At 40.1% G+C, this 118,190-nt stretch overlaps 3 protein-coding genes and 2 long non-coding RNA genes across 13 annotated transcripts in view; 3 read left to right on the plus strand and 2 right to left on the minus strand.

Moving 5' to 3' along the window:
• Positions 1 to 1,026, plus strand: part of SYNCRIP (synaptotagmin binding cytoplasmic RNA interacting protein) — a 37,399-nt gene extending 36,373 nt beyond the window's left edge. For all 7 annotated transcript variants that reach the window (XM_072036213.1, XM_005013049.6, XM_072036215.1 and 4 more), the window contains exon 12: positions 1 to 1,026. This exon is cut by the window's left edge. The gene's annotated coding sequence lies outside the window, so the exon portion shown is untranslated.
• Positions 1,027 to 14,412: 13,386 nt separating this feature from the next.
• LOC140002228 (uncharacterized) lies at positions 14,413 to 15,974 on the minus strand. The gene is made up of 3 exons (XR_011808474.1): positions 15,582 to 15,974; positions 14,631 to 14,745; positions 14,413 to 14,551 (listed from the first exon to the last, which is right to left on the minus strand). It is a non-coding gene; the product is annotated as an uncharacterized lncRNA (long non-coding RNA).
• On the plus strand, positions 15,252 to 70,703 carry SNX14 (sorting nexin 14). 3 transcript variants are annotated; one of them, XM_038177708.2, is made up of 29 exons: positions 15,252 to 15,276; positions 16,392 to 16,512; positions 17,273 to 17,349; positions 17,447 to 17,525; positions 24,370 to 24,413; positions 29,423 to 29,510; positions 33,561 to 33,645; positions 35,400 to 35,556; positions 35,856 to 35,931; positions 36,615 to 36,659; positions 36,751 to 36,831; positions 36,974 to 37,088; positions 40,726 to 40,881; positions 41,121 to 41,245; positions 42,834 to 42,892; positions 46,042 to 46,068; positions 49,672 to 49,804; positions 54,598 to 54,799; positions 55,799 to 55,882; positions 56,019 to 56,119; positions 56,484 to 56,595; positions 58,441 to 58,481; positions 58,667 to 58,786; positions 64,822 to 64,945; positions 65,433 to 65,597; positions 66,709 to 66,804; positions 67,583 to 67,674; positions 67,843 to 67,899; positions 70,490 to 70,703. In XM_038177708.2, the coding sequence occupies exons 2-29, from the start codon at positions 16,408 to 16,410 to the stop codon at positions 70,526 to 70,528; spliced, it is 2,685 nt and encodes an 894-aa protein (XP_038033636.1). In that variant the 5' UTR covers positions 15,252 to 15,276; positions 16,392 to 16,407; the 3' UTR covers positions 70,529 to 70,703. The 3 variants fall into 3 exon arrangements, with proteins under 3 accessions (XP_038033636.1, XP_038033634.1, XP_038033635.1); XM_038177706.2 differs by lacking the exon at positions 15,252 to 15,276 and adding an exon at positions 15,994 to 16,253; XM_038177707.2 differs by lacking the exons at positions 15,252 to 15,276; positions 46,042 to 46,068 and adding an exon at positions 15,994 to 16,253.
• Positions 70,704 to 70,922: 219 nt separating this feature from the next.
• NT5E (5'-nucleotidase ecto) lies at positions 70,923 to 95,297 on the minus strand. The gene is made up of 9 exons (XM_027454936.3): positions 94,564 to 95,297; positions 90,464 to 90,686; positions 85,272 to 85,460; positions 81,942 to 82,139; positions 80,250 to 80,401; positions 77,484 to 77,592; positions 76,489 to 76,638; positions 74,758 to 74,958; positions 70,923 to 73,068 (listed from the first exon to the last, which is right to left on the minus strand). Exons 1-9 carry the CDS (start codon positions 94,894 to 94,896, stop codon positions 72,911 to 72,913), a joined length of 1,713 nt encoding a protein of 570 aa, XP_027310737.3. The 5' UTR covers positions 94,897 to 95,297; the 3' UTR covers positions 70,923 to 72,910.
• On the plus strand, positions 94,951 to 100,245 carry LOC140002229 (uncharacterized). The gene is made up of 2 exons (XR_011808475.1): positions 94,951 to 95,090; positions 95,853 to 100,245. It is a non-coding gene; the product is annotated as an uncharacterized lncRNA (long non-coding RNA).
• The last annotated feature ends 17,945 nt before the right edge of the window (positions 100,246 to 118,190 follow it).

Here is a 118,190-nt window from a genome sequence, read left to right on the forward strand (position 1 = left end):
TTTACTTGTATTTACATACTTTTTAGAATAGTGGTTGCCAATAGCCTGTATGTTTCACATTAATTGATTTTTTTTTTTGTTATCTTAATAAACCATTTTAGTATGTTGTATGTCAATTACTGGGATAGCTGGGACATGAAGTGTAATTTAAAATTGTCAAGTATTCATTGGAATATGTAAATGTGCCTTGCCAGTTTTGAACTTTAAGACAAAGTAAGTGAACGATGGTGAAATGAGTAGTCAATGCATAAGAGACTTGCTACCACAGTTTCATATACTGCCCTTGCTAAAAAAAAAAAAAAATTAAAAAAGTAACTTTTTCCTCAGATTTGAGCATAAAAGTATGCAGTTGCATTAGCTTCTGAATTTTCAAATCTAGTGATAGAATATTAGGCTTATGGAAAGTGGGTTTGCTAATTGTAGCCTTAAGTATAATTTTGAATTTCAATGTAATCCTTGGTGCTGGCATTCCCAGTGCCAAGGAGTTTTAATGCTCCCTTCAAAGAGGTTGCCATGCCTACTGGCACTTTTACTGTCATATGGTTTTATAAGGAACACTGTCAAGGTGTGGAAAGCAATTCTGAACTTGCTAGAAAATGAAAACACTGGGGGCTGTAGGAGAGGGGAAGTCCTCAGATTTCTTAATCTTGAAATCTCTCCATTGCTGGAAAACTTTAAACACTTGTGGGATCACAAGTGCTAGTGACCAGTTCTTAGTCTGGAAATGTGTCGGGGGAGGGGGGGTAATATATTTATGGAATTCTAACAGTTGATGGAAGTGCGTAAAAACATTGCTATTAAGGCACTACATGTGTTGAAATTGAGGATGATACCCTTAATTTCAGCTCTGATAAAAGCATGGGGAACTATTGCAAAAATGTCAAAATTGACAGGAAAGTGTTTGTTTTCAATGGAATGCAAGCAATGGTGAGTGAGCAAAACATCAAGATCTTGACAGTGTTCCCTCTAATTATGAACTCAAGCCATTATAACTTTTAAAATTAAATATGATTTGCACTGTTCTGATATTGGTGCAGTTTTTTAGCAAAATGATCAGAAAACTAAATTGCATGTGGTGATTAATATTGTGGAAAACTAAAATCAAATAATGTTGTTTTCAAAGCTTTAAATTTGGTTGTGTAAAGAAAAACCCTTCATTATTAAGCATGGAAAGACCTGGTGAGAATGGGCAAGTGCATTATCTACAGCATCGGTTCAGTTGCGCTGGGTGCTGGTAAACTTGAAATGTTCTCCAGTAACACATCTCTTGCAAGGTGCTTCAGCGATAAAACGGGCACCTAACACGCAGTTCTTGTTGGCATGGTAAAGGCAAGTTTTGACCTGCTGGATTTGACCTATATCTGGATTATGCTGCCCCTGATTATTCTCGTAGGAGGCCTTCTATACTGAAACACCTGCGAAGGTTTGAGCATGGCTAGCAAGAGTTCCACATTTTTTTTGTAGAGCTTTCCTAAATTTGAGGCCCAGTTGAGTGTAGTAAGAAATTAGAAACTGCTGCTTAACACTTCTGGTTTATAAACACTCCTATACATTTCTAGAATTATACTTCTGTTTTAATGTTTGTTTGTCTGAAGGGGTTTCATACAGGTCATACCACTGCACTTTTTTGTTTTTACAGAGGAAAAGTGTTAGAACGTAAAACTTCAGGTTTGTTTCTAGTGTTTGGAGGAAGGATGTTAATACAGATACTAAGACCAGCTTCTGAAATTCTGCATAGTACAACTCCTACCTAAATACTGTCTTAGAATCTAAAATAAGGAATACAAATCCATTTGTTGGCAAGGTTGTGGGGTATGACAGTCTAAAATAAGCTTAGCCTCCTCTGAAGGTAGGATTCCCAAATTCATGTTTTGTTCTAAAAATGTTTTACGTGGCAGCAACTTACTTTCCTTTGTGCCTTTACTAATTCTTCAGAGGCGTCACACTTCTGTTCAGCCTGGCAGCTTTGTTGATGCTTCTCTATGTTAGTGGCAACAGGAACAAAACCGCTTATAAGTATTTCTGAAAAGTGTGCGCTCAAATTGATACATTCCACAAAATTACTACTGCTTGCTCCTTGCATTAGTGAAAGCTTAGTGGAAAGTATTAGCCGTTTAAAATGGAGTGGCAAGGTTTGGAAGTAGGCAATAAGGCAGTAAATTTTGCAACGTAGTGCTTGGAGAATTGAAATCAGCAAAGCTGGAGTTTGTGTTCGTAGCTTGAAGCTTATGAATCCAAATTTCACGACTGGCTCTGATGGACTTAGTCTGTCTTCACTGAGTGTCTCCCTGAATTAACTCCTAACGCCAGTGCAGGACATCCCCAGGCTGGGACTAGCTGGTTGTGTTAGTTGGGCAGAGGAAATGCCAGACTGTACTTTCTCACTCGCTTAGTCAGGTTAAAATAAGTAAATATGTTGTAACAGGAGGAAGAAGCCTAGCTGAAGATATTTGGATACTTGATACAGGTGTTGGTGGAAGAAGGAATAAATCATTAGGTGTTACTTTATGGCAATTAGTGCAAACAAACAAAGCGTCCTAGAAAGTGATATTAAACTTTTTTTCTGGGAAACTGATTTTCACAGTCATCTGATTGATCATCACTTTCAAGTATTTAGTTTCACTTGTGTTACAAAATCCACAGGATGGAAGTGTAACTTCTGTGGTCCTGTTTTGTCTTGATGGCTACAATAGATAAATATGCTGAAAAGTAAATCAAGGGCTAGCTTGTAAGCTTACTTGGAATTTGGAGAGAGGGGTGATTGTCTCATGTGATGTCTCTTTCTTGCCAAGATATAACTGGTTAGATTTTTTTTTTTCTGCAGACTTCATCTGAAATGTCTGGTTCTCGAGTGGATGTTGCATAGCTGAGCCTATCTGAGAGCATTGGGTTAAATTTGTGTAAGGCTGTCTTCGTGAAATCTTTAGACTGTCAGGCTTCCAGGAACATGGTAAAAGCTTAAAGCATCTGTACCAATGTAGAAATCACAGTCACAGGAGGCAGGGAGGTAAATACAGTTTTAAATTTTAAGTTCGAAGAATTGAATTGCTCTCTCACAAGAAATACTCTACTTCCTGGGGTTGCTTTATACCTGAATGTTCATTATACTGTCTGCTCCAAAGTCAGCACTTTCTTACAATCATTTAGGTAAAACAGCCACGTCGGAGATCTGGGTTCCTTCTCATCTGAGATCGATCCAATTGTTTTGATGAATGGGAATAGTTCATTATCTCTGTTTGTACAGTTAGTGTGGCAAAGAAGACCATTTTGCTTGTTTTGGCCACTGGTGCAGAAGAAAAAACATGGAATCTTTCTCCTTAGTTTTCTTGCACTAAGGAATTTATAAGTGCATTCATAATACTGCTACATATGCAATAGAGTAGCCTAAGCTGTTTGACTGCAGAGATGATAATGGTAAGTAAAAATAGACATTCCAGTACTTAAATGACTTTTGGGACCTAAAATCCAGCTTCAGTAGACTAATTGACTCCATATCTGCAGGGATTAGGAAGGTTATATGGTTTTTAAGTTAAACTTTTGAGTGTCTGCTTCAATGCTAAGTGAACATTGAGTGTAATCTCATACTGTTAAATACTTTCAAGCTAAGAATCTCCAGAAGGCTTCATATATATCCAGTAGATATTGTTAAACTGATGAGTTAGCAGTCATAGTTTCAAGGGAATTGCCCATGAACATGTCATAGAAGAGCCAGGAACTGAGTACATCAGGTACTGAGTTACTGGTTCTAAGGGTAGCATTTCCAGTATTGTTCTGCTATCTAAAGTAAAATTCTATGACGTTTCTTTTCTTTAGGGGAATGAAAAATGCACCTGTGACAAGTGTTGGGTTAGTTAAAAACTTTTATTAAACACAGCTAATTTGGGATTAAAAAAAAAAAAAAAGATTCTTCTGTGAGAATTGAACAAAGGCAACTGAGCTATATATATATATATATATGTGTGTGTATATATATATATATACCAGTGAATTAGTGCCTCTTCTAAGTGCTATTTCAGTATACTTAAGAATGAAGCTCTCTTGTAAAATGCTAGTGAGAGCTGGTCCAAATAAAGACGACTTCTATCTTCTCGTAATGCAAATATATCAGAATCTGAAGGTGATTTTAATACTACGGCATTTATAACATACCTCTGCACGTGGGAGAACTGAAGTGGCTACTGAGGGACTGTTCCCATTCTAGGTTATGGCCAAAGGGTTTCATTATACTGTGCAGTGAAACTTTTTTTTCCAGTTCAAACCTATTTCTGATCCAGTATTTTGAACAAAATATTATGCACTTAAGTTTATGCTTTGGGGGAAGACAAAACCTCCAGTAACAATCATTGGGAGTAGTGAATGTGAGTAGTAGTTTTACCAGAAATGCATAAGTAAAGTTGACTTAAACTAGCCTAGTGAAACTGCTCCTAATTCATATTAACATATTTCTGTAAAAGCGTAGGTGATTTACACTTGCTTTTGAATTAAAAGCTCCTCTGAGGAAACTACAGCAAGGTACATTGTTTAAAATTGTCAAAATCTGCGAACGAAGTATGCTGCAGCTCTTTGGTATCAGAAGAATGAATATAAAAGGAAAAAAATGTCATAATTTGTCTCACTGAAGGTACTGTAAATTTTAGGTGGATTTAAGCATTACCAGTGAGAATAGTGGAAGATGGCTTCATAATGCTAACAGAGAACCTCGTAGAAAGAAGGAACCAAAAAAAAAAATGAACTCATAATGGTTTAAATCCATTGAGTTTGATCCCCAAGTTAGGAAGAACATGGAAGGTCTTAAATCTATTGGATTTAAAGCAGCTGTTCTGTTTGTGGAGTTTACAGCTTGGTTTTACTTATTGTGATCTTACAGTAGGAATGGTGTAATAAATGGTACTTCTTTTTAGTGGCATGCTATTCTGATAAATACTGCATTTGGTTTACTGATCTTCTGAGCCATTTAGGTTGCCATGTTCCTATGTGAAAAAAATCTTAATACTTGTGTTAGCTGATCAGTAAGTCTCAGACCTAATAGCTGCTGCTTTCTGACATCCTCAGTCTTTTCTTAGGCTAACTGTTGCAAATAGTACAGATTTCTGATGGGAAGTATGGAGGCTTGTTTTCTGTAATTCCGGTGGGTAAGCTGTTAGCCTGTTGCTCGCAGTGTAACGTTTCTAGGAGTAGTGCTTTCACTGAGTGATAAAATGAGAGAAGTACACAGATGAGCTGTGAAAAAGCATTGCTGGTTAAGCATTTCAAAAGTGGAGCCTCCCAGTTTGTAACTGCACTCAGGGGTGCATTAAGGGGTACCCAGCACACAGGTGGAAATTACATGGAAGTAAATTGTGTAGCAGTCACTTCTCAGCAAGGTTGGCACAAATTGCCCTCAATGATGGCTGATGTTAAAGTAGCTGATTTGGTACCGAATTACGCTGAGGTACTCATGTAGTTTTATTGTACAGACAGCAAAGAACAGCTGGGTTAGTAACTCCAGTGCAGCAGGAGCAGGTAGATGATCATCCACTTGTAGTCTTGGAGAAACAATAGATAGTTGTGATGCATACATAATGTGCTTTAAGCATCTTTTAAATGTCTACATCCCTTTGAAGCAGCCTTTAAATCATGAAGATACAAACATGTAAGGTTCATGTTCAAGTTTTGTATGCAATATAAAGATACGAGGAAATCTTAGCAATTCTGGTGTTCAGAGCAGACAGTTGGGTGAAGTTAGAGCCCAGTAATCAAAGCACATATTTTAGGATTGTGTGGTAACTCTGTAAAGAAAGGAGCTGTTATTAAACAGGTATTCACTTAGTCTGTCTAAGAATGTCTGTGTATGTAGCACAAATGCATATATCGGGTAAGGAAGAAAAAAGCCAAAACCACAAAACAAAAACCTGTCTCCGAGAAGTGTTTGGGAGAGGACTTGAATATGCGTTACTTTCCAAAGGCATGCAGGTTACTAGGTTATAGGTGTTAAATTCTTGGGTATGGGGTAAGTGAGATGAATGTGATAATGTTGGAACCTCAACCACATGAGAGAAATTACAGAGATATTTTAGGTTTCACAAATAAACTGAAATCTTATTAGTCTCCAGTTTAAAGAGAAAAATGTAGATTTGACTTGGACATCTTAAACAGGGAAAAATGTCCCTGTAAAAATTAAAACTTAGTCGCCTGTAAATGCCTTTTTTCCTTTTTTTTCTTTTCTTTTTTTTTTTTTTCCTCCCCTTGAAGCAGTGATCAAAAGCCAGGTAGACTCCCCACAGAGAAACACAAAGGAGTATGTTCATGTGGTGTTCAGACGGTTGATCTCTAGGAGTGATAGAATCACTAATAATTCCCTGCTTTGGAGAGTCCTTAACAAAACACATTCTTGTCTGGCTCAAGAGAAAACTTCAGGTCATGTAACAGCTGGAGAAAGAAATAATCCATCCACAGGCACAAGAGTACTATTAAATGTGCCTTGGCTACTGGCAAGTTTGTAGTCTAGGGTTAAAAACAAAATAGCCAAGTAAATAACCTGGCAAATCATGAAGGTAGGACCTCATTTAGTTGTATTACAGTGTTGTGGAATCATTCTTGCCATTAATCAGTCTGTCCTTTTCCTGTGAAAGGTAGGTATATCTAACCCAGGCATCATCTAGCAGCCACAGCAAGATGTGAAGGGAATGTCAGGTGATGGATCTTGCCCAGGTGCAAACATCAGGTTGAGAGCAGACACAGGGCCTTGGACTTCATGTGAAAAGGTAAGGAGATTCTTTCCGGGCTGGTGTAACCATCAGGGCCTCTTCATCTCGGTGGAAGTTTGGGAAGAATGGCAGGAAGGCAGTAGGAATGCATCCGAGAGAACCAGGGAATTCTGTCTGAAAGTATCTCTGCAACAAAGGAGGTGTTGAATACAGCAAAACAGAAAACCAGCAGAGAAAAACTCTTGCTATGCCTCAATTATGTGATTTCGAATGCCCTGTTTGGAGAGGTGAGTGATAATCCTGTGGCTGGTGTTGGTAAACCTGCTGGTTTGAAGTGATGGGCTAATAGCTCAGCACCAGGGAAGCAAGAGACTGTCCTGAGTATCTGATGTACCCGTGCCAATGACTGGCTTGTTTTTGGGTGAGGAGTTCTTCCATTTCTTTTTACTGGTATTAAAATTAAATTAATACCTTTAGTAATACTTTATAAAGTGTAGTTAAAAGTAGGGTAATAAAAACTTTTTAATAGGGCCTGACAAGACCTACACGTTGAGTGATGCTTAGGGAAGGAGTGTCATGTTCGTAGTGAAGCCTCGTGTAACATCTTGATTTGAATGTTGTTTAATCCAGGGGACAAAGTGACTGAGTAGGTGTTTTGCTTGGGAAGCTGTGGCAAATCAAAGCCAACTCAGCAGCCCCTTCAAAGATTTCAAATTGAGGATAGGCCTGACAGGCTCCCAGGTACACCACTGGGTTTTTGCATGGGGCTGTGCTTTTTTTCCTGGATAAGTATCCAATACAAGCCCAGCATCCCGAGGGAGAGAAGTGGCTGGTAATTTTTCAGGACTAGGTGTTGCAGGTAGATCAGGTGGGTATATTCTCCAGTGGAGGTGGTCTTCATGCTCAGAAATGAAGGGATTGATATGTGCTTGAAAGCAGGAGCTCAAGATGATGATGATGATAAAGGTATTACCAATATGGAGGTTGCTAAGCGTTGAAGATGTTCAAGTCGTGATAGAGCTTACATCTTTACTAGAAAATACACTTAATGAATAAAAGGAATTGTATTCTAAGGCTGTCCAATGGATAAGGTATATCCATTGGATAAGGTAATAAGGAAGGGGGGGAGGCTAGAAAACGAATAGGGCTAAGGCAGAATATATTTGCCCGATTTTGGTTTGCTAGGATGGTCTCTCCTTACTAAGAAAAGCAGGTCAAGAATAGATAAGGCTTTGTGCTCATGAACAAGGTACAGAAGTGGGCAGCTGGCAGTAGGGGAAAGCTGTCATTTTCTCTGCAGGTGAGCAGCATCTTTGAAGACTCAGTGGGAGATAGGAACATTCCTGACTGTAAAAGTAATGGGAATTGAAGTGTCCAGTGGAGGCTGCTGTGCATGTTCTAAGTTCTTGGTGAAACTCAGGTGAGCGGCTTTGAACTAAGAAACCTTGGGCTATGTGCAGCAATTCTGTGTTCCCTCACAGCCAGAACTGCGCCTCCACATAATCCATGACCTTGTTCCTTTTTTTTTCTGGCTTTTAACTGTTGCCTTGTGGGCTTCAGGGAAGGGGAGGAGAGTTATGACTTTTCCAGACCTAACGAAAAGCTGAAGGGAAAAAAAGGAGAAGGAGGCAGAGCTGTGCACTTCTTCCCGCCATTGTGGTCCAGGAGAATCTCCAGATAGACTCATCAGAGTTGAGACCGACTGGTATTCCAAGTTTCCTGAACATAGCATATCCCAAAAATAACTAGATGCAGACAGTACACCACAGTATGATGATAGGTTAGAACTCGGTCTACAGTTTGCTGTGTACAAAGTGGATGATAATGTTCAGTGGAGAACTTACTGCTATTCCTAAACAGTGCTTTTGAAAACAAACAGGCCCTAAAGAAACCTGTAAAGGTATTAAAGCATCATTTCTCCATTTTCTTATGAAGCAAAACCTACTTTTTTGAGGGAAAAAAATTGCTCTTTCCCCCTTGTATCTGAAGTGCACTGAACCCAGCTTCAGGTTTACCTGGTGCTACGCAGATCCACAGGCAGTGTCGAGAGCTGTCTTACATGCATCTGTTGAAATTCCAAATCTTGATCATTGTAATTCCTGGTGGGGGTGCAGACACTGGGTGTACAGAGAATACTCTGAAGTCCAGAGATAAGACTGGAAGACGTGCAGCTTCTTGTGGAGAAGAAAACCTCATTCCTTGCAGCTTGATATGAAAGATGGTAAGCTGATTTTCATATTAAGAAGCCCATTTATTAGTATATATTTACAAATATTTATATATCTGTGAAAGGGGGAGCCTTATGCCTACCAAGTGTTTAAAACATTTTTGTATAGTTCAGTAGAAAAAGACAGATTAACCAGATGGGTGATGTAGTAGCAAATCATTCAGTCACATATTAAAAACTGAGAAAGTTGCAGATTAATACTGAATGATCATAATGTTCCCTCATACGATCTCAGTTCCTAATAGCTCCAATGCCTTTCCCAGCTAGAATATTAGTTACTTAAATAAAACAAAGTAAAAAGCAAAGCAAAACTTTAATTAGTGCAGAACTTTGATGCTTACCTAGTAAATAGTTCAGGCTTAGATCTAGATGAAATGTTCAGTTGATCTGAATTCATTTATCCAGAGGAAATTTGTATGTCCTATGAACTTCAGAGAAACTTTAACTCTTCAGGTAGTTACATAAATTCCACTATAGAAAACCTACTGATATTAAAACTAGCTCTTCCAAATAGTCCTTATTTCTTGATTTTACAATTTGTCCCCAAAATACACTTCGGAGTCCTCTTGCTTGCGTAAGCATGCATGCTCCCTTCCCAAAGGACTATTTAGGGAAAACCACTGTGCAGGTGGCAAGAGTGTACCAGGAGCTGCATTGCAGAACATCGGGGAGGAGTTGCAAGCAACTGTTCTTCACTGTTCTGGAAGAGAGACTGTGAGTTCCTATCCTACTAAGGCATGTCTGCTAATAGGCCCCGGGAGGGATCATCTGCTTCCCCAGAAGCACCAGTGATACCAGAGCTAGAAATGAAGTGGTACATAGCAATACACCATAGTGCCACTTTCCTATTAGATGAGACAGCATTTTGGGGGAAGAACATTTTGGCATACCTTCAGGAACGTGAGTAGCTGTCTGATAAAGGTAACGTTGATCAGTTACGAGCTGTAAAGAAGCCTGGCCTTGCAGAGCTTGCTACTGAATCCTAAAGTTATCTAATTAAAATTATCATATTCCTCTTACAGTGGAGCTTTACCATAGGGCTGCATGTTTGAGTTATACTGCAAAATGTCATACTAGCAAGCTGCCCATATGCTTCAAGAAGTTCCTTCAAAAATCCTCAGAACTCATCCTTGCATATGAAGAGGAATAACCCTCTGTTCTGAGTCTCCTTCTCTGGAGATACTCAAGGCCCATCTGGATGCCCACTTGGGCAGCCTGCTCTAGGGAACCTGCTTTGGCAGGGGGGTTGGACCCCATGATCTCTGGAGGTCCCTTCTGACCCCTACAGTTCTGTGATTCTGTTCGTGTTTTCTCATAATACCCTGTGCATTAGTCTGCTAGCATAGAATTATTTTGCTTTTTCCATGTATCCCATATTCTTTCAGGGAAACTTAACATATGTCCCATTGTTGCTTGTTTTTTTTTTTCTTCCCGAAAACATTTTTTTTGCTGTACATAGAATCATAGATCTATGATTCATCATACATAATAATGACTCTACATCATCTAAATGAAGGGAAAATGTCCAGTTCATTGCATATACCCTCAGCCAACAAATGATAAACAAAACAACCTTAGTTATACAGCTCATTCTGTAACAATTTCTGTAACGTGGTGCTTGAAAGACTTAACCGAAGCACAAATAACTTTCTGAGGGAGATAATTGATGTTGTTTAGCTCTTAACCTATACCACTTTTAAATACTTCTTGTTCTCAGAGAAACTGGTTGCTTGAACTAAAAATATCTCTGTGGAATTCTGACCTGACAAAAACACTCAAGGCATTTACTGCTGTACCTACAGAAGCTGAAGCAGTGGAATTCAGGATACCAGCTTGCTTGTCACCATTTAAAAAGGAAAACTGATTTCTGCATGTGGGTTTACACGATCGGTATCAGGACGCACAACAGATGTTAGCATCATTAGAAAGCTTTTTCTGGCTTACAACCACAATCTTCGGTTATAATCAGGCTTTTTTTCTACTTTTGGCAAGTTCTGATCGTTGACCAGATATTATTGATTATGTGAGGACTTGAAGTTGAGGGATTTTTTCTCACTGTTCTGCTCCTAAGGTGGAAATTGTGCCCAAAGGAGGAAAGAGGATCATAAATCTTTGTAAAAGGCAGACTGTTCAGGTGGTCAAAGTCATTTGATACAATGATAAGCAGAGTGAGGAATGAGTTTTCACCATCTCTTTATAAAATAGTGAAAGTTCTTTGTGAGATTGAAGATACATATGAATATGCAAGGAGAACAAAGTGGTGGAACTCCTTGCAGTTCAAAAAGCAACTTGAGACTCAGGGGAAAAAAAATTCCTTCTCAAGATATATATCCCCCTGATGCAAATCGGAGTCGAAGAATGTTCTGGGAAAGTATTATATTCCTGCTGTGCTTTTAGACCTCTTTCCTCTAGGTATCCCCTGTTGGCTGTCGTCACAAGCAGGATGTTCACCTGGCTGAAGAGCTGCTGACCCGACACAGCTGTTTTGTGTATGCATCAAGTGCCTGCAGTGGAAAAACTTGCACTGCCTTGGAATCCTCCGGGTCTCATCATAGTTATGAAAGGCACAGGTGCTGCACCACTTTGCAGCATTTACCAGAAACACACCTTACAAGTATTTTCTTGGCACTTTCTAATTCAGCTGAATCAAGGGAAACTGGCTCATGTTCCTCCTCAAACTCCGTACTTGAGAATTTCCCCCACTAACCACAAAGTTGTCTGGAAACTCCCTCGGGACCTGAGATAGCTATTTTCACAAAGTGTGTATCCAGGACAAGGTTTTCTTTATGCCCACTGTAAACATCTTAATTTTCATTTAGTCTGAGCTCTTAAGATGTGCTATGGCGTTCTTTTAACTATTTGCATTGGTACAGCTCCTTATTTCTTTTTACAAACTTTTTCTTACATTTTCTTACAAATTCTCAAATCCAGCCACCATGAAAATCTTCCTCCTTGATCAGCTCATGTTTATGGAAGGAATTTATGGCTTCAGATAAGTAACTTTCCAAGTCTTCCCCACGCATACCAACCAACTCAGCTATCTCACTTAATACTAAGTTAAATTGCACATCCAAAGAGCCTCTCTCTTGCTCTTGTGGAGGGAAAAAAAAAAAATGAGAAAAATTCTGTAGACTATACTTTTGCCAAATGTTTACCACACACCTAGTGTTCATATCTTTAAGCATTCCTCCAGTGTGTCCTGTATAGGTCTAATGCCTCTCTTTATGCATATTCTTTAATTTTTTTTTTTTTGGTCTCTGTCTTCTGTACCCAACTTGCAATTTTCTATTCAATATCTTTCTCCCTTAGTTTGTCCTGTGACAAATGGTAATTTATGGGACATTATTTTCATCTCTAATATCTTGCTCTCCATTATCTAGTCTTTAAAAGGATGTATTCAGAACAGTCCTCTTCATGCAAACAATTTGGAGAAACACTATAATGTTGCTCTAACCCTTTTCATTTTTTCTCCTTGAAAGTTACAAGTTCCTCGAAACAAAACTGTGTCTATTATGTAGCCATTTTTTTCTTCTTCCCAATGGTGCACTTTCACCAGGACAAACAAGGTTAATTTTGGAAATTCCACTGTGTTCAGTATTTCCTCAATGTCCATGCACCTTTGTTTTCCTAAGCATCAGTCCTGTTGCGCGTACTAAACTGACCCTCTGGATGTTCACTCGCAGTAGGTTCTTTCACTTGAATTTCCTTACCAGAGCAGTCTCTGTGCCCTTTTTTCAGGCCAGTCTTTATTCTGCCTGGTACTTATCAGTGATTTCATGACCTCAGTTCTACAACACAGCTTGGTATAGGTATTTTCAGATCATTTACATGAATTTTATTTTATACTTAAAGCAATGATGAATTTTGGGCAGCCTGTTAAAACTGATATCACTTAGCCACCCAATGCAATTTCCTGCTGAATCTTTTTATTTAAAACAAGACATTAAACATCTAACATCAGCTGGTAATTCATTTTTTTTTTTTCCCTTAACTGTGGAGACCAATGATTTTTTGAGAAGTATCATCTTTTTTTTTTTAAATGTGTTTTCCTTTATTTCTGCTGTTATGCTCCTCATTCTCCTGGAGCAGCTGACCTCCTCTGTTCTTCTAAAAGACAACTTGTGTGGGATTTTACCCAGTAATCCAAAGCCTCTGTTGCTGTGTCCAGCGGGTACTTTTAACCACAGCTTATCATTTTCCCATCCACTTTGCTTTAATCTTGTAATACCATGGATCAACTCATGGTCCATAATGTGGTGGTCCAGGAAGCAAACGTAAGAACCTCAAAGCACCACTGGTAGCATGTATTCCCATGCAACTGAGGAGAGCAGGTTTGTGAGTCTCGTATACAGTAAATCTCATTATTAGCAGACTATTAACTTGCTAATAGATTAATGAACATTACTGCATTGTAGCAGTAAAAACAGTTTTGTTTACCTAAATGCTAATAATTATCATCCTACCAAATGGTAGCCAGAAATGGTCAGCCTCTGCTTTCCCCCAAAGCCTGAGTGTTCTTTCAAAAGAGAGAAGCCAACAAGCCTGTGATAATTAAAAAAAAAAAAAAAATCCACTTTGTTTTTGAATGCAGCTGAATTACCTGAGTTCATGAGATGAAACTGGTAACTGTTGTATGCCCTTTGACTTTTAAATTGAAAAGTTGAGCCTAAGTTGCCTATTAAAGCTTAATTTTATTGGGATTTGAGTCCACGTTTACTTTTTTATTTCTTACCTATTTCCTAAATATATGTTTAAAACTAAATTCAGAGCTTGCTTAGGAGAAAGCTGTTGAAGTTAAAAGTTTAACATGATTCATTCAGATTAAACATCTGTAAAGGACCCACAAAAATTATAAGGGACTTGTGGGGAATGATTTATAAAGGAAAACTAATCCCTGATTGGGCAAAGATGAAGAGTTATATTATGGAAGTTAGCCTGGACAACTGTATCCTTGAGAAAAATAAGTAACTTGAAGAAGGAGGCATTATAGAGTGGCAACTTTTTTTTTTTATTTTTATTTTTTTTTTAAGATACCAAAGAGTAAAAGCAGACTGCTCGCAGAGCCTGTGTGAATCTGTATTACAGTTCACTGCCTAAAGAAACAACTGAGTTCAAACTTAAAACAAAAATAGTTAAATAGAATTTCAGCTACATGACTAACATTTTTCAGTCAGCAAGCATTTTTTTTATTTCAAATTATGCCGGAAAAATCTCCACTGGTGCATTTTTTTGTTAGAATATGTGATCTTTGGTTGTAGTTTTTAAAAGAATAAAAAATGGAGAACTGTCTCCTTTCTATGAAAAGCGAGACTTGCTACTGCTGATGAATATATGAAGTTTTCATTTCTCATGTAAATTGGCTGGAATTTTGAAAAGCTTGGTTTTGTCTATATTTCCCTTTTGTTTTTCTGTATTCTTTTGCTAGAAAACAAACCTCAACTATGTCTTTCAGTGTAGCAGAACAATCCAAGTAGTCATGGAGCCGTGGGCTGCAGAGGGTGATCTGTGTTGCTAGCAGTGCTTTGTCTGTGGCAGAGGAGGTTGGGACAAAGCAGGTTGTAGTAGAGTCTGGCCAGCAGAGCTAAACTTTGTGAACTGAAGGAAATCACAGGGCTTCTCAGATGATGAGGTACAATTACTGCCAAATGGGAATGTGGCACTTTTATGCTAAATAAACATAACCCTGAACAATGAAGCTATAATTTAAGAAACTTTACCCAGAGTAGAGAACTCAAATAGAAGCAGAAGTTGAACTTCTGTTCTTGCGTGCTGCTGGTCTGCTCTGCAAGTCACTTCCAATGTTCCAGATACATGATGCTGGTCACAACATCTCTATGAAATATTTTAAGCATTACACATAAAAAAAAAAAGTTATTATTAAAAACATTGCAAAATAATTGACTAAAAATTGTAAGCAGTAAAGCTGAGGAGTAAGTAATAAAAATGCATCTTCTGAGGAAAATTAATTTCCTCTGAATTTACTGTATGGGGCTTTGCTGTGAATGTGTACCTTATTTGTTGTTTTTTTTTCCTAATAGAAATCATGTGGACTGACATGAAATAATACTGTGCAGGCGCTCTTAAGGAAATTCAATCCTACCCTGGGTTTTTGCCAAGCTCTCTGAGAAAGGTCAACATACTGAAGCCAAACTGCAGCATTTCACCTGATCTGGAGGTCAAGGGAAGTGTTGCATAAAATGACAAACATCTGAGAGAAGTGTCTGAAAGCTATTTTCGGCTTTTGATTTCTAGATACCGACTCATATTCCAAATACTGTCTTTTCCTTCACAGAATAGTTGCAGGGTTTGCACTTCAGCTTTGTGAACACGAGTCTCTTCTCGACAGCCATAGTCTGCGTGTGTGTATGTATCCTTTGCCCAAATATGCCTGTATGGGGCTGGTGCAAATGAGTATAAAAGGCAACACCACTTTTTCAATGCAACTCAAAAATAAAGGAAGGCAGTTGTACTTGAGCAGGTTATCTTTCATATATGTAATTTAGAAGCTCCTGTTTCAATAAGGTTTCCTAGGAGCAGTCACTGAAGGACTTTTATTTTGCTCACTTCCCCTAACCAGTGGTGTTATGTTAGAACTTCTGAGCTTCCTAGGACCCAACAACCTCAGTTACTGAAAGCATTGGAGCAATTTGCTGTGAGTTGGGCAGTACCTGAGGGCTGTTCCTAATGTGCAGTTGGCTTTACGCCTTCCTCCCTCGCAGTAAGGTACACGCCGGGCAGCACTTCGGCAGCCTGCTGTAACCCTGTCCGTACACTTTGTGATTTTAAAGGGGGCGGGGAGAGGATCTCATCCCTTTCTCTACCCTGCTCCGTTTGCTTCGCGATCCCCTCTGAAGCCCTGAGGAGCGTTTGCACAGCTTTGGCTCGGTCCCCAGCTAAATATAGGGCGTTTCAGCCAGGTGCAGCTGTCCCGACCCCGAGCGTTTATGTAAGCGCCCTGTCACCGGAGACCAGCCTAACGAGGTGCGGCTGCAAAACCCACCCTAACCTCCCCAGCCCCAATTTAGGCACCAATCCTCCCTCCCGCCCCTCCGCCGCTCCTCCCCGGCGGAGAGCCGCCTCCTCCCGGCCACGGGGAGGCGAGGAGGCAGCGCCGCCAACAAGATGGCGGCCGCCCCCTGACGCCGCCCGCCATTGCCGGAAGCGGCGCGGCCCGGGCCGGGCTCGGGCTCGGTGGCGGCCATGGGGTGGGCGCGGGCGGCCGCCGAGCGGCTGAGGCAGCGGGCTCGGGGCGCTGAGGTGCTGCGGGAGACCTGCCGCCAGTACCCGCTCTCCTGCTGCCTCCTGCTGGGGCTGGCCGCCGCCACCCTCCTCCTCAACCGGTAACCCGGCGTCTGGGGGGCAGCCCATGGGGCAGGGGGTGGCTGCGGGGTGGCCGTCGTGGAAAAAAATATAAAAAAAACAAACACTAAAAGGTGAGATCTGCGAGCGGTGACCCCCTTTTTCTGCTTGCTCGGAAGGTATCTCCATGTCCTGATGGTCTTCTGGTCGTTCGTGGCTGGTGTTGTCACCTTCTACTGCTCGCTGGGGCCGGACTCCCTCCTGCCCAATATTCTGTGCACCATCAAATACAAACCCAAGGTAAGTGTGCCACGGGCTGCCCTGAAATTCATCAGCCATAGACATAGACAGCAATTCTGGTGGGATTCCTGCTGCTTTCAAACCACCAGAAGTAAGTACAGTTTGTGTCTATTTACTGATAGATACCTTGTGGCAAATACAGCGATTACAGCCTTGGGTTCTTCCTGTACCTGTGTATAGGCCCATCAAATCTACATATTCCTGCAAAGCTGCTCCTTGGGAGAGTTCGTGGATGTTTTCTAACCATTTCACCAACTTTTTGCTTAGGGCATTTCACTTGCAAGTAGCTTAGACACTATCTAACTGTGTTCTCTTCTATTAAGACTCTTTTAAAAATGCCCTGCCTTTTGCATGCTGCTTCTAACCTTTCTTCATTGATTGTTTCTTTCAAGCTTCTTTAAGCGGTACTGAACTTCAAAGGGAAAAGCATTCCCAAAGGAAATTGCTGTTTTCTATCTTTGAGGCAAGGCAAAGTTCGTAGAGAAGCCAGTTGATCTGATCACAGGCTAAATGATGTCTGGGGAGACAGGTAGAGATGTGCAAGGCTATCTACTTAAGTTTTGTTATAGTAGAAGTGATTTTCCTGATCAGTTCAGTTGTTTCTCATGCCATGCCTTGTTATCTTGCTTTCCTGCTGGGAAAACAACTTTGCCTGTCTACTGTTCAGTTCTCTGTAATTGTATACTCTAGAAGGAATTTACTGATTTGTTAAGAGTCATCATTTTAAAGAATATAAACTTGTCCAAATGTTTTCTCCTAGCAATTAGAATTACCGGAGCTATTTCCCCATGGTCACAGTTGTGCTGTGTGTGGCAAAGTCAAATGCAAGAGGCACAGGTAAATTAAAAGTGGCACTGTTAATGGTAGCATTTTTGTACACTTCAGCAGGGAACTTGCATTGTTATTACATCTACTTTTCCATGCTCTTCTACAGACCTGCTTTGCTCCTGGAAAACTATCAGCCATGGCTGGACCTGAAAGTGCCTTCCAAGGTTGATGCATCCCTCTCAGAGGTAATTTCTGCTTCATTTCTTTATTTCCTTGAAATTCAGTGATTTTTTTTTTTAATTTCACACTTCTTAGACCTGCTAATTCCAGTTGAGTAGATGAGTCAGATATGTGTACCATGTACGTTAACTTTTCATGTAAAACTCAAATCAAAAGAATGTATGGCACATGTAGAGAGACAAGGTGGCTGTTAATGCAGATGTGACTGTCCCTGCAGTAGTGTGCCTAGAACTCAAGAAACATCTATGCAAATTGGGAAATGTATAGGAAAGAACAGTTCTAAATAGAAGACTGAAAAACATGTCTGATTCTTGAAAAGTTGTGGATTTCAGCCTGCTTGGTTTGTTGAAGTGGAGGCTAAGGGATGATTTGCTCCAGCTACAAACATAATGTGATGGAAGATAAGCATGTGGTTGTACCTATTTAAAATCATCAGACAAAGCTGTAACACAATTGGTCAAAACAAGTAGTCAGTGGGTTTACTGAAAGAAGAACAGCATAAATTTATACCTCTTTCTGGTAAGACTAAATCAGGAATTTTGTTTTATTCTTTTCTCTTTAGAAAGCATCTGAAGAGCTATTTTGCTTTAGGTTTGTTACCCCCTTGTTGATCCTTGATGAAGTACAGTGGCAGCTAATTAGATAACTTTCTGGCCATTTTTAAAGATAGGAAAATACACAAACACTTGTGTAGCTTAATCTCTATTTAAAATTCCATCTTTGGAGTTCTATGGTAAAGGGAAAAAGTAAGTGGCATGTCAGAGATGAGCAGATTCTTACATGTCAGCTCTCATAATTAAAAGCCTGATGTATGAAGTCAATGGTGCATGTGCTTGAGGTATAAGCTAACTCTTTAATTCGGCTGTGTGTGATGCTGTTCAGAGCATGCCCCATAACAAGAGTAGCAACAGGACAAAAACCTTAAGGGAAGGGAGGGATGGATAGTTGAAGACTTTAAAAAACAAACAAAAGCCAACCAAACAAAAAAAACGTGGAGATAACTTGTCGACTTCCTTCAGTTTAATATAGTGACTTCCTCTGTAATTCAGAAGCAAACATTTGTTGTTTTAAAATTACATGATCTATTAAAATTGACTTTTTTTTTTTTTAGAGTAAGTTTAGGCCCAAATATATTAAAAGAGCAATACAATATCACTGACTATCATATAGATAGGCTTATTTTTTAAGCCTCGTTTTAATAGTAGAATGCGAAAGAAATACTTTTGTGTCTTTTTTTTTTTTTTTTTTTTTTTTTAAGAACTTTGGGCAGCAGATAGTTGTGACAGTTCACCAAAGGATGTGTAAATACTGAAGAACTGGAAGTTGTCCTGTTTAGCTTAAAATTAAGTTCTTTGTAGTCCATTGCTCATAAGAGAGCTGAGTGGATACTATAGTTATCTTCTAAGACTGCTTTTTTGAAGTGTGTTGCTACACAATGGCATTTTGTATTTGCTTGTTGATACTGTAGTTCTGCTTTTACCAAAGTGGTGTGGGTGTTTTTGTTGGTGGTTTTTTATTTTTTTCCTTCACTGCTGTGTCCCCCCAGGCCTGCTTTATTTAGCAGCATCCACATGGCTTTGTATATCTATGCTGTGTTTCTCGTTCCTTTCTCTTTGTGTGCTTCACCGGAGGGAGGTGTCAGACCTGGGTTCTGTGCATTTCTGGCACAGTGTGCTGGGGTTATAACCTTTGGTGGACCCAGACAGGCTTCTGTTTCCACAATGAAGTCACCTTTTTCATGTGTTTGGGATACTAGCTGGAATGAGAAATCCCACTGCATTGTTCCCCGTTGCAGCTCTTCCGTACCTGTTAAAAGGGCAGCAGAGGTTCTGCCCGTGCCATATTGCTCTTCATCTATGCTGGGGACCTGCAGCGTTTAACGTGTGACTGGAATTGGATAGCCTGCTCGGGGCTGGAAAGAGAGACTGCCCTTATTTTCTTTTGTGGGTTAGTCATGCAGTAGGGGAAAGCTGATACACTGAGAAGTGAATTAAGATTAATGAGATTCCGAAGGAGTACGGTGTGCAGCCTGCCTCTGAAAGGCAGATTCTTCAAATAATTAAAATAATTCTGGGATTTTTTTGATTCTGAATTAGTTTTCCTAGTTCTTTTGCAGGTTGAAGAATTTTAGCAATGTTCTCATTTCCAAGTGTTTCTAATTTGAATCAGTTACGTAGTCTTTAAGCATAGGTTTTCTAGTGGTTAAAGAATAATTTAATTCCCATTTGAATCTGAAGAAATGCAATTTATTCTCACAAATGTGGATTTTTCATTCTTGGATTACGATGAGAGTTTGTCTCACTTTGCAGATTCTTAATCTTTTGCACCCTTGTTTTGCTTATTTAGCTGTTGTACTTGGTTTAGAACAATAAGAAAACCCTGTGCTTAAACCTTCTTTCTTATTATTTTTATAGTTGAACTGCTTTGACCATGCATCTATCAATATTTAATAATTTGGGTTGTATCTTGCACAAAAATAACTCGGTGACCTAAGTGTAATTTTGTTTGTGGGTTTTTTAGTCCATTGTGCTTTATGATAGTTTTCCTCATGTTTTTTTCCTTTAGTGAGTTAAGATATGATTTCTGTTGGTCAGCTTTATGTTAAGTAAAATTAAGGTGTTACAGGTTGTGTAAAGGAAAATCAAATGTTACTATTCAGTTAATGAACTCATCTCTACTTACAATCTCATTTTGCTGTGTCAGGTATGGTTGCAAATCAAATCTATAGAAATCTGCTCAGTTACTCTTGACCAGCATCATGAAATAAATGGGTTAGTGGATCAGGGTGCTGTCTGTTGAGTTCACCAATTTTTCATTAATTTTGGGGTTCTCAGGTTCTTACTTTTAGTATGGGACCAGGTTTCTTCTTTTTTTTTCTTTTAAAAGTGTTAATGGACAAATGAATGGCAAGAAGTTGGTTACTGCCTGAGCATGCTCCTCACCAGTCCAGAACTCTCATGGCCGGCTGCACAGTGACCTGCATGCTTCGTGTTGGGAATTGCTTGTTCTGCCCTCAGGAAGTGGCCTCAGCTATCTAGTTGTACAGTCCTTTAAGGCTTTTTATATCATCTCTGTGGTTTATTATCAAATCCCTTCTGCTTTCCAGTCTAATTTGGCCTGGTACTTCTGTCCTGCTACTGAATCGTTTATCACTTAGCTCGTACAGCTCTTCCTCCTGGCAACTGGCGTCTATTTGATGGCAATCCTAAGAAAGCTTGGCTCAGCAGCAATGGACTGACTAGCTTGCAATGTTTTTGTGCTTGCTAGAAATGAATTTCTCTGCTTTTTTTTTTTTTTCCCCTTCAGCTGCTTCTTATACTGAACCTGCTGCATTTGGTTGTATGCTTTTCATCACTTTCCAATTCAAAACTTCACACACACACACACAGAACCAGTCATTTTGCAAAATGTTTGAAAAATAGGTAGGCTTTAAATGAAATGACTCATCATTTAAATTTAGAGCTGGAGAATAATACTTTCTATGAGGTGTAATTGCTTATCATTATCTAGCACTCTTTGAAGTGTCCTATCTACTCCATTGGCACGTGTGTGTAGTGTGAGCAATTGAGCTTGAATGATATTTTTGGTGTTGCTGCACTAGAAGTGGGTACACATCTCCTGCTTTCTTTGTGCTTTATGAAAATGTAGTGAATGATGTGACAGTTTTTTTTTCCCTGAGTCAGTTTCCTATGATTGCTTGAGTGCTTGCGTTTTGCAGTATGGATGTTTTCACTCTGTAGCTCTCTTTCAGCTTCATTATGCCACCTTGGTGCAATGGAGCACTGTACCTAACTGTCTTTGCCTTGCTGTGTATTTAGCAAAGATATAAATAGGGAGTGCTTTCTGTGTGTCTGGGATCAAGGCATTTTTATTAAGGTCATATAGATAACTTCAGTTCTACTAGGATGTGTCTTGACCTCTGATACAAGGACCACCAACATACAGACTTCAGGTGTATTTGGAGTTAGTTGTCTGTCTGGTCTGTCTCTGTGCATGCTGTCTTCAGCTTAGTGGGACGGTCTGCTTGGCATTTTCCTGTGTAATTGTTAACAGAGGACTCCTGCTTACAACGTGGATATTGAAGCGAGAGATACCAAGAGGAAGACTGACAAGGCTGTGAGCCTGTGCAATGATTCAAGTAGAAGTTAGTTACTACAAACACAGAGTGAGTCTCAGCAAGACCTTACCCAGAAGGTGCTATGGGCCATTGTGTCTAGCATTTTTCCTGCTTTCTTTGTTCATTTAGTAACCATAAGAAGATTTTTTTTTTTCCTCAGAACCATGCATGTTTGACTTGGCTCTCAAGTAAGAACAAGATTTGTCACCATTGGAAACAATCCTCATGATAGCTTCAGAAGCCTCCAGACCCTAGGCTGAGAGAGTGTCAGGAAACTGTGCTAGCAGCTGATGAACTGTAAGTTGCAGTGATGTGGACAGGTTTTCAGTTTCAAAATAGTAGTCACACACAAAGAAAGCTCAAGAGGAGAGCACTGTAATCTCTTTGAGTACATTGTCTTATGCTCGAAGGCTGTCTGAGTACGCTTTCCACTCCAAGGGGAAGACGATCTGCTGTAGTTGTTCTTTATGGGGGGCTGCATAGCAAAAGGGGAGGAAGAAAGAGAAAGGATCTTCTAACAGATAGATGCATAGTGTGCATTTTGCTGCGGATCTTTCCTTTTGACAGGTGCTTCTTTGAAAGAGTCTGTGGTTTGACCCCTGAAAGAGGTTTTTGTTAGAAACTGCATGACCAAAAATAACGCTGCACTACCTGTGAGACTGAGGTTTCTAGAGTAAATTGGTGGTTTATGTACTGGTAGTATTACAGAACGCATCAGTAAAATTGTCTTGAGTGTTCTGATCTACTGCTGTTAAGGCCAGTCGTCTGTTTTTGCTGACTGGAGCAGGATTTGATTTCCTTCCTGTTATTTGAAGATTAACTTCCAAAGAAGATTATTGGGAATTTCTTGGTCTCTTCTGTCCTGGGAAGTAAAGCATCTGTTGTATTGTCTCTCCCTCCTTTTTAGCAGAAACATGAGGTAGGGGGGAAAGAAGTTTAGCTTATCTGACCATCATCAACACATGATCATGTTGCAATTTCACCATTTCAGAAAAGCTTTGGTTCTGGGATTGCATGATAAAAGTTTTAGACTGCATGGGGAAACCTGGAACAAAAATCCTGCTCCAACAAGGAAAAAAGACAAACAAACAAAAAAACACTAAAAATATATTCTTTCTATAGCACACAGTGATAGGAGAAAATTGACCACTTTGTGTGGTCCACAACACAGACACATAAAATTGTCCCAAGCTAGAAAGCATCCCTTCAGAGAAGGTAAAGGAACGAGATTTCTCCTTCACTCTTAAAAACAAAGGGAGGAGAGCCCCTGAAATGAAACAATTGCAAAAGGGAACGTTTCTTACCAAACTTGAGTAGACAGTATTCTTAGTAAGGAGGACAGAAAAAGAGTGCTCATCAACTGCTCAAGCCTGAAGAATTGAGAGGCATTAAAAAGGCCGTGGTGTGCATATTACAGAGCATATTGTATAATCATGTGTAGAGCAGAGGCATGTCGTGCCCTGAAGAGAGCATAAATTTATTAAGTCTTGACTTCTTGCAGTCTGCATACTCAGTGTGAATGAGAACAGCAGCAAATCTTCTAAGAGTAATGCTTATTCTCATAAACCAGGCTTTTATATCAGCTGTTACGTTCAGCTTCCCTTTCAAACAGATCTTAGATTTTTCTCTGAACGCAGTGACTTCTTTTCAAAACCTCCCCTTCTGCAGAATATGGCCCAACAGCCTCGTGTAGCAGCAGACACATTCTGCCTTACTGCCCTTATCAGTGTTGATGCTGCTGATCTCTGAAGCAATCAATCATAGAATCACAGAATGGCTTGGGTTGGAAGGGACCTTTTATAAATACCATCTAGTTCTACCACCCCTGCCATTTTTTCCCTTGTCACTTTATTTCATTCCTTTCCAGAACTTTTTGCTAATGGTGTTGCAGTGGCTGTACCAGTGACTGGAAATGTTTGCGTGGGTGTGAGGAGGGGTGCCAGAGCTGCAGTTTGGCTTCAGTATACCTTCTGTCTGTGGTGGTGGCTGCCCGCTGACTGAACAGGGACTGTCACCTTCCCTGCCTCCCTTCCTGATGTGACGTTGAAAACCAAGCCAGACATGGGTGCAACAGCACTGTTCCTTGCTGAGGAACCCAGGTTTTCCAGCATGGAAAAGGCAACTTTAGGATTGGCCTGTGAGGAACAGGTGGAAAGGGTGGAAAAATTTCTCCCATGTAGCTTGGATATACAGGGGCTAGGAACAGGTATAAGAAAGCCATGAGGACATACATGTAGGACGTATGTGGATTTTGGGAAGTGCCCTGGTCAGGACTTCAGGAGGTGGCTGGACCTTAAGGTGGGTTTTGTTGAAAGCTGCAGTGCAGGATTTGACGAAAGGGGAACGGTGTTCCTAGATGCTGCTTTTTAGGATTCTTTTACTGTCTCTGAGAGGTGAGCATGCAGAAAGGACTGTCCCTCTTTGTGTTCTTCAGAGCACTTGTATCACAGTGGCCACAGTACCCTGCTTTGCGTTGTCTGTAGTGGCAGCTCTTTCGTATTGAGATGGCATGAAACCATCAGTTGATTACTGTTTGCCCAAAGTACTGATTATTACGCAAAATGATCAATCTCACAACAGGACTGCAACGTATGTATTTATATGTTGAAGCTTTATGATACAGGAGACTATATTCTGTGAGTTTTGGAGGATGCTTGTGTTTCTAACTCTTCTAACAAGGACTTACGGTACGCTTGTTTATTTTGTAATGCCTTTGTCTTTATTCCACACAGGTGCTTGAATTGGTGCTGGAAAACTTTATTTATCCATGGTACAGGTATGAGCTTTACCTAAAAGTTCCTTTTATTTAATAACATAAATATCAGCAAACTGCTTAATAAAAACATTTTTGTTTCTTAAATAAAATACAAAGGATGCTTTTAAGTGCTACAATTTCATTATCTTGGTGTCTCTTTGTGCAGGGTAGAACAGGTCTTTTAATAATTTAGAAGTGATAGGGATTGTTCTGATATTTTTATTTCATCCTAAAATCACATTTTTAGATTATTCCTCTTTATATATAAATTTTCTAATAACTCTCCCTTGGAAGTATGCATGGCTTGTTTAAAACTTTATAAGAATGTGTATATATATATGGGGTAAAAAAAAAAAAAAAAAGTATTTCCAGACTAGAGGTATTGTCAATCTTTCAAGTCACTTAAAAAAAATAAATAAATCTTAAAATATTTCACTTTATAGATTTTTTTTTTTAAATAAGACCTACACTTTTAGTTAATCTAGAGGAGATATTCTAAATACATTGTGGCCACCTTCTTGCAGAGTATCTGCTCATTTGATGACATTTCAGGTTGTGAGTGGCTATGCTGAACTGAATAGAGTAGTATTGTTTAAATAACTTTTAAATAGTAAATAAAGAAAAGATTACAGCTGTAATCTATATATAAATTAGTGCTTGAGAGTACTTTACAGGAAGATGTGAAGAGAAGTTAAAATTTAACTGATCATGCAACATTAATGTATTAAAATAACAGCATTTTACCTTAATTCTGAATTTGACTTTGCCTTTAGCACAAAACGACCTCTCAACTTAATGGAAATTTATGCTCTTGTATTTTACTCTCCACTCTTTTCTTTCTGCCTTTCTGGGATCCAAAATTTCTGGACCATCTTTTTGTGCCTAATTGGTTTTTAATTGTGGCCGATGTCTCATGTCTGTCTTCGTTGTGTGATGAACACATTTCAGTATAAAACTCAGCTGCCTACGCAAACAGCAGAGGGAGCCTGAGCACCACGTATTGTCAGTGATCGAGCTGGAAAGCTCCAGGGTTTTATCTTCGAAGTTTAGAAAACTAGAGGGTGTTCAGTTGTGTTTGATAAAGTAATGGATGCAAGGGGACCGTCTTCTATCTAATTTTGATTTATCAGATAGAGGATTTTTTGGCTGGTGGAAGGCCACTTCCCCTTATCCCTTGTTTTGGACTGACAAGGCAGTTTGCATTCCACTTATTACTTGCATGCATTTTCAATACCCAAGGTGACTGAAGTCTGGAATATGTTGCATAGTGGGCATAGGAATATGTCCAGTTAGAAGTGTGGTGCAAAATGTACTTGGTCAAGAGCCAGCCAGCCTAGACCTTGCTCCTTCTTGCCTCCTGGTGAGCTGTGTGGGTGTTTCTGAACTGTCTTTGGTTTTACATGGCTGCACCTCTGAATTTTGAACTAGCTCCATGAAGTCACACCAGGCTGATCAGACCTAATGAGCTTTCCACGAGTCTGAACTGGGAGTTCAGTGAGCTGTAGTGCAGTGCTATTTGTAATTCTTCAGGCATAGAGCTTGGTCCTGAAAGGTTTGCTGGTTTCAACCCAGTAGTAGTATTGTTAACGTTTGTCTCGTTCTCTGTGTTCTCATTCAGGTGTTTCTGTGCTTTTCTGTGTTGCCAGCAGCAGTCATGCAGGGATGCCTGAACCGTGTGTGCTGCCATTTGAGGTCTCTCTTGTAGAGCATGTTAGGTCTGGCTTTTCCTGCTTAGACCTACCTTTGCCTTTTGTACAGCTCAGCTGACCCTGGAGGAAGGACTCCTGAATTCATTAAATGTTTTTCCTGAGCTACCACACCTCAGTAACCCCAGCTAATTCTTCATAGAGCCAAATCAGAAGCTTTCACCTCTAGGCTGGGCTTGTTTTAGCAATGTGGGTAACCACCAGCAGGCAACTCAGGCTTGCCAGGTGAGGTTGATAAAGCTGTCTGCTGCTTCCCTTTGAGAAAAGTCTGGCACAACTCCTTATGCTAGCTGACCCCCTTTCAAATGGAGTTTATGTAGACAATTCCTCTTTTTTTTTTTTCTCTCTCTTTCCACTGCCAGCTTATGCTTTCTTGCAGCACCTTGCACTCTCTGGGCATTAGACAAGTAACCTGACAACCCACTCAGAAGCTGAGGCAATGTAATGCTTACCAGAAATGTGTGTTGCAAGACAAAACCATAGATTTGTTGCTTCAGAAATAAAGTTAATCAGGGAAAAGCTGTGTTTTGTGCTTATATTATTAACAAACAGTGTAAGAATTTGTAATGTTTTATTAGCAAGTTAAAATTTAGAGGTAAAGATCCCTAAACTAAGATTAATTTAGAAGAAAGAAGATTAGTACTTAAAATCCTATGAACTCTACTGAAGTAGGTAGTTGCACCTATATGAATTGTTTGGGATTTATCAAGGTATTTATACTGGTTATCTTCCAATATTTTATTGAGTTATTTTTCAAGTATATGGGAATAAAGCATAGTTGTAAGTAATCCAACTACAAAACTACACAACACCAGTCTGAATCTGTTACTTATGCAGCATGCTGTTCAATAAGACTGTGTAATGTCTTGCTTTTACCAGCTTTTTCCTCATTTTAAATAGGCGACTTTAAAATTTGAATGTGTTACTCTATACTTAGTGATTTTTTTTTTGTCACTGATGCAATTGCAATTTCAGTTCTCTGGTTTCTAATCTAATTGAGTAATTACTGTGTTTTTCTAATATGTTACCATGAAAACTTTTTTTTTCCTTGATAGTGACTAAAATCAGCGTTTTCGCATACGGAGCTGCTTCTATTCCAAGTGTAAACAATGCAGTAAAAATTCAGGATTTTCATTTAATTACAAATCATAGTTTCAAATCATATCAGCTTACAATGTATTTCCTTTGTTCTTTTTTTTTAAGAGTTGTTTAAATTTCATAAGAATAATTGACAATCAGGAAAAAATAATTACTTCAGTATTTGGATGTGGTTTTCATCTATCATTGGATCCCACAGAGCTTTGCATGCAAGTTGGGTGTATCTCTTTTGGGATGTTTGACTCAGTAACTGTTTACAATTAGCAGACTGGGCCTTTTTCTTTTAGCAAATTTCTCCATTATACTGGTAGTTGTGTTTTTAAGTTTTTCTGCAAATTCTGGGAAAATGCAGCCAATTTAAAAAATGCTTCTGAGCAAGTTATTTGGATCTTCCACTGTGTCACTGGAGGTTTGGGATTTTACAAGTTCTTGATGTTCTTTTAACCATTCTCCAGCCCACTGATGATTAAAAGAATGTCTCTGCTAACCTATGGCACGGCATGAAAGTACGTGGCACAAAGCTGTGTCCAAGTAGAATTAGCCAGAATACTGGATAGCCAAGTGTCAATAAAATAGCAATGTCTTGGTCCAAATTACTTCATCTATCTTTTTGTCTGTAGAATATTAGTAGTACAGTCAGAAAATCTGTTTGCTAATCCCTTGGCTTCCTTACACAGCGTAGCTATTTGCTAACAATATTGCTTCCAAAATGTCAGCTGGTGACAAACCAAGCCTTACAGTTGTCTTATCTGCACACGATTAGCTGAGGATTGCTGTATTCCTCATGCCAGGCTGCTTGCTTTGAGGTGCCTTTTCATGCAGTGAGTTATATACTTGATATACCGTGCTCAACCCTATCTGCTGCTAACAGCTCACCTTCAAGATGCGTTTGGATGCTGTGTAACTTGGGCTGACGTTGCTGTAAAAATCAGATGCTGAATAATGTAAAATGATGCTATAGGCATAACATATTTGCTTTTCAAACATCCTGTTGAGGCTATTTTTTAATACAAAAGATATTTACATTTAATACGTATGCAGAACCATTTGGGGGTTTGCATACGCATTATGCAAACTGAAAGCTTTGATGGCTTTTCCATATGGTCATTAGCTAAGGCAGGAGGCAGCTTTCTTTGTTGTGCCATTGCTCAGCTGTCACAATGCAGTTTTACCGATGTCTTTGCTTCTACTGTAATGTCCATATATGCTTAAATGTTGGTATATTTTTAACCATTTTGTTGCATTTTGCAAAGTTCTGCTATTATGATCTCTTTTTCCGCTTAATTTAATTGCAGTTTAGTTGCACCTAAGACTTCCTGTAGTCCCCATTTGCATACAGTTTTCCCCCAAAAAAGATACGGAATTAGGTATTTTTCTCCCATAATCAACTTCAAGTAGTTTTAATGTGATTTGTCACCCAGCATACTGTATTGCAGCAGATGGAAATTGGCAAACCAGATTAAAGTCTAGCTGATATTTTGGCACAGTGATTTGGAAGTCGGTTTTAAGTTCTTTATTTTATATTTTTAAAAGGGAATACTATTGAATTAAATGGCATCTAAGTATTAGAACTTTTTGAAAAAGTTCTGGTGAAAATTTTCTTTTGGATGAGGCTCAGCTGAAATACCAGGAATGTATCTATGTCATTAAAAGCTACATGAGAAGCTACCAACTTTATAATAAAAAGTTAACAAAGCCGCATGTGTACTGAGCCAGAAGATTATTTGAAATTGTGTAGTATAGAAGGTTTTGGAGTAGCCAGTATGGAAAATGCAGTTTTGACTAGCTGAACTGGGATGGGTGCTTGCAGTGTCCTTATTCTAAAGGTTTTGAAGATGTTAATTCAGACTCATTCAGACTTCAGATCAACGAACTAGGAAACAGTCACTGTTTTCAGATATGTGGAAACTAGGCTAGATTTTCCTTGCCCAAAATCACATAGACAATATATTAAAGCAGATGTTGGTGTATAATTCCAGTTTACACTGAGACATTTTACTTAAGTCATTCCTGTGTGCACAAACATACTGGGAATGTTATGTATTTTACTCATATAGAAGGCAGCTCACTCTGCCCACGCAGCTTTCTTTTCAGTCACTGTCTGTTGAAGCATCACTGACCGTCTTTATTCCAGTTTTAAGTAGTAAAATATATATTGTGGTTCGATTAATATATATGTATTTTCTTCCTTTCTCTTATATGGTGACTTGTTTTACAATACTGCAGAAATATTACTGATGATGAATCCTCTGTGGATGAACTGAGAGGCACGCTGCGGTTTTTTGCATCTGTATTAGTACGGAGAATCCACAAGGTAAGGTGACTTAAAGGTGTGAACATTGTTTTTCCATCTGAAATAACTGTTACCCAGCTGTAGTTAGTTCTTTAATTTTTGTTAAATGTCAATTCCAAAGTCAGTCTTACAGACAGTATAGGCAGTTTCCACGTAAGTTTCTTCTTTCTGTTATCTATTTCTTCCTTCTGGAGCTTATTCCATTCCTAGTTATAAAACACCTTGGAAGATTCTTGCAAATTGATATATTTTTTGACACCACTGTAAGGCATTATTAAAACCTTGGGATGATCTTTTAGCTGTCTTTTAGTGAATTAATCTAAGTGGGGAAAAAAATTGAAAATTACCGAGAAAACTATTAGGAAGTTGTTGATGGTGTACCCGTGTCGTGGCTTCTCATTCCTTGGCTCTTTAAATGCAGACAAGGTCCTCATGTTGTCTGTGGATGACAGAATGTGAGTAGCTTACTGTAAGAATTAAAATAATATCATTCTTATCTTAACGTAGTTTTTAAGAAACATTCTGCAGAGTAAACTTCAAACATTCAAATTATTTGTTAGCTACGTTTAATACATTAGCACATATACCCAGTATTCTTGTAAAGTGCTTCAAGCCTGTTCTACAGGAACTGCTGCTAAATTTCTGGCTGTGCTAAGCAGGAAGAGATGCTAACTCAGCCTCCAGATTTGTTCAGTGCTGGCTGTGCTGTTGGAGCAGCTACCAGAAATGTGTGTCTTTCCCCTTCCATAGTAACAGCAATATTTTCTGAACTACCACTGGTACATGTGCTCAGTCATGTCTGATGAACAGCCTGATTCTGTCCTTGTTATATATCAAATCCAGATGACTTTCTTGTTTACTTGAACTCCAGTACGTTGCTTTTAAAGTGATCGTGGGGGGAAATTAGAAAATGATTGTTGTAGTGCAGACAAGCAGATGTGTGAAAGTAAAGTAAATCTTCCAAAGCGAAAATCTAGATCAAGGTCTTAAAAGTTAAGCTCTCTGATGTTAGAATTAAAGGCCTCACATGCAGGTATTACTTGTGTTGTTTGTAGTGCCATTGTTGATTCATAAAATAGTTGCCTCCTCTATTGATCTTGTAATAAGGTATTATTTGTATTACATCAGCTGTAGCAGCTTTTGCCATCAAGTTTGAATTTCAGTAATAATTTATCATGTCTGTCGGTAATAAAGTAATTGTAATTTATTAAATTCCATGTGACCGATTAGGCAATATATGCAACAAAAACTCAAACATGAACAAGTATTAAGAAATGTCAGAGGAACTACAAAGCAGAAGGGCTGTCACAGAAATGCATTTCACTTTATAAATGTTTATATTTACTTTACAAACGTTTATATTATTCTATAGGATGGAAGCAAATAAATATGATTTGTCTCTTTGCATGAAGTGTTACAGATACCTCAAGCAAAATGATGTTAATAATAACTTTGTGGTTTGGAACAAGATTGAAACTTGGCATGTTCAGTCATGCAGGGGAGCTTGATATCTGGTGCTATACCATTTTTTTCCAGTCTATACTGTTTTTCTGCTAAACAAGTGTTTCTGTGTGTGCACACCCACATACAGATGCAGACAGCCTGAACTAATAACGATTGCGATGTGTGTAAAGCTGGAAACATTGTGCGTAGAAATAAGAGTTGATACGCAAGTTGCAAATAAAATGCTGTTTTTCTTTTTCATCTTTGGAATCTGAGTTTAAAGCTGCAGTAATTAGCTGAAAAGGGTTATGACAGAATGTTTTATAACCTTTCATCTGCAATACAATGTCATTTATAACTTAATTTCAGGAGAAATTCAGCACAGATTGCAAAATAAGTCTTTGCCAAACAGCTGTACTTTGATTTGAATTTATTATTGAATGTTTGAAAGCCATAGCTCTGGCTAATGGAGATATTAATCCCAGAATTTCAGATTGTATGTACAAGTAAAAAAACAAAACAACAAAACTTTGTTTCCTTTTTCACTTCACATCTTTATTTTTGTTGCTGAGGAATCTTCTGCTTTTGAATTACGGCTTAAAATTACAAATTGCTGCAGTGAATTGAATTTATGTTCTGTCTAAGGTTGCCTAGGTGGAGTTTTTGAGGTGTGGCTGTTGGAATAAAGCAGCAGACGCTAATAACGAAGCTAGTCAGCTCTTAACTGATGGAAAACGTTTATTTATTCCTTTTGACTTCAGCTTGATCTGGGTTTTCCTTGTTGGTGCCATTTCAGGGTTAGTTTTTAAGTTAGCGTTTAATTGAATGTGAAGATTTTTCCTTTGTATGCTGTGATATAACAGACCTGAATTTGATTGTTGTTGATGCTGAAGTAGAACCTCTGTTTTGACAAAAATTTCGGTTTGCTTGCTGTGATCGTTACCTTACCTGTGCAGAAATAAGCCCTCTCTTATCCCTGTGTTCCATAGGAAATTTTTTCTTTATTGAAATATGGCTGGAATGCAAATAACAGGGTTTTGCATGGATGAGCAGAATCTTCTACTTTTAAGCAAAAAAGTAAGAGTTGACCTGAATTTAATTAGTTACTTTTAGGCAGTTCTGGTCTTTTGTAGTAGCTTGTCTGGGCTGGCCATGCAATGTCATAGCTGTGCACCTCCAGTATTACAGAGGAGTATGCAGGAATACATGCTATTCTTATATGAAGGAATAAGAAACAATTTCTTCTCAGCTCTAGTAGTCTTTGCAATTGCAGGCTCCTTCCTTGTCTGGTAAGAAGCACTCTGTGCTTTTGCTTTATTATTTAAGGTCTTTATTTGACTTAGTCTTGAGGACTTCTGAATGCTTGCTGTTGTGTATTTCTGCTTCTCTGAGATGTCATTTGTTCTGGCTTGAAATAGCGGGCATATAGTGTGTAAATCAGTTTCTAGGTAAGCTTCTGTGCAACTACTGCAGCCGAAATGGCAGAATCCCTTGGAATTGGGGACTGACCAGCAGTGGAGAGCAGCTCTGCTGGGAAGGACCTGGGGCTCCTTGTAGACGGTTGGCTGAATATGAGCCAGAGCGTGTAAGGGCAGCAAAGAAGATCAACAGCATCGTGAGCTGTCTTTACAGGAGCAGAGCCAGTTGGTCAAGGGAAATAGTTATCTCCATTTCCATGGTGCTTTTTAGGCAGCAATATTTTGGCACAGTACCTAGTATATCACATCCATTTGGGGGCTCCACAGTACAAAAGAGGCATTGATAGAGTGGAGCAAGTTCAGCCAAGGGACGCCAAGATCATCAGGGCAGGAGCACTTGACCTGTGAGGAGGTGACTGTCTTCATCTCTGGAAGTCTTCAACGCTCAGATGGATACAGCCATGAGCACCCTAATATGAGCCTCCTTTAGGCTAAGACATCCTGAGGTCTATTTGTGCTTGAATTATTCAGTAGTCTATACATATTATACGTATGTATTTCATTCTCATAATTATCAAAGAAAGTATAAATGCAGGACTGACTAATAAAATCTTTTATTAAATTAAAATTAAATTACTGCTTTTTGCTTGGCTTATAAACAGGTTTACGCAATACGTAGTTGTTGGCACTAAAAGTGTTCTTGACTCAGGAACTCAAATTCTCTTGGTTCTGCCATCAGCTGAGCTTAAATGTTTTTTCTGCGTGTACATAGGGAGGAGTGGTTTACTTTGGTTTTAGTTCTTGTGGACTTTAGATTGCTGAAGGTAATCTTAACAAGTATTAGAAGCAGGATGTGATTTACTTGCCTTTGGTGGTGGTCAAATCTTCATGGAGAACTAGCCTTCGTTTACAGTGATTTGGAAGTCAAGTTACTATAATTAATGTAGTGGAAGAATCACAATGAGAACAAATTGAAAATAAACGTGTTAGAACTAAAAGCCAAAAACTATGTGATATTGTGTTCTTTGCCCACAAGAATGAGCATAGTGTCAATTTATCTAGAGAATTCATTGATTGTTTCTGAAGGGCTCTTTTTATGGTTACAGTGGGGGCATAAGAGCAAATTCATATGTTTGGTAGTTGTAATCTTTAATATATTTTCATGAAGAAACTGGAATAATTCTGTTTTTGTTTTGCAACTACTCTTTAGGTGGATATTCCAACTGTTGTAACAAAGAAAATGCTCAAGGCAGCAATGAAACACATAGAAGTGATAGCCAAAGCCAGGCAGAAAGGTACTGTAAAGACTTGATGTGTTGTCAGCTTCAAATGGCAAGTATAAAAGTGCTCAGTTTTCCATGTTTCATTATATTTGTTAAATCTTTCCACCATCGTTACCTTTTTAAAACAACAACAAAAAAGTAATCCTTTCACATTTTACTTCTGGAGGTTGCAAAGACAAATAAGGAGAATCTTATGATACAAGTAGTCTCTCAGTTCTGAATTCCAGAATTCATGCATCCCCGTAACTTTGAAGTACTAAACTTCTTTATCTGTATGGTAAATGAGAACGTATTTGTCTGTTTAGATCAATCAAGATCATCTAACAGTGGTTCTTGAAGTTTTTCTTGTGTACTGCTAAGCCATTATAAATTTAAGGAGTTGCATGTCTGTGCAATATAACTGTAGCTCTTACACTGTAACTCTTAAAGCTAGAATGAGTTCACACCTAACACTGATTTCATATCTGTACCTTAAGGTGAGTAGTTAGTGGAGTTGTTCATTATATTGAAAAGTTATGTTTATGAACTATAGACTTGGACAAGTAGCATATTTAATCATCAAAATACAAATACTTCACTAGCCTAGTATAAAGATTACTGAAACTGCTTATTGAAGGAATATTTGAAAAATACAATGTTTGCTGTTGGAAATTAGTTATCTTTACTTTTTTTTCACTGGCTGTGTTCCACATCACTATCTACTAAACGTGATTTCATTCAACTTTTAAGCGGTAGATGTTTACTTTCACTGAAGTCACGAACTTTCCTCTCTTCCCTCAAAACATCTGCTTGATATCCATAAATACATACTGTTATTTGAACTTTGGAAGTTCTTTTTGAATATGTGGGTAGTAGGCATGAATAAAGTGAGATACAGTGTGACTGAATTAGATGTGTTTCATTGCACAGCAAAAGTTTCACATGTTGGATTATCTTGCAGTGACTTTTACACCAAAATTCATGTTTCCTTTGATTTCTATGAAGAAGTTGAAAGCGCTTTTCTTTAGTAGCAAAGAACTGGATTTTAAATGTACAGCACTGAAAACAGCCATCTTCTTCAGTTGTTCAATGGGGAAGCCTCTGAGGGCTTCCGCATTATGGTGCTACATATGAAGTAGCACCTGAAAAAGACTTTTAGCAACACTTTCTAGTAAATGTTGCTGAAGCAGCCACCTATCACACCTTATTTGGAGGCAGCTCTCAGGCCTTGCTTTGGTGGCTAGTTGAGCTTAGCTTTTTCTGTTAATTTCCTTCCTATATCCTTCTTAAAATTATTGTTCTAGGGAGTGTTTCCTTTTTTCTACTCTTCTTACTTTACCTCTCCTAGTAATTCCTCACTATATTCACAGTAGAATTAGAATTAGTGAATTAGAGACCAAGAAGGAAGTCAGGAAAAAGCATATAGAGGTGTACTTTGGGCAGTGCAAATTTTTAGAAGAATAAAAACGTTGAATTCTTTGATAATCATGAATGAAAAAAATCATTCTGGAAATCATGTAAGCTTCAGTTATATGGTGAAAGAATTCTTATTTTTATGTGAGATTTTCATTTTTACATAGCCAGCCTTCCAAGTCCAAGCCAAGATTCTTTTTTAAAGTTACAACACTGTATCCCTTTGGCAGTAGTACATGTACTGAAAATATTAATCTTTAGCTCAAATGAAAAGTGATCACCTCTTTTTTTTTTTTTTTTTTTTTTTTTTTTTTTTTTTCAATAACAAAAAGCTGGAACAACTCATAGTACTTATTTATTTATTTTACTTGCAGTAAAAAATGCAGAATTTCTACAGCAAGCTGCTTTAGAAGAGTATGGACCAGAACTACACGTTGCTTTGAGAAGCCGAAGAGATGAACTTCACTACTTAAGAAAACTTACTGAACTTCTTTTTCCTTATATTTTACCCCCCAAATCAACAGAATGCAGGTATAAAAAGCATTTAGAGTTGTACATCTGCATTACGATATAGTATTGTAATTTTGGGGACTGAAAGAATGAATTCTAGAGGCATCTTCCATATTACTCCTTGTTATGCTTTTGCTTGTTCAATGCTAGTGTTAGCTCTTTACTTATGATTTTTTGATCAGTCTTAGAGTAATTCTAGCACATTTAAAATGCATTTTTAAATACTAAAATATTTACTGGTGAAATATAATGTTATAGGTGACTTTATTACCTTAAAAATTATGTAATCTAGTATGGGTACTGTTTTTTTTTCTTTTCAGATCCCTGGCACTTCTTATAAGAGAGATTCTGCCTGGTTCTGTTTTCCTTCCCTCTATGGATTTCTTAGCAGATCCTGTAAGACTTTGAAACATGTGAATGATCTTTATTTAATATAACTGTTTTCCTCCTATGTATATTGTAGTAAAACAAATGATGCACAATAGTTTAGTTGCTATGGGTTTTGACTGGGTAAAAGGATAAAGTGTCTGGCCAACATTTTTGTTCATTATAACTCACTTGAATGATTAACTGACTGAAACTGATTAAAACCCAATATTGTCATGATCTCTCAAGAATGTAATTTTAATGAAGTACTACAATTCTTGTCAAACAGGAGAGTGCTTTGCGAGTATAAACACCCTCAAACTGATGTATCTACATTTCAACAGGGGCTCCATTACTTGAACTTGAGCTGTATGCATCTTCATAGCAGTTCAAGTAAACTGTTCTTTTTGCAGCTGTGTTATTTTGTCTTCAATTCTGCAAATAAGAATGCATTTATTTCTGGATGGAATGATGCCATCTTCAATTTTATTTATGTATATATATGAATAGGCAGAATTGCAGTGCTTATAAATGTATCACGTAACTGCAAGTAGAAGGTACTGTAGTTGTGTAGGTATAGCTCATTTTTTGTTGTTTTTTCCTAAGTATTAGTATATTCATAGGTTTAAATTTGGGTGTTACGTGATAGTGAAATGATTTTCATCTAGTTTGTTATTTCTTTAATATTAATTTTGTACTGTGTTTTCTTGCAGGACACTGTCAACCATTTGCTGCTGATCTTCATTGACGACAGTCCAGTGAGTAAAGACAAAATTAAAACTAGACATTTTTTTTCCTCTGTTAAAGGAGCTTTTTTACACAGTTGTGTTTTGTCATTTTTTTCTACAGCCTGAGAAAGCAACTGAGCCTACTTCTTCATTGGTTCCATTCCTTCAGAAATTTGCGGAGCCAAGAAATAAAAAGCCATCTGTAAGCAAAGGCAATATTTATTTGCTTTCCTGTTTTGCCTAAGTACTTTACTTTACCTGATACATTTATCTACAGCCTTTTGCTTTATGTTCTCACTGAAAATTTGAAAATTGGCTGACCGTGTTTTTAATCTCCTATTAAGGTCCTGAAACTGGAGTTAAAGGAGATCCGAGATCAGCAAGACCTTTTATTTCGGTTTATGAACTTCCTGAAACAGGAAGGGGCAGTTCATGTGCTGCAGTTCTGCCTGACTGTAGGTAAGATTATATGTGTGCTGAGGTATATTTGATGATCTTTAAAAGGTTTAAGCATTTACACGTTTTAAGTGCATGAGCCTAAGAACAAGGCAGCGTTGTTACGCAAGAGATTGTCTTTCAGGATTTGTGTTCATTTAATTATGTACTGATTTTTTCAACATTTATCTTGGCAATGTTAATGTCAGTGTGGACTCTAGGTTGTAACTTTATTTCTGTTTATTGGTAAAGTTTTGTTTAAAATAGAATATCCTTGTAAGGGGAAAATTCTGGCCATAGATACAAGGTACAGCTGTATCTTTAAAACATGTGGTTACTAAAGTATTCCTAAAATGAGCCATACGTTGTGAAAAAATTCTCATGTTCTTTTATCTCTAAAGCCTCTGTAAAGAGCAGAAATATACCAAGAACAGGAAAGCTGTTGAAAACTCCTCCTATTCAGTAACCTGTACCTTGTATTTGGTTTTACCTTTACACAAGTGTTGTCTGAAAAGCCTTTTGTTTTCCAGTGATAAGGTTTTCTGTGAAGTTTCTGTAATTTAGTAGTTTATTTCAAGGTTTTTGGTCAACTAGTGGTTAATTATTGGTGTACCAGAAGAATACATTTCATTTTTTTTGTAAACAAGTATTTCTGTGTTACATAGGAAATAATGGTTCTGTCTTTATATCCCAAGCTCATATGTACAGCAGCAAAAGATGTTTATTTAAATTAGACAGGCTTTATCACTGAAATATTGCAGAAGTCATTAGTTATTATATAAAAGAAATATAAGTGATCTCTGTGCATGCACTTTCTTATGGGCTCAGTATCCTTCAAACATGTTGGCTTTTTGTCAAGAAACTCTCAGCAAGGTGATTACTAGTTTAATGCTGGTGATATGTGTAGAGGTTTCTAAGCCAACACAATTCTCTAGAGCTACTTCCTTTAGCGGGAAGGTTACTCAGACTCTGGCTATTGCTAATGATCAGTCTTTTTTCTAAGCTTCAGAATTTTCTTCCTTCTAAACTTCTCTTGCGCAATCAGATAATGACAGGACAAGGGGGAATGGTTTTAAACTAAAAGGGAAGATTTAGATTAGAGGTTAGGAGGAAGTTCTTTACTCAGAGGATGGTGAGGCACTGGAACAGGTTGCCCAGAGAGGTTGTGGATGCCCCATCCCTGGAGGTGTTCAAGACGAGGTTGGGTGAGGCCCTGGGCAAACTGATCTAGTAGGTGGCATCCCAGCCCATAGCAGGAGGGGGGGGGTTGGAACTAGATGATCTTCAAGGTCCCTTCCAACCCAAGCCATGCTAAGATGTTTAAAGATGGTGAGTCTGTAGATTACCTTTTAAAACTGAGAGTGAGATTTATGTCTCTCAAATTATGCTATCTCAACTAAATGCCTACTGTAGGTGATTTTTCACTTGATAGAAATATTGTGGACTCACAAAGGAAATTAAGTGCCAAAAAAACAGACGGATCTTGAAAGACTTTCTCTGAAGAAGCTTATTTCTGTCCATTAATTGAAAAACAAAGTGAATACTACCATATTTTCCCTTCTTTTTGGATAGCGTTCATGCCATTGATGTGACAAGCAATAAATCAAGTAGGATTGCACAATGATTGTGCTGAAAATATTTTATTTTTTTGTCAGGGGAAGTGCATTCTGAAGTTATCCTGTTACTAAAGATATTATTGATGTGTTGGATATTAGGAATGAAATAGCAGCAGAATAGGCAGATGACTAGTTTAAATGGCTGTTAAGGCTCTTCCTGTGCAATTATAGCTTCATGGATTTATTCTCACTCTGATAAGAAGAAATTAGTTTTAATGGCCATATATTTTTAGTAATTATATAAACAAATTTAAATTTCAATAAGAACGCAGCTACCTTGATTTTTTGAGATGTCTTCTGTTAAACTCCCAACCGACCCTGAACGTGTGCGGGATTTGCTACTCCACCTGGATCCCTACAAGTCCATGGGTCCGGATGGGATTCATCCCCGGGTGCTGAAAGAGCTGGCGGACGTCATCGCGGAACCTCTCTCAATTATTTTTCAACGATCCTGGGAGTCTGGAGAGGTCCCGGTAGACTGGAAGCTGGCAAATGTTGTGCCGATTTTCAAGAAGGGTCAGAAAGAAGACCCTAGCAATTACAGGCCTGTCAGTCTCACATCAGTGCCTGGTAAAATCATGGAGAAGATGGTTCTTGAACTTATTGAGGTGCACCTGGGGGCAAAGCAGTCATTGGTCCCAGCCAGCATGGGTTTGTGAAGGGTAGGTCCTGCCTAACTAACCTGATTTCCTTTTATGATAAGATCACCCGTATGGTGGACCAAGGGAAACCAGCTGATGTGATTTTTTTGGACTTCAGCAAGGCTTTTGACACGGTTTCCCATAGGATCCTACTGGACAAAATGTCCACCATACAGCTAAATAAAAACATCATACGATGGGTGAGCAATTGGCTAACGGGCAGGGCCCAAAGGGTTATGGTGAATGGGGCTGCGTCAGGCTGGCGGGCGGTCACTAGTGGGGTCCCTCAAGGCTCCATTTTAGGGCCGGTACTTTTCAATATTTTTATAAACGATCTGGATGTAGGAATAGAAGGTATTTTGAGCAAGTTTTCTGATGACACCAAACTTGGAGGAGTTGTGGACTCGAATGAGGGTGGAAAGGCCTTGCAGAGGGATCTGGATAGGTTGGAGAGCTGGGCGATCGCCAACCGCATGAAGTTCAATAAGAGCAAGTGCCGGGTCCTGCACCTGGGACGGGGAAACCCTGGCTGCACGTACAGACTGGGCGATGAGACGCTGAAGAGCAGCCTAGAAGAGAGGGATCTGGGGATCGTGGTAGACAGCAAGTTGAATATGAGCCGGCAGTGTGCCCTGGCAGCCAGGAGGGCCAACCGTGTCCTGGGGTGCATCAAGCACGGCATCGCTAGTAGGTCGAGGGAGGTGATTGTCCCGCTCTACTCTGCGCTGGTGCGGCCTCACCTCGAGTACTGTGTGCAGTTCTGGGCACCGCAGTATAAAAAGGACATGAAACTGTTGGAGAGTGTCCAGAGGAGGGCTACGAAGATGGTGAAAGGCCTGGAGGGGAAGACGTACGAGGAACGGCTGAGGGCACTGGGCCTGTTCAGCCTGGAGAAGAGGAGGCTGAGGGGAGACCTCATCGCAGTCTACAACTTCCTCGTAAGGGGGTGTCGAGAGGCAGGAGACCTTTTCTCCATTAACACTAGCGACAGGACCCGCGGGAACGGGGTTAAGCTGAGGCAGGGGAAGTTTAGGCTTGACATCAGGAGGAAGTTCTTCACAGAGAGAGTGGTTGCACACTGGAACAGGCTCCCCAGGGAAGTGGTCACTGCACCGAGCCTGACTGAATTTAAGAAGAGATTGGACTGTGCACTTAGTCACATGGTCTGAACTTTTGGGTAGACCTGTGCGGTGTCAAGAGTTGGACTTGATGATCCTTAAGGGTCCCTTCCAACTCAGGATATTCTATGATTCTATGATTGTTTGTTTGTTTGTTTTTGCTTTGTTTTAAAGTTTTCTGATGACTGTATCTGCTGGAAAATGAGTTGATGTTGTACGTTGCTTCAAGCTGATACTTGTTTGCCAAGTTGATCAACAAATGCATTTTTTCTCCATTAATTCTCAGAGGAATTCAATGACCGAATTTTGCGACCAGAGCTATCAGACGCTGAAAAAATGGCTCTTCATGAGGAAGTCCAGAAAATTTACAAAACCTATTGTTTGGATGAAAGCATTGACAAGATCAGATTTGACCCATTTATTGTGGAAGAGATTCAAAGAAGTAAGTTTGAATTTGAAAGAAATCATTTACACTGAAAATTGAACAGAATTCTGTAATAATGTGATTGTTTTAGATGAATTAGTCTTTAATCCTTACTTTTGTTGTAGCTTTTAAGATGTTACCCCTGTGCTGTGCTTAAGCCTTGCTTTATCAGTTTATTTCTATTTTTGTCAGTCTTGTATTAGACTTTGTATTAGCTTGCAAAGAAAAGCTGATTTTTTTTTCCAAATTTTCTGTAGTTGCTGTAGGTCCATATGAGGATGTTGTGAAACTTCAAACTATGAGGTGTCTTTTTGAAGCTTACGAGCACGTACTTTCCCTCCTTGAGAATGTGTTTACTCCTATGTTCTGTCACAGTGATGAGGTAAGTCTGACAGATTTGAAATGTTAGTCCTAAAGCAAGATTGTATTTTTTTCCTAAGATATATTATTTACAAGTTACGTGCACGTGTAAGTGAGAAAAGTCTTCATTTTCCATTTGGTTTTGAGTTCTGGCATTTAACTAAATCTCAGTGAGAAAAATGAATTTATTCTAGCTCAACATCACATCAACAGAATAAAAAGAACCAATGTCTATTCATTTTTGATTTAATAATTTATGTATAGCACTGCTCTTGCAAAATCCCTCTCTCCCCACACTCTCCCTTCTTTTACAATTGCAATTTTGGTGCAAAAGTAATCTTCATAATAGACCCATTGCACTTCAGAATATCTGTATTTTCTTTTAAAAATGAAATGGTACTTAAAGTTACAAAGATTTTGTATAGGCTCCTTCAATGTTACTTCTTCCAACATTTGAAAGTCTAGTGTGTGTTCTCAGGAAGATCATTCAAAGTGATGTGTTAGGAATTTGAGATGGTTCTATGATTAGTGATGAAAACTGGGTTCTGAATGCATGTTTAAAATTCTTCATGTTGGCTGCACAGCTGTTTAAAGCCTTCTAATAGGAAACACTTTAAACACAGTAGTTGATTGAGTTCTTGTCCCTTTTAGAGTTTGTATAAATCAGGCTGCATGCTAAGCTTCTCACATTTGAGGCAGATTGTATTGACTGCACTGCAGAGAAAGAACTGGGGGTTCTGGTGGACAGACCTGTTAGAGAGGGTCCAGAGGAGGGCCATGAATTTGATCAGAGGGCCAGAGCACCTCTCCTGTGAAGAAAACCCAAGAGAGCTGGGGCTGTTCAGCCTGAAGAGAAGGCTCCAGAGTGACCTCATTGCAGATGATCAGTACTTAAAAGAGGCTTATAAAACAGATCGAGAGCATTTTTTTGCTTTGTCAGCCAATGGCAGGACAAGGGGGAATGGTTTTAAATTATTAGAGGGGAGATTTAAATTGTATAGAAGGAAGAAATTCTTCACTGTGAGGGTGGTGAGGCCCTGGCACAGGCTGCCCAGAGAAGCTGTGGATGCCCCATCCCTGGGGGTGTTCAAGGCCAGGCTGGATGGGGCTTTGGGCAACCTGGGCTGGTGGGTGGTAAACCTGCACAGGGCAGGGGGGTTGGAAATAAATTATCTTTTCCAACCTTTTCCAACCAAAAGATAATTTCCAACCTGAGCTGTTGTATGATTCTCTGACTTACCCTGGAAATGGGTACTTGCCTCACATGGTGTTACGCTTCATGAAGTGTATCTCTCGGTCACCTTTTCAGTAATAGCTGTAGTGCTTCAGATGCTTGATTTTAGCAAGGAGAGACATGGATTACAGTGCCTAGTTTTAGTTAGTTTGAATTACAAGGCTATGTAAACTAAAATAAGTAGTCCTGGGAGCATTTACTACAATTGCAGTCTATCCTTTTCTGGATGAATGTTCTAGCTCCTCAATTATGGCCAGCTTGCCTTTTACTTCTGGTTGGTTGTTTTTTGTTTTTTTTTGGAATTGTGCAATGTTATTGCATAGGAGCCTTCACCTCAGTCCAATGTTTTCTTTGATACCTTATTTTTCTGTTATAGTACTTCAGGCACCTTTTAAGAGGAGCAGAGTCACCAACACGCAATTCAAAGTTTAACAGGTAGGTGTGGTAGAATCTTTAAGGTTTTTTTTCTTTGTTTTCTAGCTGAAAGTTTCAAAATATTAAACTATGGAATTTTTGCTACTGCCTGATACTAACCAGTGGTACTTCTCTTAAATTGACAGGTTACATGTTGAAAGAGTAAGCAAAAATTATACAGGCTGTTTCTTTGATTTGAAGTGTTTTCTATAAAAGAATTTAAAATGTGATTTTAGACCTCAATGTTTGAGAAGGGGAAAAATAAATGTACAAGGAGGAAAAAAATAAGAAAATCAACACTTTATTTCCATTTTACAAGTGACTAGTTATGAATACCATTTTGCTGTGAAATGATGGGTCACCTTGGATTTCAGCTCTTAAAGAGATTCGTGTAACCAATTCGTTCATGCTATGACAATTCTCTCTCGCTGTGACAAGTAAGATTTGCTATTTCTTCTAGCTCAAACATATTTTCTGTCCCCTCAATTATCCACATTCATTGCAGAAATGTTAGTGTCAGGAGCCTTGTTTCTGGGTTAGGGCTATATACTTGCATGACACCTTCAGGCTCCAGGAGTCTGTGGACAAGAAAAGTAAGCATCTCTTGTGGCATGAATGAGAGAGCTCTTCCACTGTGGGCTTGGGACAAGTAAGTGTCAGGACTCTTTTCCATCTCTTTTCTCCTATGCTGGAGGTCTCAGTCATTTAAAAAAAAAATCAATTACTTTTATATTCTAGCCAAAAGAAGGAAAACTTCAGTGTGACAGTTTTTAATTTGGGTAGGCTTGCTTTCTTGGTCTGAAGTAAGATCAACAGTAACCGTACCTTCTGGAGGAGTAACAGCAAATTATTTAACTTTTTTCTGCATAGACACATACTGAGCTACAGCCCTCTTAACTCATAGCCTACTATGAGTTTTAAGTAATGTGAGATCCCTTTCTCCTCTGCTAATGTTCTTCAAAAACTGCAGTTTTTCTCTTGCATCTCCAGCTGTAACATCTATATGTAGTCCTTGTAGTTCTCACGGATCCAAGGCTTCAGCTTAAGAGTAGTGCTTTCTCAGACTGGTGCTGACAAACTTCTGTTCCTTAGCAAAGAAGTGTAGAAGGCAGCTTGGCCAAACTCTGTTTCTCCCTTACATGATATTTCACTATGAATGGTGACCTTAAACCACACGCCAGTTTTTGTTGAAGATGTCTATAGGTTTTCATGCAGACCTAAAAATCTGCCTTCTGGTATCTTCCCCAAAATAATTCATGTAAAGGGTTAAAGTATCCTATCACAGACATCTTAAATCTAGTTAAATTGTGAAAACGTTTAGGCTACCTTCTTGGTTCTTCGCTTTCCAAAAAAGAAAGGGTGAAAGTAGAGGCAGTCTGTAAGTGGAGTTTTGGAAATAAATCTTTACAAAATAAGCAAATTGTATGTTTGGGGACCATTGTCGTACATTTCCTTGGAGTTCAAGCAGCATCTACAGTGTTACAGCTAAAATGAACCTGTTTTAAATTTTAGAATGATCTGAATGCCCTGAGTCAACACTATGGCTTGCTGCCTGAGATACTGTATATTCCTGAAGTGGTGCCTCTGTGAATATTCCCATGAAACAGAGGTCCTATCTGAAAGTAGTTGCTTGTTGCTTTGGAGTTTCTGTCTGCAGAATATGCTATGGACAGTGCCTGCCAGAAAAAAAAAAAAATAAATTACTTATGGGATTATCCCAAATGTTATCCATATGCATATACCTCATCCTGCCTCTTCTTCCTTCTTCTAGCATTAGTTCCAGCTGAGTGAAATTGCAGGCAAAGAGATTAGTTTTCCACATCTTTGATTTGATGCTTTGCTTTGCATGTATTGCACAGACGGTGATTTTAACAAGTCTGAGATCAAGTAGTTGACTGGCAATCCCAGTGGAATGGACATGAGGACAATGTGTTGAAAGATTTTAGTTATCATAATACAATGTCATCTCTATAGAGCAGTTTCTAGAGAATACAGTGGGAAAGTAGGAGGAGTATACACTGATACGTATATCAGTGTATAATTTCCATTTTTAATCACTTTTTTTTAACTGTATAAAGCAATCAGAATTTTTTGTGTATGGATCAGACAGACAACATCTGATGAAAACTGTTGAGTTGATGAATGACCACCCTCACAGTAAAGAAATTTTTCTTGATATCTAGTTTGAGAAGAAGCATTATGATTTGTCATCATTGGGTTAGCAATCAAATTAAAACAGTTTCAAGTTAAGGTCCAAGTAGAAGAAATTATTAACAACTTTGGGGAGTGGTTAGGAATAAAACGCCCAGAATTAAGTAATTGTATGTAATGTAATTGTTTCTGTTAGTCATCATCAGTTCCAGTTTGCTAGGATATGTTTCCACTTTCACAGTTACCGTGACTTAAGACAGTGCAAAATGCCTTGGAAAGCAGTTCCTATTGCAAAACAAAATCTGAAATTTGAGTTTTCTGATCCAGTAAACTCTATAGTACTGTATCAGTTTCTCCAGAGTTCAGTAGCTCCAGTGAGTTAAAAATGAATCGTGTGCAGTGGCTGTATTTATAGGTAAATTTAAACATTTTGATTGGAATTACTGGGTTGATGGCTGAGGCATTGATTCCATGTACCAAGTTATACAAGATGTCAAAAATAAGTGACAGTTCTTAAAATACTTTTTTAATTAGGAAAAAAAAATATATATATAGTGTTTTCTACTACTATCTAACACAGATGACTTTATTATATAAAATAAGTCCATAGGCTTTTCTTCATATTAACCAAATGAACTAGATTCCTACATGACGTTCCAATATAGATTACAGAAGAAGTTTGCTACCTGCTTGGCACCTTGTGAAAGGTAACTTGAACAACGAAAGTCAGCACAAGCAGCTACTGATTTAAAAAGAATGAATGCCAGTGAAAGCTCAAAAATTTTAATAAGTAAGGTTTTAAATTCAAAGGCGATGGTGCTGACAACATGCACAGTACTTACTTCTCTCTGTAAAGAGTTTCGGTCAGGAACTCTATTCTACCATGACCTTGATTAATCTGCAGTGATGGTCTAAGCCCTAGTCAGTATTGTTGAGATAGGTCTGTCAATTTTTTAATTTTTTATTTTAACATTATTTTCTCCTGGGCTCGGGGGTAATTTTTGTGCCTGTTGTTGCAGAAGTAGCCTGAGTTTGGATGACTTCCGGTAAGTCTATCTAACACTCAATAAATGTTGTGTGCTACTTGTGCTGCATCTATCATCACTACATCACACAGCCTTTATGACAGCAATTAATCATCCGTTTTACTTTTAAAAACGTGCAAATGTCATATTTTAACTGCATTTCTCCCCATGTCGTCTTCACGTTTGTTTAGAAATTGCTTAATTACTAATTTTCATAAGTTTGCGAAATATTAATATTCTTTGCTGTTAACTATTTGTCCGTTGTTAGCTTGGAAATACATTTGCATAACTTCAAGTGTTTTTTTGCCTGTAATTTTTAGCTCTTCCAAAGTTTTCCACAATTTTCTTCCCTGCGTATAATATTTCCAGATTGTGTTTGAGGTTTCATCCACTTAACTGCTCGTTTTACCTTGTACAGCTTTGTCTAGGAGAACTGCCTTGGCATTGCATGCAAACATAACTGCTTTATGAGTATTATGTTTAAAGTTAAATACTCAAAGACAGCAATTTCCCAAATTAATCGTCTATGCAGCCTTTCTTGTGACTGTCAGAGGTTTGATTACAACATGTGCTTTTTTTATATAATTTTGTTTATTCATGCTCTAGGTAGTCTGTGGTCACTCATTAACGTCTTAATAGCTGCTCAGTGGTTTTTCTCATTATTTGTGCTGCTTCAAATACATTCTATCCAAACTCAGAAAAAAATCTTTTCATTATGGGCTTTTCCTTTGTATTGTCAGTGGTAGCATCAGTATTTATGTATTACTCATAGCGTTCTTGAGTCTTGAGGGAACATCAGCAACTTCATTTTACAGATTAGGAATCAAGTTAATGGGAACTTTTTAATCTTTTATGTGCCAATTCAGTGTATGGAGTTATGATTTGCTAGTGTGCTGGGCAAGAAATAGCATTCATATAATTTAGCTTGTTGGTTTTAAGTGCAGCTCTGCACACTCAGCATTTCTCCTAATCAAGTGTAGGGATTTGGGCCAAAAAAAATGTACTCTGATTTCATACGTATCTATCAGTTTGTCTGATAGATTCAGCCTATCTAGTGGTACTTTACCATGCAGAGGTTCACAGCAGTTTTCAACTGCATAGCCCTGACTTGAGGGCCACTTAAGATCTGTTATCTGCACTGAATGAGCCAGGGATCCTATAAGAAAATTATTATGTGACCCCCCATGATTAAGGAATGGCACTAATGCAATATGTGTCCTGCAATTCCTAGCTCTTGAGTGATTAAAAACTCTAATTTTATATGTTACATTTACGTAAATTCTGCAACTCTAAACAAATAAATAAATCTGACCTGCTGTCATCACATCGTTCATGGGGAATGTTGGCACTTGCAGACTCTCCCTCTCAGAGCCTTGCCTTGATGGTCTAACATTGCTGTTTTGTGGATCAGCACTAGAGGGAGTGGGATATTTTCCCAATAAAAGTTTTGTTTGTATTTGTTGACAGTAGCAGACTGTCTGTTGACAGTTGGCAGACTTGGTTCCTCTTCCAAACTGGTCACTGCCTCTCCTCTTTCTTTTTCCATGCTTTGAACCTGACCATGTCTTAATCCCATCTGTTCCCTTTCACCTAGCCTCAAGTTCTTTCTTCTATTTCTACCTAGCCACTGAATCTGTTATTTTCCATCCTGATTCTTGGGTGTTTTTTAATTTTGCTCAGCTTCTTCAAAAGTTTGAACGTGCAGTTATCTCCATGTCTCTAATAACTTCCCCAGATTGTGTCCATGCTCTCATCTAATCTGGTTTATGCTCTGTGTGCTTGCTCAAGTATTTTTACCAAACCAGTCCTATGTTTTTACCATATTTTGCCCACTGTGTGTCTGTGTAGCCTCTGAGTCACCAGTGTGTGTTCTTAACTTGTGTCTATCACTGTGAAGAGAGGGCAATCCTAGGTTGTCAACTTAAAACTGTTCCAGTGTAGTACTATTTGTGAGGTATGGTCTTACAGGCACAGCTGTATTCTGCCTACTGCTAGAGCATTAGCAGAGGGAAAACAAACCTTCACAAAACCAAGCCTGGGATACTCTACTAAATCTGCAAGCTTGCATAAATTTGCAGTTCTCAAGACTTCGAATAGTAAAATTTTCACAGGAATGACAAAAACTTCTTCAAAAGTCAAGTCAGAAGTATAAAGCATTCACTTCTTATAAAGCTATTTAGCTTTGAATACCGTTTGTATGCCGCTAGCCTTGTGTTTAAGCTCCTGCACAAGCTTCAGGTAGATCCCAGATGTGGAAGAAGTTCAGTTCAGCTCAATAACACACAGAAGTTGTTTTTAAATGGAGTAGGACTGTTTGAGCATGGATTAATGCTGCAGTCAGGCAACCTTATCTTTGGTTAGCGGAGATGGAAAAGAGAGATGGTGCCTGCCTCTGTTGGAGCTGGTAATGATAAGAGGTAGCAAGAGCAAAAGACTTGAAAGAACAGTGGATTATTTATGCAGTTTTAATCATGTACAGTCTGGGTAAACTTTATAAACAGGAAGATGGTTTTTGTTAGTAACACGGAGGTGATTTGAGTCAGCAACTGGTGATGGCAGCATAGTTTTATGAGGGATGGAGACATGTTACCTGCTTGTTTTGTTACTAATTACTAAAAAGTAGTATTGACATTTTTCATTTAAAGGAAATCCACATTTATTTAGGATATTTTTGGTACTGTAAGATATTAATTGTCCTTTGACTCTTAGTAATCTATCATGTTCTTACCTATTAACTGTATGTATCAAATTGCTGTAAGTAACCTCAGGTTGATTCCACACACAATAAACATTTTTCTTCCCAGAGTTAGTCATGACTTGCATTTCTACTTAAGAAACAGTCTTCTCTCCTAGGCCTTCTGTAAGGCCATAAGAATGCTGTGAAATTGTTCTCTCAGTGCAGAGTGCTATTCCTGCCCAAACTATCTTGTTCTGTAACTTGTTGCTTCTAGGACTCATTATCGTAAGTTGCTTTATTTCTCAAGAAAATGTTACGTCTTCATCTTTCATTCAGGCTGACTCTTCAAGCCAAGATTTTTCAGTTGCATCTGTTTTGTCTCATGCTCAGTCTTGTTCCTTGTGCATTCCTTTTGTCTGTCCCTAATGCTTAAAAGTCAAGATCTATCTTGAATCGTACATGCTTGTAAAATTCTGGGATGTTTATGTGAAAAGTGCATCTAACTACACCATTTATAGTACTTGGAAACAGTGGATAAATGTTTAAATGAGAGTACATGGAAAAGGACAGAGTTAGTGACCTTCTTGGTCTGCATGCCCGTAGGAATACCAGAGTCTCTGCTGTCATAACAAAATTGTTTTGCATAGTTAATTGTTTATTCTATGGACTGCACTGCTGTGATGTTGTTATAAGAGTGCTACTGTTAGCTCATGGTTAAGCAGATGGGAAATCCAAACCTCTTGTAAGACCAATCAAGAAATTCTGATGATTGATCAACAAACAAGTTTGCCATAAATGAATTTTAAGTTAGGTGGAATTGTAGAGGTATTGACTATGTGGGTTTGCTTTTTTTATTTCTCCTCTTAATCTGCAAATTCTGGGCAATGACCTGTTGAGCTGCTGTGTAATATGCCTTGTACTGTGAACTCTGGCTTCTGTAATCCTAGGACCACACAGAAAAGAGGAGAATCATTTGGAATCAGCAGAATAGGCAACAAAATAAAAGGCGTATTCAAGAGTTCTGCAATGGAAGGAGCTATGCTGCCTAATTATAACTTAAATGAAGGAGAAGATGACTTTGTGAGTAAAAGCTCTATGTTTGTCACTTGACCTTAATCATTTTGTTTCCCTTCCTATTTGAAAATGTTAAGTTTGTCTTTTTTGCTGTCTTCATTGCAGGTATTCCTTAAATAACGTAATCAGAAACCAGGAACTTAGCCTCATTTTCCATGTATTTGTTCATAAGTCAAGGCTACATCCCCAGTTACCTTTTGAGCTTTAGTAGAGAGAAATAATAAAAGTAGTATTGTCAGATTGTTTTCTAAGCAATTAATTTTTCTCTAAAAATCATACTGTGCCATTTTATAGTTCTGGGTGATAAGATACTCATGGGACATGGCTTTTACTTTGAAATTTGCCACAATGCCTTAAAAATATTAAATAAATTAATGGAGAAATTGCTGTGAAGTTGGTCCATGATCCGTTGTATTCTCTCATGATCATGAGCTACGTAGTTGTTTCTAATTTGTCTTGGGTGTCAACTTCAACTAATGTTTTTCTTTCATGCAGACAGCAGTGAATAGAGCCAGTGGTAGAATTATTGCTTGAGATGTTTCTGTCTGAAGCACAGTTGAGGGATAAATGGAGAATTTTAAAAGAAGCGGGAGAATTGGTCAGATATTGGTAGAAATTTTTTTTTCAACAATGTGTCTTCAGCCTTTTATACCTGTTGCTCACCAAACAAGACATGTTTATCACCTTGATTAACTGCTAGCTCATTTTCCACAACCTAAAGATAAGTTTAAATACAAATGTATGTTATTCATCTTGTTCAGAATTGTGTTCAGAGGAAGGTGGAAAAGAATCAGCAATGTAGAACTCGAAATGAATTTTCTTTAAATTGAGAATTTTCTGCATTTCTTAATTTTCTTCTCTTCGTATAATTCATGTCTTTTAAATTGTTGCAATTAATTTCTTGGGCACTTAAGTTATTGTTGATGTCATTTATCTTGTCACTCTTGGGAGGCCAGATTCTGATGAAAATGGGTTAATTTTCCAACATTGCTTTACAGGCTCTAGTAGCCAAGGGATATAGAAGTATAATTCCCGTATAATAAGGGAATTTTGAGTAGTAAAAGTATTATTGAAGCAGTTTTACTAAAGCTTAGAGAGGGAACATGTTTTTGTTTCAGAGCACAAGAAATTACTTGTGAGAAGTTCCTGAATTCAATGAGAGACAGACAATGTAGAGTTTAATCTTTATGGAGAAAACTGACGATGTTTTTTTAGGTAAGAATAGAAAGTTTTAAGTGCAGCATAATTTCAAATCCTTTTATTAAATGCATTCAGGAGAAGGGAGAATACTACGCTTTTACCAAAATCACTTTGTCTAAACATTGGGAAATACCTCACTCCTTTCACTTGGTAAGTATGGGTGGGAAGAAGAGTAGGGAAAAGAAAACACCTAAGCAATGGGAAAGTTACTATACATCCAATGAGCTGGACAGACCTGTGGCCTCACTTCCTGAGTGAATGTGGAATATACAGAATTTAATAGTTTAACAATGTCACAGTAAGCGCTGAAGTGTAGTTTCCTGGTGAGTGTCACATAGTCAGAGGAAGAGCTGTCCTAGTCAAAACATGATCTGGCAAGTGCTTCAGACAGTACAATTGTAAAATAGCAGCAGTGCAATACACAGACCTAGCAACTTTTGATTAGTGCATGTGCAGAACAAATGGGATTCATTTCTTACTGTAGAGTTTGATCTCAATTTGGTATCGAAGTAATTGGTGTTCATGTAAACTGGGCAGATTCAAGGTAGATAGAAGGTGAAGAATGGTAGTGAAATGGAGCTCTGTGCATTATTAGAAAAATCAGAACAACGTCTCAGCTTCAGCTTTTTCTTTTTTTTCTTTTTTTTTCGAGAAAGTCTTATTGGCTACCATTAAAAGCCTGTATGAAAAATCATGTGGTTTAAGGAAATCACGTACAGATAGAAGTACATGTATGTACTGTCATCCTTCTGTGGCTCTGAGTGATAGCTTTGTAAGCTGCTAACATGATAACAGTAATTCCATGAAACGAGACTTGGTCTTTTGTAAACTAAATTTAAATATAACAAGATGTTGTGCATATTGTATCATGGGTATTGTTTCCAGGTTGGCAAGAAGACCTGTAGGCTTGGATTTGTGTCTCTGTTGGGTAAAATAAACAGAGACTGAGCCAACTGATAACTGTGATAGATTGGGGGCCTGATTAGAAAGGATTAAAACCTCCAGAAATTCATGCTTCCTGGATTATAATTAATGAAGTGCTGTGGTTCCCATAGTGGGAATGCCTGAGAATATGCATAGCATTAGTGCCAAAACCAGGCTGGAAGTCAGGTGATGGATTGAGGGAAGTTACGAAAGTGTGGAACTGCTGCTGATGGAGTACAGCCTCAGAAGGGTCAAGAGAACAAGACAGCGAGTTTATGGCCCCTCTATAAGCATCTCAAAAGACAGCTGACCTCTATATCCTGTCCTTATGCCACCTCTGTGCAGTGGAGTCAGTGCAATCTCTGTGTCAGCCACTGGGGTAATACAATGCATGAAACTAAATGAGAAGTAAGAGTTGCAAGTGATGGTAAATTAAAGGAAGAAAGAAACTAGAAAATGTAGGCAAGAGTTGAGTTTTGATGAAGTCCATACCTAAGCAAGTAGTTGCTGCTCAGAGAGTATCTGTCCCATTTATTCCATTCTTGTGTATGTCAGTCCTACAGTTGTATCATGTAATTTGTTTGTTTCAGGCTTGGTTTATTTTTGATTAATTAGTGTGAAAGAGCACAGCCTGTGATTTAGCCCTCAAATTGTGAACTATCTTAGCAGAATGCATTCTATGTGGAATTGAGACTGCTCTTTGCCTGCCACAACTTTGCTTTTTGTTGAGTAAATTGGGTAAATGGAGGGAAAAAATGTGGTGCTTTTACATGCATCAGGGACTGGCCGCAGCCCCCATTCCCTGTTCCCCTGCACCACTCAGGGGGAGGAGGTAGAAGAGGGTGGATGAGGGGAAGGTGGTTTTAGCTTCCCACTGTTCTAGTCTGCTAGTGATAGGCAATAAATTATATTAATCTCCCTACACTGAGTCTGTTTTATCCATGATGACAGCTGTTGAGTGATCTCCCTGTCCCTATCTCAACCCATGGGTTTTCATCATATTTTTGCCCCCTGGCCTTTTGAGGAGTGAGAGAGCAACACGGAGAAGCTTAATCACCTGTAGGTATGAAACCACCTCAGTGAGTTGAACCATTTGTGTTTCAGCTGCAGTTGAGTCACGGTTGTGTGAATATTGTAGCACAGCCAAAATGCATTTGTTAATATGTGGGGAGCCAAATCTGCAACTCATGAAATTATTTCAGGGATGCTGTAGTGCTATACTGCGTTAATTAAATTATCCCAACACAGGCAAAGCTTGTTAAGTCATCTGGGCTTGGTGTTTGTGGGGAATTCAGCTGTAAATTGTGAAACTAAGGGAAAAGAGCTTAAAATTAGACTCAGTCTTTTCAGTTTGCTTTAGTTTCTTGTTTAAAATTTGTACAATTTTCTATTTCTAAAAATTTTCTATTTTCACTTTAACAAATGGCACTATTCTCAAGTCTATATAGTTAAGTCTAAGACCAGCGCTATCCTTCCTTTTCACAGGTGCTGTCTCATGTGCAGAAATAATTTTCATTACTTCTGGTTGCTTTTCTATTATTCTTTGTTCCATCTGCTGAATGAGAATCAGCTTAACCATTGTTTGTACAAATTGCTTCCCAAGGATAGCTGCTTAAGCTTGGATTTTTCAACTTAAATGTTTAAGATAATCTTTGTTTGTGATCCTAAAAAAAAATACGGTACCAGAACATAAAAATGTAGTGCGCTGAGTATCAATTTGGTGATTCATTACCTGTGGGAAGTTTAGCCTGTTTGTAATGAGCAGTATCAGGAACATAAAGCATGTCAGCATGGTGCTGGGATCGCAGATCCAATTTGGGAGGATTTCTTCAGCATTCACATGGCACTGGTTCTAGGGCCTTCTTGCATACGGAAAAAACAGCTTCGTATTTTATGGTGTGGAGTCTGAGCCTATGAAACTTCAGTGTTGGAGCTGCCAGCAAGGGTTAGATCTATGTTGCTCCCTGGTGCCTCTCTTTATGGGAATGTGATGCTGAAACTGGAACTGATGGGAAACGCAGTGATGCTGACAATGGCTTTGCATAAAACTAGCTCTGGCCTGTGGAAATAATTCACTCCCAGTCTTGGCTGTGTTGCACCTTAAAGAGCAAGTCAAATTCACGTGTCTGCAGCATACTCCATCACACTCAGCTTTTGGGTAGGAGCCCTGTTAGATTGGTGCATTGTTGACTTCTGTCTCATGTGTTTAGATAGCTTCTTGGCCTGACCTAATAAGCTCGAGTCTTCAGTTTGAGTACCAGTATGTTGGAAAATGCAGCGCAGCTAAATTTGCGCTGTTTCTGTAGCACTCAGATGGTCTGTGTTGAAGACATTCTTCTAGCCATCTCTTCTTGTGTGCTTTGCTTCTCTCTCCCCTCTCTCTTTCTTCTCTGAAGTATCAGATATGAAATTTGATAGCACTATAAAAGCTTTCAGTTATTATTAAAATGTGCTAATTTCAAATTAATCTGCAGTGGTTTTAAAAATAAACAGTTATCTACCTGAAAACTCCATTAATTATATGGATTTTTGTTCTTTTTTCCCTAGTGATCTGGAGCATGTACTTAAAGACTTGATTCTTTTATTGCCACGTATGTTTTGCAAAGGTAGACTGAACCTACTAAAATAGAACTCCATTGAATGTTTAACTCTAGTCAGTGTTTGACTCTTCACAGATTGAAGAAGGTGTTATGGTGATGGAAGATGATTCTCCCGAGGAAGCTGTTACTACCCCAAATACACCCCGCAACCTTTCTGCATGGAAAATTAGCATCCCATATGTAGACTTCTTTGACGATCCCTCCTTGGAAAGAAAAGACAGAAAGGAGAGAATTCCAGTGTTCTGCATTGATGTGGAGAGAAATGATAGAAGGGCAGGTATGGGATGTTGTGGATAAATAAAATAAATAAAATGTCATTTAAAAATTAACTCAAAATACTGTCATGATGTATTCTGATAGCTGTTTCCAGTGTGTTAGGCATACCTGTTTTTTTCTGATTTCGAAATAGTGACTTGAAAGTTCTGGGGAAGTGTGTTTGAAAGCTAAATGATTACATTTAATATTTACAAGTTGAGAATTGACTCCACAGCATGAATCAGTTCCACCTAGACTTCATGCAAAAGTTTGAGAATTTCTTTTTTCAAAAGAGAAGGGAAAAAAGTTGATCCTGTGATTCATATTAACGAACACCTGGCATATTTTTCTTTCACCCTCTTTGAACTTTGTAATAATGAATAATGTTTTTTTCTATGACCTTAAAATATAACTTTTAGCAAATAAGCTATTTTTATTAGGAACCACCCTGGCCTGCAGATAGTTCAGTATTTAGATAGCAAGACATCCATATTGAGTCAAAGAATATCATCGTACTGGGACTTCATGGATTTGTGTTAGTGAAACTAATACTTCCACAGTAAGCAGGAAGTTTTTAAGAGTTGTTTAGTGATATCCTCCAGGAGAAAGAAGGATAGAAGCTGATAGTGCAAAGGATGTATTCAGCAAGTAGTATTTCTGTAAATCACTTGGTTAAAAGCTTGAAAAATAGATCTAACATAGGCATAATACATTTTAAAGTTATGCAGTGCTCTATTGATTAGTATTTAGGAAGTCACTTAATGGGATAATTTCCTTGCTAGTACCTTTTCTCTCTGTCTAGTATGCATTTTAATTTAATACTTTAATACCTAGCTGGGATTTTTTTTAAATTACTGCACTATGGAGGTCCATTACTGCAATATTGAGGTCTTTCCTACAATAATCCAACATATAAAAGTCTAATGTGTACTTGCTGTTGCTTAATTCATCTATCAAGTGGTATATAACCTGGTTTATCTTTACTATTGTTTTTTATTTATTTATTTATTTATTTCCCCAGTTGGGCATGAGCCTGAACACTGGTCTGTCTACAGGAGGTACCTTGAATTTTACGTGCTCGAGTCCAAGCTAACGGAGTTTCATGGTATGTTCTCTGTCACCTGGAAACCTACTTTCCCACTGCTGTGATTGTTATTCAGTACTGAACTGGAATTTAAAATAAAGAAAACAGTGTTTGCTCTATTACAAGAATAATTTATCCTGCTTGATATCTTTATTAGGTACATTTCCTGATGCTCAGCTTCCTTCAAAGAGAATCATTGGCCCCAAGAACTATGAGTTCTTAAAATCCAAGAGGGAAGAGTTTCAGGAATATCTGCAGGTATCAAACTTCTGGAGGAGAGAATATGCTAAGCTAAGAATACAAAACTAATAAATATCTGCTATTTTTTTTGTTTCTAAGTAATGGATTATATAAAGGGTTCAAGTGGACAAGTAAAGCTTGCAGTTAAAGTTTCATGTGACTGAAAACAAATATTTTGGAGATGGCAATATCTATGGTAATATAATCTAGTGGGTGGCACCCCTGCCCATGGCAGAGGCGTTGGAACTAGACGATACTTGAGGTCCCTTCCAACCAAGTCATTCTATGATAATGCTCTTTGTGTATATATTTTTTTTGTTATAGACAAACTGATTTTTCGAAGATTAAAGTACTTATACTTCTCTTTCCTTCATTTTCAAAGAAACTTCTGCAACATCCAGAACTAAGTAACAGCCAACTTTTAGCTGACTTCCTGTCCCCTAATGGAGGAGAGACTCAGTTTCTTGATAAAATGTTGCCCGATGTGAATCTTGGTATGTAATATGCAGTTGTTTGTGCTACCAAATAATAATACTGTAGATACTGTGATTGAATATTAGCAATAATGGATAGATACTCTTGTGTAAGGATATGCATATGGGAAATAACAACTCTGTTCCTTCACAGCTGTTGTAATTATAGTTCATAAAGTATGCTGGTACTTTCTCCTTGAAGAAAAAACACTTTTTAAGATTTTGGAAAAAAGCATTTAAGTGGTTGCTTTTGCACCTTCATGTCAACAAGCAAGGTGATAAGTTTGCTCTAACAAATTTCATAGGACAAGAAGACTTAGGGCATTGTCACAAGTTACATCTCTACAAGTCAGTCATTTCTTATGGGTGTGATGGTATAAACTGTTTCTTAATACAATCTACCTTTGGGTAATAGTTGATTAAAAACTGTTTATTTCAATCTGAAAAGTGCAATATTTAAGATTTTTAATATTAACTAGTGTTCGGTTCCTTTTTAATGTGAGCTGCTTAACAACATTTAAAGCAGGGGTATGTGTGGTGTAGGCAGGCCAAATGGAAATTGGGGTAGAGAAATTCTTGATGTCTAATGGAAAACTTGATAATAAATCCAGGAACTACAGTGAGACTTCACAGCTTGGCCATAAATGCAGCTTCCTCACAATAATGTGCTAGAGCTGCTAAGTCTTACCTTGTGGCTTCTCTGTCTTCATGTAATTGTAGTTCTTGTAGTTCTGGCACCAATGTAGTCCAGGTGAGTTGTGTATAAACTGCACGGCTGCATTTCTACTTCTCCCCCTCATTGTGTGGACCTTCTGGGGTGGCCATACTCTTAGCATGCTACCAAATTGTTGAATGAGTTTTAATGGTTGTCTTCCAGTTAAAAGCTTTTATTTTGTTCCAGACACAAAAATAAACAAAAAACCCATCTTTCTTCTAGACGAAACTGCATTGTTCAAACAAGCTTAGGGTGCTCGCTGTAAGGCATCCCATGTCTGAGAGTATGATTCCCTTCCATAAACATTATTTATTATTTTTACAAGTTGTGGCATTTTGACAGGGCTTTTTATGAGAACTAATAATTTTAATTATCATTTAATCATTTTACATGCTTTCCAGTGTAAGTTCCAAAATTCATGATATGTAGATATGCACTACATTTAGAGCAATAGTTTTCTTAAAATAAAACTAATCCTAGACACTTTAGTTTTTCAACATTTAAAGTTACTACACTGTATCACCTTATCAGGACAGAAGTGCTACTTTTTAAGACCACAGCTGTAGCCTATCCAATTTGTAAACCTTTTTCTCACCAATATTTTCAAGATTGCATCCTTCCAGAATCTCTCCAGACATAGCTGATCATTTAGAGGAAGAAGAGAATTTGAGTTCTTATGACTTTTTTTTGTGATAAATGTTTATGAAGGTGTAAGAATTTAGACATTGGAAACTGCGATTACTTTTTTAAGAAACCAGATAATCATCTGTATAATTTTTGTATTTTAAGCATCTTATCTTAAAGAATACTAAGTACTAGGTTATAGGCTGAATGTGTGAAAGACTGTTTTCACAACTTTTTGTACCAACTTGAAAAGAAAGTTAAACCATAGTATTTTTAAATGAAATACTGGACACTGGTAGAGAAAAATGTCTTGTTTATTGTGGCTTAGTAATTTGTTGTTATATGTAGCTGTTATTAGGCAATCTCTACAAATATTTTTAAAGTTTTATATAGCAAGATGCTATAAAGAGCTTGCTGTCTGAATGGGCTACGTAAAGGATGTAAAAAATTAGTAGGAGGATAGGAAAAGAGTTGTGTTCTGTTTACAGTCAGGCAGTGATATGTTGTTTTTTTTTTCCTAATTATAGGTAAGATTATAAAATCTGTTCCAGGAAAGCTGATGAAAGAGGTATGTCTTCTAGGTTCCCAACATTTTAACTTCAATGACTAATTTTACCAACACAGTAACTAATAGGCTGGTCAAAAACTTGTTTGGGAACTAATGTTTTGTGGGTTTTGTTGTTGTTTGTCTCCCTTGTGTGCTCCCCATCCCCCAAATTATTCAAGTGACCGGTCACTCATATCTTATTTCAGAAAGGTCAGCATTTGGAGCCTTTCATCATGAATTTTATCAACTCCTGTGAATCTCCTAAGCCTAAACCAAGCAGGCCCGAACTTACAATTCTGAGTCCCACTTCCGAAAACAACAAGAAGGTACAGTAAGTCATCTTCCTTCTCCACTTTACGTGAGTGGGGAAAATTTACCATACTCTGAAAATGCAGAGAATGAACAGAAAAAGCATAAATAGAACAGCATACCTGTTTTGTTTTGACTTTTCACATGAGAGAGAATAGTAGTACAGAGAGCTTTATCTCTTTCTGACTTGCATTTTACTCATTACGCATTAGGGTAAATGACTAAAGTTCTTCCTGGACTTGGAGATGAGGATACAGAGTAGACAGTCTGGGAAGTCCTGAGAGAAGAGCGAAAGCAAGTGTATTAAATGGGGGATATTGTAATGCTTCCTATTTTTGAACAGCCTAAGTGTTTGGCAAAAGTATGACTTGCCAAAGGACTCTAAGACCGAAATTTTCAAAGTGCTGGTACGTGTTTATCAATTTTATGATACTATACTAATCATTAATGTCTAGCATACATTACAGCTCTCAACTATCAGTCTTTCTCTGTAACATCAGAGCTAAACCCCAGTGCTTCCATACTGAATTTTTCTTGACTATAGGAAAAGATAGCTAGTTCCTTTTTTAACCTACCTGTATTTGTGGCTAGAGCATAGTAAAACCAATTAGAAAGATTTCCATGAGCTTCAGAAGTTTTAAAAAGGCTGTGGAGGAGTATTAATGAAAAGTACTGTCTATGCACCTTCTCTTCTTTGCAAGTGCTAGAAGCCCAGGATCCATTTATAGTTCTCGCTGGTGATGGGCCATTGTAAAAGTAGACATTATTAATTTCCCTCTGTATGGATGATTTTGTAGCATTATGACATTAGAAGAATTTGCAGCTACAAAACTTCTATACTGATTAAGTGGAAAGTGCCCCTGCCCATGGCAGGGAGGTTGGATTTATATCCTCTAAGGTCCCTTCCAATCCAAGGCAATTTCTAGGTACAATGGCAGTTAAAACTATTAATTTCATTAGATTTCATCTTTTAAACCTGAAGTCTGAATTAGTACAACCAATATTGTAGCATTAGCTCATATGCTTACATAGAAAATTACTAGTTTTCATTTCAAGACTTTTGTCAAACCTTGGGCAGTATTTCCAGGGTTCAGATGTTTTGCTGTTGCTGTCTATACAGTGAGGTATAAATCCATCAGCAGTTTTAAAAATCAGATGCAGAATTTTTGACTTGTTCAAAACAGTACAGGCATAATACTTTAAATATTTTTCATAAACCATCTGGCAGCATGCTGTAGCAAAGTATGAATAATCAGTTAATTTTTTACTGTACTTATAATCTGTCAAGAAGTACTGGTGTTAATAATTTTGATACATTTAACATACTTTAAAATATTTGAGGAACAAGCTTTGCACTCTGAAGTTTTCCAGTGAAGAAAAGGTTCTTTGTGGTACAGTATTTAAAACCATTTTGGATTTGTAAAGAGCTTAAAAATAGTATGTAACATTGCCCAGTTAAAGTATAAACTAATTTCCTGCAGTGTCAGTGGGTCGTTGTTGTAAAAGAACATGTGCAGAAATTCAGGCTTGGAAATGAGGTCTTGCCAATCCTTTTCAAGCATGGTGATCCCAGGAGAGTCAAGAGCTGGCTATGCTGTGGTTTTCACGTTATAATACTGAAGTTTCCATGGACAAGATCTGTTTGTGCTCAATTCACACCACAAATTTTGACTAACATTAATGTACGAGCAATTCATCTGCAGACTGCTTGCTCACTAACTTGCCATCTACCAGTTTAAGCAGGGCACAGGTGCTTCATCACACGGTCACTGCAATTATTAGAGATCTGATATCCCAGGTTTTGCTGTGTCCTGGTCTCTGCTGAGTCTTTCCATGCACACCGAAATTCAGCCTTCCTCAGCTGATTTACTATGCTGCTCATGCCTCATTTGGAAACCAGTTTCTCTTTCTTGAGTCAGCTCATGCTTGGGAAAAGCTTTGTGCCAGGTGCCAAGACGCTGTGCCATTTGCATTTTGTCCCTTCTTGGGTTCGATTCATAAGCCACACTGGTTTCATCGGCTGTACCGCTTTAGTTTGGACCACTGGTTTCCTTTTGGAAGCAAATCTCCTAATTGTCTCTGCTTACCACAATATTAGAGAACTATATTTGAACTTTTTAACTGAATGTCTTTCAGATGAACATTAGCTGGAAAATGCTGTGTAGGATTGCAGGCACCCAGGGTTGTTCAGTCCACAGGTAGATGAAGGTAGGCCACCCCCAGTTCATGTAGCATAGGCTTGAGGTGTTCAGTTGTGTTGTTTCACATGACTTCTTCACAAAGATTATAAGCACTGCGCAGTAGCCCTGTGCCCTTTCCACACAGAAGCTGGTGATGGAGACGTATGCAAAATGTTTGTGCCAGATTTGTGTGAGCTGCCTGTACGGAGTCAATGACGAGATACACGGAAATAAGGTGGAAGGCAGATAAGGCTGCAGCGCTCCTTTCTCTGTAAGCACCCATCTGTGGGAAGAGCTTGTTATCTCATAGCAAGGAAGTTCTTCACCACGCAGTTTTTGGTGAAAGCCAGGGCAGATTTTCAGTTGATGTTTGCGTTGCCACAGTGTTCCCATGTAGCTTATCTGGAACGGATCTGTTTATTCTAGTGTCGGCCTGCTGGGATCTGCTGAGAGTACAAGAACGTGTTTCCGGGTGCTTGTGCTGCCAACTCTAATGCCATGAGCAGGGCACACCCAGGCTTCCTCGTCATCAGCAGGCTGAAGTCAGGCAGGGCAGATGAAAGCTTGAGTTTAGTCAGAAATGTGCCTACTTCTCTGAAAGACCTGCGTGTGGCTTTGTTCTGATTGTTCCTGGTGTGTGTATACGTTCGTGTCTGAAATATCAGTGGAAAACTTTCCAGTTACAAATGCATAATGAAAATGGGTGGTCAACTTCAGTACAGCCACCAGCAGTTGGCTTTTATCCTGCTTCAGACTCACCAGATCAAAAGAGTTACCAACCTTCCTGGTTAAAACAAAGAAACAAACAAAAAGCCCTGCGCCCTTCTAAGGGGCACCAAACAGGATTTTTAGCTTTCCCAGCTATGTTATTCTGTACGTCTGTACCAGCTCGATAGTCTTCTGAATGAACTTTTGTCACACCTGCTAGAATAGGTCAGGACTTCTCAGCTGATGCAGTTTTTGAAAAACATGCCTACAAAGGCATTGTTCTGCTGGCTTGTGATGGCCTGCCGACAGCAATAAGAACGGTTCTGAAACATCAGCAGTATAATCTATATTTATGCATAGTTACTTGGAGGAAGACAGCTCCTTTTCTACACGCTAATTGATGTGGTCTAGACACTACATACACTCTTTTTTCTTTTATATGATTCTTTTTTCATTTGTACTTTGCAAGCAAACAGGAAGAACAGCGGGGACGTTCATGCCTCTGGTTGTGGATATTGTTCATAATCACGGTATTGTTTTTATAAGCTTCACACCTGTACTGGAAGGTATGGGAGTACGTGTGTGGATGCACTTAGTAGCAGCTGAATAACTGTTCTTTCTGTTAGACACTTCATGCAAGTGCTCGTTTTGTTAGCTTTTCCCACTGAAGTACAATAGATAGCCTGTTGTACTGGAGGTTACTTTGGTGGTTCTCTGTATGTGCCTTTTATGTTTCACTCTCTTCAAGAGCTTGTACCATTATGTTGGAACTTCCCCCTTGAAAGCATTTTAAGAATATTTCAGAGTTGCAATCACAGTTACTGCTTGATCTTGAAGATCTGACTAAGGATAACATCGGAGTTTGTCTTTGTCTTTTTTAGTGTAATTACAATAGTGAGCATTATATCACGTCTCAAATACTAAAATGAGCAGAAACATGAAAAAGCAAAATCACATGCCTATCTAAATTAGGAATATAATTTCCATGTTTGTGTTGGATATCCAGCTGTACATTTTTCACTTTGCTTTCCTTGGAGTCAAAATCCTGGGAAGGGCAAAATACATTTGGAGCAAAGATGTCATAGCCGCTGCATCCTTCAGGTGTGCGTTGCTAAAGACTGTACAGTAAGCACTTATCCTGGACCAATGCAAAGTATATAATTTATAAAAACTGCTCATTGGCTTTGTACTTCAGCATACGCTGATCTGCTGTTGCTTTCCAAAATGCCATTTACAAAAGCATGAGCTTTCAGAGCTTGACAATGAACATAGAGCTGTTGTATTTACAGAGCAAGAAAGATTATCCATGTGCAGAGGTACGTACGATATCTGAAATATATGAAATATATTGCTTTTGGGTTTGAGGTGAAAGTAAAAATAACTTAAGGAAGTCAGAAAGCTTTGTCAAAGATAGCCTTTATGTTTTTTTTATAGTTTACCCACCAGAGTTAATCATTTAATTTGGCTTGTGCACACTCCTCTGAAACTTTATCTTTTGCACAATGGGCTGCTACGGGTTGGTTCAATACCTATTGTCTCTGCTGGATTGTGGGGGATACCTAAAAAATAAATGAAGTTCTCTAAGTTACAGTAATTCAACTAAGAATTCAACTATTCCAATGTAGTTTTAGTTTTGAGAAGGCACATAGACTTCAGTTTATATAGGGTTCTTTAAACAACATACCAGGCATGCTTTCATACAGTAGGCATGAATAATTATCTGCTCTTTTTAGGTTTGTTGCTTTCTTGGATTCCAGTCGTCAAACATACATTAGCTATATTTGCTCTTCATGTAATTTATGTAACAAGTTGGTATTGTTTAATTTGAGTGAACTTTGGGAAGGTGATAATGCCAGCAAGTCAGCACTTCTGAAAGAAAGAGCCTGAAGAAGAAGTGCAAGTCAAAACCTGAATCTTACCAGATTTCCTAATGTATTTTTTCATAAGACTGCAGATGGTTCTGTGTAGAGATGTGCGTGATTCACGGTCTGTTGGGATTTGTATGTTTTATGGCCTTATCTGCTACAGGGAGAACGATTTTCTAGAGGGTAAACCAAGTACAAGCAAATTAATAAACCATTCTTTGCAACTATTTTTAATTTGGGAGTACTACTACTAAATTTGTCAGTAGCGATCTTCTCAGTCTAGGCAATGTTACAATTATTCTATATTTTCTTCTGGGACAGTTTAGTTAGAAGCTTTACAAAAACTTTGGAGCTTTCTTTTCAAAATACAATAGTATTTTGTATAATTTTTTTTACTGAACTTTGGTTCAACAGGTTTGGGGATAGAATAATTTTAAACAAACTCTTACTGTGTATTGTGAGGTATTGTCAGATCTGAAGAGCATCAGGTCTCAGAGGACTTCTTTTCCAGCTGCTGGAGCCCACAGGCTTGGTGGGACTGGAAGGAAAGGATTAGTGCCTGGGTGGCGTGGTACTCCTTAAAGGTTGCAGCGCAAAACATCACAATACTTGTAAAATCCCAAGATATCCAAAGTCAAGGAAAAGGAGGGATCGTGGTGGGGAACATGGGAAAATAGAAGGATGAAGAAATAAAATGGGAAATGGGATAAATAGAAAGAAACCCAAACTTTGGTAACTTAAAGACACATGAAGTTTCTACTGTAAATAATCAATCTGTCAAGGAAAAATTGGGACTTGTGTCCAAAAGGTGAGCGTTTTGTCCAGAACCTGTTGTGTTTCAAAATACAAGGCAACAATATATTTCAGGAATGCTTGGATGTTGTAGGGTACTCCTGTAATTTATGGCTGACACACTCGTATCCTTTATGCCTCTCAGTGACAGAACAGGGTGCATGAAAGGAGCAAGGCCTGTAATAAAGTCTAGATGTGTGAAGGTATTGGGAGCAAAAGGGCCTGTGATTTAATGTCTTGGTTGCACCGCTGCCGCATTTTGAATCATGAGGTTTTGGTTGTTGCATATCTTGGCAGCATGTGGTGTGCTTTTTATGCTTTCTCCCTTTGGAAAGTGAACAGCTTTTTAAAGAAAAAACAACTTGATATAATGGAAAACTGATGAATTCTTTGAAAGCTCTGGAAAACAAAGTTACTTCTAATGAAAAACAAACACACTACAGAAACCTGATGGTTATCCTTTTATTTTTGAATGCAGTGTTTTCCAAGTTATATTTCTGTTTTTAGCTTTTCAATGATTTATTCAAGAATAATGCAAACCGGTCTGAGAATACAGAAAGACGACAAAATCAGAACTACTTCATGGAAATGCTGACTGTAGAAGGTGTCTATGACTACTTGATGTATATCGGTAAGAAGTGACTTCTTTTAGTTATTCTTCTACTTTGTGTATATATACATTTTCATTATGAGGTTCAGTTTTTTTTTTTTTGGTAAGAAATAAAATTTGTAGTGATAATTTAGGACTTGCGATGTTAACGATATGCAGCTTAGGAACATAAACACTAAAAAAATTCATTACTGTACTATAATATTACAATTTATCTCATTATTGTTCAGTTTTTCTGTTTTTATCTTTCTGCATCTTGGACTAATTTTGTGGGAGTAGTGCCCTTTCTCAGACGCCTCTAAGCTGCTTTGTGCACTCTGGGAAATAATTTATAAAAATAATTTAAAATAGTTGAAAAGCAACATGAAGAATAGTCATTTTTCAGCATTGCACTACCAAAACTAAAATATCTGCTAGTTTACGATCTTTGTTCTTCTTTTGAATAAGTGACTCCGTTATTATCCCTATTAGGAGAATCATATAAATATTTGTTGCTGTAACTTTGCAGGTCGGGTAGTTTTCCACATTCCTGACTGGCTGCATCATCTCTTGATGGGAGGAAGAATTCTCTTCAAAAATACCTTGGAACTGTACACGGACTATTACTTGCATTATAAGTTGGAACAGCTATGTCAGGAACACCGTTTGGTTTCTCTGATAACACTGCTGAGAGGTTAGTAATGGTTATGTCTTTGATGTAGCAGTGTCACTTTACAATGTCACTTTAATTTGATAATTGAATTCCCTTCTGTTAAGTTCCAAGTACCAAACTTTGAAGTTCCTGACTAAAGCCAATTGAACTTTAAAAATCAAGTGGATCTATACAAAGATTCTAAAAGGTTGTTGCTGAAAGATGTTAAGTTAGCCATGTTGCCTGTCAATCATGATTTACAAGAAAAAAGTAGTATGAACAGTAATTTGCTGAGGTGTGCAAGAACAAGAAAAAGAGAATAAAGGTGGGTTAGCACGTCAGTATGTGAATAGTTCATGCTTTCATTAAATTAGTTTTTACTTATGCTTCATTAGTCTTTTATCATAAATTTTTTGTTCCTTTCTTTCTGGTGACTTTTGAGAGAGCTTGAGTGCTTTTGACCTTCAAATAAGGGAGGCGGAGGGAGGTTTAAAAAAGAGAAGAAGAAAAAAAAAACAAATCAAACCAAAACAAAAAAACAACACACCCAAAGCAACACACAAGCTCTCAAATGCAGGGAAAAATAATCTGACCACACTCTGAGATAAATGAAATGTGGTCAAAGCTCTGGAATCAAGACCAGCTCTGTCCGTATCAAACCAAGAAGAAATTGTGTGAAAGACAAAAAAGGAGTAAGACTTTCAGAGTTTAAAACCAAAACTGAATGCCAAATAATTCTGATGAACAATAATTATTTTCATTCTTAGGTAAATCTGAAATTTTGGACAGTTTGAGACAGTGCCCTAGGTAAATACTGCTTATAATTTTGAAAGGGCAAGGAAAATTGTAAGTAAGGAGATTATAACTAACTTAAAGTAGGATTGATCCAAACCCAGAAGATAATGCTTTAAAAATTTGAAAAGAATGGAAACAAATTAGCAAAAGATTATTGTCCTTCAAGCAGGGGGGGGTTACTATGGATTTGATGAGGCTGATGTAATCAAAAGACTATTACCTGGCAAGGTTTAGAATTCCCTTCCCGTTAAGATTACACAGAAAAGAAGCTCAACTTCGAAGCCATTATCCAAAACGTTTTTATGCCAGTGATGATAAGATGCCTAAAGACAGTTTCTTCAATGTGTCTTTGCTGCAGATGCTGTGTTCTGTGAGAATACCGAACCTCGCTCTCTCCAGGATAAACAGAAGCGAGCAAAGCAGACTTTTGAAGAAATGATGAGATACATTCCAGGTTATTTATTTAACGACTCTTTATAAGAATATGGTTAAATGTTCGAACATAAGTACAACCTGAATACAGTAACATCAGCTTTCAAAATCAATTCCTGTGCTGCCGAGGTTTGAGTTGATTAGAATGCTGTTAAAGAGTTCAGTTCCATCACTTACCTCACTGTTACTGAGTAACGTCGTAGGTAGTGTAGTCATTCATAAAAACATAAATGAGAACTTTACAAAGGTGCTTAAAATTGTAATTTCTACATATTTAGAATGTTTGTGTGTTTTATGTTTTATCCAGATGAGGATCAGGTAAAAAAAAAGGGATACCGTGAAGCCATGAGATAAATCTGAGCCCTACTTACACTGTATAAACTAGAGAAGAGCAGCCAATGTTCTGGGTTATTCAGGAAGTAATTCAAAAGTTCCAGCTTGTGTATTAAACAAAGTATTAGGACAATAGGTTGAAATTCTAAAAGTGTAATAATTATTTAAGTTTGCAGCACTGAAAATGGGGGTTAAGAAAAGGAGGAACCAGCTAAGTGTTTTTTGTTTTTTTCTGTTTACTACTTCAAAGGGATAAAACTTGAATTCTCTTTAAATAAAACCAATTTTTTATATTGCTGGACTTCAAGAACAATGCCCTCACATGGAATTATGGAGTTATTTTTATGTCAGCTGAAACTAGTGCAGGGGATGTTACTTAACCATGTGCTATACTACAAACTACCTAGTACAGCTGTTTTGCAGTGCTTTCCAGTGACTTGTGTATTTGTTGGTGGTATCTGGCCTAGATTTAATCGGCAAGTGCATTGGGGAAGAAGCTAAATACGAAGGCATCAGGCTTCTGTTTGATGGCATGCAACAACCAGTGCTCAACAAACAGGTAACCTGAAACACCTGCGAAACTTTCCATTGGGTAGAGCATTTCCTAAAGTGAAAGAATGGCTATGGCAGAGGACTGACTCATTCAGTGCAAAAGACAAAAAGCAATAACGTTGCCTTGGCATATTCTTCATGGTTGGCTGATGCTATTTGCTTTATTTCCTTTCAGTTAACTTATGTTCTGTTGGACATTGGGATTCAAGAACTCTTCCCAGAGCTAAGTAAGGTATGTACTAACTCTATTCAAGAATTGCAGATTGCTTCAAGCTACTATTGCTCTTTTCTACGTTTTTTTTTTTCTGTTGTTCCCATGTAATAAGTTTAAATTTTTGGTAGAAAAATCTGTATTTTACTGATGCATTGAAATCATTGAAATCTGGATTACTTACATTTCTGATAATTAGGTCTCTGCAAATCTGTTTTGGCCCATTCACCTGGCACACAGTAAGGGTGCCTTTCAGTATTATTGGGCAGAATAATCACTTGCCAGGATCTGCATGCCTTTCTCTGTTAAGTTCCACTATCCAGATAAAGGAGAAAGCATTCTGTGTTGTGCAAATTCTATATAAAAGCATATCACTAGGTTTGTGACCCATCTCATTTTAAAAAAGTAAAACCCCACCTTATTTATCATTCAAATTTTTGTTGCATGAACCCTGTGTCTGAGAACCACAGGAGTGCCGGCAGTGATTTGTTTTGCATAGTAAACAGAAACAAATGATAAATGTCAGAACAAGCTAGGGCACCTTCTGGTGTTTTCATTGAAAGGAGACCAGCTTAGCCTGTTTAACCTACTTTGTGCATCAGGTCTTAGCTGGCCTATTCATGGTGGCTGTGTTCAAGCAGTTAACAAACAAAAGAAGATCCAGCCAACCAAGCAAACAAGGAAGTAGCCTAGTGACCTGTGTGCTGTGTTGGAAGACCTGACTTAGCCCTGCTGTTTTACTGCGCTGAGCTGGTTTTGTACCTCAGCAGCTATCTGTAGGAACAGTGGTCTGTCTTGTTAGTGCTGGAAAAAAAGTTAAAGGCTTTGTGTTAAGTATTTGTATTTAAATAATCTTAAAAGCATTGGTTGTGCCTAGAGGGTGATAATCCATAGTCTAATTGGAGGCCAGTAACCAGAAGGGAACCCCAAGGGTCAATAGAGGAGCAACCCCATGCACCAGCGCATGCTGGGGACTGCCCAGCTGGAAAGTAGCTTTGCAGAAAAGGACCTGGGAGTCCTGGACAGACTGGAAGGAGTTGAGCGGAGGGCCACCAAGATGCTGAAGGGACTGGAAGACCTCCAGAGGCCCCTTCCAACTTCAGCCATTCCATGGTTCTGTAACAGTGGATATATTTAACGGGGAATTTTTTTTTCTTTGAACACAAAACAAGAAAAGGTTATTCAATTTAAATGGGGATTAAGGTTTTTGCAATTTCTTAATCCATCCTTTCATGCCCTGTAACTGCGTGCCACTGCTTGATTGCTCTGCAGTGTTACAGAAAAACACCTGGCAAGGAGGGATCTCTGAGGCTCCCTTTGGTCCAGTGGCCCAGAAGTGTTGAGGCCTGGGCTCTGCATGTCCCATGTGGCTGAGGCTGGTGATGGGCATGGAGGGAGAGTATTTGCTGGGCTGGATTTTGGTAAGGGAAAGGAAAAGAAGGTACTCCAACCAGGAACTTCAGCAGTTTGCCTGTTTTGGATGTGCCCAAACAGAAGACAGGACTGCTTCTGTGATGTTTGCCTGTAGGATGTAGTAGTGAGGGTTGTAGGACTGTGGTGGACTAAGTGGGGCAAATGAGGGAAGGTCAGTATGAAAAGGCACAAGCAGGGTGGAGAGAAAGGATGGGTGGAGGGCAGTGTTTTTCATGTGGAGCCCTCAATTCAAAATACAATTTCTCCCAAATCACTGCAAGCTGACTGTGAAACCATTTAGAAAGAAAATAGTTACCTCCAAACAGCTTTAATTGGCAAGTTTAAAATTAATGGCTGGTTCTTACTTAGTTATCAGTCCTATTAGGGAAAAAATGACCCCAATGACCTACCTCTGTTGAGCAGATGGGTCCTTTTTGAGTTGCATGACATCAAAGTGTGTTCATAGATACAGTGTGTTCATAGTTACAGTGAGGAACAGAAAATATTTCAACTCAGTAACAGTTTAGAGAGAAATCGGGGCATCCTGGAAGTTTTGTTTTGAGTACTGCACATTCAGCAGGGGCAATAGCAATAGGAGAAATGGGAAAATTTCTGTTAGGGGGATGTCAACCTACTTCCCACTCCTGAGATTCATCTTGACTTCATTCTGAAGTCAAATCCTACTGCATGTACCAATGCAGATACGAAGTGGATCACTACAGATACGCTGTGTTTAATGTCAGCATGACAAAGCGTACCAGTTCTAACGATAAGAACTGAAAAGCACTTTTATGTTTTGCCTTTGATACAATAATACAGCCAGTCCCCTGGAAGCCTGTTTGGACAGGATATGAGATAAAGGGTAAGCTGAGACAGGAGAAGCTTTCCTAGCAGAGCAAGGAAAGAAATCCAGTTGCAAAAATGTGCAAGTGCCACTTCCAAATTAGAAAATTGCTACATTATGAAATTATGTGTATTTAGCACTTAAGGATAGAGGAGGCGAGAAATTCCAGAGTAGGAATAAAATCTCCTTCAAGTAATAGCATTAAAAACCTGAAAGCAGTAGCCTTCCTTTCTGTTATCTCTGATTTCAAGTGGTTGTTTTCAAATATCATTAATTGCTGCACATCAGATCAGCCGTTCATATGTAAATGCGTTATCATAGTTAAGTCTTTTTGTTTTGATTCCTGTTTAACAGGGTCCGAAGGAAGCTAGCTCTGTGTCTTGTTGGATGTGAATGCAGGGACCTTGCTGGACATGCGGTGGAAGCATCTGCTGTGCACTAACATAATGGACATGTGATATTTTAACCTTGCATTGTATATTTTCTTGTAAATAACATAAAATCTAAGTTCTAAAAACCTCTTTATGCAATAAAGACAATAAAATTTAATAACAATTACAGTAAATAATATATCTGTACTTTTTATTTAAATTTACTTAGCTGCTATCAGTAAGTAGATTTGTTTCCCCCAAACAAATGAAAAAATCATGTGAAAGTACAGGATGATATAAAATAGGAGAGCAGCCTACATCTTTACCTTTGCTGAAAGTGTAATAATTGCTTTCCTTTAAGGACACTTCAAAAAATAGATTAGGAACACAGGATTATAAAAGAGTATACGAGTCTGTTCTTAGTGTTTTCTAAGCATTTATTAGCACAAAAATGTATGGAAGATTTTTCCTGTAAACCTTATTTGGTCGGCTCAGCCTTTATAAAAGACACTTTAAAAGTACTTATACATAGATTTTTAAGAAGTTTTACTCAAAGAACAGCACAGAAATATGTTAATAGACATTCCTTGAAATTTTTTTCATACACTCCCTATTTTATTTTATTTTTTTTTTTTACAAACAAGCCAAACTTACCTAATGCAGCATTACTGTTCTTTGTCTATACAATTTGCATTAACTGTCTATACTGCTTTTGTCTATACTTTTTCCTTCTGTTTGCCAAAAGAAGGTAGAGGTGTTATTTCCCTCTGGGTATACCAAAAGAGGAATTGTAACTTTTTTTTTTAAACAAAACAAAAAACAAAATGTGCAGGTACAGCTCAGTCTATAAATGTAGTCTCTGTTACTGGTTTTATGTTGATTTAGGGAAGACCATTCTGTAAATTGATAACTTGAGGAGCTAGATTTGACGAATCATCAGTGCCATGTTAGAACTGGTTCTGTGTCAAGGTCAGCTGCGCTAGACCAGGGAGACAAATAGCAGTAGTCCAGATCTTTTCATGCACAACCCTTGAATTTATGTGAAAACTAATGATGTCTTGAAATTTAAACATACTGAAGTTTATCTTAATATTATACAACTCCTCCATTTAATCTACAGGTGCACTGAATTTAAGTGAGTAGCTTGACTCTTGAAAAAAGCGTAATTTGCTTTCCAGAAAATTGAAGTAGGTTTATTCAAAATTATGCACGTCGGTTTAATACAGCAATAAGCAATAAGGAGGTACGGTGATGTCAAAATTCTGAATGGAAATTATATTTAAAAAATAGCATTGTTTATACTCATTTATAAGCAATCATTCCTTGATAAAACATCAGAAATGTAGACTTAGCATTTCATCCTACTTCTGACTTTATGCTCATTAGCCTGCCTCTTATAACTGTGTATTTTTTAAGCTTAGCCTCCCCATGTAGGAAATAGGCTTTTAAATTACAATCACAATTATGATAAAGCCAGGTTATGCTGTAAAAAGCCTCATTACTGGCCAACTTTTAAAGGACTCCATAGTGCTGCAGGAATCAATGTGTGTATATCTGATGTGAACATTGCTGGTACAGGGTAATGCTCAGGAGTCCTGTGCTTTGGTCTTTGGAATAAGGTGTAAATTTGAGCATCTTTATATGAAACATTCTTAAATACCTTACTCTAGCTACAGTCCCCAAAGTTGCCATATTGAATGCTGAAGTTACATACTTGTTTTGTCAACATTTATCCAAATCAAATCAAACTTTTCTTGTGCTCTTTATTAATGGGAAATACAAAAGGGGCTGCTGTATCTTAAAAAGTAAAATGCAAGAACTTTTAATTGCACAGAAGTGGATCAGTGCTTTTCATGACACTGAGTTTAATCCAGCTCTTTCAGGCATTGGTGTAGGTAAGATAACTGGAAGCAGCCAGACTTACTAGTTTGAAAACTTACACCCTGAGTGGAGATTAACGGGAGATACACATACCTATAATATGTCTTTATAATGTCTTTATAATATGTTTTCAGAAGCTTGTTTATGTTACTAGTATCAGATTCTTAATCAACTCACTGAAACAGCTAAAATAATTTGATGAATTAAGAACAGCCCATTTTGGTTAGTGGTTGTTCTGTGATGGAGGACTGATACTTTTGCTTCTTGTAACCTCAACCTGAATTGTGGGTTATGCACATTTGTTTGTACCTGCTGCTTCAACGTAAGCCATGAGTTCTGCCCACTCATTCACTTCAATGACTCTACCAGATCAAAGATAATCACTTGTGCTATTTACTGGCTACATGCAGAAACCAAAACATTCGTTCATTTTAAATTTTGAGAAAAGACAGCAGTTCTTTTCCCTTCCTCAGCACCATTTCTTTCCTTCCGTCTTCTTCTAAATGTAAACAATGAGCAAAAATCAGGTATGCAAGAACGTTACAGTCACTACTATGGAAATCAGGGTAAGGCTTCCTTGGACAAGGCTTCCTGAAGAAAACTTTATTCGACCTTCAACTGCTGGATAAACTCTCTTCATTCTGTCCAGATAACGGGAAACAACTTCTACATCAGGTTCACCTAAGCAGATAAGCAAAAAAAAAAAAAAAAAAAAAAGTTAATGTTCTCTGCAGCAGTCAAGCTCCATACAAAACTTTAATTTACAATTGCAGTTTTAGCTCAAGTCTTAAAGTTGACAGTTTTCTGCTGCATATGATCCTCCTGATCAGAAGGCCTGCCGTCAGGACAACATATGGGTGTGGAGAGTTGTTTTTTGTGCACAAATGAAATCTAAAACCACCGTGGTGGTTTGTAATCAAATTTTTTTTGTGATCTCACATTTTACTAAAACAAAAACCACCTTTGCTACGTCTAGCTTTCTTGTTTGTTTGCTTCTCTCTGTTACAATGGTAATTTCCAATCAGATGGGGGTAGGTTGAGGTCTCCCACCAGTTTTGGGTAGAGTGCTATGGATCTGGTGGAGTTGTCAATTGCACCTTTTTCAAATTTAACTATTTTTATTTTTTTAGGAAGAATCTCTAGCCTATGTGCACAAATTTTCTGGAGTGGAAGACCCTCTTGAGTCACTGCAGCCAGCCATCTCCTCTTAACCCACTTCTGATCCATGATCGTGCAATATTTCCATCTGAAAGCTTTTATTATTTTGCCCCCTCTCATTTACTGAAGATGCAACAAGAACCTTTCAGTGTTACCTTTCACTATTCCTAATTGTTTCTATGTGAGTTTATTCCTGTGTAAACAGTTATTCTCTAAAAACCACACCGCTGCTACCCCCCATTCAAGGCTGAATTTGATTGTAAACATCACTCCCACTTGTGAGAATCAAATCTAAATTAAAACATCCTGCAGAACCGAGGAATAGTCTGTAAGGAAGTGTTTTTTTGGTAGTACAAACATGCTTAACTCAATTATAATTATAATCAGTCTCGAATCAGAACATACCCAGGGTAAGTTTCAGATGATACAGACGTGCTCCTAGAAGATACTTTTTTCTTTTTTCTTTTCTTTTTTGTTTTTCTTTTTAATAGGGCATTACATCTTTCTTTGTGTGTGTGTATGTCTTCAGAAATAATTAATTTTAATCTCAAAAACTTTTCAAAGCGGCCCGTTGTCCTAAAAGACGTCTATGTTAACTGTAGGAATGCTGAATTTCTAGTAGTTTATATACTACTGTAAAGGATGTTCAAACAACATTAGAAAACACCTCGGGCTGTAGAACTTGTGAGAAGCCCAATGCTTTTGGAGGCATGGGGTAATGCCTGCAGAACAAGCTGGTGTCTTTTCCTCCCCTCCACCTGTGTTGCTCACCTGAGCTGCATGTCCCCAAGTAGGACAAAGCCAGTTCTGCCTTTGCAAATGCTTCCACAGAGCAGAATTTGGAGGTCTAACAGAAATAGCACCTTTCCTTTTGACCCATTGTTTGGTAATTGGTACGTGTGCAAGGCAGTACGCATAATATTTAGTCTAGTGTGGTTTTTGCTTTTTCACTGATTTACCATGATCTCAGAACCACTCTCTAAGCACTGACAAGGCTCAATTTTTTTTTTGAAGCTTTCAAACTTTTGTAACTTTTATGATTTAACTGTGATTAAAAAAAAATAAAAATGCTAACTAAAAGCAAAACTAGCAACCCAGAGCCATCAGATTAGAAACAAATTTATCCACTAAAAGCAAAAAATCTGACACGTATATAGGAAGATCTTTTAGCTTTCAGGAATTGTCTGCTACCTTCTTAGAGCCTGTGCTTACCTTTCTCGTACGCCAGATGTTTCTCTTTGAGCATGTGGTAGCCATCTCCACCGAAGAGCATGTAGGACGGCAGAGTCACGTTGTATATTTCATCCATCTGCAGTGGGACGTAGGCTGGGACTCTGCAGGCTGTACAAAGCACTTCTATGCTAACAACTCTGTTTCCTGGGTCTCTGGAGAGATCATAGACTACGTGGATGCCTACAAAAAGAATAGGTGTTTGAGTACTGCTTCCTGCAGTGCCTCTCAAGCACAAGGGGCTAGAAGCAACACCCTCCATCGCTTTTAAGATTCTTTACATCAGCTTCTGTGATTGGGGTTATATTGTTCTGAGGGATACTGATAATTCTGTGTTTTCTTCACACACAAATCAAGTTTTATCCAAGCAAACCCACGAGTTTAGAGAGTTGCTGGAGTACTGCCCCGCCTTGGTTACTTGTCTGATCACCTGTTTGCTTCTTGTCACCTTTTTCACAGAAACAAATTGGGTTAGGATACTGCAAGATAAAAATACTTTCCCTGAATGCTCTCAGCACGTGCCTTTTCTTTCCATGCTCTTGTTGGTTGAGATGACTTTTCAAGTCAGCCAGCCTATTATGGATAATAAGCACTGTGCTGAAGGAAAGAAAGCTAAGCCAGGACTGAATGTTGTGGCTTCTACTTGATGAAGAAGAATGAAGATTTCTCATTGTGAACCTTCCTCGTTAAAAGCCTGGGTAGGGCTAGGCCCTGGGAACAGCACTGCCAAGAATTCGCTGCTCAGGAAGCCACTAAAGCTAGCCCCAAGCACAGCGTCTCTTCCAACTTTGGCTCTCCTCCTCTGCATCTTCTGTCCTGAACCCTTTCCAGAGCTACTAGATGCCTTTTCTGCTTGCTTTTTTTTCTACGAGAAGGCAGTGGAAGGGCTGCTGCTGCTGCTTTATCCTAACAGTAACTCGCTGCTGTATGTGAGACATGGGCCATGCCCTTGGCACGTGGGGTTCTGGATCTTACAGGGGATAATGTGTCCCCATCACCAGCATACATGGGGAGAGGCATGGATGGGGACATCACTCAGCCCCTGCCCGTGGAGCCTAGCTTTTCTGCTAGGTAAACAAAGGAACCCGCACAGCATCACAGGGAGAGCAGGAATAAACATGGTTGTAGCCTAGCACACATCTGGATAAGTATCTGGGGAGCTGTGATTCAAGAAACGTGTATGTTTTTAATATTAACTGTTCATCCCTAAACTATTTAGAAATTCACTGGAGCAATTCCATAGCCTGCTCGGACTAATTCTGAACACATCTCTAGCCGTTAGGCAATGGCACAAACTGATTTTGATAAACTGGAAATTGGCAACGACGTGGCAGGGAAGCCTGGTCTGGGATTTCAGGCAGGCTTTCAGTGAAGAACTGAAAACAGGAGCTTGCTACAGCGATAACTTACAGCTCTGCTTGACCATCTCTTCCTGTAGATAATTAAACTGCTGCCAGTTATGGGTTACTGAAACAACTGGGAATCCCATTGCTGCCTGTGCGCTGTGGGGGCTCCCATGGCTCAGCAAAAACATATTCAGGATAAATAGTGTCAGTTAGCTGGCACGCGTGAGGCACGGAGCTGGGATACGTTGCCAGCTTGCTTTCCATTCTTAAGGAGGCAACGCAAATGCCTTCCAGGTGTCACGCAAGCAAGGCCCGCGGAGGGGTCGGCTGTTTTGGAAAACCAAGAGGAGGAAGGAAGACAGCATACCTCCAACCTGCAGCAGCTCTCCTGTTCCTTTCCCGTACCTGTGCACACTGTGCTCAAAAGCTTCTTTCAGCGTGGAGCCTTTCAGCTTCACCAAATCGAAACGACCTCCAAATGGCAAAACAGAGAGCAAATCTTCCATAGTAATGCTACCTGGGGGAACGAGACTTTATTTACATCCACTAAAAAAAATAACAAATTCTCAGTACTATTTTAGGACTGTTTAGCAACATGTTTTTGACAAGGAAAATGGCAAATACAGTGTGAGAAATTGAGGTGCAGGTGAGGATCACATTGATTGTCCCAATCAATGAACCTTTGTCATTGTCATCCAGCTGAACACGACAAGTAAATCTGAGTGTGATGTAACTGCATGTATTGTGTACAATATTGTGTTCAAATACCTCTACTAAAACAGATTACAAACCATCAACCTGAGATGAAGAAAACCAGAAATTCATACTACAAGTCAGGCAATTTTCCCAATCGCTTAAGATTTACTCGTGTGGTCCTAGAGAAGGATTTAGCTAAAATGAAAAATGTGGTTTTTTTTTGTTGTTTGTTTGGTTTTTATAGTTTTCATTTATCTGATATCAGGAAAATAAGAACTGTAAAGAAAACCTTAGCATTCAGAAGACAAACATATTCATGTATTCTGTGGCAGACTACAGAAAGCTTCCAGCCACCGTAGCACATGCCGCTCTATGGTAGGAGGTAAAGAGCAGCCACTGTTTTTCTTTGTTCCACAACAGCAAGGAGAGAGAACAAAATGTTAAAAAGCATCATGTACAAACAACATTAAAAACTTCCGCGAATGTCAGCCTGAGTGCAGTTGTGCTGTTATGATGGATAACTATTTCAGAGAGTTTGAAACAGCTGCCAAACTCTATGCAAATCCCATCAAGACAAGCCCGTACCTAACACTGCATTCAGGCTTGCACAATAACTTGATTGCTCCTTCTTGATAAAGTTGTCATTCAGCACGCAGCTTTACGTACCATTAGCTCTCTGTTCATCAATGGACGACCGAATCCCACCTCCATTCAGGATGCACATCGAGACATGGTTCCACGACTTTCTATCCGGATGTCTGACATTCTCATAAAGCTGCCAAAGGTAAATGTTTAAACTGATTTTTTTAATCTTCACTTAGTCTAGGCTGGAGAAATTTACACACAATACTGAGACTGAGACTGAGATAAAAAAAAATAAAATACGTTTTTTTAAAAACTTTTCAGAAGAAAAATTTTTGTCTTTTCCTGTAGAGAACTCTCAAACTTTCCCATAGTGTCTGCATATATGACATTATCAGGGCAGGCCAGCTGAGAAAAGGATTGGTCTTTACTATTTGGAACGCTCTTGGCAAACTAGAAAGATGTCGGGGAGTGGAGGAATATCAGACAGGCATACTAGGTCAGACCCCAATCTCTGCTTTGTGCAGGATCATGTCTCCAACAGTGTCCCAACTCTGACAAAAGCAAAACGCAAGGACAATATAATATTTGCTTGGGACATGATAAGTAGTAAGGAAAACGGAGATGAGGGATTTATTCAGTCGCATAAGGATGATGAGCCTACAGTGTCAACCCATTGAAATAACTGAGTAGAACAGGAAAGGGTTCAGAGCAAGGAAATAAGGATAATGGAAGGGATGGGCTCGTTTCCATACAGGAATGGCTGTGGTTATGACTTGTCAGTCTCACAAAGAGAAAACTACAGGAGGGGCATGACAGAAGCCAATAAAAATCAAGAAGAGCATGTGGAAGTTGGATAGGAGTCAGTGTGTTTTCCCATCTCAAGAATAAAAAAAAAGTAAATCTAGAAAAGATGCAGAGAGGGGTGACAAGGGTGGTCAAAGACACAGGGAAGCATCCGATCATAGCATGCTGATGTAGGGTAGGTCTCTGTTCTGGTAAAGAGAGGATGGAAGGAAAATATTTGATGCCTATAAAGTCATGAGTGGTGGGCACAGCAGGATGCAAACTGAAGAACAAACAGGGACCCTTTCTCCCTTGCACCCCTAGGCTAAGTGTTTGCAGCCTCTAACTTACAGGTGCATAAATCCTTTGTGTGTCCAGCTTAGTGCTCACTGGTGTTCCCTGAGGCCAGATCCATTCTTGAGTTTGTAATTCTTGTTTAATGAATGGATTTTTTTTTTGCTGATTTTTCAGTCTGAGCTATACCCTCTAATTTAGCAATTGGAACAGACATCAGGATTACAAATTGTAATTCCTCGGTACCCCACAAAAAATGCTTACAATCTGCTCCTACACTCAACTGCTCTCCAGCCCTGAGCACGGAGGCAGTTTGGGAACAAAAGCTTGCACACTGCAGTTAACAAATCAGCAGTTTTTCATCTGAGTTCCTTTAAATTCCTTTGTAAATGCCATCTGCTCCTGTCAACCTGTTATCCTGAGGTTTTGGGCTCCTGTTTGAGAAGCTCCACTGAACATGGACACCTCTGTTTTGACTCAGCACAATTGTTCCATCAACCTTTCTCATTTCTCAGTCTCCAGATTTCCATGCACAGCTCTAAATATTCAAGCCCATGGTACAGAAAGGTCTGTTTTTTTTTCCCTTACTACCCCTGAATGCACAGCACCAGACAGGAAAGCAAGCTTATAACTGGTATGGCAAAGAACATAAAGGGTTTACAGTGTGGGTTTACGATGAATGCAGATGGTTGGCTACAGATATCTACCAAACCAGAGTTTGACAGCCCAAGGCAAAATGTGTATCAAGAAAATCTACAGACTTATGAAGGACAACAAAGTGATTTTCTTTAAATGTAAAAAATGAGGAAATACATGATTTTTCTCCTTCCTTCCTTCCTTCCTTCCTTCCTTCCTTCCTTCCTTCCTTCCTTCCTTCCTTCCTTCCTTCCTTCCTTCCTTCCTTCCTTCCTTCCTTCCTTCCTTCCAAAAAAACATACAAGAGTGGCTCGCAGGAAGAAAAAGCAAGGCGGTGCCATTTTAGCACAACTGAATGCAGAATTCCCAGATCTTAATCTAATCTGGAAATTAGCCCATGAACTAAGAATTATCATGAGGATTGCAAGAAAAGCAGTAACATGGACTGGGTAAACCATGGTTCATCCTCCTCTCTCCTCTGGTCTCTGCGTGGGGTCCATCAGAGCAGGGCCACCAGCCAGGTCCCATCTCACCACCCTGGCCAGGAGCAGGGCAACTGGGGACACTGGGGCAGCCCCAGACACCCAGCACCTCCCTGGGGATGGGCAGGGCTGTGGAGAGCTGGCGACCGGTCCTGGGGCTGAGGTGGGGTCCTGGGGCAGGTGGGCAGGGACAGAGAGGGCTGGCGGTGCCCTCAGGCCCTGATAATACCCTAAGATCTTCCAGCCCCTGGGTCCTGGCTCTGTTTCATGACAAGTCCGTAGAAGGGCACTGCCAGCACTGGCTGAGACAAACACGTTGGGCACACTCACTTGTCAGAGCGAGAAGCGGGGCAGCAGCATCACGGGTGACAGAGCTTAAAACTGCAGCCTCAGCACCTGCAGGAGCCAGCTGTGAACAAGCAGTTCTCTGTACGAGGATCTGTGCAGAGAATAAACTGCTCCTCGCTCTACAAAGAGAGATTTGCTGTAGCCTTGCTCCTGCCAGACCTTTCTAAGGAATCACAAGACGTTACAGTGATGGAAAGCAGCAGAGAGCCTACACAGAGATAGTTCAGAGCCTGGGAGCCCTTCATCTGCTAGCTCTCGAGTAATTACATGGATATGATTGCCACCTGTGGTGGCAACTCCTTACCACAGCATCACAGAGCAGGTTGCCCATGTTGCATTCCTGGAAGCGACACGCTTGGCTTGTCCCGTTCAGGTAAACACTGGTTTTTCCAATCTCCTGAGAGTAATTCCCCAGGTTTTTCCTCCATTTTTCCACTTCTTCTTTAATGTGCTCATCTATAAAAAGGAGGATAAAAGTGTAAAACAAGCGGCGCGGTTATTTTTAATGTGCAAAGCTTAGGAAAAAAGCATGCTCGTTATGCTTCTAAAATGTCACACTTTCCCGAAGGGCTTTTCCAACATGCTGGCATCTACTCTTGCTTTAAACAAAGCTTAGAGAGGGAGCCAGCGGAACCACACAATCCAGTGAAAATAAACTATTCCCTTGCTGCAGCAAGGCTATCTTTCTCTTACTCTTAAACATATTTTTGCCAAGTCCTGTTGTAATCTCTGATAGTTGGGGGTTTCTAGCCTCTGCCTTGGTAGATGACAGCTACTGTACAAGAATTTTTAAAATATAAGTGAGCCTGGTCTTTATTTGGCATCATCCCTCTTTTTTTTTTTTTTTCCCCTTCTAAATATAGCTTCCTACCCTTTAACACAGTACAAAAAGGAATACTAGCTCAAATATCAATGCCAAGGGAAAAAAACAAAACACACATTATAAGAATTAATTCTATATGTTCATCTGTGCAAATCTAGTTGAAAATAAACAGATACAAAGATACTTGCATATGCGGACAGATCATGTCTCTACTGCTTTATATCAGCTGTTACTTTTAAGCAATCTGCCATGTAACTTTGTCAGCAACAGCAGCGTGTATAATGGTATAATGTTATGTTCAAATGTTACATTTATAAAATCAGAGCACCTACATAGCTGAATTTTTGCTCTTACTGATATCAGAGCGCAAAGCCTCTTATCATCATCTCATTAAATTAATATATCACTGAGAATAACATATGATAGCTCTGAAAACGTAATTTTTAAAAGATTTATTTTAGTAATGCTCTAGTAGAATCCAGAAAACCTGGTGAAAGATCAGAGCTTCATACAGTAAACACGGGTGAAGAAACAAAACAGAGAACAGAGCATCAGGCACAGGCAATTGCAGAGCAGACAAGAAGTATGTGACACAGCCTGGGCAGAGTTATGGACAGAAAGCAGCAGAGGGACTCTCCTTCCAGCTCAAGTGTTCCAGAGCTTAAACATGGAGCACCCTCAGCACTGACAACAGGAAGATGTGGGCTTTGTACATTGTATTTGCACGTTGTCAGAGTATTCCTTTTTTTTTTTTTTTTTTTTTAATACTTCAACATTTGTCTCCTGCCCTGAACTCTGTTCTGAAGAACCCAGTCATCATAATATTTAAAATCCTAATTACAGAGATGCCCACCATGGGTCTTGCTGAATGGTAAGGTAATGTATCACCTAACTTCCCACAAAAGGACTATCAATGATTTCCAACAGGCAAAGACATACACTGCATTTGTGCATATTCCAAGACCTTAAGACCTTTATATCTCACTGTTTAGAAGAGGAAATATGTAAGACAATGGGTACAACAGTTACACAACCTGAAACTTGCACCAAAGTCATCTGCAAGTGCAGGAAGCAAGCCGAATTCTTCCGCAATGTTGCGCTGTGTATTTAACACAACAGCACTTGAACTGGGGTAGAGGGCTGCAGGCAGATTCAAGTTTTTAATTCACATACCTTCAGGAACACTGCTGTCCAGCAGAATAGGGTTTCCAACAGCTTCGACCACGTTTCCTTTCTCGTCGAATGTAACGTTTAAGCGACCGAGATACTTTCCGTAAGCGTAAGCTTGTACGACCGGCACCTTCCTCCCATCGTCTGAGTCAACCATGAATGGATAGGGGCCATCTGGCTGTTCGGTAGAGGGCGGGGTGCCTGCATGAGACAGCCATGTAAAGAGGGTCTTCAGCTTGTGTGACCTTCAAGGAATTTTTAGAATGACAATTCAAATGCCTCTCATCCTTAAAAAAAATAGGTGAGCAGGATATTAAGCAGAAGCAGCTATGAACGTATGAGAGGACAAGCACACATTTAATTGTCTTGTTATGTTAATTCATAAGAGAGGACGTTGTTTTCAGGACTCGAGCTCCAATAACCACCACAGTGTTTTTTAAGTTGTGACAGCACACTCCTCCATGACATCATGTCACAATAGCAACAAAGGCACTTTTCATCCTGATTATCCCAATCTAAACCTCTAAGTAGCGCACACACACAAGCCTCTGGCTGAAAAGCCCTCACACTACTTTATTGTGTATCAGCTAGAAAACAAGAATGTTAGTAAAACAGAGAGAAAAAAAGTGTAAACTTTTTTTTTTTTTTTGATAACATGCAGTAAGAATATTTACAGAGAGTTCTGTAAATTTTTTTGTACATCCAGCTGACTTTTTAATTAATTTATTTTTTTTGCTATACCAAACTTGGTCTCCAAAATTTCAGGCAGGCTGTGAACGTTTTGCAAAAGCAAACTTTATCAGTGTGAGAGTTAAGTAGTCACGGATTTAAAATACTTATCTACCTGCAAAGTTTGAAGAGTGATTAGATGCCAGACTTGGAAACAGATAAATTACAGCAAGATATTTCCAGAGAAGAGAGGTATTGGCTCAATCAGCATAGGCTTCCACAGGATTTAGAAACTATGCAGAGGAGGAAAGTGGCAGAGGAATCCGTGCAGCTCTTGCCCCAAGGGTACAAGCCTCCTCTGTGCCCTTGATAACGTTATCTGAGAGGCATCACACCTCAGATATTCCTGTCAGCATTTCCACCCCTGTCAGTGAAAACCAAGGTCAGGCAGCTCTGGGAGGTGCTGCACGCTCCATGAGAGAGCCCCACCAAATCCTGCAGCTCTTTTCCCATTCTCCTGTCCACGGGACTGTTGCAGTCTGATGGGCAAGAGCTGGGGTGCCCATGGGCTGGGGAGTGTGAGAGCATGTGCACAGGACGTGAACTGGGAGGAAAGCAGGAGCCTGGCTTGCACTGCTCACGGCACAGCTGGTTTCCTCTCATTTAAGGTTGTTTATGTAACATGAAATCCAGGGATGATAAGCGTGACAAATGTTCCTTCTAGAACACTAATGCAATTCATATTTATCTCTAATCCCTTCTCTTCTCCAGCGAGAATGGCTGTAACAAATGACAAGCTGAACCAAATTCACCAGAGAACTATTTTTTTTCTACTTTTACCCCAGCCAACAGAGTTGGTTTCTTGGTAGTGCCCAGACCTCTTCACTATTTGACGTTTATTTGGGGAAGAATTTAAGAAATCCTGCAACTAATGAGAACCCTGAAGGATTTACGCATGCAAACGTGACTTTGGGGTTTTGGAACTGAAAAAGGAATTGGTTTTGATCTCTTGCCCTTGTTTAGTCCTTGAATGAATGGAAACATTAGCAGAAGGAAGTTATGCTTTCTGGTCTTCATTTTAGTTTCTATCTATAGTCAGTTTCTATTAGTTTCAGTTGTGAACAGGGACATTTTGACTACTACAGCAAAGATTTGTTAGTCAGTGCCTGGATGGAGCTCGTGTCTCAAAATGATGGTGGTGGTGGTCAAAGCACCACTGGGTGTGCCCCAAAGAGGTGCCACGAGTCACAGCCTGGAATTGTGGAGTGCTCAACGGGCTGAGATCTCCAGGTTCACATCCCATCTCCACCTGTGAGAGTTCACAGGCACACCTCTTCTCATCTCAGGTGGTGCCCCACTATCAGACTACTACAGCTGCCATTTTGAGGCACAAACTACAGGCATTGGCTAAATTGGCTAAAAAACTCCTCTTTGCAAAGGAGTCCGTGTTCTACCGTGTAAATCCACGATGAATGCACACTTCAAGTACTGTGTACATCCTTTGTTTTTCCATCTTCCAAAGAGTTGAATAAAACTGCCAAAAATGCCAGCTGCAGGCAGCAGGCTGAAAACTGGGGGAAGAAAAAAAAAAAAAAGATCAAGGTTCCTGTAGGATGCACATATCAGTGCTGGAACACCCTGCCACCAGGTGCTGTGGATGCCAAAAGTCTGCAAATGCTCAAGGGGAGCTGGGGCAAGTTCAGGTAAGAGAAGTTCCTGCTGGGACGAGGAAATACGAAGATGCTGTCTCTGGTGAGAAAGTGAAAGGAGGTGAGTGGGCTGAGGAGGGGATGAAAAGTGCAAATTCTTATAAGTAGTGAAGTACCTGGGTACATGGCGCTACCCTGTTAGTGAGGCACAAGTGAAATTTTACTGAAAATTATAGAAAATTCCATTCATACTCTCAATCAGTTAATTAAGTTTCTGCTAAATTTAATGTGCTATCTTCTATGCTTTTAAAAAACACTTTTTGTTGTTGTTTTTCCACTTGCGGCACAGAGAAGGAAGCAGCACTGGAGAAGGAACGAGCTGCTGATGGCAGGCTCTGCCTAAAGTAGCAGAAGAAATTAAATCTTATTGACAATGTTCATCTCTGGAAAAACGTTTATCTCTAGGGGAGAAAAGAATAAAGTCACGTGAAAAGAGGGGCTGAACAAGATAGAGGAAAACTGAGAAAGGGGAGAAGTACAGGCATTTTTTAGTGGCAAGCCTAAGATAAGCCTATGAATGCAGAATCAGACTCCACATAAGATGAATGTTAGTATCACTCTGAAGTTTTATATGACTGATTTTCTCAGTTTTGTCACATATAAGGTTAAATGTAAACATCTTGTTTACTCTTTTATCTATCTAAACTTGAAACACATACTGTATGTGTGGCAATAATTATTATTTAATATTTAATATTGCCACCTGTGTCCTGCTTTGTCTAGGTGACCTTGCACATCTGCAGCAGTAAGGAACATTTCAGTGAGTTAGGGCACTTCTTGCTCACTGACTGTTTAGATAGTTTCTTCCATGGAAGTTATGGAGAGGTACCAGCTGTGAAACTGGCCCAGCACTGTCAGCAATAAACTACATCTGTGAAAGTTTTCTGAGCTTAAGGAGAAACTATCAGTTTCAGCTTTTTCTAAAGAAATAACACTCCAGTAAGTAGTAAAATACCTGTATAGAGAAATGTGTTTGTATGTCCTCCGACTACAACATCCACTCCTCTCACTTTTCGGGCGATATCTTTGTCCACAGTAAAACCAGAGTGTCCTAGTGCAATGATTTTGTTCACACCCATCGCAGTAAGTTTGTTCACTTGTTTTTGTAATGCTTCAATTTCATCTTCAAAGATTACGTCATTACCTTAAAAAAAAAAAGGGAGAAACATGAATGTATTTACAAAATACCTTAATTACTAGTTTTTCCAACAGATACTATGTGATAGTGATATTATTTTATGTGACTAATGAAACTTTGAATAGCAGTGGCTTTCAAAAATACTTAGTTGGCTCAAGCTCCTAATCTGATCTGATGTTCTCCAGTCTCTCAAGAGTCTCTGCGTGCTTAGACAAATTCAATTTTTTTTTTCCACTGAAATGTGTATACTTCCCTATACTAAACGTTATAACTCCATTAAAAATAAATACAATTATGCCAATTATGGCATCGCAAATTAAACAGCTTTTACTATGATGATGATGATGATTATGATTGTTATTAAGCTAGGAGAAAGGAGACTACGTATGTCAGTAAGTGCTTGGATATAAACACTAGTATAGCACTATAAAGTTTTTTTCTTCCCATATTGCATTTCTTTGAGAACTTCCACCTTCTCCTGGGTTCTCTCTCTCTCTTTGTACTGTAGGCTCATCTCATTTTTCCCCCTCTTCTGAGGCTTTAAACGTCAACTTCTTCAAAGTCCTGCACTACACTCTGAACTGCCTTTTTATACAAACTATCTCACCTAACGAACCGCTAATACCAAATGGCAGCACAGAGCACAACTGAGCTGCTGTCCCAAAATGAGAACATAAAGAATGGAAAGTCCGGAAAGGAGAAAGCTCCTCTGGACTACAATGTTGGGAAACTCACAGCCTTTCCGAAATGTTTCTGTGCCTGCTGAAGTTATTCTAACGTGACAAACGGTTACAGGAACGCTAGACAAACATGCACTTTCAACCTGGCCACAGTGTTTATGGTTGCGCAAAAGGACTTCCTATGTAAGAGGCTAATTTCTTTGACCAAGATTTAAGAACAAAGTTTAAGAACACAGTCAACAACTGTAATCGCAAACTCTCCGGTGAAGACAGCTGAAAAGCTGTTCCTACCAATTCTCCGTCTACCTAATGCCTCTCCTGCCTGCGGAGTTTTTTTGATCAAACAGTTTTGAAATATGCCTTTAAAGTCAAAAGATTTACATTATTTCATAACAAAGGGAGGAGTGAAACTAATTCATGATTCAATGCAAAACGTCTCAGGAAATGAAGAGGAAACTGCCACAATGGAAGAGATAAAAGAGGGTTATATAAATTGGTTAACCACCACACCCACTGAATAGTTCTACAACTGCCAGAGGGAATCTCTGTACTGCACATTTCGGAGTAAATTGTGTAGAGCATCCCCACATTTTCTTCCTGTGGACCTCTTCTTAGGATCAAAGAGTCATAAACTAATTGAGGTTGGAAGGGACCTCCGGGGGCCACCGACTCCAAAACCCACTCGGAGCAGGAACTCAAAGCCAGATGAGGCTGCTCAGGGCCCTGTCCAAGCCAGCTGAAAATCCACAGCCTCGCTGGGCAACCTGTTTCAGGGCTTAACCGCTCTGACCGTGACAAATCTTTTCCTTACATCCCGCCATAATTTCCTGTGGTGCTACTTGAGCCCATTGTCTTTTGTCCTTTCTCTGGGCCCTTCTCAAAAGAGTTTCTTCCTGTCTTCTCTATAAACCCCCTTAAGACAGTGAAAGACTGCAATTAGATTCCCTTCAGCTTTTCTTCTCCAGGCCACCAAGTTCAGCCTCTCTTTGTACATCCTTGTGGTTGACAGAAGCTGGGCCTAGTTCATGGCTCCTGGCAGAAGACAAAGTGCAAGAAGCGCACCTTGAGTGTAGGCCCGTCAAGGTGCTCATCTCACCTCCTGTGGCCACTCACACCACAGTGTGGGGATCAGAGCTGAGATCTCCAAAGGGTCAAACATGGACTGGCTGTGACAGCAGGCACTTCTCTGCACCTCTCCTCACCCTCAAAAAGGGATTTCTGCTTTGGGGACGCAGGGACTGCCCTCATATCCTCCCCTTGACCTAGTCATGGCTTACCACACAACTTGGTGTCTCTGCCACTGCAACACTTCATCAAACTTTGCTGAAATTGCCCAGCAGGTTCAAAAATTGTACAGTGAGGAACCACAAGAGCAATTTAATTCCTCATTTCTCTAGGAAATCAGGCAAAAAGCAACATGCGGCCTAGTACTCCATTCCCCTTTTTTTTCTAAAACATCTGAATTGAAACATAGGCCTTAAATAAGAGTTACCTGTTGCTTGTGTCAGTATTTCACTCCTCTCTCAACTTACTAAATGGAGGTGACATCCTCTTCTCTTTCTAGCTGGAGGTAGAGTTTCAGATAAAACATCCAAACAGAGCAAGGAAAAAGAACTGGCTGCACGTTAACAATGTTACACAAGCCAGCCAGGACAAAGTGGGATAAATGGAATTTCAAATTCCATTTTAAGAAAACTGGCCAAGTTGATATTTTTAGTAAATATTTTGCTGCCTGCAGGGCTTTAGACTAAGCTTCTTTGGGTTTCTACCTTATATAAAAAGACAGTGGACAAAATGAGACATAATACTTTACAGCACCAAACACGTATGGGGCACCCCTCAGGACAGATAAAAGTATTTGCTATTTTGGGGGTTTACAACATACTGTCAGAACAAAAGCAAGTGAGCCACTAGCATCTAATATGGGAAATATAGTCTTGGGAGGGATTGCCAGCGCAAAGCAAGTACATAGACAACTCTGTCAGTGTACCAAGGTATGAACATCTCTTGCAGGACACGTAGCTGGGCATTCAGCTGAGATAGCTGCGTACAGCACCACAGAGGGGAACTTTAGAGAAACTGCCAATTGGCTGTAATCTATAAATTGTGCTAAGTGTTCCTCATCCCTATGGTTTCCAAACAGTAACATTAACAGTACCTTCAGTAGAGATTACTTGTTCCTTTGTAATGGGAACAGTGAGATTTAAGGACTTTTTAATTTTAGTATGTTGATAGATATTTTGCACTATGAAAAGTACAAGCTGTAATCTCATAATTGTGTTGTAGTAATTGAGACTTAACAATGGAAGAAATCACACTCTCAAAAAAATTTCTGTGGAAAGTAGTCATGTAGGAATTCACGTTTCAGCAATTTCAAGCTTCCTATTTTGAAGCCTTGAAAATGCCCTAAGAGCGTACAGCATGCCAAAGCAATTATTGCAGAGGCTGAGCAAACTGAATCAGCTGGAATAAGTGTGTAGAGATAAGCAAGGTGCTGAGCTTAAAATTCATTAAATATCATATTCATTGGACTAAGGAATTAGGTTGAAAATTATTTTGCCACTAACCTACCTCTGCCATGACGTTATCCATCTGAATGACTGCTGGATACTGGTGATATGCTGTCACTGAGCTACACTAACATGTCCTGAACTCACATTTTCAAAGCTTCCAAATGTTCCTCCACACACAATGAGTAGGCAAAACAGAACGTTGTAAAAACCCTGATTGCTATAAATGGTAGCTGTTAGATTTTGCCCTGCTGTTCCGTTACACTGTGGAATAGAAGTACCCTACTTAGCTTAGGGCTGCTTTAGCTGCATATATGGAGATAACCAACCGTCCCTTCTAATAGTGTTTTTTCTAGTTGTGGCCGCTGTTAAAATGTCTCAGCATATTGAGACATTCAATATAATACTTAGATATTACTGGAAGAGTATTTAAATGCTTCAGAAGATCACTCCAACACTATCTGGATTTTGCTGTAGTATAATTATCTGCAAGAAAGTTAACCTGATGATCTCACGGCACCAGCACAAATGTGTGGAAGAAGAGCCAAGATCTACTTTATTAGCTCTAAGAGAAGAACAATACTGGACGAAATTGGCTACACATTCATTTCTCAAACTCAGCATGATGTCAGATGACACACGCTCATGCACAGGTGAAATTCTGTTGTCTACATGAAATACCAATCAATTTTCTTTTTCACTGGAGGACAAATAAGACAAGACTCCCCAAAACACAGCATTGTAAAATAGGAGTCAGACACAGAAGTCTGCTCTGACCTCAGACACCCACTTCCTAATAGCTTAAACAAACAAGAATTAAACAGAACAGAAGGAACAGTTTTACATCATACCTCCTTTAAGTACTGAATATTCATTTTCTCAGGAACATTATACATTACTTATTTATTACTATGCATTGGAAAGAGATGTAATAATATGAAGTCCTTTTTCAGTCTGGAAAATGTTTTAAATCAACATTTAGGGCACCCCAGTTTCTTTTAAAACCTACTGCAAAAAAAGCAGGAAAGAAAGTCTGACTTTCTCAGAGGGGCGCTGAACTGTGAGCAGGCAGTGACTCAGATCTGCTATGGTTGATTTAAATGTTTTCATTTTATTTATAATTATTTGTTTCCATTTCATTTTATTGAAAACAAAAACCCTTAAATGTTGGAATAAATAGTCAAAAACGGACAAGTCTCTTCCTCATCAACTCTAATTTTACTCATGAATGAAGCAATTGTTGTAAAAGTTGAATGGGTGTTCCTTCTGTAGTCTAAATTCTGGAAATATCCGAGAGGCCAAAAACATCTTGGGCAACTTCTGCTTCAAAAACACAGAAGCAGCTCTCCTTGCTTTTACTAGTGCTTAAGCAAGGATGCATCCACTAGCAAAATTTCAACACAGTGATATCTTTGTTTCAATACACATCACTCTAAACGTAAGCTGTATTCATGACTTCAAACTTATATAAATGGATAAATAGCAGAATGAATATAAATTACAAACAAAGACACCAATAACACTCCCAAAGCACCCCCTCTCTCCTCCCCAGCTTTCCCACAATCTCACTGGCCTTCTAAGAATATATTCTTAGATAATTCAGCGACGCTAGATAATTCAGTTCTGCACGAAAAAAATTGTGTCAACAAATTTTACCAGTTTAAAAATTAGGCAGTTAAGAGGCTCAATCATACAGCGATATCCTGAGAAAACAACAATCTTTTCAACTGAAACCATTCATCATCTTTTGATTCAGAGAAGTATGTAAGTAATACAATAGCAATAAAGGGTATAGACTTACATACTAAAGAAAACATACCTGGCTGTGAAAGAAAGGAAGTTTCCTTTGTTGTATAGCCAACGATGCCTATTTTTTCAGAGCCAATATGTATTATTTTATAAGGATAAACATATTTCATCATTTCATTTCCTAATGGGCTGTTTCCCTTAATGTTTGCGCTCAGGATTGTAAAGTTAGCGTTTCGAAGTAGGGGATCCAATAATCCACTCACACCTTCATCAAACTCATGGTTGCCCAAAGCCTGTGGAAAAGCAAGAAGAAAATCTAAGACCCGACATCCAATACTCAATATAAATACTGTCATCTCCCCTCTTGTAGTTTAAAGCCATTCCCCCTTGTCCTGTCGTTATCTGCCGGTGTAAAAAGTTGCTCTCCAAGAACACCGTAGCTTGTTAAAAAAAGCACATTCCTGTTTCTGACAAACACAGAAATGTTATTCTTTTTTTTTTTTTTTTAGGTTTTTGCTTTTCAGATGCTCTTACGTCAATGCAGATGTGAAAGTCAGAATGTAAAACCTATCTAAACACGGGTCTGCATTCATACACCAAATTAGAACCCAGCGGTTTTTCATCCTGTAACTGCAAGAGGGAGGCTTAACAATAACCATCATGGAAAAAATGCATTTTTTGTATGGAAAACACATTGTTAAAAAAAAAAAATAGAAAAAGAAAAAAAAAAAGTAAGTGCTACATGCCAATGACAATATATTTTATCTCTAAATAAAACATGTATTTTAAGAGCTTGTGCTTGGAGCACAGTTTATATTTACGCTAACATTTAGCAAGAGTTTGTGTGCTCTACCACAACAGGAAAATGTAATTTTCCAGCTATTATCCATATGCAGAAGCTCTAACATGACGAAGAAGATCCAATATCAGGCAGTGAGGGTCTCCGTAGGCGATCTGCACTAGATGTGTGTGCATACAGGTTTAGCGTCCTCAACACTGTGAAGTCTGAAGAGTATCACAGAAAATGAGCAGCCCGGTTTCTTCAGTAGCAAGATAATACTACCAAGAAGAGGGTGTTCTGTTGGGTTAGGTTGCTAAACAGAAAATAATGGTCTTACTTTAAAAAGGCCACAGAATCGCTCATCCCCACCCTGTTTTCGTGCTCAGCCCAAGTTGCCGCATGCCGGTGCCTGCAAGTTTGGCAACAGCCAGCAAATCCCTGCAGAGAGCAGCTGTGCAGAAGCTCAACACACACAAGAGCCTTGTAGCACATTTTGGTGTGAGGAAAGAAAAGGCTTTCTCTATGGAAATGTGGCCATGGAGTAAGTTGGCACACGTAACAATTTCCAGGTGGGAACTGGAAATGAGCACGAAAGGGGTGGTAAAGTCAATTAGCCAGCTCTTCTAAACAAAAGCTTGCTTGTAATTTCATCCCGAAGATTAAGTTCGGAAAGCTGTACTCATCTCCTAAGAAGACCGATATACCTCTCTGCTCTACTTAGACACTCAAATCCATGTGGTTGTTCCAGTTTTTAGTCCCCAAACAGACTACATCGCGTGGCAGCCCTGGCAGGACCCTGAAGCCACTACAAGCACGAAAAGCTGGCAATTTTGATCACTGGTGTCCTTCTTTCAGGGGAGACAAAACCAAACCAAAACAACAAGAAAAACAACAACCAACCAACCAACAACCAGAAGGAATAAAAAAAGGAACCAAACCCTACAGAAACTTTTTTCAGTGCCCGTTGATGTTCCCAAAGGCTGGCCACAGACTGATTGAGCATCTCGGTACGGTAACAGGCCATTTTCTTTTGGCTGCTGCATTTACCTTCTGTTCCTCCTAAATACACAATTACACCTCAAAACAACTGGTTGCAGATTAAGTAGGAATTTGAATTGTGTGTAACTGCCATTAGCTCATCATGGAAAAAAAAGAAACACGCTTATGAAACCTTGTTTCTCTTGGCTTTGTAGCTTGGGTTTGGATTGTTTCATGTCCATTAGGATAAAAGCTTTGATCAAAACTTTTCCCATGGTAGGGGTGGCTATAAAATCTCTTGTTCATGAGAAATCACTGGTGTCTAATAATATTTTTGATCAGGCTTTTCCTCTGGGGAGGAGGACACGGATCATTTGGGGTTTCTTTACCCAACCACCCTTATGTACAGAGCTTCTCTGACTCTGTATCTTCGCGATAAACCTTCACCAAATCCAAATGCACTGGCCAATGTAAGTGTAAATCACAGCAGGGAATAAACAGAAACATGCAGGCACACAGCATGTGGTCATTTGATCCTCCTTTTCACAAGAAACCAGGCTAAAAATATTTCAGAAAATCACAAAACAATTTAACATGAGGATGAGAATTAGCAGTAAAACTGGAACGCTTCTCTCATGCCTCCCGTTACTATCTTTGTTGTATTTACTGTGACGATTTTGGAGGGATTAACCCCAAAAGGCAAAGCTAGTGACAAGAAGATTTGGAAGGGGATGCCTAGCTAAACAGGAGAAAATAGGTTTAAGGGAAAAACAGGCATAAATGGGAAAAGGAGAAACCTAAAGAAGGAAATTTGTCCCACTTGTGGAGCAGACCTCTGATAACATTGCCAGGCTGCTCCAGACCCTCCCATGGCTCTCCTGGCCTCATCCTGTAACAACCTCTGTGACTCATGTTCCCTCCTTCATCCTGTTTGCAATCCTATTCCAGTGTTTTAGCTTCTAACCATTTCGGTAATCCCCACTGCTTCTTCTACAGCTGTGGCTTCCCAAATTCTGCTTAAAGAAACACTAGCTCATCTCTCCCCAGCACAGCTCTTACCTCATTCTCTGTGCAAGTGGTTGACTACTTCTCCTAAGGCATTAGCATCCAGCACAAGCCTCTGGATGTCCAGTAAGGTCTGGGCTTATTTTTGTTTATTTATTTTTTAATCTTATTATGATGAAAAAGGAAACGGGACCTCCTAGCCAAACTGCTGATGCGTCTTCCTACATAATGTATTCCTAAAGCTGGGCGCTAGCTGGACACTGATGATTTTGCCTAAAGGAATTTCTTCTTGTGATATGACCAGGAACCAAACAAGCTCCTGGCTCATCCATGAGACAGTCAAACCAGCAAATGTTAAGGCTGAGAAAGAGCAGCCAGCAGCAAGCTTTGGGAAGAAAGGTGAGCAAAACCATCCTGAGCTCTCTCCCTGCGCTGCAGAACCCCAAAGCACTTCCCAGCTCTCAGGAAAGGCACGTCCTGCAGGCACACATTCCTCCCCATCGCCACTGGGAGGAAAACCCCTGGTGGTGTTTGTTTTAGGATTAGGACAAGGTTCATCAGGCCAAGCAAACAGAGCAGCATCCTCCCCAGAGCCGCCCCGCTGGCATGAGGTGTGTTTAGCCCAGGAGAGCGCTCTGGGACAACACTTTCCCTTCTGTAGCTGCTCTGGGCCAGAGGGAAGAAGCGGCTGAAGCCATTTTTGTTGGGAAAGGAAAGCTCAGTCCTTTCCTAAGAAAGCAAAAAGATAAAGACAGAGGACGTGATACGCCCAGAACAAGATTTTTCCCTCAAGCTGCCAGCCTGGATGAAATAAATCTCAAATGTAAACTCTCAATAAATAAACTCTCAAATGTAGGTTCCATCTCTTTCCTCCTTTCTGGGGTTGTACACAAGCAAAATAAGCCACAGTAATCCTTTACACAGGAACAGGCTGAGAAGCGGAGAGAAACGACCTCAGCATCCCCCAGCCTTATCCCAAATCCCTCAGTCTTCCTCTCAGCACTCGGTAGAGCAGAAGAGGCAGCGTGAGGGCACAGCTCCCTCTGAAGCACTCTGCTATAGTCACTGGGTGGCTCACACTACTACTGCAGCCACCCACAGCCACCTCACGCCCAGACCCTCACATCTCCAAACCTGCTGGCACCGGTCTCAAGCAGGTTAAAACCCCAAACCCTTTTGGAACAGCACCACCACCGCGTGCCTCTTGACCCTTCCCACAGGATTGAAGCCAGATGAGCTGCCAGCCGCGAGCCCCCCAGCACGGCTTTGACCCCTTGGCATGGCTGTGACCCCTTTGCTGCAATCCAGGCTCCTCTCACCCCCTGGACACCCCAGGAGCGAGGAAAGCCACCCCCCATCACCCCAAAGAGCGGGATAACCCCCCTCTCCCCTCCACCCCTCTTTACCATGGCGTCGTAGCGCAGCAGGTTCATGAAGTGGACGGCCTCCTGGCCCTTGTAGCGGGAGAACCAGACGGTGCCCTGGTACTGATCCCCGGCGTCCAGCAGCAGCACCGCGCCTCCCCCCGGGGCCGCCCGCTCGGCCGCCACCCGCGCCGCCCGCCGCGCCACGCCGCCCTCCCCGCAACCCCGCGGGGCCCCCGCGCAGCCCCGCGCCTCCACCCGCGCGTGGACGTCGTTGGTGTGCAGCACCGTCAGCCGCAGCCGAGCCGCCGCCGATGGGCAGAGGGGCAGGGACAGGCACAGGGACAGCCACAGCGCGGCCACCCGCCGCCACATCCCTCCCCGCTGTCCCCTCGCTCCACCCCCGCGGTCCCTTCTCGGTGCCCCCCGGTGCGCCCCGGTGCGCCCTGGTGCGCCCTGGTGCGCCCTGGTGCGCCCCGGTTCTCTCCCCCCGGTGCTCGCGAAGTGGTGGCACGGGAAGGCGAAAAGGCAGCCGGCAGCGAGGGGACAAACTCCAGGGAGGCTCCTCGGTGAGTGGTTGGGCTGCTGGAAGGGCTTTCTCAACCTTTCGCGGTGGCTCGCAGCGTCCCACCCAGCCTTTCCCCTCCTCCTCTTTTTTCTCCGGCGGTGCTGAAAATAAAAGAGCGAGCGGCTCCTGCAGCCCTCGGGATGGCTTAGGCGGCTCGAAGGGCTGCTTTAATTAGGGTTTTAGTGTTTGCAGCTCGTGGATCGCTTTCAAGAGGATTTCCGTGGTTAAATGCTGAGCGTACGGTTGTGGCTTGGCATGTGCCTGCTGAGGGGAAAAAACAGGAACGCCGATGCCCTAAATAAACAACTCGCGAGGGGTCCTGTGCCATTTCGGTCCATCAACGCAGCCCCCAGCCTGCCCCTTTAAGCTGTGTGCCCACAGCGTGTCCTGCTCCTAATAAACGAGCAAATTATCCGGAGAATGAAATTGTGGAAAGTGAGCTTTTCATGTGCTTTAACTTCCCTATAAGTCCCTGCACCCTATGGACAACCTCACATTGTAAGCAGTGACCAACTGGTCGATTACCAATTAGTTTATTTATTAGTTTATTTATTTATTTATTTATTTATTTATTTATTTTCTTAAAAGCAGAAGTTTCCCCATCGCATGAAAAAAAAAAAAAGTGACAGTTTCCTACAAGCGTTGCGGAGGCTGCACGCGTTGCTCCCTCCTTTCCGCCGGGTGATGTCACGCCACGGTTTCCTGGGCACCCAAAGTCCGTGGGATGGAATCTGAACTCATTTGGTCTGCTTTGTTTCCCCAGATGGCTGGGAAGCGAATGAACCTGTATTTTCTTCCATGGTGGCTCCGCTCCGCTGTCCCCATGCTCCCACGCGTGACGTGAATTAAAATAGCTCTGTGGCATCTCCTCATTTCCTTGGATGACTGTGCTGTGCCGTGCCTATCCCATCCCAGGAAAACCCTTCATGGCACGAGCCACGTTGGCAAAACCCAGAGTCGTATTTCTTCTCCTCCTTTCCACATCCCCCTCCCCTGGCTCTTGCAGACTGCCTGGCTGGGATCCAGCCCAAAGCCAAGACATTTACATGTAGGTGTCCACAAGTAGGTGCCCACGCCTGCACCAGTTTGGTTGAGCTTTCACTGTGGCCACTGGAAATCTGGTCAGGACAGTCACTGGCATGCAGGGAGTGTTCCCGTTGCCCTGCAGCAGACACAGCAACTTTATAAGTTTAAACAGATCAACGCTGGCAGAAAGTAAAAACCACTTGTCCTGAAGTCAGTCACGTCCCCTTTGTCCTGATCCTGCAGCCCTGCTCTGAAACTCCTAGACAAATAGCAACACGGGCATTATCAAGTACCCCAAAACTCCTAGGAAGTCACCTTTTCAAAACCAAAGACAACTCTGGCCAGCCACTCTCCTGGATGGCCAGGTTTGCACGCGTGTGTGCACGTAACACCATTTCTCTTGTTGTCGCCTTATCCTTCTTCACCAGTCATCATTCACAGCCACGTTATTTTTAAAGAAATGCTTGTTCTGCCCACCACAGCTATGTGCAAACATAGAGACACAGGGAAAAAAAAATAAAAATAACTTAAAAAAAGAGGTAGGGAGCAGAACATCCTTGTACACACAATATTGTCTTTGACTTGCCCAGCCCAGCCCAGCTCAACCACAAACTCCACCGAGCTCTTCCGTGTCTGGAACGGGCGTGCTTTAGTCTGGGCTGGGAGAGTGTGTCAGAAACAGCCCGGGATGCCCTGGGGTGCTGCTCCTTGTGTTTCAGGGGTGGGATGTGGAGTGCTCGTGGAGGGCCCACCCCGTGTCTCTTGTGCCTGCTGGCCATGGCCATCCACAACATCCCCCTTATCAAGCTTCCTGCTGTGGTTCTGCAAGGATCTCACCTCTTGTAACATCCACATACGAGGTGGTCGGACACCCAGTGGGCATCCTCTTGCTGTGGGAAGGGCTCTCTGATGACAGTGAAAACTGTCATCATGAAAAACATCTTGTTGGACATGAACTGAAGCAAGAGGAGGGAGCAGGTGGTGGACCAGCCTTGTGCTGAAAACCGCTGCTCCACAGCCAGGATGCCCAGAGTGGGGATATCTGAGTGAGGGGACATGTTACTGAAACAGTATGAAAAAATGTGCCAGAAAACATGTGTCTATGAGGAAGAGGGAAGGGCTAAACGGAGGAAAAAAGTGTTGTGTTCATAACTGTTAGCTGACTCCTTTCTTTTTCCACTTCTGCTCCTCTGAAATCGGTGTGCTCTAGGATGAGTCAGTGGTGCATCCTGTGACACTGGAGGTTGGTCCTTGTATTCAGCACGGGCACATGTCCCTGGAAAGCTCTCCCAGAGCTCCTTTAATCATTTCTCACCCAGGAGAAATGGCTCTGGCACGGGCTAAAGATACTCACCAGAAATGTCGCAAACCTTGGTTGAGCAAGGGTGAGTTCCACACGCAGCCAGCAGTACCTCGAGAGAGTATGGGCATTGTCTCTCCTTCACTGTGGTTTCTCTCTAGGAAGTGGGTTGCTCTGTGTTGTTCCTCTAGGTCACTCCACAGACTTGTACAGACAACGAGCTCTTGGTCTTATTGTGGAAGCCAGCACTGAACAAAGGATAAGGCATATGTAACAACTTTGGGGATTAGATGTTACTAGAAGTAATTCCTGGAGCTTTTGACGCTGTGTTTCTTCCATGCCATCCCTGTCGCAGGGCCCCAGCAGCTCACAGCAGGCATTGCAACACATCTGGTTTCAAAATATCCTGCAAAGCGCCAAGAACAGGACGCCACTCGGCTGCACGGGATGGCTTCTAGAAGGACTCGGTGCACTGAGGCCAAAGCAAGCCTCTCTTCAGGGACTGGCCTGGAGGTGACTAAGCGCTGTCACAGATGTTGGCAGCCAGCAGGGTGCACATCCCGCGTGGGTGGACCTTCTCATGCTTTGCCACAACCCTTCCAGGCTGGCTTGGCTGAGCAATCAACCGAGCTGCAAGGAATGGTGTTTTCTGATATTCCTCTGTTTCGAGGTGTTACAGGAACAGCCAGACCTCTCTTTGGCCCTTACATTGAAAGGTTTTGTTTGTTTGTTTGTTTGTTACCCTAGGTGTTTGTTTGCAAGGCTGTAACCCGAGGTCAGCCGCTTCTTACCCAAGAATGAGAGCCCAGAAACAATGAGCTGCCTCAGAAGAGCTCCGAAAACTGCCAGTGTCATAAAACATGTTGTTGGTTTCTCACAGAGCTCATCACCTCCATGCATGGCTTCATTTTGTCCCCGATCACATCATCTAAGAGGCGTGCTCTCATTGATTCTCCAGGGCTGCACAAAACACATCTTCTTGGGTACAATCCCGCAGCTGTGGTGTTATCTCTGCCTCCCGTGTCTCACAACTCTGAATTTTCATTGCTATGCTCAGTCCAAACAGACTCAGTCTCTTTTGATGCTACTATCTTTCTCTCTTCTCATCTTATCACTAATTGTTGTCAGAGTCATGGCACGAACCCAAGTAATCTACCGCTTTATCTCTGGTGTGGAGTGATTTTACGCTAGTAAAATCAAAAGGAGAAGTGTTTTGCTTTCACAGAGAAGAATTCACTAACTGCTCTGTGCATGTCACTGAGGGGATGAGGAAAAGGAGACAGTGGCTACCCACCACCTGTTAGTTTTGTAGGGGGGGTGTACACTGAGAAAAAAAGGCTCCTTCCTTCTCGCAGTACAGCAGAGTTGGAGTGGGACAGGGCTAGTGGCGAATATCGCCCCTTCCAGCTGGGAAAGAGCAGTTGTTGTGTTACTCCTTCCCTCGGCATGGAATAGCAGCCTCATGTGGTTGTTTCAAGCCCCTGCTGATGCCGCAAGTGGATTTCAGTTCCTCGGCCTCTGTTCCAGTTCCCATGGTGTCTGCACGCCGTGGCACACTGTGGTTAAAGTGCGTTTCACCAGTACTATTTTCACCTTCTGGTCACAATGTCTGGGTTCAGCCATGTATTTTTGGCATGTGATGCTTCATTTCTGCTTTACTGGAAACTGTTATGACATTGGTATTATGAGTATTTATTGCCTTCTCTTTAGAAGCGTGCAGATTCCAACCCCAGAAGTGTGTCAGATGTGAGGTGTTACTGAGACCAGACATAAAGAAGCCTTGGGCCAGAGTTTACAGTCCAGATTAAGAGTACATGGAGCAGGCTGTTAAGCTAACTAGATATGTTGGTAGGGAAAAGTATCAGATGGAAAAATGTACGGGAAAGATAGTGTATAAATCTAAAATATAAGTTTTGAGATCATAGTTGGATTTCACTTTATTGTTTGGTCAGAAAACACAGTTTGGAAATCTAACCCACTGGCTAGATTGGTGTCCTCTTGCCTGACCTGTTAAACTTTGTAGTTATACATTTTGTACATTAATAAAGCAGGTTGGTTGTAGTAGTGTGAAATATCACCATATTTTTTAAGCTATGATCCACCATATCTAGTTCTTAAAAATACTTCCCACAAGCAAACAGCTACCAAGACTGTCTCACAGTAGTCAGTGTGAAGAGAGAGGCATCCTGCCTTTCACGGTCACCTACTTTACAATAAAATTTCTACTGATGGAAGCGAGTCTAGATGACTTTTGTTAGGTCCAACGAATCCCACGTGCACACAGGATATAAACATACAGACACAATTTTATAACGCATAAAACACATCAGGGTGTTGTACGAAATTAAGATGAAGATAGCTCCTCAAGTCATGCGTAAAGATATGATCACCACTCATAAAACAAAAGCGAGCAGCGACTGTCTAGCAAAAGTTTCACCAAGTGAATTCCCAAATATCATGGTGAACCTACAAAGGTGCAAAGGTGTTCAAGTAAAGCACTGTTCTTTCTTCAGGGTTTGTCCAGTGGCTTTAACCATAACAACATTCTTTTTCTACAAAGCTGTGCCTCATGCCTGGTGTCATTTGTAGTTCTGCAACAAATGAGGTCTGAGGAAGGGAACAAATGAGTCCAGAAGGAGCAAAAACACCTTCCATCACTGTATAAACTTGATCATCTCCAAAACATTTTTTCTTTTTTTTTCCACTTTTCCAAGATGCTTTCATTAATACATGGGGCTGGATAAAAACAATTTTAATGCTGGTATTGCCTGATTTATCTATATTTGACCTGGAAACCTTAACAACTTTTTTTTTTTTTTTTTTTTTTTTTTTTTTTTTACATTTAAACATTTAAACAAAACATTAAAACAAAACAAAACAAAACAAAACATTTCTTCTGAAATTCTGTAGGGTTTTAAAAAAGAAAATTTAAACAAAAATAAAACCCTCTTCCTGCTGCCTTCAGCCAAAGTGACAGACAGTAATGGCATGTTTTCAGTCTTCATGGTACAATATTGCAGTTGGTCAGACAAGGGGTTTCACAGAGACTTGCAGGAAGCAGTACAGTGTCACATATGCATCCCAAGGCCTGTAGGGAGAGATGGTCTTTACCGATAACAATTAGTTTCTTTCTGCTTGTTCCCTCCCTTTTTGAGTCCTCCTGTCTCATCTCTTCCATTTTATTATTTCTTTTCTTTTCTTTTCTTTTCTTTTCTTTTCTTTTCTTTTCTTTTCTTTTCTTTTCTTTTCTTTTCTTTTCTTTTCTTTTCTTTTCTTTTCTTTTCTTTTCTTTTCTTTTCTTTTCTTTTCTTTTCTTTTCTTTTCTTTTCTTTTCTTTTTTTTTTTCTAACTCCAGCTCCAGGTACTAGTCCCATTCTCTTTGCTTGTACTACCACTTATTTCACTTTCTGGCCCATCAATCCTACAAGTTCATTTGATTTCAATGCCCTGCCCTGTCACCAGCTTACCAGTCAACTTACTACTTCTGGCTTGGATTTTCCTGGCTCCCACTTCACTTGCACTGTAAATCCCTGATTCTTTCTCCTACTTTCTCTCCCCAGACCATGTATGTTGACAAATACAATTCATCACTTTGGGGTATCCAAGCATTATTCAAAATGCATAAACAGGAAGGTACCATTCTCTTTCTGGGCGAATTTCTGGTTTGCACCTGACACCCATTATTTAATCAGGGGGAAAACAGTTCACTGCCGTCGCGCCCATGCACTGCTCGTCTAGTGTGATGCTGCACTCTGCTGGCTGTGGCTTGTACAGTCACTCGCATTTTTCAGTCTGCTCCTCTTTTTCTACAGTTAGTTTGTTTTCAGCAATTTTCAGTATAAATGCGGGTTTAGCACAAATCATTCCTACTTCGCAGCACCGCTTTTCATGAACGCTGATGGACAGCCTTCTTTCTGATTTGGCTTCCATTATGCTCAACAAAAAAAACAATTAGAAGAAGAAAAGATGAAGAAGTGGAAAAACGGCCGATTGTCCAGGTGTTTCCTACATGTTTGCCAGACCCCAGTTTTGCAGGTGCCATCTCTTGTGAGAAAGGTCTCCGTAGTCCATGCCCCTTTGACCAAACATCCCAACTATGATAGGCTCCAGGCATCTTTCTGTAGCTCCTCTTTCTTAGAAGCACCGCTAAGGAAAAGTCTGCATGAAATTTGCAAACAATCAAAGACTCAACTGGTCTAATTAAAACAGAATGTACAAAGAATGTACAGGAAAGCTGGAATGGACCAAAAGGAGTTGTGTGAGTAACTAACTCAGTTTACTCAGCAAATGTCAGGCCAGGGAGGTACATCTTGGATTCATTACAAAGGAAGCAATATCTTACTTGTCCTCTGCTCCTATCCTCGGGCAGCTGTCAGCAAGACAATCTTTTCCTTCCTCTCCTTTCTGATCCTCTTGACTATAGTGTCTCAGAGACACAGCCTCGAGTGTCTGACGTTTCTCGTCCCTACTGCTCCCGCAAACACTGCTCCTTTATAGCCTGTGACCACTTTTGATGTTCAAGTTGTGACAGATTTCATTACCTTATAAGATGGGCTGGTCGCAGTTATATTTCAACAACGAAATGTCTGCACCATCTGGGATAAGAGTCTCCTCTCTACAGTGGTTAACACCTTCTAACATGACCCCCATCCCTGCCCCCTCCAGCTAACTCCGGAGTTATATTTCCCAATTTCCTTTCTCAGAACTTGGCATTTCAAAAGCCTCTTTGATCTTGCCATCACCTCGGTATGCCTGAAGGGTAAAGATGTGTAGACCGTGGTTTGCATGTCAGTCTCCCCTCATTCAAGGTGTTGGACTGGCTAGGATGATTTGTCCAGAAAGCAGTAACACTGTTATTTTTGTACTTTTTTATTACTGATGCTTCTCCTCCATAACACTGATGAACTACTGACTCATTAAAGTCCATCCACCTCAGTGGCTAAGAACTCATTGCACCTTTTGCTCCACAGATTTCTGTTCTTGAGTGTTTAATTCTGTATTTTTTATTGTCTCATGCATTTGATTCCCGTTTGACCTCAGTTGTCAGCAAAGCAAAGGAAGATTCCATCAGTGAAGTGAGGAGCAACACTGAAGAATAATACTGCACTTCAGGCTCCTTTTGTAGGGCAGAGACTGTGGGATCTGCATGGCCTCACCTATAAACTGTAAGTCCAGTCAAACTTTGGATTAAAAAGTTAAACCGTGTTTCACAGAGGAATGGTGTCATACTACCTGCCTGGTAATTCCCAGACTCTGTAGAGGTGTAAGTGACATAAATTTTGTTCCACCAATGCTATGCAGCAACAAAACACATTATTTTATTCTTTACAAACCCATGACAATTTCAAGCTGTAAAGATTTCACTATAGGACAGCTTGAAAACTCTGTAACTCTCTTTCATGAGCTCTAGCTCTGGTGTTTTCCTTCTGATGTTGCCCATTTTAAAAGCACTTCTGTATTCTCAAAGGCCATGCACACAGGAAGGACCCAGCAGACCCTGCTCTTTTGCCTTATTATTTTGCACACTCATAAACCAGCTGCTGTTTCTGAGCTATTCCTATACAACCAAGTACATCTGCCAGAAGGCTCCTCTTAGAAAGTTAGAAGTATTTCCCCTTAGCTCATCCCTTCACCATCCATCTCGTGGAAACAGTTTTTATTAAGCAGCTACGTGATTATTCTGTCTGTTGAAATGTTATCAGCATAGCTGAACAGCAACAGGAGGTACTGCCAACTGATAGATGTAGATACTAGAGGCACCAGGATCTCAGAGCTAGAACCCTTTGGTACTTATGACACCAAATAGTGTTGGTGACATATTGTTATACCACTAGACAAAGTTGATTTTTGGAACAGACTGCCACGTTAGAAGTGTCAGTCCTTAAAAGTGACAGTGTTCCCAAGTGTCAGTCCTTAAAAGGTTCAAAGTTACAAACACAACCTGCTTTTTTTTTTTTTTTTTTTTTTTTTTTTTTTTTTTTGTATACTCATTTGGAATTTTAGCTCATTTATGCTGAAATGGGTGGAAAAGCATCGAAACTATGTTTCCATTTCTCTTCTCTTCTCTTCTCTTCTCTTCTCTTCTCTTCTCTTCTCTTCTCTTCTCTTCTCTTCTCTTCTCTTCTCTTCTCTTCTCTTCTCTTCTCTTCTCTTCTCTTCTCTTCTCTTCCAATAGACCTAGTTTATTTTCTATTCAGATCATTGGCTCACAAACGTTTTTATAGCGTTGGCTTTTAGGATGGGTTTAGAGCAGGACTTCTTGTTTTACGCTAGAAATGTTTCCTGCACTGCTCCAGTGCCCCTCTCAAGGGGTGGGTATTAAGGACCAAGACAACAGCAGGACAAGGTCTGACAACCCAGCTTAGGACATGCACAAGGCAGAGTACGAAATAAATGTGGAGAAGCATTTAGGCCACAAGGTTGGATGGCTCGTATGGACTTAGAGCAAGTCCTGTGCGAAGCCTGTGCCTAAAGCCCTGAGGCTCGCCAGGACACCTCAGCTTCTTCAAAATGGCGGCGGTGGCAGTCCCGCCGTGGCCGCTTTCCCGCCTTTTCCTCCCGGCTTCGTAGCCGGAGTCCAGCCTGTAATGGCGGGCGCCGCTGGCCCTGCTGCCCTTTGGCTACGGCATTGTCGGTGCTCGCTTGGTGCGAGGCGCTGCTAGGGCTCGCTGCGAGAACCAACGCTGCCCCCGGCATCCCCACACAGCTCACCGCCCTCCTCCGCCCCCTGCACGGCCTGGCGAAGCGCCTCGTCGCCGTGCAAGGCGGCCGCTCCACGGCACAGGGCGCAGCGCAGCCCAGAGCCGCAGCTAGGCGGATGGAGCCGGCCCCTCGGAGCGCCTTTCCCCCGGCCTCCATGAGAGGGGGCTCCGGCTCTGTTCATGGCTCGGCCGTCCCGTCTGCAGCCAGAGCGGCTGGGATGTGCTGACGGGAGGGAGCGTTAGTGTGAAGCTTCATTAGGAAGCATTTGGCTAATTAGGGGAGCCCTGGCGCTCGCCGCACCGAAGATGAGGGCTGCGGGTGTGGAGCGGACAGACACAGGCAGGAACGCACCATAGCCGGGTCTCTGCCATCTCCCACCCTGGCATGCACTGTGCCCACAGGACTCCTGCTTGAAAAAAACCCACAGGTGCAAAAGGAGCAGTTTTTGGAACATTTTTTTTTTTTTCCTTCAGAATGAGGCGAAGCCAGAAACTAAATCTTTCTCCATCAAGACAGCCCTTGTGATAAGCAAAGGGACAGTGGCAGGGCTATCTGAGCAGGGGCGAAACCCCCTTGGAAGATGGCAAGCGTCTCCCCTCAGAAGACAGATAGGCTGGGGGCTAGGGGTAGGGAAAGTCCCCAGAGCATGTGTGGTTTGGGCTGCTTAGACTGTCTTTGGCTGCACACGGTGGAGCCAGAGATCTCAGCGCAGATATTGCTGAGGAGATGCTTCATATGCCCGGTCACTGACAGGAGTGATTCAGTGGCCTCTCTCTTGCTCTCTGTCTCTCCACCCTGGTAGTCCAAGCTGAGCCTCAGTTGATGGCAATCCCAGATGGAAAAGGGACATTCAAATAGTAATTCCTAAGTATTGCTGTGTTTCAAAATCATTGGGTTCTGCAGTAGACCTGAAACCAAAGTGAAGGGTGGCATGGAAAAGGCTTGCCTCAGGTCTCTTTCATCAGAAACCTTTATCTTCCACTTCCACTATCAGAGAGAAGACCTAAAAATGACACTTGGTTCAGATTCAAAACAAAACAACAACAACAAAAAACAACAGCAACAACAAAAAACGAGATAAATTAGTCCTGGGAGAGCAGAGTTTTACTAACAGTTAAGCAGATCTAGGTGCAAAATGGCCGCTGCCTTTGCCTATCAGCAGAGTTGATAGGGAAAGTGCACGTCTGCTCCTCAATATCACCCCTTCCTTGATGCCACCCTTCTCCTCAAGCCTGAGAAATTGGTTTTGCTCTGAAATTTGTGGGTATTTGCATTTTTAACTTTGCATTTTTGATTTTTCTTATATTGCCTGGCTATTTTTAGGGGTCTTCAGGCAGTCAGACTAGTATTAAGCTCTAACATAAAATTTATGAATGTTGCAAGGGTTTGGATATTACACAGTTACTTTTCTTTTTCCAGTGTATAGTGTGTGGTTGATAGGAGCTTGGTGAGGTTTTGTTTCACAGAGGTGTTAGCTCCACTCGTGCTACCTCTTCAATTGAAAGTATTGCATCTATTTTTTGTAGTGGTCATAGTGGCTGTCTTAACAAAAAGTTATAAGCAATAAAACTGAAAATGGTAAATAACACTGAGATGCTGAATACCTGAAGGACAGGAGAAGTCAAAGGTGGCGGAAACAAGTCACTGATTTCCTGTTTTCTTACAGTTCTGTTCTGTATGTACTGTTCAAAGAATACATGAAGCAGGGTTTGCTGAGAGAGTTAACATGTTTTATTAGGCTAGCTTATATAGCTGGAAAAATAAGTGCAAGCGCTTGGGCACATAAGCGCTTCTTCAGAGAGCTTGCCTGTTTTTTCCAGTTGTATCCTGTTTTCTGACATTTAACTGAATATCTGAGTTTCCAGGTGTCTGAATTTGTCAGAGCCTTCAAAGACCTTTCTCAGCGCCTACTATAGAAATTATCTAATTTGTGTGAAACTTCTTTCAACTCATTTCTTTTAGAAGTGTATGCATGAATAGTTTTCTCATGCATCCTGAAAGTTTGTGTATGTACATCCTTTAAAATCAATGTAAATAACTGAAATGGAAGGAGAAATCTACAAAAAAAAAAAAAAATGTTTATTGAAACATTTAAGAATACAGAAGGCCGAAAAATTATAATGCAGGAGCTAAGAACATTTTGTATTGAATACACAATTTAGGATGTGCTACTTTCTGTATTCAACTCTTCTGTCCCAATAATAGATAGTAGCCATCAGAGGGCACTCCTGATCCTACAAAGAAATAATGTGGTTTGCTAGAACAATAGTGAACAGTCAGACTTTCCTAATCTGGAAACATGCTTTACATGATTTATATCCCATTGGCATCTGGATTATGAGTCAACAGATGATAAAGTCAGATATTTATGACACCTCCATTTACCACCCTTTACAGCACAGTGCTAAATACCGTATAACTGATGCACTTGATTTAAAAGTGACTTGCAGCATAGTAGTTCTAGTTATTTCTTCACAATTTAATATGGTGCTTAGCTAGGCTGCGAAGGAAGTTTGCTAAAAGAAATGATTAACAATAGAGTCTGTGTTTCTTTAGCAATGTCCTTAGCGTCCATATAACAGTGTTATTTTGGGTCAAGATGCTGTGTCTGGTGTAGTGTGGTGTGTTCTAACTCACATTCGCATAAGGATAGCTTGTTTGGATGTATGTGAAAGGAGAGATAGTCAGATAGCTTAGGTGTGTGCTTAGCAGAGAAGTGTGGCAAGCTTTAATATTTCCTTTCATATGATCTTACACCTCTGCAAATTCTACCTTGTATGTCTTTTTGTACAAATTTCTTTGTTTTCATTGAGCTTCTATCTACTGGAAGGGAGCACTTTTTTCTCCTTGCAAAAACTTGAAAACAGTGCAATTTCTGAGTTTATAACAGAAAGCTCACAAAAAAAACAGCAAATCAACTACTTTTTTTTTTTTTTTTTTCCTCCCCCTGTTAGGAGCTTTGTATGTTTTTTAAAAAGTCCTGATAGCAATCCTTGACTCTAAGACAGGCATGGAAAGTAGGAGTAACCTTGTCATACCTTTTATTTTTTATTATTTTTTTCCAAGCCTCTATGCCACAAGTTTATTAGTGTTTATTCCTTGAGAAGAGGGAACGTCATGCAATTGATTATAGGACTCCACTTGTAACACAGCAAAGACCGCATGGAGGGATATGCAAGAAAAAGGGACATATCCAAGCCAAGGGACCAGCAGGCACTGCTACACGTATGTTCCAATACCTCAGGGGCAGGATTCTCATTTGGTGTCTGCTGTGGGCTCCCTATTCTTCCCAGTGTTCCCATCTGTGTTTATCTTGCACTCCTTCACTGGGTTCATGCACCAGCATCAGTGACATTTTAACACGTAGATCCCACTGCCTCCTTTTAGGGGAGACAGATTTGGACTGTGTGCTGTTCAGTTTAGCTCCAGTACGCTACTGTTAGAATGAGCACCAGTGACCTTGTGAAATGGTTTCTCCGGTGTTGAAATTGCTCCGTGCTGCTGTGTGGGTATGAACTCTGTTGACATCTAACTTGACCCAAAATCCCAAATCCCAGCCCTAATCTGTGGTTCTCCAGAAGAGTTCTGGGGAGAATTTGCTGTCCTTTGCCACTAATGTCCTGTGTCGGCTGATGGCTGGAAAGCTAACACATGTAGGCAGTTTCAGAGATAGTCTAAGTTGCCCGGAGCACAGGAGGGTAGGCTGTTTCCTTTTTTTCATAATAGGCATAGATTTATTAATGTAAATTTTACTTTTCTAGAATTTGCCTGCATACTAAGGCAAGGACAACTAAGACAAAATACATTACTGTATCTCATATAGATGACAGAAATACCCAGATGACAATAAAGATTTTTTTTTAGACTATGACTCTCTTTTTTTCTTGGATGCGGATTGCTGTGTGCTTGGGGTTTGAGGAGGTACTGCTGGCTGTTGAGTCATTTCTCTGTTTACAGTGTAGATTCAGAAATGCTTTTAACCAACCAAACGCATCCAGACCTTTTCTGTGGCTTGTTAAAACGTCTCCACTGATAGCAAAGAGTACGAAAACAAAGTGCGGGTTGGGAGGATTCAAGTGAGGGCATGCCAAAAGTTGATTTGTCTGCATCAGGTCAAATGTTTCTATGCTGGGAACAAGAAACATTTTTAATGGCCTGGCATACCCAGCAGGAACTGTCTGACGAGAGGGCGTGCGATGTATATGCTGCGTTCCCAAAGGTGCACGGGAAGCTTGTAGGCACAGATAGCCCCTTGGCTGGGTGCACGGTGCTGAGGTGAGTAGAGCTGAGCAATTGTCACCTGCTGCAGGACACTTGGGCAGTCAGATACTTAAACCCCATCTCAGTCCCTTTGCAGTGCTGGAAGCTTCTGGACAACGATCCAGGGACAACGATCCAATGACCAAGACACTGAGCCTGCACCTACCTAAAGGAATAGGAAAGAAAAGCTGCTTCCAGTCAATAGGAAATATTGAGTGAATGTTCCTACACTCAGAGAACAGAGATTTGGGAGGAACCGAGCCTGTTAGAGTATGGCTATTCCGTTCTGCTCTTCTCTCTGCCCTCTTAAGAAGGGAAGTACACGCTGAACTAATGATGAAAAGGCCCAAACTAGTCAAGCTCTTAATAGGGTCAATAGCCACATGTCTTAGGATCTTTGTGGTCAGAGGCCAAGAACCAATGTGGATCACGAAGCTTTTTGTGCTTCGAAAAGCACAGCCCATCACTTCTAACCCTCTTTGAGAAGGACAGTACAGCAGGTTCAGACTAGCAGATTAGTACATATTTTTTTTTTCCTTTTTTTTTTTTTTTTTCCCCTCACACATGGGAAATTATGACAGAGAACAATTGTAATTACTTGGCTAGAACATTGCTTTAAACTGTCTGGTGTTGACTGACTGTTTCAAAAGTACTTTATCTTATCAGTGTCCCTTTGCTCATATGCTCACACTTTCACAAGAGCCATTAAATGCCCGCCTGCTGGAAAGACTTCTGCAGGGATTTCTGCTCCTCTTAAATCAAGGGCAGCAGTCACAGGGCTTACGCTGCATCTGATCATAGGACTGTTTTTCATATTTTCCTGAAACGATCTGTTCCTGGGGAAAAATGATGGAGTAATGAGATGCTGTGAAACTCAGAGATAGCATCTATCTGGGAATGGACTTCAAGGGGCTTAGGTATGGTGGTGGCAGGTTTTATGGTTTTATATCCCCAACTGCCTGCCACCTGCTGTGGCTGGAAGCGACTGCCCACAGGGTGGAGGAGACGAGAGAAGAGGGGTGTCGAGGCACTGGTTTCTGCCATCCCTGCAGTCACCTCTGGGACAAGGCAAGGCACACGGTGGGGTGCTACTGTCTGAGGCTGGCCCGGCTCTGCCTGATTGAGCTGATCCAGAGAGCCCAAGGGGAGGAGAGGTTTGTTCTCAACAGCTTCAAGTGGCAACAAATGGTGGATGAGGAGGTTACAGTGGAAGTTAGAGAAAGCTAACTAATAGAGGGCCATGCAGTGCTGGAGCAGGCTGCCCAGGGAGGAGGTGCAACACCTCCCTGGAGATTTTCAGGACTTGGTTAAACAAAACCATGGCTGACTTGGTCTGGTGCTGGTGGTAGTCCTGCTCTGGGCAGGCAGTTGGATTAGATGACCTCCAGAAGCATTCCCAACAACATTTCTGTGATTATGTGAAAAAATATAATGATTTTGACTTCAAGTAACGTACAGTTTTCAAGCAGCTTAGAAGAGATGATTGCTTTTTTTTTTTCCTTTTTTTTTTTTTTTTCTTTTTTCAAAATGATAGTCAAGAGTATTCACAGAAAGCTTTTAACACCACTCTCAGTGTTTTAAGCAATGCTAGTACAGATATAGGCTTTGCTTAAAAGTTATTTTCTCTTTGAACACTCCTAAAAATGAAGCTTGCGTCACTTAACTTGCACAAAATCATAGAATATCCCAAGTTGGAAGGGACCCATAAGGATCATCAAGTCCAACTCCTAAAAAAAAACTCCTTTTCTTTTCTTCCCACCGAGCAAGCACTGTAGTTGATTAGGTACATCTCCTTATCCAGTATGAATAGCTGTTGCACGTATATGCGTGTGTGTGTATATATATAGGATATCTCTAAGAGGCATAAATGCAAACATTTTTTCACTCAGCAGACTGCTAGCTCTCAGTTGTCACCTCATAACTATAAATAATAGTTTTGGAGCTAGGTATGTTTCAGACAGAGGCAGAGAAAGAGCGAGCAAATAGAGTTATTTTTTTCCATATCATTGGCACACCATTGTTCCGCTGTGGTCAGTGGTAGGATGTACAAACAGTATTTGAGATTCCATAGGAACCTGTTTCGTATTTATGCTAGGCCAGCATCATGTGGTATTCAACCGGCGGGAGGGATGGGAATGATAACCAGCAGCTTGCCTGGGCAAGAAAGGAGAGGTGCTCTTCCATAGTTCGTAAAGAGGCAGAAACTTGAAACGAAGTCGCGCTAACGTGCAGGGGCTTAGGACGCAAATTCGCCTACGCCAGCTAAGTTTTGTCATGGCAAAAGTGCAAAGAGGAATGTGGGAACGCTTTCACCAGGTTGTCTTCATCTGAAAAAACAAGGCAAAAACGTGAGCAAATTTTAAACCAGAAATTGAATGTGAGCCGCTTTTGTGAGCCTTTCAAATGTTAACATCCACAGGAGAAATACTATATTGCTGTGGCTTTTCCTCAGTGTTTTTGCAGGAAATGCCAAACGGCAATGCTCTCCGGTTTAAAACATGACACAGGGAAGACGCACGTGCAAAGCTGATTACCGGACTTTTTACAACATCTCTTCTGCCTGCTTTAATAAATTTTAATGAGGAAGTTAGCCTTTTGGGGCTGTTGAAGTCAGCTTTTTGTTATGATGGAGGCGGGGAGGTAAGTGCTACTGTAACATCGCTGGGTTGCACTCAGCAGTGCTCTGGCCCAGTCTGGCTGCTCTGATGCACCCCAGTTTGCTCCTGTCACATGCAGGGTGCTTTAAAAATGGCCATCGCTTTACAGATCCCACCTACAGGAGTTTTCAGCTGGCCCTATAGCACGTCTTTATGACCATTTCCTTCACTGCTTATTTATCCTCGGAGAATTGTGAAATGTAGAGACCAAGTGGTTGTTCAGGTTCACTGAAATGCACAGGAAGGATTTTTACTGATCACTTCAAATCCTCTATTTAGCTGCATGGAAAAAAAAATCCTTAATATCATTAGTAATCTAACCATATAAACCCCTTTGCCACTTTAAGGTATACTTTCATGCAGTTTTAAAGAAGGAGAAGCCACGTTGGCATCTAATAGCTAAAATTTATGGAGATTTCTTCATAACGTCATTCTGCCATCTCAGATTCAGGGAACAATGGTTGCATATTTATAAATTTGGATCAGCGCAGATTAATGCTTTGCAATCTGCCGGCATAAACCTGGCTTGGCAAAGCAGCAGGGTGGCTGTTTAACTGCGCAGTGATGCCCAGCCAGCTAAGCAATTGTTAAGTGGGCTATTCAGGCAGTGAAGGTCACAAGGAAACACACATCCAACGGTTAAAAAAAAAAAAAAAAAAGTAACAATGAATCATTTGGTTCAGTTTTATCTTTAAATTCATTCCTGAGGAAGTTTTCTGACATCGGTAATGGAAATACTAAATGACCTTCCCCAAAGCTGCATTTCTGCTTATTTTATGCTTTCATTTTTATCGCTAAGAGAATTATTTGGGCAAATTACAGTAAAAGTTACTGGCGTTTTATAAGTTTATCTGTACTTTACTATTTATTTCAGTACCAAAGGGCCAATGGCAGTTATGTACAGTAATGCAAGTTCTTACACGATTAAGTCTGGTCCTGCGAGTATAATAAATGAGATCTACTCCGAAGAATTTGGAAAGCCAGGAGGTTGCAGGGTTAGCCTGCAATGAAATACCAGGGGACTGAAGCCCTGATCCCCAGTCCATTCTTATTTGTAAAAGCACTTCAGCACACATGTATCTCTAGGCATGTGTTTAAGACCCATTGACATCAATGAGACTTTAGCTGATGCTTAACCTCTGAGCATATGCTTAAGTTTCCTGCTGAATAAGGAGGGCCTTGAGCATATGCTTAAAAATACCCTGCTGAATTGCTGATCTCTCTCAGGCCTCTAGCCTGCCCCAAATACAAACCTTTACTTGCTTCTCTAGGTCACTTGTTTTGGCTTGGACTTCAGATTTTTTCTTCTTTAGCATTTCCTTTTCACTCAGCTGGCCAGATCTATTTTCTGCAGCCCCCATTATCACGCACACATGGTGTTCATTATCACTCCGCATTGCTCCACATTACAAAGTTGAGTACCCCGTTGGCTAATTTAATGCTTTCAGTGAAAGTGCTATCTATTTATAGTTTTCTGCAAATTTAAAATTGTGTATGGGGAAGCTGTTGTCAGTTAAACAAACGCGTTGTTTATATTCAGGTGCTGTTGGGATGCAGCCCTTTCACCGTAATCCTTTCACACTTTTTGGCTGTACAACATTATTACCGTATTCACTGGGATATTTAAAAGGTTCCAAAATTCGCTGTAGCTCTCACAGACTTTTGGAAAAGTTGTAATTGCTGCTGGCCACAGTATTTCGCGCAGAACATTTTCTCACCAAAAATGCTGTTTTGTTGAAGCCGAATTTTTATAGCGTTGTTTTATTTCCACTGGAAAATTTCAATTTCTCTGCAACAAATTTCATCTAGTGGCATTGTTCATATCGAATCAACGTTTCTGAATGAAATATTTTTGAATTATTTTAATTTAGTGAATTACTTTGATTTAGTATTTTTTTTTGAATTCTTTTATTTTATTTTATTTTTTTGGTGTAAAAAGAATAAAACACTCCTTTAAAATTGTTAAAAATTTCCCACATCGAAAACCTACAATTTCAAAGGAAAATGCAAATAAAGGTTTTCTTCCATAGAACACTTCCCACATGAAAAAGAGGGTTTCCATTTAGCTGTAGTTAATAATGTAGAATTTACCTGGCATCTTTTATTACTACCATGAGAAGCATGTGAAAGAATTACCTCAGTGTGGGCTCACTGCTTGAACCTTCGTTGCAGTGTTCATTGTGTTAGAAAACTGACTGCGCTGATCCAAGTAATGGATGTGGAAACTCCCCCCAAATTCAAGGGTCTCAAGGTAAATGTTTTTTTTTGGTTTAGTAACACAAACGATAGTTCTTGAAAGTGCATACAGCTGCTGGATTTCTCTTAGAACATAAAATAATCTCAGTAGATACCTAGCCATGTGTGAAAGGATAAGCATCTTCCAGATACAATGTCCACCTCTTCGGAAATTATAAAGAGCTGCTTAAATGTTGGTTTTATTATCCGATGCCCACTTCCAGACGTTTGCCATTGAATGTTCATGACTGAAAAGGGTTTCCGCTGCACATGCTGTTTAAATACATTTCTTGGACTAATCCAAGAAACCACCAATCAGTGAACTGAAACTCAAGCTCGTACTCGTCAAGAGATTCGAGATCCTCATGTTACACCAAAGCATAACAGACTGTTAAGACTATTTCATGCTTTGTTGGCATCAAATAAACCAGAAGTACCCAGGAAAAGGTTCCCTCCAACTTTGATTTGTCTGAATTGGCCAAAATTGAGATGTTCTGCATGCTTTGCACTTTGCTTCAACCACTGCATCTTAATGGTAGGGTGGTGGATTTTGCTTTCTCCGCAGGTAAGGAACAGAAACAACATTTTTTTCACCAAGGCAATATAGTTTGGGCACGAGGGGGCATTTTTTTTTATTTTACTGTCAATGCAGGACTGCATCTTGAGCTTGCAAGGTGTCACTGGTGGGCGATGGATCCCTGTTCCTCCTCGTAGGGTGGAGGTTACAGCATTACTGTAGGCTCACAGGTCCCACACGAGTGCCGGTAGCTGTCACAACCAGCTCAATGATCCCCCGAGGCCACTGGAATACAGTGCATATTTTAAGATTTGAGGACAGACCAGATTCTTAATTCAATGAGAAATTCCTTTTTGCTTCTTTTTTTTTTGCTGACTCAGCATATTGTTTGCAGCTGGACCAGGATGTGAATGCCTCTGTAGAAGAGTTATATGACTTTCTGGCAGAACTAACTAGTATGGAACTAATTGCAGCCCACCCAAACCTAGCAGGAGGCAGGGTTTTCCTTTCAATTAAAAGCATTCTGCTAGAAGGCAGCGTGCAAGATGTAATATGTGTGTTCAGATGAACATTTAATAATAGCTTTCATGGGCGTTTTTGAAAAAAAAAAAAAAAAAAAAAAACCTATTCAGGAATGAAAACAGGCCGTGGAATTTAAAGAAAAATATTAACTACGGGGTCCAGCTCAAAACCAAAACCTGGGAGTATCTTTCCTGACAAATATTTCTCATCTACTAAAGGGGTAGATCTCAAAGAAGAATTAGAAAGGCCAGTATTAATTGGACTGATATCATTTGTTCAAGAGGTACCAGTCTTCTTTGCAATGCCTCTCATCAGCAAATTTTGAACCCTCTGCTTCTTGCCATGTCCTCCCTGTTTGGCAGGTGTAAGATACTGACTCCATCCTGGTTGTAAGGAGGGGAGGCAGTTAGCTCCAAAACAAACGGAGCTGTGATTTAGGACGGCAATTCAACCTCAGGAGCAGCTTGACACAGTTGACATTTATATGTGTGCTTTTAGCGCTCAAACTACCCACAAAACCAACTCATCCCCAGCAGGCTAAAGGGTCTGGATGAAATATGGTGGAGGGACACTCTTCAAAGCAAGCTGCCTTGTCTGCCAGGGGGTAAAAATGAGGTTTCAAGCTGCCTGCTCTACAGAAGGAATTGTGAGCAGGGAAGAAGGGGATGGAAATGAAGCTGTGGAAGAGCAGGGGGAGGTGTCTTCATCTCTAGTGATGGATAGGCTAGAGACAGTGCTGACTGGATTATTTATACACGTGAAGTGGGACAGGGATCTCTCAGAAAGGGGCAGAGGAAAGGGAAGGGTAAGAAGGCCTGAGGGAGCCTGTGTAGAGTTGGCCTCTGGTGGGAAAGGGGCTAAGGAAGGCCCACGGTGCTGCGAGGTGCTACGGGGGAAGAGCACGGGCCACATGCACAATGCTGGCCAGGCTGAAAGCTGAGGTGTGAGGAGTCCTGGTGCCAGGGGTTTGGGGGAGGGAGGCAGAAGTGGTGAGGGCCAGAGGCAATGAGGCGTTCCCTGGTTCCTCTTTTCCCTCTGTGGTGAGATGCTACGCAGAAGTAGGTAACAGAAGAAGAAAGGGGCCTGTATTCAGGGAAAGGACAGCAGGAACCTGATGTTGGGTTAAAGACAGAGGCCCACAGCACTGCTGCTGGTCAGGCAGGTGGTGGGGAAGGGAACCCAGGAGAAGGCTTTGGATCCTACTCTAGTTTTTGTCATCCCGCTGGAAGTAGCTGAGATATCCTGCCATCATATAAAGACGCTTGCCCGTTCCTATGTCTCTCGTAATTTGGGGCACTGTATGGAGAATCCTTCCCCCTCTTTTAGAAATTTACCCAGTAGTTTTCTTTTTTTTTTTTTTTTCAAATGTTTTTGGGTGCTAAGTGAAAACACCCTGTTATCTGCTAGGGACCTCTGGCTGCCTGTCTTTGAAGATCACTATTTGAATGAAGACTGTTTTCCATCCAGGAATAATGGAGAAAGATGTGGTCTTGGTATTGTGGCACAAGTTGCAAAAATAATTTCTGCTTGCTTGGTAACTTCGTCCTTTGAAGTATCCAGATGCTCTCAAGGGTGTATGTGACCTCACCTTCTAGTTACCAAACTTTTCCAAATGTCGGATTACACTCAACACCAGATTAGGAATGTGTTTGACATTTCTTTATAAAGTGCAGGAAAATATCTGGGTAGAGATGAAAGCAGATACAAGTGTAACTGGGATATTGGAATAAATTATATATTGCTACTATTACACTTCTCTTCCTGTACTTCAGCCTACCTTCGTGCTGGAGCTTTGGCTACCATTCAGTTGTCTACATACTTTCTGAGAACTCATGAAAAATTGGTTCATTTTAAGTCCAAATCACCTCGGCAAAGGAACTGCAACAGTGTGCTCTGTAGCGTTTATATTCAGAAACAATCTGACAGTCTACTTTTACACCCTTGACTACCTACATCCATGTCTTAAATTATAGGACACAAAAGCCTGCCATTGCTGCTCCAGTAGAGTTGGCAGTTACATGATCATGGACTAATGGAAATGCCAGTAGAGTGTTTGATCCTGCTGCTATTTGTATCCAGAATTTATGTGCAGAAAGCTGTAGACCAGCATCTGAAAATGTTCCAAAACAATTTTGTTATAAAAGCGTAAATATGATGAATATTTTACAGATGAGTGAAAGACTGCTCATATAACTCAGAAAGATGCATCATCTGTCTTTTATGGATAAACGTTTTAAAAATAGTGAGACAAAGCTTCACGATTTGGAATAGGAAAGAAACAGAAATTTGCTGGGAGGTATGCGGGGATATTCCATATGAATGTTCAGCTCTGGTCATGACATGAATAATAGAGGCATCAGCAAGATAACAATCTCTGAGCATTCAATATTTCTTATTCATTCTTATTCAATAGCATTCCTATGGAGCATTCAGTATTCTTTTGGCATGGTTTATGTTAATACATTGTTGATTTTCTTAGGCAGGATGTGTCCTAGTATTTATCATGATTTTAACTTGTGTAAATGAGTTCAATTCAATGTGTAGAAAAATAAACTAGGTGTGTCTGGTCTGTTTACTTTTCTCAGCATGTTTTAAACCTACTACTGCTTTTACTTTTTCCCTGAACAGCCATCCATTTCCAGCGGACTTTCCTTGGGGATAAAATGACCGTTTCATTCATCTCTTGCTTCTTGACCTCTCTTCGTTATGTCACCTTTAGTTCTGGCACTGATAAAGAGGACCATTGCCTGTACCTTCTCCTCACCAAGTGCTGCTCCACGCTTCTCTCTTAGCAAGTTCCTGTTCTCTGGCCACTACTTTCAGCAAGCCATCACTCCTCTTCACACTGCAGTTTATACAGAACAATGCCTGCATTCTCTCTGCCATTTTCAGTCTCTTTTCTTGTGGCATGGAAGGGTTGTCTGATTGTGAGCAGGCATGCTCTTGAGAATAATGTCTTATTGAGAATTAATGTTCCTGTGTGGGTGAGTTTGTAGCTGCCCATTTGCTCGGTTCTGTCACGGTTCTTGAATTGCTACGTCCCTCTGCCAGGCCTCAAAGCTCTCCTGGCTACCTCGCTGCAGTCCAGTGGTCTGCTTTGGCTTGATACTGCTTTGTATCTCTCAAGGTAGATCTCATGGCCTGTGTATTTTTTGATTGTTCAGACGATTTTGGTGCTTTCTTCTTGATGCACTCCCCACTGGTATACTCAGAGCCCTTCTTGCTCTCTAGCAGACTAGGGGCAGTGTTATGGCAAATCAGCTGTATTCTGTTTGTGGCCTTGTCTTACTGCTTCATCTGCTGCTGCTCACCCAGGGACTCCGAGTGTGGTGGTTTGCAAGGCAAAATGATGGAGAGAACCTTAAGCTGAATAGCACCGTGATATGAAAGTCTGAGCAGTACTTTTGATTTGAATGTTAACTCTTCACATTAACTCATTTTGAAACCTTCATATTTCTTTGGACTGCCTTGTGCTATATACTACATACCATGAGGCTTTAGATAGAATCTTGATTTCTGAACCGGGGCTTGTTTGGGCAAGGGGTTCCCTAGAGCTTCTTAGCAAATGAAAGCAATTTATGAAATGAACAGGTGGCCACAGTGTTTTTTTTATTTTTTTATTTTTTTAATTTGATTTTAGGGGAAGTGATGGGGGTTGCATGTGTGCATCTGAGATTCAGACGGGGCCTGTGCTCTCGCCCTGAATGACCTCTGTCACGTGTCAGTCAGTCCTGCACATGCCATAGGGACTGAAGCATGTGCACAGGGCAGGAGCAGGAGACGGGCTTTGCAGCCAGCCCACTCTTAGGAAAGTGGGTGGCTCAGGGGCATGTTCTGTGGTCACTGAACCCGCAAGCAACTCGTACAGCGAAAGCTGAACCC

Source organism: Anas platyrhynchos, chromosome 3 (assembly GCF_047663525.1).
Source record: "Anas platyrhynchos isolate ZD024472 breed Pekin duck chromosome 3, IASCAAS_PekinDuck_T2T, whole genome shotgun sequence".
Lineage (NCBI taxonomy): Eukaryota > Metazoa > Chordata > Aves > Anseriformes > Anatidae > Anas > Anas platyrhynchos.

What these genes read in the sequence shown, in the direction of transcription:
- NT5E (XM_027454936.3), bottom strand. Translation starts at nt 94,896, where the DNA reads ATGTGGCGGCGGGTGGCCGCGCTGTGGCTGTCCCTGTGCCTGTCCCTG. An exon ending in TGCTGCGCTACGACGCCATG is followed by an intron (nt 90,687 to 94,563) that starts GTAAAGAGGGGT and finishes GCTTTTCCACAG; the next exon opens with GCTTTGGGCAACCATGAGTT. An exon ending in TTCCTTTCTTTCACAGCCAG is followed by an intron (nt 85,461 to 90,463) that starts GTATGTTTTCTT and finishes TTTTTTTTTAAG; the next exon opens with GTAATGACGTAATCTTTGAA.
- SNX14 (XM_038177706.2), top strand. Translation starts at nt 16,114, where the DNA reads ATGGGGTGGGCGCGGGCGGCCGCCGAGCGGCTGAGGCAGCGGGCTCGG. An exon ending in GCCACCCTCCTCCTCAACCG is followed by an intron (nt 16,254 to 16,391) that starts GTAACCCGGCGT and finishes CTTGCTCGGAAG; the next exon opens with GTATCTCCATGTCCTGATGG. An exon ending in ATGAAGGAGAAGATGACTTT is followed by an intron (nt 49,805 to 54,597) that starts GTGAGTAAAAGC and finishes GACTCTTCACAG; the next exon opens with ATTGAAGAAGGTGTTATGGT.